Source organism: Semicossyphus pulcher, unplaced genomic scaffold (genome assembly GCF_022749685.1).
Source record: "Semicossyphus pulcher isolate SPU_LCO1_2020_fin unplaced genomic scaffold, fSemPul1.0.p SCAF_1, whole genome shotgun sequence".
Lineage (NCBI taxonomy): Eukaryota > Metazoa > Chordata > Actinopteri > Labriformes > Labridae > Semicossyphus > Semicossyphus pulcher.
Window position 1 is genome coordinate 18925013 of NW_027211603.1, and position 144179 is coordinate 19069191.

The window sequence follows — 144179 nt, forward strand, 5'->3', positions numbered from 1 at the left end:
TGAAGGTTAGACAGCAGAGAAGGCACATACTTGCTCCATATGCTCATTCGATATAAATAAAAATCAAAAAAGAGCTTGTCTTCACGGAGGCAGCACAATATGCGGAGGATGGTCCCTGGCCGAAGTTGTGGTAAGTGAAAAATGCTGTTTACAATTTTAACAGTACCTTCAGCAGAGGTCCTGTGTAGTGCAGGACAAAGCCTGGCTGTATTGTTTTCAGTTTTCCCAGTAGTTTTCTTCCTCCTCTTTTATACAGAAAACCACAGCCTAACATGATAACGTAATAATAAAAATCTAGGTGGCCCAACAGAAACTCTTGCATCTCTCTTGTATGTCTGATATTTTTTCCGATCTTCATATAATACAATAGTTTGAAGCATAGGGGAGGGATGATTGTAGGGGAGTGGGCTCTGGCTTTAATACAGACACAACACAATGGTCTCTGTCTTCTTTTACTGTGCTTTAGTACATTCAGGCACCATGTTCCTCTGATCTTTGATGCTTTTTTACGCCCATTATATCGCAAAAAGTCTTGTCAGAGGGTCATTTGGCTCTGATGCGATGCAGAATAACAGAAAACATACCCCCATCATGAGTGCAACCACATTGGCCAGACCAGAGAGACCTATATGATGATAGAAGAAGTTCAAAGTGATGTTTCCTCCCCTCCATCCCATCTGATACCACATCAGAGTGTGTATAGGAATGACCCCGCCTCATGCTGAACCCCACAGGTCGGACATGAGAGAAGAGGTGACTGCTTTAGAGCCTGATTCACTGTAGAACAAATGACAGGCATTGCTGAAGAAGGTAATTGGCTTGTCTCCATGTAAAGAGCATGTACATTATGATTGTTCACAGACTCTCAAATCTGACCAATGAGCAAAAATACTCCAGAGAGTTTTCTCTTCTTGGGCATGCAGCTCATCAGAGTAATGATGGTGAGAACATGTGAATGATAGTTTGACAGATAGCTTCTATCTAACATGCTGCAATGATGGATTAGGTTTTTTTTTAGTTTGCATGGGGTGGTGTATGTTTGAAAAGATTGAATATAAGTCAGGAATAGCTATGAGAAATACCGCTTACATACCACAAAAGTAGAGTATACATGAAGCTACAGCTAGCAGTCTGCTAGATTAGCCCAAACACTGGAAACAGGAGGATTCAGACAGACTGGCTTTGTCCAAAGGTAGCAAATCCTGCCTACCAGCACTAATAAGGCTAATTAATGTAGACATTATATCGTTTTTGTTTGATAAGCACAAAACAAGTGTAAAAATAACAACAGGTGGTTTTAAAGGGGCTATAGGCTATGCCAGGCCTTGGCCTGCAGTAGTGACTTCCTGGAGTTTTGTAGTTTTATCTTGCTGTGGACCTTGAAAAGTACACCACATGAAGCTAGTTAGTTAGTTAGTTAGAGGTGTTAGTAAAAATATTTTGTTACGATGGGAGAGTAAAAGGCTAAATGTTTTCCTCTATTTCGAATCTTCACGCTGCGCTAAGCTAACTAGCTGTAGGCTATTTACCAGACAGATATTGATCTTCTCAACTAACATTGGGCAAGAAAGTGTATCTGAAAATGTCTATTAAAAATGTCTAATATTTTATATATACTTTTGCAATTAATTGTGTTCATCTAACTGTGCACATTTGAATCCTCAGCCATGGCGGTCTTGAGGACTTTAACACCAACCCACCAATGGACCACCAGCGATGAAATTGGGATTGTTTGACAAGGTAAGTGGCCTGTCTGGCTTGTCTACCAGTAAAGGCCTCTACACTGTCAGACCTTCACTTTTTCATCAGATCTGAAAGTATCGGCCAAAAAAAGTGAGTCCGGAAATTCTCTGTTCCTTGAAATGTAAACCATAAAGATGACTGACAGTGTGAATATGTGAATGATAGTTTGACGCAAAAAACGAACATAGTGTAATGATGGATTGGGGTGATGGAGGTTGGATGAAGGCAGATTTTGACATGGTAAGATAAAAAAAGGACATTTTTTACAACACGTTATTTTTTCATTCATAGCAGCTCTGAAAAAGCCCTATAGGCTGACATATGTTAATGTGGAAAAAAAAGAACTATATATGCATGCACATGGATCTAGTTTGCACAAAATTATTTCAAGGATATTTTCAAACATGTTCTCCCCTTGGAAGACCAGGACAGAGGAGAGGAAATGTAGGTTATAAATAGGAATCAAAAGAACCCCGTCCTTTTTATTAGTTGGGGATGCCAGAGACACCGGCATCTTTGAAAGTGGGAGAGCTTTTGAGCATTTTACAAGACAGGTGAAAGAAACATGTGGGTTAAATCAATGTACCCGGCTCACTTGGGTCAGCTCTACCATAAAAGAAAAGAGATTACAAAGGAAACTAATGAAGACACTGATCAAAGTCTGTAATGGTAATATGTAGCAGGTGTTTCAGAGCCCTGCAATCCGCCCCTGCACCACCCTCCAACCACCACCGCTGCTCCATCCGTGAAACTCTCTCATGTATTTCACATGTGCTTTGATAGGAACAATGGACAGAACACACTTCAGCACTATTCAAAACATGTTATGGGAAATCTGGATGAACTCTTGGAGGTTACTCCGACTGTGGGTGATGCATTAAGGCGGCCCCCGTAGACGTTGTGAGTTTACGGTGTGCTTTCATGATCGGTAGTGAGTTGAAAAGGGCTGACATGGTTGAAGCCCACACCGGGAGAAAAGCACCTGGATTTGAGATGCATGCAAGAGTTAAAAGAGGGTTGGCGGGACTTGAACTGGCGTATGTTCAAAGCATGATTGCTATTTTTACACATAGCCTGAGATGAAAGAGAGACTGCTTTTGATTTAGAAAAAGGGGGGAAGCATATGGAATAACCATGTGGAAGACCAGGATATTTGAGGAAGATATTTGAAATTAATTCTATTTAAACTGTCTTACACAAAAAATAAAACATTAAAATTAAGTATTCTACAACTATCTCGACCACCACTACTACTAATAAAAAACAGTAGTGTGTAGTGGTTATTTTTGCTTTTAAATGTTTCATATTCTTATTTTTTAAACGTCACAGCCATTTTAAAGGCTGTAAAACTTAAATCGTTGATTTAAAACCATGTTGACCGGCATCTTCGCAATTTGTAGATCTGTACCTGCGGTGCAGTTGCGCAGTGCAACATTTAGAGCGTGCCAGAGCTTCTTCCGTCGCGTGCACTCGGTCAATCTGGGATTTGTAGTTCTCATTACTAGGCTGTACCCGTCTCATTCAGGAAGCTCTCAACAAAATGCCATTTTACACGAACAGTAATGATGATTAGGCTCTGAATGAGATAAAACGAGGAGCTGAACTTGCTCGATTTATTCTAATATGAGAATAGTTTGAGATACCGTGCACTCGTGTACTACAACAACCAACGTCGCCCCTAATGAAAGCGAGGCAGTGTAAACACAACTCCAGGAACATGAAAAGATCGGGTGACAGTGAGGGGGAGAAGAGAAGAAAGGTATTGATAGCGTTTTTCTCCGTTAGGTCTGGCATATTTCTAAGCCCTGTCGCTCGTTGAATATCTAATGCTCCTTATGTGATGCTGCTGGCTGCATTTTGAAGGCTAGGAAGCCGCGAATGTCAGCGCATACCTCACCTTGCCTGTTTCCTTTATTGTGTTTTCCATTTTTTCCCCAGTCTACCACAATGAAGAATTACAGTTACATTATAAAACGGTGTTTTACCACGTAAATACACTGCTGATAAGAAGCTCGAGCTTTCAAAATAACGTCTTGGCAACATCCACTATCAAGTCGAAACACAATACAATTTACAGTCTGTGGTATATTTGAGGAAAATAGTAAAAGCCAGTACTGTTTTCTTGGTAAGTTGTTAACATTTAATAAAAACAAACAAACAAAACAAACGTGGAAACGTCAAAGCTAAATGTGGGAAGTCATTTTAGTGTAAGAATGAACGATGTATCATTTATTCATTCTGAAGTAGCAGCAGCTTAGTGCAATGAACTAGTATAAACAATGGTAAAGTTAATGTGCAGCCCAGAAGTATATGTCAGATTTGGCAAGGTGCCAGACCAGCAGCCTATAGGCTACAGCTGCTTCAGGCTTAACTATAGATGCAGTGGATAATACATGGAGGTCTGACGAACAGTGAAAAAATGACATACTATTGGCTAATGTTATGATTAAGGTACTTTAATAAATACCTCCTGTACATGTGCCAACTGTAGAACCTGGTATGTTATAAAATTGTAAGAAGGGTTATTTACACATGATAAGAGTAGAGATGGGTGTTGTTGTAACCTGTGATGACCAACTGTTGCGTGTGCTGGTGTCTTAAACTGTTTCGTGCTGACCTGGGCCTAATCAGGCTTCCACATGCTGAATAACCGTAACTTTGTTTTCTGTGGAGATACTAAAGGAAAGGAAGGAAAGGGCTCTCCTGTGCCCGAGGCGTCCCGGGCTCTGTTTCGCCCATAGTCATAGTCACAGTGTCTGTCTGTCTGCCGCTCTGTCTGTTTCTCTTCTTATCTCCTGACTTGGACGCCGTCTGCTGTGGCACATGTGTTTGGATCATGTTAGACAGCAGTGAAACTATGTAGGACGTGGTTCCTCCTGTTTATGAAAGCAGCCATGGCGGCCAGATGAGCGGCTCAGAGAGAGAACTCATTCCAGCTGGCCCTCAGGCAGTCAGGCAGCACTGCACAGACCTAATGGCTTAGCTTCCTTTCTCTTTAGATAAATAAAAGGATGAGCAGGAGGAACTCTAATCGCAATATGACTCTCTGACTGTAAAGCAGCCAAAGGAAGGAGCTGCATGCATTTCAGCCAGTTTTTATAATATAGTGGCCACATAATGATACAGTTGTTATGATAACTAATAACTTGGATATGATGGTAGTCTTATCCAGTAAGCGAGTGTTTTTGCCATGCTGCACAAAGTGAGAGATGCGGCGTGATGGGTCCACTGTCATTCTGAGTTAGGGAATGCAAGCACCAACGATTAGTGCCAAATGAATACACAATCTCCTTAGAAAATCCCACCACAGCAGGTCTGCATACTGACTGCTGACATGTCATAGTCTATATATATATTTTAAGTTGAATAGAATATGACATTGGCCTTACTGCCCAGAGAGAAATACCACACTGCAGCCTTGATAATAGAAATAATCGTTTCACATTAGTTAGACCACAGGATGGTTCCATTAGATATTTTTTGACACACTAATTGTTTGTTCACTGTCTCATGTTCTCGAGTAGTTTCACGCCTTTCCCACAGCAACATTCGACTCGCCTTGTACCCTAATGATTTGGGAACATTTTATTGTGTTTTATCATCGTTTTTATCACAGTTTAATTTTCCACTCATGCCTTGGCAAGTGTAAAAACAGCACTTGCCCTGTCCCATAACCCGATGTTCTAATCCTGTCTTTGATGCAAGCTCGCCACTTGGACAGCGATGACAAGTATAAAGTGCTGTGTCGAAACAGGAAGTGTGTGTGTGAACAGCAGGCTAAGTAATGATCACACAGGGTCACCAGATGTTGTGAGGTCCCGGGCTCAGCCCGGCCCATTGCTTAGATCAGCCTCATTGGTTTGCTCTGGTTGTGGCACCTAGTGCAAGCTGTTTAGGGTATTTAATTTCTGAACACTCATTAAAATGGTTTGTGTTTCCCTTGGCAATTCTGTTAAATTAACAACTACCGAGGTAAAAGCTGATTATGTGGCCACACATCCAGACATGGTTAATCAATTCTCCCACACAAAATGTTAGCTGGTGAATTAGTGTAAGGGAAACGATTTATGGCGACTAATGCCGACGTCCTGTCATGTCAGGCCCGGTGTTTTAGCAAGAGGGGGGTGTCAGATTCTGCACATTCAGCAGCTTTGCACTCTGCCGGCCATCTTTTTCTCCCTTTTAACCCAAGCTACATGCTGCTTGCTCTATTAATGAGCCAATAATGGAGAAATAGTGTTGGGTGCTGACATAAAACATGGGTATGGATACCTAAGGCAGGGTAGCACATAAGCTCACACAGAGTTAGATTTACACCTAGGCCCTGTGTAGAATGGTAGAAAGGGAACACTCGGCATGGGGGCTCTTGCAGCTTCATCAGACCCCCGCCGGTAGAGCCGTGGAAAAGCCAGGGCTCCGAAAAATACGGCTGTGGCAGATAATGATACCATTACACTAATGGAGCTGGCAAATGAAGGAGAACCCAGATGCCCTGCTTTATTACCGGAGGGGGTCATTTCCTCGCTGCATTCCTAATGGCCTGAGCACACAGTATTGATCAGGCTATCATGCTGCTAATCCTCTACAGAATTACTTATCGCTGGCTAGGTGTCGATCCACCGCGTGCCCTGCTCTGGCCTTGCCGCTGGGCGGCCGCTGTGTGTCCAACAGGGACCCAACGGGCCGTTTATCCAGTCATGATTTAGGGCCAAGCGGGGATGGTGAGTAGGATGTCTTTAGCAGGGGGCTGGCCAGCTCATTGTGTAAAAAAGGAGGCAAATGAACCTTACAGCTTTCATTTAATTAAGGAGCAGGCAATGATGTGGGTCCTCCCTCTTTATGGCCCCATTGGCCACCGTAGAGCTGGGGAAGCTGTGAGATTGGGTGTTGTTCTCAGTAATTGTGCTGTGCTGTAAATAAGAACATGCAGCTCTTGTGCCATCAGCTGCAGCAGCAGCAGGTGCTAGATTTTACCGGGCCGTTGGCCAATTTTGATTACAAAGTGCTCTGCATATTTAACTCTACTTCTCTGCTTGGCCCAAAATGGAAGAATTTCACATGCTAATTTGTTTCTTCAGGCGAACTGTAGTGGACCTGCCAGTGTCAGCTCAGATTACTACAATTAATACAGTGGCTTTATGTGGAGACTGAAGAAAATATCTTCTAAATTATGCATTATTTGAACATGACTGAGAATGGTGTAGCCTGGGCCCATCATCATTACAAATGAATAGGTCAGGTAGCACAGAGCACTTTGCCCAGGGCTCGAGACCTGTCATATACACGGCCCCTTTACTGGGCCCCCGTGTGCATTAGTGTTCTCAGGCCATTGGAAGCGTGGCATCGTAGCATAAGCAGACCCCTCTTGTCACCTCTGGCCTTGGCTAATCAAAGAGTTTACCTTAAGGGGGGCATTTAGCCTCGTTCGTTAGGGCCACTCCAGTAGCCATAAAGAAGTATTTATATATTTCCATCTGGTACAACCTGTCGTGGCTAGGGAAACTAGTTATTGATCCAGATATTTAGTCATTTCTTTCTGCGTGCACCATCAATATTGTGCAAACATCCGTCCACGCGAGGCTTGACCTCAGCTTCGGCCTCTATTTTTCGTTCCCATTGGAGTTCAGTGATATACTATTCTGAAAAGTAAAATCAATGAATGAATATGAAGTTTTGGCGTGTAATATAGCGCAGGCCCAAGGCCCCGGGTCTTTCATTGATCTGCTATGTGAGGGTTGGAGGGGGCTGATTAGTCTGCTGCCGAGCTTTTCCTCTACATGTCTTTACCTTGTCTTGCCTATTTGATCTTTGGCTCATATATTTGGACTGAGTTGTTAACAGATCAGCCTGGTTAGTCAAACCTCTTTAGCTTAATCCAGTTAACATACTAAAACTTGTGCATTCCTGTTCCTGCACAATTTGGTACAAGAATGTGATGACTTGTGTTTTAGTAATGATGACCAGTGAGATACAAGATGCAATGCTGTGTATGTGTTTATGAAAGTGTATGTATTGAATCATCCTGAATCTTGTTGCGTTGCAGTTGAGTGTGATTGTTGGTAGGTCTTAGTTAAAAATGTCATTGATGGAAGGATGTGATTGATTGTCGTAAGTTTTGCTTCATTTCATCTGTTACTTAATTATTCAGCTCTGATTATCTGTCCAACAACTGGTGACATTTAAACATAAGCAAGCTGTGTCCTTACGATAACAACCTATTCAAAGTTTATTACCCATGAGATGGTTCTCTGATGACGACATCCTGTTATCAGCATTTTAAGTGTTGGGTATGTTTCTTCTGATCAATGTGAGAAATCCTGCACGTCGTTCCCTCACTTCCTACCACCTTCTTTTAAAAGTCTGTGCACGACATTGTTGCATGATGTCCACATTTGGTTTGCATCTGGAAGGATATCAACTTTTACAGCACGGCCTGCGTTGTCTCAGAGTACATGGCTAAGATGACCTGCCATGGACTCCCATATGTGCTCAGGAGGACCTGTGAACTTACTGAACATTTAAATGGAAAAACAGAGATAGCTTTATGCTAGGCACAGCAGTCTGGTGTGGCTTGAGGATTGAACCCCAGTGACTCATACAGAAGATTCAGCAGAGGTTTTTCCTAAGTACCAGCTGCCATCTACCCCCTTCTGACGGGTTAGTCAGTATGGCATGAGGCACAATGGAAAATTGGAGCTCTACCAAATGTCTTACTCTCAAGTCTTATCATTTTTATTTTAGTATGAACCGGTTGGTGTTGTTTCTGCTAGAAAAAAAACTAGATAAAAATTGATATCAATGCTTGCTCGTTAATATTAAGAAAAATTCTGCCAGTGAAAAACCAATTTATGCAACCATACGTGACACGTATATTCTTGTGTATGGTTTCCTCCTATGGAAGCAGTCACTAGGATTGTCCCTGACAGCTCCCATGTCTGACAGCCCCTACCGAGCACCTCATATTAGTGTTGAGGCATTAGCCACAGATGTCAGCGTATTCGCAAACAAGGCCGCGATGTGGATCCTGCAAACTGTCCGACCAGATCAGCCGTCACTTTCAATGAGATTACATCGAATGTGACCTGCCCAAGTAGGGGTTCATCTGTCATGCATGTGTCCCGTCACAAGAGAGACATAGAATAATCAGTTCAATCAATAGATGGTGGTGGCTCATTGGGCCGCTGCTGAATAAACATGGGAATGACCCCCTCACCTCATACACAGAGGCTAGAGCCTCCAGGGGGTTCATTAGCCACTCAAGGCTATGATCCGCGAGAGTCGTTATTTTCTGTTTCTGTTTGTTTGGCATTCTGGTGTGTGTGTGTGTGTGTGTGTGCGAGAGAGAGAGAGAATATGCAGTGGTTGTGTGAATGCACACTTCGATACATTTGCGTGTACGTTGCAGCTGCTGTTAGTGTTAATGCTAACAGAACATAAAGTAATAAAAACTTAAATAAGCGAGTAGAATTATGAAGTTACAGAGCTAATAATACATCAGACGAATTACGTCTTAGCCTCTTAAGGTTGTTTCAAGCTATCTCCAATAAAAATGATTCACTATGCAAAGCCACCTGCACAGGGCAGACAGCGTAGCCTGTAGGCTGTTTATTTGTGAATTTATTTTCCTTTGTAATGACTCACCTTTCCAATAAAGCAAAAGTGCGTACTGCCAGGGTGCTTCCCAACATCTGGTTCCAATGGAAAGCCCAAAACCCTTCATTCACAAAAGCTGCAGGAGACCAGGTAACGAGGCGCTGTAAATAGTAACCGTTAATTTGTACATCATAAGTTCTTTTCTCATAAAAAGCGGGCAATGAAAGTGCGTTAAAATACCTGGCATTTAGCTTATTGCTTTGTAGAGGCTCAAAATAGGAAGTGCCTCCTTTAGCCAGAGCCAGGTTTTTGCATTGCTATTAGCTTAGGCAGCTGGAGGTACACTCAGCCTCCGCTACCCTCCACCACCGGTAGTTTCTACGTGTAAGTGGAAGGAAATGTTTCTTTTTTACATGAAGGGTATGATATTGATAGCGTCAGGCTTAGGGTTACGTTTTCTGTGGTGTTCAATCAGCAAAGAAGTTAGCATGTCCAAGGTTTAAAATGCACAAGCGCTTGACCAGCCACCTTCCAGTCGAGGGTTGGTTCCCAGTTATCCTGGATTGGCCTTTCTGGAGCCCTTTGTATCGCTCGTTCCAGCATTTACTCTGCATCAAGTCTTTGAGAGGTGTCTGCTCACTTCAGGTAGTCTGTTCATGTCTCAGTGATTCTTCCTCTGAGCCCCCCGTGTGTTTTTTCTTCATCAGCCTAACTTTTCCTTGCATATGCGAAGCAGCCAACGACAGCTTGACTGGCATGCTGTCAGACAGGCGATGCCTTTCCAACGGTGGAGCATCAGCCCTTTCCTGAGCGCTTGTGTGTGTGTGTGTGTGTTGATCTATGTGTGTGCGCAGAGAAGTGGGGGTATTGTCAGGACGTGACCGGCACACTTTGCATGTTCTTCTCGAGACAGGTGCTCCTGGGCGAGCACTGGTGCATGACAGTTGCCTTTCATCGCTGTCTTCTCTACACTTAACCCCTGACCAGCCCTCCCTCCTTCCTCTTTCCTCCTCATCCTCTTCTCCGCTCTCATCCCACCCTCTTTCCTCCACGTCTGACCTCTTCTCACGGCACCTCCCTCGGCCGTCTTGAGTGATGGACTGCGAAGGCTGGTAGGCGGGTTGCGCTTTCTATGTGGTGGTGTGGTGCGGCAGGCTTGTCACAAGCCTAACACTGTCAGGCCACGGAAACCCAGCTGTCCAGACTGAACTGCACACACACACAGACACACACACACACACACACCACAACTTTTTGTTCAACAGTCCGTAATTCCATCCACCGGCGCTGTCAAGCACTTGATCAAACGTGCATAAAGAAAAGAGCCCCTTGGCTGATTCCCATCGTCTCTCTTCCTATCATAATGTAGGCAGATTTTCCCTCCTCTGCCTGTTTCTTCAACTCTGTTTATTCAGATGAGCTTGACTGGGGGGCAGCGGGTCACATCCACTTGCCTGGCTAAAACGGTCCTGAATTGAGGGTTGTCTCCAGTGAGATGGAGAGAGTAAAAAACACAAGGAGGGGTTAGGAAGGGCTGCCGAGCGGTCATGTCAGGGCTGTTTTCAGGCCTATTTGTGTGTGTGTGCATGTGCCATGGCAGGGGTAGGGGTTAGGGAGTTTGAGGGTTCACTTGTCAACCCCTGTGTCATGCTTGCCCTGGCCCTGTTATGTAGAGGGCATCCACTGTCATTTGTTGCGGGACTGTTTGAAGTGGAGTGAGCCACAGAAGCATAAAAAGCAGTCAGCACACTGTGAGCGCTCAGGTGCCTTCGAGTACCTAGTGTTGATTTAAAAGTACAAACTCGTACTCTGCAGGAACTAATCCCCTTTTTATTTTGACACCGCAAACTTCTAAAGTTCTTTCAGACATTTGTTTTAGGCTTGGCCTTTTAATCTCCATCATACCTGTGTTAATTCAAGAGGGAAACTGATTCAGATGTTTTTTTTATGAGGTACTTAGTTTTTATGTTGTTTTCCCTTTTGTTCTCTGAGCTTCATCATGTTAAGTGAAGTAGGTGGATTAAATTCATGCTTGAATCCAACTTTGGGGAACACATACACTAGGTAAGCTTTTGGTTTTCATCCAACCATCTTTCTGTACTACTAAGTTTTTGAAGTTTATCCCTGTGTGTGTATCTGTGTTTTGCCAGTGTAGGTGTATGTGTGTGTTTCATCTGACATACATCTCCCACATTGTCTCCACTTTGGAAAAACAGCGATGGTTAAGACTCCTTAAACTTGTTGTTAAAGTGTCAGTGAAGACACACCACGAGCTTAATCCAACAACAGCCCATCTGCCATACTGTACTCCCGCTATCTGCCTGCGAGTGGACCCCTTCCTCGCAGTCATTGTCACATATAGGGGGCATTGTCACGTATGAGATGGACTCATGTAAATGCGGTGACAGGCTACTGTCTCGGCTGACTGACAGCACAGAGGGATTGGGCTAATCTGAGTGACTGATTCGAGGAGCGCGGCGGCTCGCTTGTCCCCATAACTCCTGAGAAATAGACAGCTTCGGCGGAGTTATCTGTGTTTGTAAGTCCTTCTGCTGCGCTGGGATGACAATAGGGATTAGTGCCAAGGTTCTTTAAACTGTTTTTTTATTTTATTTTTGGGAGGGGGGGAAAGGGGGCCTCTTATCGGCGTCTCGGCAGGATGCTGCCGCAGCCAGTTTTCCTTGACTGTCAATTAAAGAGGGGATCATTAACTTCAAGGGTATAAATGTTCTAACACTGGTATTACGTTGGGAAGCTAAGTCGCTGACAGATGTTCCAACTTTAATTCTCCACTTGTTTTTTTGTCCTTTAATTAATTTATGTATCACTATTCGGGCTTTAAATATTTTTTCCTCCTGTCTGCTCTTTGTTAGCCTGTAATCTCAGTTACCATGGTAGTCGCAAAGACGATTGGGCCTTGTCACTCGGCTGTGTTTCTTATGAGGTTCAATCGGCTAATGTATTCAATATCACCGAAACTGAAAGGTAAACAGTATCTAATGGCGCGCGTGCTCCTGCACTGCCTCGATGCCGCCCGGAGGTGCTGGGCGGGACGAGAACAGCGTGTCTGCCTCTATTTTTCCAGGCTTTTTAGGAGGACCCAACTACTCAGAATGATGCTTGATAAAAACAAAACGAGTGCCGCTTGTATCTCTGTACACGTGTGGCTTTTTTGGGAGGTAAACAAAAGAAGTGCATTACTTTGGAAGCTGTGTTGGCGGTTGTGAAGCGTGAGTATGACAGCTGTGGTTGAGATTTCCTCAGACAGACATAGAGCGGCGATGGGATACAGTTAGTCGTATACCTTAGGTAGCCTCATAGAGAAAGAAAGAAAACAAGAGGAGGAGAGACGTTAAGGGGAGTGGGAGAGAGATAGGCGACAGAGACTGCTAATGGGCAAACTCTCTTCATCCAGCGCCACTGCCATCACCACCACCCTGTTCTCTCATGACAGCTCTTTTCCTTTGTTCTCCCCCTCGGCCCACTCTCTGCCGGGGATTCGTGACAAGTTTTCGCGGGCTGATCAAACGCTGTGGTGACACCTGATTAGGATATAGTGCGTGTTTACAGTCGTGCATGGCGAGGACCCCCCCCTCCTCAAACAACAAGGGAGACTTCACCTTGACTAATTAAATTTGCACCTGCAATGCCAGCTGTGACAGCCACTGGAGGGCTGCATTTATTTATGTCACTCCATACATACTTCCTGTGACGTTCATGGAGGCTGAGTTTGCAGTAGAGACTCTGCTTACCCACATTGTGGGGTTGAAATGACTGCGATATCATGGCTGTCAAAATGGGTTGTTACTTAAAAAATTACTTGCAAATTCTGCAAACAAATTTGCTGTTTGGATTCAATTTCTGTAAAATTGTATTCGAACATTGGTTCCATTTAAAACAACAACATTAAAAGGAGCTCTCTTTGGTACGTTAGCAGGTGGCATAAGGTGCTCTATCAAAATCATTTGCATGATCATAGCATTTAGATGGAAAACACAGAAACAATAAACAGTAAATATTAGTGATTCATCCGATATGCCGATATTTTCCAACCCTTTTTGCCGATTGACGAATTCGATACCGATATATTAGGCACGTGTTTCCCACCCTAATTGCAGAGAACATCAAGTTTCCCCTGTTGTGGAATTGATATCATGCCTACTCTTATTGTAGTGGCCAAAAACTGCCATACCGCAGACGTCTTGCACCCTTCTTCATGCTTGACGGAAGAGGCGTGGTGCAGGCAGTGTGTGCGCACACTCGCACCAAGTTTATGTCGTACCGTTACGTCAAGCTTTTTTAGGCAATCATCGAGCATTTAGCCATAATTAAAGTGTTTTTTTATCGGAGGAAAATATCAGCAAAAATGGCATATTTGCTGATGCCGACGTCATTTTCAAGCCATAATCTGCAGATACCGATAACATGCCAATAATATTCCTAGTAAATACAGTACAAACAAAGTGTTTGGTGGAGTTTTTCCTATACGGTTACCAGAGGTGGAGTATACTGCCTAAAATGCAGTATTCAATATGGGCGAGTATGTCAGTCAGTGCACCAAAAATCAGCTAAGTCTACTGAAGTCTAGTTATAGATATTGGTATCAGTATCAGTATTAGTATTGGTATCGGTATCTGGAAGGACAAATTGGTGTTGGTACACCTCTAGAGTTTGTCGTGGTAATGCCTCACTGTAAAGTCTTTGAGATCTAATTTTAAACAGGTTTTGAACCCTTGTTTAAAATAATGTAATTTGTCTTCCCAGCTCATTGTCTGTGTATGTAATCATGGTTTAATATGCGTACATGCGAGTGCTTGTACATGCGTTCATGTGTGTGTATCTATCTAAATCAGTGTTGAGAGTGCTAAAGGCCACAGCTGAAGTGAGCAGGACATCATTCACCCAGTAACAGGAGACAGGGCCTGGTAATTTGTGACCCCCCCCCTCCTGCTTTCTTACTCACTCCCTCTCTCTCTGTCTCTCTTCACACCACCCTACCCCTCCATCCTGCCTCCCCCAGCCTCAAATTGACCAAGGCTCTACTGCTGGTCATGCTGTATTACATGGGTTAGATGAAGTAATTATTTCTAGGCCACTGACTACAAGCAAGATTAATAGTTTTTGAAACGGCCATAATGGAGGGCTGACCCGCCGTGACATAAGCATTATTTCAAGCTCACCTCCACTCTCATCCCTCTCACCTCTGGGCACTGGCAGAGTGTGATTTATACCTGGGTTAATGAGGGGAGGGGACCTCAGGAGCCCAGGGCCGCCAGCATACCACTGCAGTGTTACAGGCCTGCTCTCCCAGCTCAACAGACAGTGGGCTCACTTGAGGAAAGCTGCGTTTTCTGTCTCGATTTAAGTTAAATCATCAAAATCTACATTTTTAAATGTTGTTGCTTAACTGGAAGTCAAAATATCTTAGAAACTTCAGTGCTTCAGGCTGTTCTTGAAGCAGGTCGGTGCTCGCTGAGATGTCCTTGAAAGAAAAGAACAATATTATGCTACTGATATTGAATCCCTCCGTCCTGGGTCGCTTCATCTGTCCACCCCCCGACCCGTGATGCTCTGGAGCCTAAAGGACCAGAGAGGCTGGAAAGTTGTCACTAGGTGGCACTTGGACATCATGTTATCAGATGCTCTCTCCCCCTTCACCCCATCCTCCTCCTCCCCTCCCTCTCTCTTCATCCTTCCTTCCTCACTTCCTCCCTCCCCTCTGTGCTAAGTACACCTCAGATGTCAGGGTGTTTTATTTTTATTGGATGAGGGCAGTGTGTAATGCATTCACCTCCGTTCCTGCCAGCTGTTAAATGCCCCAGAACATGGTCTGGCCAGGCTCCGCCCCGTTAACCCCTCTGATTGGCTGTAATAATTAGCAGAAGTGAACAGTAACTATGGCGCCTAGCGAGAGTTTGGGACAGCTTGTGACTCGCTGATACGTACGTGACAGAATGGTCCGCTTAAAGTGTTTTGGGTCCAGCCCAACCTGGCAACATCCCTCCTTACTTGAGTGAATGTGTGTGTGTTTTCAGCTTTAATATTAACCCTCAACTTAAACACATGCATGCAGTGTGGCACCAGCAATTACATTTTCAAATGGCTGGGTTTGTAAACCTTCAGGATGTTAATCTGTCACCATTCAAGCTACTGCGAAGAGTGAAAAGAGGATTAAGCTATTCAATTCCTGGTAGAATATTTCCCTTTGTTCGGAATGAGTGAAGGAAAAATAAATAAAGAAATGAGGTGGCTTCTCAAGCAAGACAAGTGTCGTCTGCTATACTTCAGGATTTGGCTAATGCCATTATAGCAAACTTATCTTCTTCAGGATTCCAGGAAGACAGGCCGGCGGTCGTGTAAACAGCCACAAATGATATCCGCTCCGTAATTCAATATTAATCTCAGGTCGCATCATAATGCCAGTTTATCTGGGTCAAAGACTACATGAGAGAGAATTAGACCTGTCCTAGATGTTCAGTACACATCCGTTTTGAGCCATATGTTTTTCTAGTGGCTTTGGTGATTGTCAGCAAATATATTTAGGCCACTGCTCGAGCTCTAGTTAATCACAACATATTCAAAGATCAGTCCTAACAAATGGTTGTCATACTTTGATGGATTGGCAACTTGGCGCTACCCTTGGACAAATTGAAGATGACAGGATTGTCTCTACATTTGATTTGTAGACTGGTCCTCAGATATTCTTTTCCTCCACTATGGCTCATTTTACGTGTTGTGCCTGAACGTGACATACAGCTGATGTGATGGTAATATATCCTTGATGCGTTTTGTCAAGCATCGTACTGTATAAAACCTTATGTTTAGCATAAGGTTATAATATTCCACATGATAATTGTCACAGCTGTCAACCAATCCGGCGCAGTCCCCCCTGTCTTAGCCCCTCGTTTACCCTTGACTCCCAGCCCCTCCGGTCGGATTGCACATCATCTTTATCCCAGATGAAGTACCAGACTCGGCGGTGTCAGAAGATGATCTAATATGGAGCCGAAAGGACACAGAGCTGGGAAATCATCGTCATTTGAAGAGGTTGCTTGTCACATGATGGGTTTGATCAACCCGCTCCGCAGTACACAGAGCCGGGTCTTTGCACTGTCTAACAGTGGTACCGGATTAGAGACACAAGCCACTTCTACTGTGATCAGTCACTCACACGAGGAGACACGCGGCAGGACTGAAATCCTCCTCGCGCACTTCATCCACATCATGTGCAGGCGTCTCCGTCGAGCCTACTGTATGGAAATGAGGAACACTGCTGTTGACAATGATAGCAGATGCCTGGTGTCCTTTTTTTGAGGCCATTTTTTACACTATACATTCAGTGTCCGTCTGACCTGCCTGAGTTTTTGTGATCTGTGACATGTTGAGACAATGGCAGTGTGGCTCTACATCCCTCAGACACTGTGTATGTCTAAGTGCTATTGAATTGTTTATTGTCACAAATCACAAACCTTTCACTGACTAGGTGCGACCACCATACACCCACTCATCCATCCATCCATCCAGCTGCTCCGCCCTGAGCGATGTGTTGGTCTACTGTGCTCTAAGGAGCGTAACGTCAGCCACCAGAGCCGGGGATTTTAAACGCTCCACCTGCTTATCGATCTCTTCTGCCCCGCTGAGCTAACCAAGCCGGACCAGCAGAGAAAAAGAGAGAGAGAGAGAGAGAAGGGGAAGGGCAATCTGTTGGCCTCAGTCCTTTGGTTCTCAGGTCTGTCCTTGACACTGCCTGTGGGACAGGCCTGGAGGACGCCTCTTGTCCTCCCTTTAAGCTCCGCATCTAGCCCCTACAGCGAGCCGGCCCTCCCCCTTGGGCCAAGCTGCACTTTGCACAGCCATATTGATTTTTTTTGGAGGGGCAGGAAAAGTGTGGCTGGGTGGTGAGAGCAAATGAGGGAGGGAGGGGGGAAATGGAGAAATCGAGGGAGCTCTCTAAAGCGCTGACTTCTCCTTGACTGCACCTCGAGACGCGACAACCCCGTTAGAACAACTCAGTGGCCCTGGTGCCCCGCTGAAAACTGCTAATCACGGTCTTTCAATCAACGCTCTCCTTCCTCTCGTCTCCTTCCTCGTTTTCTCACTCTTTCCCCCGACTTCCCCCTCACTGTACCGGGCCCTGCCTGAATACCAAGGGACTGCGTCTGCATTAAAACGAGCCAATCCACATGGAAAACAGCTGACCTCATGAAAGCATGTTGTAATTTGAAGGTGAAAACTAAAAAGCTTTTTCGATCGACATAATCTTAATGGAAACATTACGGCCCGGCAGCAAACCAACAATTAGGGCAAAATGGCAAACGGCCCCTGCATATCAGTGGTGATAAAGGCTCTTCGGACGTACGACGAGGCTGCTAGTTCGAATCCTGCGCTGGGTGTGAACTTCAAGATGCCCTTGAACAAGATGTTCCTCCAGCAGAGAACAGAGAGACTTTTTATAGATGCCAGAAATCGTTAGATGTTCTGGGAAGCTGCTGTGGGTGAAATTGTGTAAGTATGCGAGTGTGAAGCTGCTAGTATGTTTCTGATAAAGAGCATGCTCAATCAATCTCTCCCGGATAAATAAAAAGGTTATGTAAGCCATACATCGACAGATCTCTTAAACCTCCCTCCTCTCTTTTTCCCGTCCTTTCCTCTTTTCTTCTCCGCTCCAGATTTGACACCTGCTAAAGGTCACAGAAACATCTTTTTTCCCCCTTTGAGCTGTAGATAAGTGTGAAATAGATGTTGACACCACAGACACATTGAAAAGCACTTAAACAGAGTGGCCATGTGCCAACCTGCATGTCTGCGTCTGGCTGTGTGCATTTGTAAATACTTTTGAATGATTGATCTGGAAACCTGGGTCTCGCTGTAAGCCTGACAGGTGCAGGGAGAGAGACGGAGAGACGGAGAGAGGGAGAGGTCAAAAAACAGATGATGTCCGCTACTTTCTCTTTTCATCTCTCACACGCATGCACACTCACCCTCCACCTGACACAATTAACCGTACTCTGGTATGGAAATGTGGCTGTAATAGAGAAAGTGTACACAAAGAGGGAATTGGACAGCACCTTTGCATGTTAAATTAGAATGGCACATCAGTGTGTGTTCATGTTTGTTATCCTGCACGTTTGACATTTTTCAAATGTGACTGAGTGCCAATAAGGGCGGTAACACTCTACGTGTGTGTATGTGTGCGAGTCTAATTAATGACTGGCAGTTGTCCCCTGCAGCTCTGGTAATGTGCTTAGATCAGTGTTATAAACAGGGCGTGAAAGGTCTCCCCAGCGCCGGCCCTTTAAATGACTGGCCCCTTGTTCAGGTAGATGGATGGAAATGTTCCTATATTAATGATCACGTCCCCCGCCGACCTGTCGCGAGGTGAAATGAACAATGTGGGCCTCAGCCTCCAACAACAATTAACGGGCCGGGGCCGGCCTGTCTGCCATTTGTCATCACTTACCCCACCTGCGGACCCCCGCCGAACACATGCTAAACGTGTCTGTCGATATATACAGAATGTTCACCTCACTGAATAATATGCAGTGGTTAATGGCTCAGTATACGGCTGGGTATATTTTTGTCTTACTTTATTTGTGAAGTGAAACACAACAAAAGAAGTGTCTAAAATTGTATGATAAACAAGTTGAGGATTATGTTCTTAATAATTGACATAAACATCTGATCCATATTGTTGAACGAGCTCGGATGGATGACCTGGCATTACACATGATTTGCAAATGTAGGCTAGACCTACATTTTGAACTGAATCTGTAATAACATGTCAGGATAATAAAGATTATCTAGAAAAAAATTACAGGCAGGTCGCTTAAAGCCACTTTTTTTTGTTTGTGGACACATCCTTCTGATTAACCTCTGACTCCTACAGTCCAATTCATATTCATGGTCTGCTCCCGAGCAGGATCGCGGTGTCACGGGGTTACACATTACCGACGCCCCCGCACATTCCAGTTAGCCATTGACCTGTCAGCTCGGTTAGAGTCACAAACTTTTAGCTGGTATTCTTACATGAAGCGGCTGTAAACAAAACGTCACAAAGAAGTGAGAGACGGTTAATCTTTGCCCTGAATGTTTTCTTAGTGTGGCATGCATGAAATGAAGAAGCTGTGTAAATAGTCGCAAAGGCCATTTCCAACATTGCGACCAGAGCTAGAGCTGTTGTTGTTCAGTTTGTGGTAAGGATAGACTTATTTTTAGTTGCATATTTCTAAAGATAAAAGGCGCTGAATTGACAAAACTCTGCAGCAAAAGTTGAACTTCACTGCTTGTGCGCTTGGGTATGCGAGTGCTTGGTGTATTTGTGTGTGGTGGCACGTAGGTGCTGGGTTATCTCACCATAGTTCAAGTGAGTGTCATACCCTGAAGATGAGGTAGACTTCAAACTATAGTCACCTTCATGGAGAAACTCGACTACTGTTTTGATTCATATCTTAAACTGCTCTCCATATGAATGTATTTCCTCAGTTATAAGTTCAAAGCTGAATTCAACTATTTCTCTCTGTCTGTGTATCACACATGCATACACAAATGTTCTGGTGTTGTTGGACACTCCCTGCCCTTCTCTACGCCCTGTGTTGCTTCACACAAGCTCCCTACATTCTCCGATCCGGTGCCAAATGGACCCGGGGCGGATGCACCTTTGATGTGCGCTGGTAGTCTGGTTGTTTGAGTCGGGCGTTTTACAGCTGACTTGTCAAAACTGTTGATTCACCATCACTTTTGAAGAGGACCAGTTCTGAAAGTGGGTGTCACACAAGTACCAATGGCCTGCTGTTTAAACATGGAGCTCTATTACACAGCTATCTCTCATCACGTCATCCTCGGGGAGCACAAGGCCTATTTGAGATCCAAGCTTTTCCGTCTGTCTGAAGTCTGAGGCACCTGGAATTGAGGAGAAAGGGCTGCCCTGCTTTGGGGAAGGCCACAAAGAAATATGGACGAAGTCTTGCCTCTCATTTTACTTAGAAGTCCATCTTACAAAATATAACTAACCAGAAAGTGCCTGGAAAACATGGGGAGACACTTGTTCTTATCAAACAATCTTCACTGCAGTTTTTACCTCCAGTTTTTGATGCATCAACAAAGTCTGCTCAAGTCTAGTGGGACTCCTGTGTCCTCCTTCCAATGGACCCTCTGGGGCAAACACAAGTTAGACAGGAAGTGTTTTTATCCCCGCAGCGGCAGAGTTATCTGGCTATTTTGAGCCATTGATGCTAAGCGCTGGACATTAATCTACTCTGCAAAGAACGCTTTGAAGAAAGTGTCCGCTGAAGTGTCACAGATGGGGAATAAATGAAATTAATAAATATACGGTACACAGTTTGGTATCTCTTATAGGCCGAGATCAAAGCAAACCAATTGAGTTCTATTCTACCTAATGTGTTTTTCTGTGATAAACAGTCCGGCTGAGGGAATAATCCCATCAAGGAAGAGAGAGATTAAAAAAAGCATCAGATATATCACTCAGCGCAGACGGTTGGCACGGCTACCGTGAAGCATCCGTGTTATTATGGGATTGGTAATCTCGTTTCTTGGGTCTGAGTGGAAACGCAGACCTTTTTTGCGCCTCGTGGTTCTTCTCTCTAGAATCAGGTGCAGACACAGAGACAGGAAGACAGACACAGCGGCCCTCTGATACCGTGAGGCTCCATCTGCTTCAGAGGGCTCTGCTAACTTCTTGTCTTCCTTTTTTTCTGTGGAATTTCTGAGCAGCTTGATGTATTTGACATGTGTGTGACAGCCCTGCTTGTGTGCGATTGGGGTTGAGGCATCACGCTCGCTACCCCGGCTGCGCGTTTTCTTAGGATGGGCATTAATGTGTGTGTGTCTACTGGAGCCATACACACACACACAAACAGCATGAAGACACACTTTTGTGCTTGTTTACGCAGGAGTGGTTTGTGCGCTTTGACTAAAGCAGACTGTAATGATGTTTCTTATGAGCACACATGCGCACATGTACAGTAGATGGATGCCAGGATATGGAGACTCACAGTACACACACACAGACACATTCACATATACAACTGTAGCCCAGAGCCTCACCTTGATATCTTGAGCTTCTGTCATGAGTCAGAGTTTGACACCATCGAATGTGTGTCAGGTTGTCAATTTCCTCCAGCAGCCTTTGAATGCAGTCTGGCCATGAATAGTGCATGTTGTTTTGTTTTTTAGATTCCAACTGTCTGCAAGTCTGTTTTTGTTTGTTCCAGAATAACTTGGAAGGCCTGTACACTCATGTGCATCCTTTAAGAAAACTTTCAGCAGGTGTTGTGTTGTTTAGCCTAAGGTAAAGATGCAGCCCTGAAGGTAAATCCACCAAACTGCGTTAAATCTGATGCCCTCCCGTTTCTTCTGCCTCCAATATTGGGATCTCTTCTGCCTTCTGTCTTTAATGGACACACTTTCACCGCTTGTCCTCTCTTTTAACCAGCCCCCCTTTCGAGTTAGGACACACATCTTTTTATACCTGCACTTAAATGTTACCAACAGGACGTTTTATTTCACTCTCAAAGTCAGGACATATCTTGGCAGCCGGGTCGTGTGTCCCCTGCGGTGTGCCACATGAGGCCTTTGGCATTATTAGGGCCGAAGAAATGTGAGACGCTTGTTGTAAATGTCTCAGAAATATACAGAGTTGGTTCTCCTTAAACTTCTTGGTGGTTTATGCACCGGCCATTGATGCAAAACTTTTAAAGAAAATGGCATGTCAGTGACACAGTGACGCAGAGGCATGCTGTGTGTGTGCACCTGTGGGAATTGAATATAAGGTCCTCACCTCTAAGGCCCCGTGTCCACAGAGCGCCTTTTTCTGGCGGAAAATGGTGGCAGGGCGCAGGGAGGAAGCGCTTGTGCGATAAGAGAAAAAACGCATCACACAGGTTTTGTTTCTATGATAATCATTTTAATTTACTACACAGTTAACAACAAGCTTTCAACGTGTAGGGCGATAAAACCACAACACTACATTAGTGTCTGGCTGATCTGCTCCCACAAATGGGCTTTTCGGTCTCTATTGTGATACTGTTTGTCTGACATATGTACAGCTCTGAGTGGACCGAAACGGCCAAAACAAGTTGCTCCTCCATGTTTGGTGGTAACCAGGGTGACGAGTGGCGTCCCATCTGATTGGTTGCCTGAAAAAAAAGCGGCTGTGATGACACCAGAACCTTTTTTGACAATTTCAGAGATTTTCAACTTGAATGCTCTGAAAAATTACGCTGGGTGCAGCGGCCGCATACGCTCTGTCTTCATTGAGAACAATTGAAAAAAGATGCTGGCGCTCAGAAAAAGGCGCTATGTGGACACAGGGCCTAAGCGCACATATGTTTGTGCGCATACAGCGGGGCAAGAAGAGGCAGGGTGGGGAAATAGTTGTGAAATTTATTTGGGCATATAGTTTTTATGCCAGTTGCCACTGGATTTACAGGTCAGAATGGAATTCATCCCAATGAAAAGCACTTTGATCCCTCCACCAGGTTGATGTTTTTATTAGAGGAGCTCTGTATGGCACAGGGCATCTTTTATAAGGTTGTGAGGAACCCCCACGGCAGCCCTCACAAAATCATAGAAATGTGAGACGTCAATGAAAAGGACTGGTCACCAGGTGCCTGTGATATCACAGGTAGTTCTGAGGGCAGCATTTGTACGAATGTAAAATGTGATCCATAAACACCTCATGATTCAGTTTGTTATTCCCCACACTCCAGGATCTTTTGTTATTGTATTTCTCACACTAAAAAAGGTTCACAGATTTCTTTGATAACTCTGTTGATACACAACATTAATGTTGTGTTAGAAGGTTGATATTTTAATGTAGAATACACAATAGCTACTTGCTGATTCTTAGCTTATTTTACTGTTTTCTTTTCCACAGAGGCGGAGGCTCCTGCAGGAGTTAGGGGACCAGAAGATCCCCTTTCTTGGACCACCAGATCGGGGATATCAGCAACTGGTGAGCAAGTGTGCCGAATTGCTAAGTGCTACTCATGGTGGATTCATGTTGGGCCTCTCTTTAAATAACTTAACAAAGAGTCGGTCTAGACCTGCTCTTTCTGTTAAGTGTCTCGAGATAACCCTGGTTATGATTTGGCGCTATCCAAATAAAATTTGATTGATTGATTGATTGAAGTACCACTCTTCAATATAATACTAATAATAAGGCCTATAGCTCTAACTTAAAGGGCTGGCAGCTCTTTACCAACTAACCTGCAGCTAAAGGCCTGTACAGTGTAATACTCAAGAGAGACTGTAATGTTTTTTTATGTAGGATGTTTTTGCATGTTATGATCCTCCTGTTATGATATGAATGTCTTGTGTTTCAAAGTGGGACTCCAGTTACTCGGGCCTGGTTCTGAGGAGATCCTGCTCACTGCCTGTTGAGCTCCATGGCCGGGTGCAGGGAGCTCTGCTCACCCTGAGAAGGAAGGGCTGCCTCCTGAGGGATTTGGTTCGTGTGCGTGACCGAGATGTATTCACCGCTGTGTCACGGGCCCTGCTGGGTGAGCCGGGCCACACCTATCGCTACCTGGACACGCGGCTCTTTGCCATCCCCTGGCACAGCGAGGACACTGAGGCCAAAGGACAAAAGTGTTGTGACCCCGACTTGAGGGCTGCTTGCAAGGCATTGTGCGAGCTTAACACCTTCTTCTGCTCTGATGTGTCCCAGCTGAAGGAAGGAGACAGGCTGACACAATGTGCAAAGGGGGAGGCAGAGGCCAAACAAGGTGAAGAGTTGGACACAGAGTCTAAACACAGTGAAGACTCCAAGAACAGTGAAGGAGCGGACTCTGAGTCCCGACAAAGTGAGGAGGGGGACACGGAGTCCAAGCACAGTGAGGAGTGGGACATTGAGTCAAAGCACAGCGATGAAGGCTGTTCTAGCTCAAAACAAGAAGGAGAATGGGAGACTGAGTCCAAACACAGCAGTGAGGAGGGGGAGTCCTCCCAGGTCAAACCCAGTCTCATGTGTGTCACAACAGGGACAGAACACAGTGAAGGAAAGCTACCCGGCTGGGCTGCTAAGACCAGCAGCACCTCACAGACTAAGCATGTTGGACTCCATGAGAAACCAGTGGCCCAACTCAAGCACAGCTTGTCAGATTACCACATTGAGGACAAGGAGGAACAGGCGAGCGGGCAGGGCTGTTCCCAGCCGAGTCCTCCGCAGGTTTGCACCGGTCCCGTCAAGTTCAATGTCACCTTACTCAACTATATGGACCCGGCAGCTATGAGCCAGCTCAAAGAGGAGCCCTACTATGGCATGGGGAAAATGGCGGTAGGGTGGCACCACGATGAGAACCTCATCAGTCATTCACCAGTGGCTGTTTACAGCTACAGCTGTCATGATGACAAAGGTAAGAGTCAAACCGAAGTGAGCTCATAACTGAGATAATCGCATATTTAACACTTTAGAATCTTTTATTTAACACTTTAACGCATAACCTCAAAGTGTGTAATGCTCATCTTTAGCATGTTACTGTGAAATTAAGATTCCTTTTTTTCACTCCTAAATCCCATCAACTTATCTCACTTTCTTTATGGTGGATCAGATGCAGCTAACCTTGTGTATTATGGCCCTAAAGCAGCGCTGTAGCATCTGTAGACATGGCCTCTGGTGAGGCAACCATCAGATCCATCTATGAGATAGTGTCAGGGCATTATCAAATGTCATCGCCGGCTTGCTGCTGACAGCCTTATCGCAGACGTGCGTTGGGAGATCACAGACGTTTGGATCTGAGCTCTTAACATGCGCTCAATGGCGGCAGTCTAACAAACAGGCCTTATCACACACGCCGCATCTCATCTAAATCATTTCCCCGAGAAATGATCGATGTGCAATTATCTGATATGGAATAATGAGCCCCGCTTTGATAAGTGTTCCTCGACTGTACTGTATGGATAATGCCATGTCTCCTAATTAGAGTACGTGCACTCTTTCTAGAGCTGATGGTACTCGCTGATTGTGATAGTGGAGAATATCAGTGAGGGGAGTACTTTGCTTTCTAGAGCGTATACGACTTAAAGGTATAATCTGTAACTTTTTCTATTTAATAAGCTGACGAAAGCCATCTGCAGTATATAGTATTATTATGGACTGGGTGTCTGTGGCGACATTCACGAACAAAAATCATATATTTTATATATATTATCAGTATTTACCAAAATTAGTAGATATAAGAAAAACGTTCCAGAGTCTGGAAGGAGAGCAAAACATGATTTCCTCTTGTGGGGGGAGATAAAGCTGCAGCTGTAGCTCAGCAAACATACAGTACATGTACTGAACTGTTAGAGGTGGGAGCTCGTCACAGTCTCCACTTTGTCTTGAAAATGTAATTTCACAGTTTCATACATGAACCAACTGCTCTGACATCCCAACACACTTTCATATCTGGGCTTTCTTCATTGCGGTTTCTTAACCAGAAACACCTGCTCCAGAGGTCTGCTTCAACGATTTGTTCTGGGCCATTTCAACTTTGACCCTGTGAACACGGGCTTCAAACACTGTGGCATAACACCTTGCCGTGCTTAGCAGCTGTGTCTTTTCTAGTCCTGAACGACCCCACAGCTCCAGACTTTAGAGAGGAAAGTGTGACTGCGGCACCATAGAGCGATATTCAGGTGGCTGCCTCTGAACTCCCAGAACCCGGCTAATGAAATAGTTACCTTGAGGAATGTTGCACTTTCACAATAAGTTGAATTTTTTTTATTGTTCGGGAGAACAAAGAGGCATGTCCCTGAGAAGAAAGAAAAAGCATGTTAGGAACCTTAGATGTACAGATCTATTTTGCATGACACTTCCTTTGGAGGCTTTTTTCCCCCTTTGAGCAGCCTCACCTTGTTTTTGTTTTTTTCGCCTCGGCCCAAGAATTGTTAGGGGTGTTTTTCCCAGCTGCGCTGATCCAAAGGAATCTGCCACGACTGAGCGTTTTCCGGCACGGAGGATGATCCTCCACCATTCCTGAGGCCTTGGGGAGTGCTGTCATTAGCTGGCTCTCAGAGCACAATGGCTGGAAATTAAGTTACTATTTATCCGTGCTGAGCAAAGGAAAAGGCAGCTGTGGGGCAGAGAGGCCCAGAAAGACTTTAGTATTGATTTTGCTGAAGGGTGTTGGCCAGCCAGGCCAAATCTTGTTTTCTTAGTGTGCCATGTAAGAACGGAGGGAGAGAGAGGAGCAGTGGAGGCGGTTACAGTGAATGGGTTCAGAAACAGGAATATCATAGGATACCTACTGGCCAATAACACACTCTCACACACTCATTTAACAACATCAAGGGCTTTTATCCAACTATTTCCTCTTGCACAGCATAATGATGGCATAACGATCCTGTGCTAACAGCCAATATGATCACAGCAACACATATCATCTTTGCTCTGCTGTTAAGTGATTCTTACTTTCCGGAGACAAAGGCTTACATCTTACATCCTTTGTTTGGGTGGTATGGATTTAATCACAGTGCTCCTTGCGATTTAAAGTGGTAATCCTTTATTTCATTTAACGTTGGCTCTGCCAGTTCTCTGCTGATACATTGAAATGGTTTAAGTGTTTTAGCGCTACATTACCCAGGTAGTACTTGTTTTGTCGGAGGTGACAAAACATGTTATTTATGAGCATTTATTGTAAATTGATAAATTATTAAATACCTGCACTTTCTCACTAAGTTTAAATCATGATGGCTCAAACTTTCAAACCAAAAGCCTTAAATATGAATATAAATGCAAAATGCAAATGTTACACTGAGTTGCCCTGTGTTTGATTGACAGGTGAGAGCAGTGAAGGAGGCAGCAGAGAGAAGGCGTGCTGGAGGATTGGGCTCAAAGTAGCCTGGGACATCCACACACCTGGCCTGATGCTGCCACTGGAGTCTGGAGACTGCTATTACATGAGAGGTACTCTTTATAAACACGCACGCACATGTAAACACGTTACAACTCACACGCCACATCTCCCATCATGTTTGGTTTGGAGGAAGGAACACTTATTTTACCATGTGTTTTTTAGTGTTTCTTGTATCTCGTCCCAAATGACCAACACCGGCAGCCTCCCTCTCTCTCTCCTATGCTCTTTCCTCTTCTTGTATCCCTCTCTGCACGAGATGAGGTGTCTGTGTGTGTGTGTGTGTGAGAGCATGTGTGTGTGTCAGAGGCGTTACTTGGCCCGAACACAGAGCTTTAAGGTTCCATGAAATTGTGTGCATTAGAGAGGTTAGGAAAACCAAATGTTAGTATTTGAAGTCCTGTGACCCAGTGCTGACGATGTCTCTATGGAGAGGACAGACGGCGAGCCACAAGGGTATAAATCATAGCTTAATGCTTTTGGCTGCAGCAGACACCTCCACCCTCCTCTTCTGGCCCTGTGAGAACCTTCCACGCTGTCTCATCCTTTCTGTGAGGACATTTATCCACATCATATTCAAGAAGTTAGGCCTCCTTACTATTTAATTCTGCATAGATCAATAGTACTGGCTAAACTCAATTTATATCTAATATATTTAACTACAAACAAATATCTATTAAATACTGTACTCTATTTACCTTTAGAATCCATATTTAAGTACTTTAATCAACTTTTATTTAACCCATGTTTACATTCCTAAACACAGCCTTCTCTTCCCGTTCTTCATGCTGTTTTATCCCTCTGTTGGCCCGGGGCGGCTGTAGACACGCTCCTCCTCTGATATTCAGTACACTCTGTCCCAAACTGCTCCTTCACCTGCTAACCTTAAATCTGCACACAAGCCAAACTGTCCCCAATCCCTCCAACAACATATACACATATTCATTTATTGTGCAATCACATGAGCTGTCGGTGTTTTTATAAAGACAATGAACCTCTATCTGAGCACTCTAAACCATAAATGCACTGTTTGCATTTGCAACAAGTTTCAGCTGAGAGTAAAGGTGGGGCTGTAACTGAAGAGATCTGCAGGTCTTTTTGATGAGATACAACTACATAACATACAATCATTGTATGCAATATTTACCCCATGTTTCACTGGGCGGTGTATTGTTTTATATTGCTACATGTTTGCCTGTACACAATAGTTCAGCGTGTTCCCAAGTAGATCATAAAATGGGACATTTTGCAGGTAACTTATGGTATTAAAGCATGAGCTAAAGTCTGTTCATTATTTGGTGCTTCTAAAAGTCTACTACTTCAAATTCTGGATACATATACTGTATTATCCATTATCCGTCCATTAGCTATACCACTTATCATATTCAGGGTTGCGTGGGGTTGGAGCCGATCCCAGCCGTCATTGGGCGAGAGGCAGGGTACAGGACTGATCACATGTCTGACACATAGACACAGACAACCTTTAAGGGCAGCTGTGGCTTCAGTGGTGAGGTCAGTCATCCTTCAAGGTTGGTGGTTCGATCCCCAGCTCCCTCAGTCTACATGTCAAAGTGTCCTTGGGCAAGACTCTGAACCCCAAATTTCTCCCGGTGGCATAGCCATGTGAACGTGATGACAGCCTTTGCTAACAGTGTATGAATGTATGTGTGAATGGGTGAATGTGACATGTAGTGTAAAATCAGCTTTGAGTGGGCGCAAGACTAGAAAGGCGCAGTCCATTTAACCTTTCACACTCACATTTAGAGTCACCAATGAACCTAACAAGCATGTCTTTGGACTGTGGGAGGAAGCCTGAGTCCCCGGAGGGAACCCATGCACGCACAGGGAGAACATACAAACTCCACACAGAAAGGCCCACTTTGTCCAAACCGGGAGTCGAACTAGGAACCTTCTCGCTGTGAGGCGACAGCTCTAACCACTGCACCACCATGCAGCCCAAATACTGTATTATAAGCGAATTAATTTTGGAGTAATTAGCATTACTTCATCAGGCGAGAGATTGCATTTTTGTTAGCATCAGGAAAACATGTAGCAGGAGGTCATTAGTTGCCCAATGCAATGTTAATAGGTTACTACAAAATGATGTAAAAAAAATATGATGAAAAAATGATTATTCTTTTTTTTTAAAGGTAAACAAATACGTCCATTAACCATGTTACACATCTGTCTGACTGTTAGGTTAGTTAGCCACATTATGCTAAAGTGGTTATAGTGGTTTTTAAATAGGCTCCTAATAAGTGTTTGTCAATCTGAATCTTTTTCTTTTAGAGAAGAAATAGGAAGGTTTTAATGAATTCCTGAAGTTGACTCTTTGAAGCTGCGATGTTTTCATCTGAGCGCGGCGATGTCTGTACCTAATATTCAGCCTGACAGGGCTTGAAGCCGACCTCCTTTAGCTGGATAAGATTTACAATAGAACAGTCAGTTTCAGGCCAGCCATGATAATAGAGTGATGGGCTGTTGTGCAGACCATTCTAATGGGACTTGACTGTCGCGGATCAGTGGGGATTTATGCTCCACTTGGTGAGTACGCCCTTGAGAGGCCAACTGCTGCACAACGATAGCGGCTCACACAGTCCTTGGCTGTCTGTCGCTTTGTCGGTCTACCTGAATTAAATACTTGGCACAAAGCACGAACATATGCACGCACCTATAAAATTGCACAGCTCTCGCACACAAGAATACACACATGCAAAGAAGGCAGCCTTCTGCTTATTGGAGGAAAGAAATGCCCCTCCTGCTGTATCAAACACACACAAGTACACACAGATCGAGCAGCCACCACTACACCATGTGTTAAAATATACTGCACCAGTGTTTCAGTGACATACACCATATGATAGATAGTTTTGTGGTATTAAAAGAAAACTACAATGGTGTCTAACCACAGACACCGTAATGTCTTTTCAGCACCATTTGTCGCCGGCTGGCCCTTTTGAACTGCTAATGTCTGAGCTGCTGGAGGCAAATTGAATCACCATCATTTCCACCCAAATGGAATTTCAGTGGTTAAAAAAGAACAATGCAAGTCCTGACACCGGGCCTGTTCAATAATCAGATTTCCAGCTCCCAATGCACAGGGGGACTGGAGAAAAGAGTTGACCCAATATATTTAAAAGCCTGCTTCCTGGAAAAGGAGGACAAGTGGCAGCAGGCGCAGGGGTTGAAAGAAAGATAAATATTTATTACAGTTATCGAGTTTGCCTCGACTCCCTCCTGATCCCACTGACGCATCAGACGCGCCAAGAAAAGAGCAGATTGATGGAGATAATTTGTTATTGGATATAAACAGTTTTAAAGACGCAGAGTAATTCTGCCCAGAGACCTAATCCCTCACAATCTCATCAGGGTGAAGAAAACACCGGCAAGTTGTTTTGTTTGTCACCATCTTTTTTTTCCTCCCACCAAACAATAATATCTTGCTCCCAAAGCATTTGGCTGTTTGACTTTCAAATCACAGGCATTAGCCAGTGTACTCTTGCTCAAGGCGGGTGTAAATATGCACATGTGCTGTGAATGACAGCTCTGTCATGGCTAAATTAATTATTGGTATGAGGCAAATAATGGCAGAGCTGAGAAACATCTATACACACAAAGAAACACATGGAGGGATACACAGGAAACAGCAGTAAGGCCTCTTTGTAAAGCTTCCGAGATATTGGACAAATGTTTGTTGGTATGGCTCTTCCATCTTGACAGATTGAGAGCGATCTGGTTTTGTTTGGTAATTAAAATTATAGTACAATGCTGCTCATTCTATTTGATTGGGTGCTGGACCAGGCACAATCTGTCTGAGCCTACAAGATGATTTAGTTGTCATGTTTCTTTCCCACCCTGCTTTTCATCTGTTTTTCTTTTGTAATCAATTCTTCTCTTGTCCTGCTCTGTTTTATTCTTTATTATTATTAATGAAAACCACAAAACATAAAACCTTAACTCTTATTTTATTGTTACTTTATGCAACGCTTAATTTTTTCATGATGGATGAATATTTTCTTCTTTTCTACACTGTTCTCTTTTTTTGTCTGCATGTCCTGAAATTCTCTTCCCTGTGTTCATCAGATGACCTGAACAGTACTCACCAGCACTGTGTCCTGGCTGGAGAAACCGCACGCTTTAGCTCCACACACAGAGTGGCTGAGGTAAGAAGTCAACAGGCTTAAAAGAGAAAATTCTAATTTATCTTAAAAAGGCTTAAAATCACGCCCACAGCCCTCTTTGGTTTGAATAGGGGCTGCTGCTGGTACCTTGTTACCACTGCTTGCTTATGTATCCAAAAATAATGTAAATTTAAGATCTCCAAGTTGTATCTTTTAAAAAAAAGAAATTGTCTAGTGATGCACCTTGCGTGGCTGTTATATGTATATCACTGGCTCTGTTCCTTTCTTCCCAGTGTTCCAGTGGGACCCTGACCTACATCCAGTCGCAGTGCCAAGAGGCCCTCACCAACCTGCACACTGACCCAGAGACGGGCTCCCACAGCCTGCTGGCCCTGCAGCCCACAACGCTACAGCATTGTGAGGAGATTCACAACGAGGTGGGGACATGCTTACGTGTTCTGATTTCATGTGTGTGTATGTGTGTGTGTGTAACCATTAACATTAGTTTGTAGTCTGTGTAGCGTTAACGTTTAACTAGTAGAAACCTATTTTTGTCCTTATTACAATTTATGCAGCAGATCTGAACAGTGTTTGGAAATATTTGACGTTTGGTTGGACAAAATAATATGTGCCAATAAAGTTTAGACAGAAGCCAGTCTTTTAAAGTTTTAATGAATTTTTGTGATCATTAACCCGCCTGACACTATTCGAATCACTCGGATGCTGTAGTAATCCCCCATCTGGTCCAAGGAGGTTAAAAACGGCTGAGAACCATCTGAGAAATTGACGGGATATCATCAGCGCAGCAACACAGTAGATAATATAAAGTTGTCATTGAATATATATATAATTAGGGCATATGAATATCTTATTAAGGGATCTATATGTACGTCATATGCATACAGCACACTACCCATAATTGATACACTCTTCGGGGGATCTCCGGTACAATAAGCTGGTCAAAATTTTTGACACAGCGTCACACCATCCAATTTATAAGTCATGGATTACCCTGATCATGAATTGTAAAATAATCTGCTTGACAAGCAATGCATTAGTTATTGAAACTGTGCTATGCAGTGTGTCAAAACATAGCAGCAGCAGAACCTGAATCATTAATCCTGGTTTGATGTGCCCTTTTCCTCTGCATCCTGGGACCTACAGACCACACTGGCAGTCTTCTGATCGCAGGTTAAAACTGTTAACGGCAGAATGGGCGCTTGCCAGCTTTCCACCTTCTTTTTACCTGCTTGTTTAATGCCTCCAGTATAAAATCCAGGTTGTTCTCATTTGTCCTGGCCTGTGATGGATCGTATTGCAATAGCCTCTCCATATGTTATCTTAAGATGGAGTCATGCCCCGCTCCCCTTGATCACCCCTTTTCTCAAACAACTAGAGTGATGCTGGCTCGGGGTATTGAGGGATACGGCGGGGTCAGAAAAGAGGAACGTGAGGGGCAGTTTGCGGAGCCGCCTGCCCCCTGTGCTAGCTTGCCGCGGGGCCAACAGTTAATATAGCACTTCACCTCTCCCCCTTTGCACCCCTGGGCTCAAAGCGCACATCCTAGCCGACGCAAGCACCCAGGCCCCTCAGCGGGGCGGCATGACAGATGAGTCTGACGTAAGGTTGTTTAAAGGTTGTCGACAATATTAATTATTCAGCACTGCCAAACAATAGGCCTGTCTGGGTGAGGAGGAGCGCTGCGCTAGTTGAGCTAGCAACACCTGCTATTTTGCCGCATAGCGCCACAGGATTACCAAGCGCAGGCCCCCACCAGGAGAGCAAGGCAGGTTAATTTAGGAAAACAGGCGGCTATATTTGTAGAAGAGCAGGTGTGTGTGTCTACAGTATGTAAGTGTGAATGTTTAAGTTGAGGAGTGGGGGGGGGTGGGTGCCGCTCTCGGGGGCTCAAACCTACCCTACCTGGCACTCACAATGATCGATGTGGCCATTTGTTTGGAGTTGCCCACGAGAGCAGAACAACCACTTAAATGATGTATTGTTGGTGGGGATATTTATGATGGCAGCCCACTTTGGCGCTTGGCGGGTGCATATTGCGCGGGTCGTGTTTGACATGGACGACCGAGGAGCGAACAAGCCTGAGACGCGCAGGCAGTCTGACCTGAGCAGTGCCTTATGGGCCTTTACTTTAAAAGTGCTAAAAAGCAAGCTAGCACCAGCTGACGCGCCAGGGATATTGTGCAATGTGGTGCAATGGGAGGAGGGGGGGGAATGGAGGTTGACACTTGTCAGAAGACGTGGGCGGGTCTGACGATGATGAAGCAGAACGTGTGCCACCTGAGTATGAGTGTTTGGGGATGGGGCGGGATGTCGAGTTGAAGTAGGGGTTGATGGGAGACGGAGACAGAAATGAAGAAAAGTGAAGTTCCCACCTGTTTGTTAAGCAGAGTCCCTCTCTCTGTCTCCTTTTAATCTTACCTCCTGTCTTAGGTTGCGGGGGGGTAGTCTAACATAGCATCACCACGCGGCCCCTGTGTGCATGTTTGGCTTTGAAATGCTAATCCCAGATGCAAACGTCTTGTCTCATTTAAAGCCACTGTGTCACTTCCCAGGTGGGTGTGTGACAGAGTGCCCTGAGGGACCCCCTCTAATGATGCTAGTCCCCCCACAGTAAATATTGAAGGGAGGGACAAGGTTTTCCCACATGTTCTGGCAGAAAGTAAACTGTGTGGAAGCAGGTGTGTGTGACCTTCCAGTGTCCTGTTTTCAGGCCAAAGTGTATCCCCAGGCGCCCGGGTCTTTGCTCGGCTTTCAAACACCTTTCCTGAGGGGCTTATGGTGGCAATATCATTGTAATCTTATAAATCACTTCTCAAAACATTCTGGTGCAAGCGGACCTGTGCAGTGTGTAGCTTGTGCGTGTAAATCCTGTTCTGTTTCACAGATTAAAACCCTGTTTTTAATTCATGTGAGACATTTTCATTGTTCACTTTAAGAGTTGTGTTTTGTTTTTTATGTTTGAGTTTAAGTCATGAAAGAAGGAGCTCCCCTCCAGTTACAGCCAAGACAGGAAGACAACCTCTAGCTAAATGTGCGGCCTTGGAGGAAGAACTAAACACGACTATTCTATTAATATAATAGAAACCATGATAGATACAGCAATCTGTGCATGTCCAGTATGACCTAGCTTGTGTATGACCGCCCTGGCTTTAGTGTAGTGAGTGTAAATCGCGTGCCTGGTTGCTCACAGAGAGCTGTAGGGACCAGTTCTCCTCACTGATCAGTGCGGAGGCCGGGAAAGGTAAACAGAAGATGGCGGAATGGGATCGATCCCACTCTCATCAGCTCCCACCTCAGGGCCCTGGTCCGGAAATTGATTGGACCCGCTCGGGGAATACCGTGAAGGTGTGGAAAAAACACGCCTCATTAGATGGGGAAAAAAGGGGGCTACTTGGCAACTCCAGAGTTGCCATGGTCAGCGGCGGGGCGACTAATGTGGGGCTAATGTTTAGTTAGTGTGTCCATCACCTGGAGAGATGACAGCCACTGCCGCAGGGGAGCCACTAGCTCCCCTCTCGCTCCCCCATGCCGTCTCAGAGAAAAACTAGCCCTAACAACCACTCTCTCTTTCACACACACTTTCGATCTGTCTGCATGGATAGGTGGCATTTAGTTCCAGTTCCCCTCTTGGTAACTCTCAGCTGGGTGGCCAGACTCCAAATGCCACGTAGCCAGCGCTCCTCAGTAGCTTTCGATGGCCTGCTTTGTGGCGGCTACTGGCCCGCGCAGTGGGGAACAGGCGGCCATGTCGGCTCAAAGCGGAGACACAGGTTGGTTTCTTCTCACTAAAGGACAGACAGACAATCAGAGAGATGGAAGGAAGGACTGACAGAGAGAAAAGGACGTCCGATATCGGCGTTGGCAGCTTTGTTGTGTGTTTGAGCTGTAGTGATCGAAGGGGAGTGGATTTGGAGAGTGTTGAAGGGACCATAAAGGATGACATTTCTTTGAAGGGTGGGTTGTATGGAGTGACTGAGAGGCTGCTGAGCAGTGCCACTGGCTGTGTACTCTCCCTGACATGCCCCAGTCCTTGCATGTCATCCCTGCTGTGATCAGAGCCTTTTGGAGGCAAATGGCAGGATGATTCTGTGAACAGCTTCTACCCGAGGCAGACCTCATTCAAGTTGTTTGTGCAAATAGTTCTTGCCCTTTTACTTGCTTGGGGAACTAGACGGTAGGTGACTTGCTTCACAGAAGAATGACCACTTGAAAATCTCAGCAATCGCTGCAAAAATATTTTTGGCTCAATGTTCGTAATTTTCATTGCACAAAATGTAAAAAAACAAGTTATTGAACGTGATATTGATCAAATACGGTGATAATGCAAACATGTGTAGACTTGTAAGACAAGTCGTGGAAGCCATTTAACCATTCTATGCAGTTCTGATGGAGTGTACTGGCCCTTTAAGGCTGAAGCTAGACTCTGGTTTTATTAAAAGAGACAACCCTTTTCCCAAACATTAGGCTCATTTACATAATGAAATTGCATTAGCTTATATGTTTTGGAGCAAAAAATGTATGCCACCTGTTTTATCTTTGCTGCAATCCTGTGTGCCAATGCAGGATTTATCGTGTTCTTGCACTCCAGCAAAGAGTTCAAGGAAGATGTGAGGGTGAATATCTCACAAAGCACTTGAAAACAACACTAGAGAGTTGGGTTTATGTCCCATCTTTAAGTCACTGACCGATTGACTTTTTAATACTTAACCAAGACCTTCAAAATAAAGTGTTTCATGGTCCCAGAAATCCTTTTAGATAGCGCAAATAAGTTGTATATGAGTATTATTGTTGAGACACGGTTGGATGACAGTGGATAAAATAAAATGAACAAGGTCAGTGAAACAAAAAATTCCAGAAAAATTCTGTGGTGACTTTTTGTGAGTTCACACTCCACAAAGGGTCTGTTGTTTACATGGGCTAATGCTCTGTTAGAAGAACAATAAACAAAATAGTTTTCAGAAAAGGAACAATAGCGCTGTGAGTCCCATGTGACATGTGACTCCATTGCATTGAACCACGTTTTGTGTTGTACAGTTTTCTGCGTCAACATAAAATGGGTTCCTCATTGTTTTGGGTGGATGATGCTTTGTAGGACGATTTGGGGGAGGGCATCTCACAGCGTTCCGCATTAATGTTGGCGGCAATTGGGGCAATCTTTGACATACACATTGGCAATAGTATGCACAGACGTTAACAAAAGCCACTCACACACCTTTGTAGACATGTACACGCAAAGACACTGCTGGATATACGGGAACAAACACACAAACCTGCGCACAGAAAGACACACTTAGGAAAAGATAGGCTACACCTGGCTACATGAAGCATCGTTGCAAGGATTAAATCAACACTTCAAAAGAGCAGGAAACAAAAACACTCCCAGTGGAGGAGAGGGGAGCGGCTCAGCAGCCGAGACTGTCATCTCCAGACGGAGCGAGGGAGTAGGAGAGGAGGGGAAGGAGGGAGGAGAATGAGGAGAAGAGGAAGAGGGTGGAGTTTCTCAGGTGTGCTGTCTGGAAGGTGTGTGTGTGTAAACAGACAGGCCAAATGCAGGATGTGTGAATGTACTGTGTGTCTATTAGTCCGGGGGATGCTTTACGTAATGGTGTGATTGTCCTCATAGAGATGACCAGTATTTGTATTATTTAAAAGATTGTTTATGTAATACAAATAAATATGTAATTACTGTGTTCAGACACCACGTAGAAATTATTTTTTGTGCTTAAAAATGATTTTTATGACAAAAAAAATGCAACAATTCAAAGCGATAAATCTATCTCAAAGTCAATATGGAAGATTCTCGAATTCTCCCCAAAATTTTTTTACACAGAAATATGACATTATATTTAATTGACAAATATTTAATTAAAAAAGAGATATATGTACGTTGAAACAGAAAACAGCTTGTTAAAGTAAATGACATAATTAAAATGTAGTGTTATTTCTTTAGGTAAGGTGTACGGTGTGAAGTCATACTATATATTTCTTTATTCAATTTACTTCAATCATTTTTTAAAGTTAAAAGACCATTGTTAATAGATTGGAAAATGAGGATTCTCAATATAATAGTTTGCAGACTTTAAAAAGTTTTTTAAAAGTCTAAATCTTACATTATTATTTCATAAACAAAGTAATTTATAGAAATGTTTCCCCTCCACATTAAATTAAATATTCCTCAGTAATGTCTGACGTTGTCCCTGTCGAGTAATGGAATTTAATTTCTTTAGATTTGCTAAACCTATAGGACTCGCTTGCTTATCCTGGATGCATGTACGTGTTTGTGTCTGCAGGTGGAATTCGAGTGGCTGCGGCAGTACTGGTTTCAGGGCCAGCGATACGCCCGCTTCTGCAGCTGGTGGACCGGACCAATGGAGCAGCTGGAGAAGGACTGGAAGCTCATGGAGACGATGGTAAGGCCGCTCACACACCGCTGGTCACCAGCAGCTACACGCTCTGGTTTATCAGCCTGCGTGTCACTTACATTACTTTCATAATCCTTCAATGGTTAAATTTAGTGTATTTTTCTTTTAATATGCAGGTTTTTTCTTTAACAAAAAACGTTCTCATTACTGCCATTATGTTTTTAAGAAATTGATAAACACAAAAACATCGGTGTATATATTGTCTTTTTTGCTATAAAAACCTGTTTCATATGAGAATATAGAAAACTACATTTATTGAACATGATTTTAATGTTGGAAGGAAATTCAAAATCAACAATCATTATTTCACCCAGATAATATTCTTAAAAGTGTTTCATAATATGAATTCAAAAATATGTATACACATGTTGTCTGGCCATTTCCCCGCGGTATGAGCAGCTGCATGACTGGCAGAGTCACTGATATTTAATAAGAGACTCACCTTTCTGAATTATCAACATGCCTCCGCTTGTGTCTCTTATACAAACTACACAAGTGATCTGCTGTCCAATAACGCTCCTCACAAGGGAGGGTGTGTTTAAAATGACATGATGGATTGTCTAACTTCACACCAGGGTACATTATTAAGGATGTGTCATGTGTTTAATCGTTGCCTCACAGAAGTTTTATTGGAGAGGAACGTGGGCGCATAGCTATTAGTTAGAAACCACTGTAAAGGAGTCGCACTTAGTAATGTCAGACTCATAATTAAGTCACCTTAGTCACAGCTCTGTAGTGTACATATGTGCTGCAGACACACACACACACACACACACGGATTCATGCTCATGTTGGTCTCGCTTTCTCTCCCTCTCCACACGTCCCTCTTTCATAGCTAGATTTCAAAGAGTGTGTGTGCTCATGTATTAACGTGTGTGTGTGTGTGTGTGTGTGTATGTCTAACACTCAGACACCAGAAGCAGCAGGGGGCACTCTTGTATCACTGTAGCAGCAGCTGAAGGAGCGAAAGAGCTGTGCTCCTATTTTCCTCTCTGCTCCCGCTCGCTCTCTCTCTCCCTGTGTCTCTGTATGTCTCTCGCCCTCTCCTGCTGTCTCTGGGAGCTCTCTGTCTCTGTCAGTGTCGAGCGCTGAGCAGTAATCACATCTAATGCTCAGGCGGGGATAAAGACAGGGGCTGGAGGAGAACAGTACTGCTGCTGCCGCCGCTGCTCGCCTCTATTCATAGTCTCTCTCTCTCTCTCTCTCTCTCTCTCTCTTTCTCCTTCTCTCTCTCTGTGTTAGTGGAGCAGCCTGGCGGAGGTTGGGTGGCGGTGGTGGTGGTGGTGCTGGGGGGGTTAGTAGACAGGGGCTAAACTCATCTGGAGCTCGACCTCCGGGCCCAGATGAAGTGTGTGATTTGGACCTGTATTTAGAAAAGGGCATCAGTGAAATGTGAGGTCTTTCTCTCTCTCTGCTGCGGCATCTCCGTCTCTCACTAACGGGCAAGCAAACCATATCCACTGTGTGCGTGTTTGTGTGTGTTTGCGTGTGTGTCACACATGTGGATTACTGTCATGAAGCAGAAACTTAAAACGGAAAAAATAATTGTAGTTCTTGTCGTAAAAAAAAGTTGAATTCATTTAAAAATAAATATCAAACAACATATTTTCAAAAATACAAAAATATGAAGTATTTTCTTATTTTTTTACACCTCGAATAACTCAGATGTGTGTTTACAATTACAAAATTTTTCAGTTTAAATTCTTTGACTAAATTTCATTTAATCACATTGTGTCAAATCAAACAAAGGCGAGCATACCTTCTGCAGAAATTCAAACAGAGCCTTTGCAAAATAATACAGTGCTGAAAGCATAAATGTAATCACTCAGTATTGTGATGAAAGACAACATTATTGCTCTCGCAAGCAATATTTACATACATGCATCGACCTGTGATGAAAAGCACTTTATAGATGTGGCTTATAGATTTTCTTTTGCAGCTGTGGGTAGCTGTGGCTTTTCTGCAGTTAGATTAAAACGCATTTCTCTAAATTACTTTGAGTTATTTAAATTATGTCGCTTCCCCTTCGCATTTCTTTATTGCATATATTTTACATTTTAAAGCTCGCAATTGACAGTGTAGTGTAGAAACCCGAATGACCTACTGTGTGCAGACGCTGTTTGCCATTTATTTATTTAGATTTTTTTTTACTTCTTGCCTGCAGAGTATATTTTAATGCAGACTTATTTTAGTCAAATTTGATATCACCACGTGTTTTAAAATAACAAATATATGTCTCTTTAAATAGGCTTTATAAATTGACACTGTGTTGTTTTATACACTGTGCTGTAGCAATAAAACAGCCGATTGTTTTATCCTGCTAAAATAGCAATACAAACAGCCCGCCTTCCTCTCTTTATTGTCATATTTAGCACACGGTGTTGTGGGATGCGCCGGCCTGTGTATGCGTTTGTTAGTCCGTAAGAAGAATATTGCAATATGGGGGGACTTGCTCCTGTTTATGGATACTGTCTCTCCCTGGGGCTCCCTCTCTGCTCCTCAGCCTGTTGTCATGCAAATGCTCATCCTTCCATTTGAATGACATTCTGATAAAATACATAAATAAATAAATAAAGCAGCGACACAAAACAAGTCCACTTGCTTGCTCGCCTCTTTGTGGTACCTCATGAATTCATGTGGCTTCTTGATAGAAACAAAGAGACGTGGCGCCGAATAAACTTCAAGCGTAGTTGTGTTTATTTTAACGTACAGTAAAAGCATGGTGTGTGTAAGTGTGTGTGTGTGGGGTTTAGTGTATATTCAAGGTAAAGGTTATTTCTGGGAGGTGGAGAAAGGACATTAACTTAAAGGTTTTACATTCCCTTGTGATCCGGGGTGCTGAAGTCCGTTTAGACCTTCCTCGCTCGCAGCTTTTTGTTCCCTCAGGACTCTGCTATCATGGCTATCATACAATAGTGACATTTCCTTAAACTAGCAACAATGAATAGCGTCAGTGTGACTGACAATAGACAGAGAGTCTTGGCTTTATGCAGAATATTTTAAATACCGGTGTGGTATTTTTTATCTCTTTCTCTTCTCTCTGTGGGGGAGAAGCGACGAGCCCACGAGCACATCTCTCCTTTTTTCTCCTGTCCTGTGCATGTGTGTGTGTGTTTGTGTGAGCATGTGTGTGTGTGTGTGTGCCATTGATGTTAATGTATGCACTTGGCATGACTTTAATTGATTTAGCAGCTCTGCTTGCACAGTACAGCTTTTTCCCTAATTTGTCACTTTCCTGACTTCTGTGGCTGCTCATCTCACAACTTCAAAAGCCACCGTGGATGCAAAGAGATTTCAATGCTCTCCGTCTCCCTCTCTCTCTCTCTCTCTCTTTTTATGTTCTTTCTTTCTCTTGTTCTCTCCCTCGCTCTCTCTCTCTCTCTCGCCATATCTCTGTCTCACACTTTCTCCCTCGTTTGACAGCACGGCGAGCCTTGTAGATGGAAATCTTTTCAACACATATCAAGGAAATTAATCTACTTTCATAATAAATGGGATCCACTCAGCTGAATACATTTGTATACTTCAAGATGTACAAAACAGGAAGTGGTATCGGGGCCATGTCTTCCTCTACTCTATTCACCCCGCCTGTCACTCCCTGTTTTCCGACGGTTTGGTCACACGTATATACGCAGTACACACTCTGTTTTTTCTTATTGTGGGAGAAAATTAACCCCCTCTGATTTGTAACAGCGGCGTGCTTGCATGCGTGTATGAGCGGGGAAGCGCTCGGTGACCATTTCATCTTCTTCCCTCACTTTAATAACAGTCTTCGGAAACAATCTGGCCTGCTGAGGAGGGTTGAACTGCAATCATGCGCAGGATGGCCCGGTCGCCATCGATAGCTGATTAGGTTATTGACCTAGCATGTGGAGGGTGGGCGCTGAGGAGTGGAGGAATAGGGGGAGTGAACTGTAGGGAGAGTCTGTAGAGAGACAGAGAGAGGGGGGGAGGAGGTAAAGAAAAAGAGAGAGAGCTTGTGTGTATATTGGGGAGGAGGTGCTGAGGAGGGGGGGGGTCAATGTAAATGTTATTGCTGTGTGAGCTCATTTGATCAAAGTCCTGGAAAGGTTAAGCGAATCCAATCTGGTTTTGTATGGCAGAGTGGAGACACAGGCGCTGGGGAAGAAACCCCCAGGACGGAGAATGGATTATCATATTGGCGCTGGAGAAGCAGGGGCCTCCGACGGACAGTTTACCCTGCCCGTAATGCGTTTAGACAGCAATTGGCCTTAATAACCTTTATTGACTTCAGCGGGTCAGTGCCAAGAATCTAATTATCAAAGTGTATCAATTTCATTGGAGTTTAGAGTTGCACCGCTCACAATAATTATTTTAAGGTCGGGCCGGGGCAATTAATCCCCTCTCCACTTATTTGATGGCTTTGTAAAACATTATAAATGTTATGGTTTCTGTTGTGCGTTTCACCGTAAATAATTTCAGGGAGCACTTTTTTCTAATGTATTATTTGGAGAGCTTGCCGTGCTGGTCCGGCTGAGGGGGGGAAAAGGCAGGCGGTGTGTTTGGAGAGCTAGAGGCCACAGCTGAATCATGTTGCAGATGTTTACCAGCAGTCATTTTTCTTTCTCGCTCGCCGCTTTACTCGCACAGCCGGGCAGAGTTTTATTCCCACTTTATATGCACACATGGAACCCAGATTAATTATAAGTGTGAACTAAGCTGTAAACTGTTTAAAGACCATTTATATTGCTCATTATGAAGCCATTTATTATCTCTTACATTAAATCAAACTGCTTATGCACCATATTGTTTTGCATTTTAAGCTGTATACTGTGCAAACAGGTTTATACATTTATTATAGTCCTATTCTCTTTGGTTCTTACGCATATATACCATATGTGTGTGTGTGTAGGTGTGGATGCATGTGGGCTTGTTTTTATGTGTCTGTGTGTGCGTGCGTGTGCGCGGTGTGTCCACAGTGCGACTGAGGGAAGTAAATGTGCAGCTGCACGGTAGTTTATCCTTCATTGACAGTCAATATGTGCTGTTACCTGGATAGTAGCAGCTGTTTTTCCTTATCGCACAACATAGACTAGAGGCCTAATCCACACATTCATTATTGCACGGCCTTGTTTACCCGCGGCTCTATATTAGCTCGCTTGCTTTGCCCTATTTAGACGGAGCGGTATAAAAAAGAAATTACTCAAAGATTATTGTTATTATTCATTTAAAGAGGAAATATATGGCTGATAATACATTTTACATCACGCAGCAGCTTGTGTTTGGAAATATAAAATGAAAAGAAGCAGGAAGAGACGGAGAGAGAGAGAGAGAGAGGGAGAAGGAGAGGAGGGAGAAAATGTAGCGGTGCAAAGGTATTTGCAATTCTCTTTGAAGTCCCTATTCAACAGGGTAAGCTGAATTTTCGGCGGTGCCTGATAGTGTTCTGCGTAAATGCTTAAACCCCTTTAGAGAATTTTCATGGGCAGATACGCGGTGGCTTGAAGGGAGCGTTTATGTTACCTGGAGCCAATGCAGCCTGCAGCTTTGTACCTAAAGATGTACACTAGTGGTGAATGGAATCCCACAGAGGTTTGTCTATGACAGGATCTCAGTGCAACATCGCTGTAAGCTGAAGAGGGGAAAAAAAAAAAGCAACGAACAGATTTAACCCTGTCACTTCTCGGCTGGCGTCTCACATGTGCATTTATATACATGGACACGGGCATGGATGGACAGAAACAGTGGGATAAACAGACCAACCAAGCACCTTCGTGTCGAGTCCATTCAGGGAATTTTAAAAGAAACTTTGTGGTAAAGGCTCATGTGGTAGCTGGCCTGTATTTTCAGCCTCCTTTTATGGATTTATTTTGAAGCTTTATTGTAGAATTGTATTTTTTTAATGTTACATAGTAGGAAAAAAAAGTCTTTTCAAATGCACACATGGTATAAATGATTGTTGTGAAAGTTTTATTACATATTTCTGTCTGTTAGTGAACAAAACATGATTCCAGCTCATCTTTTCTTCTGTAGAATAATTCCTCGTGGAGCTCTTTCTTATTTAAAACCAATCAGGAATCGAACAAGTCCTCGTGTACTTGTTAAATTATATCTTAAAAACAGGATGTACCGGATTGTCCTGGAAGCTGAGGTGTTGAGAGTTTATCTTACGATAAACTCAGACCTGAGCGAACCTGTTTCAGGGCTGCGGATGACTGAACCTGGAACACGTTAGAGGAGCTTTATCATTGACTTTATTTCACAATGTTAACACTGCAACTGTCTTTATTTCACATCACTGCTATTGACGAAAGCATATGAGATCATCAAAAAAACCCTAATGTTTCAGCTGCAGTATAAAGTACACGTCGTCTTTCGAATGAGTGGGCGGGGACTTTTATTGACCGCGGTTTGGATAATTTATTTAGTTTGTCTGTGAATTGTGATGTTGACAGTGTTTTTAACTGTATCAGCAGGCTTTGAAGGCGGCTTGTCTCGTCTTCTTAGAAAACAAATGAGCACTTTACAGAGACTGATCTGCCTTATCCGCTTAGCAGCTTCCTCAATCCCCGCATTTATTTATTTGCTTACTTATTTACTCACTTCTTCATTTACTTACCTCTGTCTGGATTTGGGTTTGATCCCCCCCTCCTCACCCATAGCCACCCCCTCCTCTCCCTCGCCCCTCTCCCCATCCTTGGCCTCGATCAGCAAGATAAGCCTTCAGAGGAGGGGAGATAACATCCATTAAAGTGGTAAAGAGGAATTATGGGGCAGCTCAGATTAATCACTGCTCGGCTTAATCGCATTCAGTGCGGACGGCGGGGTTGGCTGCAGGCCCCAGCTTTTTCCTGTGTCATACCAACAGAGGGAGAGATGCAAGGAAGGAGAGTGTGTGTTTGTGTGTGTGTGCTGAAAAGTGCCTTGATGGGGGGAAAAAGTATAAAAAGATGAAAGAGAGATTTGAGAGCATCTCATAGCAAAGCCCGCCCCTCTTATATCTGACTAGAGACATCAACACTAACCAGCGCTTGATATATAATTATTGCAGTACTTTGATCCAGGTGTAATTGTTTACTCTCTCAGGCAGTCGTGTCAAAGTGGCAGAGTCAAAGACATAACCACAGACACAAGAAAACACATGGATTTGTCACTTAAAGCAAGAAAATAACTTTAAATACTGTTTAATTTATGTCGTTTTTTTCCAATACTTATTGACTACATTGCCTGAGCTTATCTGTCACCTGTTGTGTAGAAATACACACATTGACATGCATTGCTAAGCGCTAAAAGACAGAGAAAATATTCCTCTCAATATGTTCACATCACCTTTTTAAAATCAGTTTATTCTGCATCAGGTAAATGGACCGTACTTATATAGCGCTTTTCTAGTGTTCTGACCACTCAAAGCGCTTTTACACAACATGTCACATTCACCCATTCACACACTCATTCACACACGGATGGCAACGACCTATGTGCCAATCTCCAATCAGGATTTATGCATTCATACCCGATGGTTCTGCCGTCGGGAGCAATTTGGGGTTCAGTGTCTTGCCCAAGGAAACTTCGACATGTGACCTTAGCAGTCAGGGATCGAACCCCCAACCTTCCGATTGAGAGCCACAGCCGCCCCTTTACCTTCATGTCGACTTATATTAACTACTTAGCCTCAGACGGCTTCATATCGCCAACACATACAGAAAACAGAAAATAAAAACCAATTAGTGAACATGAAGACATCCCACCCCAACTATACATCTTCAAAGAGAATATTTAAACAACCCAACCCAGAACAAACTTTGTCCGGGTCAAAAACAGAACACACCTTCATCGTCAACAAATATTCTTAAAGATATAAGACACAGGTGAGATCTCAAACCTCCGGGTTAAATGACTGCATCTTTGTAACACAAAACAAAACAGGGCAAAAGCCTTAAAGTCTGATATCGCTCTATCATCAAATGACAATTTTCATCTTTTCATCTTCAGGATGCTTAAAAGCCTTCAGTGTGATGAAAATTTGATCCATAATCAGCTTTTTGTTCAATTCCCGCAGCTAACACAGCAACATACTTACCACTTAATACCTCAGTACCTCGCTAATTCTTCGAAATCACTGGAGCAGCCATCGTGTTGAGGTTCTTAAGTCTTTGTAAACAATGAGTGGAGAGAGAATAGGTTGATCCTGATGGGAAGGCAGTGTAAAATTGTCTGAATCGCTTGAAGAAGTGTGAAGAAAAGGAGTAAATATGGGAAAAGATTGTTCGTGATAATTGCATCATTTTTTATGAAGAGGTGGAAGAGGTTTAGGGAGATGGGAAACCGGGGGTGGGGGTGGTTTTATCAGAGGTGCAAGGAAAGAGTGAGATAGCAGAAGTTGGAATCAGACCATTTGATAGAAATACACCTGAAAGAAACTGATGCCGTAAACATGGGGATGTAAGTACAGTAAGGAGGAAGTACAGGTCCTGGGAGCTTTCTGGGAAGTTCCAAGCCTTGTGTTTTTATATGTGCACCTTTAACAACAAGGCATGTACAGTATAGAGGATAACCCAACAGAGATCAAACAAGAGATGTGTGTCTTCTGGTTTAACAGATTCTCTCGGATGTGGAGCCTGAAAGTAAAATCAAACATTTGACAACCAGGGTCTGTTTTTGTAGTTTTGACCATCAATCATAAGTTTTGTTGTTTACTCACCAATTTCACTGCTGTGATCCCAACACTGGTAACCATACCTTTTTTATTGGACTAATATTGGACAAAAAACATTGGCGTTCCAACAAATCCCCAAGTATTCCCCAACGTGTCTGTTATAATCCCCATTCACGGTAAACTGTGTGCTCACATAACTGTGGTAATTACAGCAGCTCAAATTTAAAGCGAGAATTTGCTAAGCAAAATCTAATTGACTTTTACAGCTGCTTGATAACTGTAATTTTCATTTCTGTTCTTCCCTGCGCTCGTTATAAACCTGTCTGATCACTCACATACATACCTGCCTTGTGTTCTCTATTGTAAAGCCTTTAACATAGCTAATTTTTGGGCTGCTCTGGTGGCGCGGTGTAAAAAGCGGAGAGCGACCACCCTTTCAGGTAGCTTCCACCTTGCTATCCTTCCAGTGCAGATAGAGCAACTGATGGGTGGTGTTAAATGGGTGAGATGTAGGACAATGTAATTAACGCTAGTCCTTTAGCGGGCCCCGCCTCGCTCCGCTGGGAGTGCCCAATATAGCGCTCATTAATTCCTATTTGTGTGTAATGAGAGGGTCATGTTGGATGTAATAAATGGCTCTTTTATTTGGGCGAACGCTGCAGGGCGGCATCCTCTCCTGGCTAACAGTCTCATAAACACCCTTTAGCCGCTCTCATCAGCCTCCCTGGGTGGCGAGCAATCACACGCACACACATAAGACATTAGTGGAGAAAGTGTACGGTGTAAAAAACAGGTGTACTTAGAAATACTTGAGTGACTCTAACATAATAGCCTTTTTTATTTGATTAATAACCATTGGGTATAGCCTGCAGATAGGCAGTAGTAGCACCATATGTTAAGAGTTTGGAAGTTCGAAGTAAACTCTTTTAATTTGAAGGATCGTGTCGGTGTGCGTGCATTGTTTTCATAATTTCCTTTCCATTGTCTTTAAATTACTGCTGATAATTTACCACATTAAATTCTTTAACATTTTTCCTTCCATTCCTTCAGCCGGGGTTTTTGTTCCTTTCATTACCGTCAATCGAGATCCATCTTCTTTGGTATAGTCATGCACTGGAAGATTGGTTGAAAAGTCCTAAGGGGCTTTCATCAAATGCTTACAACGATAAGAGCAAGAGTTGGCTACATACAATACAACGAGGGGCTACTTTCTAGAACAATAAGCCATAAATACACAAGACAAGTACACATAAATGTGGTGAAAAGATGTGTGAATCCTTGCAATAATAAGTTACAGGATGTAACAGAATCCAAATTGAATGAATATTCACTTTGTGTCTCTTTAATTAATTCCATTAGATGAATACATTTCACAGTGGAGCGTCTGTAACTTCTTTGTCAGACAGAAGCAGACAGCATCCTACAGAGTATGTGGGTCTATAATCCAGTTATACAGAATATAACTGCTTCATGGTGTGCTCCTTTGTCTATTACTGCATAGCTGCGTAGTGTGGAGTGATTTGTTTTATGCAACAAGGCGACCTGTCAAACCATAACTGAGCTATTCAGACACATTCCTGTACTTTGTCACGCAGCGTATATTGCTTTAAATGATGAAATGCTAAGACTTTAAGGAAGATGATACAATAGAGAATATAGTGATCACCCCAAAGTTGAAGTAGTTTAAATTAAGAAAGTAAATAAGATGCCGCAAGTGAAATCAGAAATAACATCCTGACCAACAGAGTTGATTTTCCATTGCATACGTTGATCCATTAAACCAAAGTTTGTATACATCTGATTACGCACAGGCCTTATAGCTTCCAATAAAGCAAAAAGTACTTTTAGTGTAAGGAACCTTCAAAATCGCAGATCTTAATCTGTCCTAATTTAGACATAGTCAATCTTTTTTACTGTACCTCTCCAGATAATTCACCTCTGATGTCAGACCAGACGTATACAAGAGTCCTTTTAGTTTCGCTACAGCAGCTCCAACGTTATTCAGCCAGATGCCCAAATTGAGGAATCACTGCAGGTCGGACTTCTTGTAGTCAATCAAAACTTTGTTAGCGGCACATTTCAGCCCCAGCCGACATATTCCCCCCTCTAAAACAGAATTCCTCTCTTTAAGCGCGTCGAGATGGATGGAAACCCATTTTATTGGTTTAGCAATTTTTGAAGACCTGAAGTATGGTGCAGTGTGTGTTACACTGTAACTCTGGGGCTTCAGAAAGAGCTGGCTTCGGCCCCAGTCAGCAAAAAGCTTTTTACTGGCAGGAGAGTAAGGTGCTGATCTCAATCTGCTATCTAGCAAGAATCTAGACTCAGCTTTCATAAAGTGAAAGAGAGTAAGAGGTTTAAACAGAGCAGAAGGTGCTTGAGTGTCACGCTCGTCGCAAACATCTCTGTCCAGCTCTGTCTTCATTGTCCCGAATTAGTCAAAGCGCCTCTCAAAGCTTTCTTCTGATTGATGGATGATGCATTCTTGCCAGGGTTTGTGTGTGTGCGTGTGCGTGTGTTTCCTCTGTCCCAGACTAAGAAATATGTGGGTTAGCCATTAAGGCCAACTGGATCAACACTCTTTATCAGGAGACGGAGACAAAAGCCTCACAAGAAACAGGCCGGTGAATTTTTATGTGATATTTGTGGGCCCATTGGTCTATGACCCAACAACAGATTTGCCTTTTCTTCTCGCTACCAGAAGGGAGCTCCACAAAAGCCCTGTGAGTTCTGCTTCATTTGACCCTGTGGAAAGCATATGTCCTTCCATCCCGCTTGCATTCGGCCCAGAAGATGGACTGCCGTTGGGGCCTTAGAAAGCATCCCTGCCCACTTGAGTTTGTTACAATGCCTTCAAACAAAATCACTTGTCAGGGGTCTTCCCTTTTTGGGAGGGTCTCTAACTCCCCCTCAGCCCATTGTCACTTCAAACATGTTACTCTGATGTTGCAGACACATTTTTCTAATGTTTTACACTCCATATAATCTGCTGTGTGGAGCAAAGCCCATTTTACTGGCTGACATAATTGATGGTGCCTGCGACCTTGCAAGGGTCAATCTGGCAGAAAGGCCTTGGTTTCTATCGCCACGGCGACTGCGGGAAACACGCACACAGACACACAGACAGGATTTTTAGATGTGTTTCAGAGAAATTTAAGATATCTTATTTTATAATGAAAACACATATCCTTTTAAAATGTCTGTAATATTGTAAAGATATATTTGGAGTTACTGCAAAGAAGTTTTGCAACAAACCTTTTAGAGAGCTCCCTTAAAGTCAATTCTCTACGAGCTTCAGTCGTCGGAACTGCTCAAAGTTGCACAGATAACTCAAAGACACACACACACACACACACACACACACACAAAAAAGGAAAAATACTTTCTTAAAAGAACAGTTTTATAGAACTCGCTTCCCTTATTGTCTTTACTGTGTCCTCTTTGATGATATCAAAGGTTGTGAAGCTTCAAAGTCTGGAAGACAACACTGACCAGCAATGTGGAAACCCTTCACTCTCCCCCTACACACACACACACACACACACATGCACGTTCACACACACACGCGTCAACCAATCTTACGTAATGGAAACTGAGAAAATTTAATTTCAGATATGCCTCAATTTTGAACCACCTGTAATCATGTGACAGAAGGCAGACTGCAAGAAAAAAAAACACACACACATGCACGAACACACATTTTTTATGACTTTGAGTGTGATGTCACAGAAAAGTAAATGTGGTCTGGCCTTATTTCTTCCTGGGCTAATATAATTTTTCCAGCGGTGGCGAGTCCCCCCAAGAGCAAAGTAACTTAGCGGTGGCATGCTGCAAACACACACGGATCCCTTGTCCAGACTGGAACTGACCCTGGCAGGATCACAGCTCCCCTGTTGTTTATATCAGTGAGCAGAAGCTATCCATTACAGCGAGCAAGGTGCCTGATGCCTTTTTCCACCAGCGGTCAAAGTGATATTGGTTTCTTGTATTAGAGGAAAGAGGGAGATGGAGGAAGCTAGGAGTGTGCCAAACTCCTACTCCCAAGGCCTATGAAATCAGATGTCAGAACAGCTGGGCTTAAACTGTGGCAAAAGTCAGTGAAGTGTTTGGAGATCTGGAGAAAAGACTTAAACCTTTAGGCTTGAGATACCGCGCTAATAAGAGCAAGAGGAGGTCAAGCTACGGAACAATGACAGTGAAAGGCGGAAGTGACAACAAAAAAGGATATATCATTCTTTTAACAAATTTGATGTTATTGCTTTGGTCGGACAGTTTGTTCTTCTGTTTTAGCTATGGTCAGCTTTGGTCAGCTCTGGCTGTAATTGAAACCAGCAGAGGTCTGAGTAATCTGTCTGGCGACCAGAGTAAAGCCCAACTGATCTGAATAAGTTTCTGTTTATTGCCAAAATATTTCTTTCGTTTCAAGACACGAGATATTGAATCTGAAATTTCTACATAGAAGACACATTTGCCGTGACAGAGATGATCAAAATTGAGGACTTTGACCTAAATAAACAATAACCAAACCGCGGAGTGAATTCATCCAGATACAATGTCAAAATCTGTCATGCAATTGTTCGCATGTTATCCGTCTCTTCTGCAGCTGAATGGCAGGTTTTCCAGGAAAAAATAGCACACTCATTGCTCAGTCAGTCTTGATGAAATTGGCATCTCCATGCAGTAGATGTAATTTAAATATAGAACAGATTCTGTGGAGGTATTAAGTGCTCCAATGCAATCGCTATGTGTTAAAGCCGTCACAAACAGGAGGATGGATTATTATTTAGAGCCGTGCTGGCCTCCGTACGGGCTCACAGAGAGACACGACGCATGCCAGTGGCAGGGAGAGAGATGTAGAAGTTGCCGGTCTGACAGGAGAGGTGGCACCGTGGCAGCAAATTAACACCGGCCCAAATCTGGAGAATGTTTCTTGTTACGTGTGAGTTTGCTTACCACCTACCTTTTCAGGAAACCACCCATCATTTGGATGGTCTATTCTGGTCTATAAGTCGCCCGTGACTGTTGGAATAGTTAGGGAGGTAAATTTTGAGTTTTTATTTCAGTGGCCTGCAGACATAAAAGGTTTCCCATATAAGAGAGTGCCAGTGAGCTTAAGAGTGCCATGGGTCTCCTGAAAGTCCTGGTCTAACGTCAGCTAAGGCATTTCATGGGGTGTTAACAGTTTGGTAGACACTCTGGTGGTCAGCTAGAGCTCTGTTTTATGGAGTGTAAACCTTCGGTTCTGCATGCATCTTTTTTTAACCTTCCTCCCTTTGGGCACTTCTTATGTGAACGCTATTCTGTGAAGTTTTAAGAGATATACACGATATTTCAGTGTGTGCAGCAACAAAAACAATCATCCCATTCTATTATTCTTTGTTGAATGAGTGACATGTTGGTATGTGATGGAATAGACAGATGCTTGTTGGTGTTAAGATACAGTCCTGGCTCGAGGTGTTAGTGAGCCGCCCCAGGCTGCCCTCCAGCCAGCCTTCGCGTGGAACGCTATCATCACTCCAGTTCTCCACCAACCAAAATATCACTTCAGCCTTGCTACGTGTTTATTTACCTTCTCTGCTTCTTCATGGCCGGAAATGTTTACCCCTATCTTAAGGAAAATAGACACGGTTTGGGATCTGGGGACCTGATGGAGGCACCCAGGTCCTCCTTGTCCTCTTGTTCACCTCGGGATGTGGCCTGGGTCAGGGGGACATCTGTGGTCAGCATCAGGCAGAGAGAGGTGGAGGCTGAGGATAGCTACTGTCATCAAGGGGTAAATAGAAGGAAAGAGCGGCCTGATTAGTGCTAACACAGGCCCAGAGATAAAGGCCTGTGGTCTTGCTGGACCAGTAAACAACCTGTGGGGTGCTGTGAATGGCCCGGGGATCAGCCTGTGGCTAAACCTGAAGGCCTCTCTCAGCACCTGGTATTCTAAACACAAGATCAGACGCACACACTGGCATGCAAACACATGTGCACACACTTTAATGGATAGGAGGTTCTATAAAACACTTAAGCATTATTATAGGCACACCTAAGCTCACAGAAAGTAGCCGAGCAAATATGCAAAGAGCGTACACACCCAAAAATGTACACAGTCTTCTAAAGGGGAAGTTGTCACCACCGTGTTAAATGTGTGGTGACATCTTCATTGGGTTAGCAGGCGTGAGATTAATTCTTTATGACTTCTGTCATTATCGTTGAGCTAGTACAAAAACCTTTGTGATTATTTTGGCAGAGTTGTGTGGATACCGTATTCATTTCCGCCTCCAGTACTGCTTAAAATGTGGTATCAGGTGTTGGCGAGTGACATTGGGCTGATCCAAACCAATTAGCCCCCAAAAACTGATTGTTTTCAGGTACAATATTGTGTGACAATAACGCACAACCACAGAAAGATAGCAGAGAGTGTAATGTTCGTCAAGGTTTTTCCACCAGTCTATTTTTTCAATCGCACTAGTATTGGAGGGTTACTCGGTATTGGCCAATACTCAAGTCTAAGGGTTGGAATCAGGAAGGAAAAATGGTAATCATTTCTAATTTATATTTAATAATAATATTTGGACTCGTTTACAGCCTTTAAATTACGTTGCTTTGACCGTCTGTCTTCTTTCAGAATAAGCTCATTGGACTGCGTTTGTCTTTGTATTCTTATTGCTCATTCTGAGCCCAATCCAGCTTTAGGAAGCTCATCAGAGCAGGTTTGACATCAACTGCAAGCCAATCGCGCTTCTAAACAGTGCTTTTGTGCTGCACGGCCGGCATGGCAATATGATGTCAACTGGCTTAGATGGTGATACAGTCTTAATGCACTTTCTCAGCCTGACAGTCACTCCAGGAGGATAGGGTTTGATCCAAAGTGAACGGTACAGTTTCCATAGGGAGCACAGCCAGCCCTGCTTCCTTCTGGTCAGCGTAATCTTTGGTGTCTCCTCTGAGTCAGGTGTAATCCGTCACACATCGCCACATGTTTTGACACCTGTCCTGTGTGGTATAGAGGAAGTAAGCATATTACCCTGTCTACAAATCACACTCCTCTCCTTTTGGAAATACACACGCAGACAATCAAACCAATCTTAACATGAAGCAAGACAGACAGGTGGATTGTCAGAAAGGGATTAAAAAAGAGGCAGAGGGGAAGAAATGAAGGTTCCCTTACATTGTTGGCTTTTTGAAAAGAGGGTTGGATGACTGGGGAGGCGAGTGACTGTTAATGGGAAGAAATGAACGCGCCTTACTGGTGGATGTGACAGGAAGAGACTGTTCTTAACAAGGCGTCAGAGTCAGTCAGAGTTACAGATCCATCACTTCTCAGAGGCTGGGGGGAGGAGGAGCGGGGGGGAGACATTTAAGGATATTCAGAGGGGGAGAGAGTCTGTGAAGGGTAGAGAAGAAGAGGGAGAAAGAGGGATTTGACTGTGGCTGACAGCACTGCATTTAATTTGGGCTGCCAGATCCTTTTTCATTTGACTCCCTCTCAACCAGCTTAGAGGCTGCGGAGGACTTGGAGGCGAAGGTTTGCCAGGATGTCTCAGATTAGCACTGATGTGCCACGTCACACTTTAAGCCGGCCTGTAATTCATGTTCAACAGGGGGATACTCACACATTACACTGTGCTGTGCAGGACGTGATTAATTGACTCACACTCTAATATTGGGTGTAATTTGCCCATCCTCTGATGTGAAACTGACTTTATACTAGACTTACTGTATGTTGCCGTCCCAAGGATGTTATAATGGAGTCTTGGCTCAGAGCTGAGTCATTTCTGAACTGAGGATAGAAGCTCAGTGACAATTCTATAGAGTTTCATATTAATGGATTGGATTCTATAGGGCCAGATGGTTTTGCTACGTGTGAAGCACACAATTTAATTTTGTGTAGATAGGAACGGGGATAAGTTTTTCCCGGGGTCAAGGTCGTTCTTTCCTTCAAACATCTTTTCATTTAGTTGAACTTCACGCTCATATTTTGTTCTTTTTCTTCTCTTTTCCAGACGATGCTCTTCCTGGCTACCGTGGAGCAGGAGGGCCAAGAAGGGGAGGGGAGGAGAGAGTTGGCAGAAACCCTGCTGGCTGCCTTGACAGACAGACACCAGCAAAGACAGACGTGGAGAGACAGGTAACACAATGTACCACAGACTTTGTTCCTTCTACTGGTCCTTTAAAAAAAAAAAAAAAAATCTGACAGATGTGTGAGACAGGTAAGTCACTCTATGAAGCATGAATGCGGTCTTACATTCAAAATGGGAACAACGCCATACAGAAAAGTTCCACCCCAAGATATTTCTTTTTACCTCGTAGTTAAAATAACTTGTTAGATGGCGCTTTTTTAAATGTTTGTATTATTATTTAGTGATCCTCCATTAAGAAAAACAGGTCACAATTAATAATTCTACACACACACATTGAATGGCTTACTATAACAAAACACAATGAGAAGTCAGTGCCAAACCTGACAGCACATTAAGCTAGCTAAAAGCTTCATGTAACAGCTGGGACTTTTAGGCTTAATGACTGTAATTACATCATCAAGAAAAAATAATAATGAATCATCACCTGAGTCCTACTTTTGTTCATTGTTCGTTGACAGTGATTATTTTCGAAGCGCTGATGTGAATTCCAAAGATATGCGGTGGTGTACTTGGTGTTTGTTTGTGGTCCTTGGGCCCTGGCAGCTATCACAGCTATCACAACGACACGTGTGTCTTGGATAAGCCCAGTCGCTTCCTTCCTTCCAGATAAGGGCAGAGAGCGCACGGATTAGAACACTGGCCATTCATTCAGATAAAGAAGCACACACACACACACACACACACACACGTACACGGCACAGTGTTATTTTAGCTGTTCATTCTCTCAGTCACTCTCCCACTCAGCTCTATGGACACACACAAACACTGGCATGCATGCATGCAACAGATCTGCATTCACATATGTTTCTCTGCTTATTGTTAACAGATTTGACCTTAGTGTCACACACAAAGGTCACACGCACACACAATTTGGACCAGACATGATCCACAGGCAGAATCAGTGCACTCAAAATTCCTGAAAGCAACATCTTTTCTTTTGAAAGATATGTTTACTTCCTGCCCTCTTATTTCCATACTGCCCCTCTGTTTTGAGTTGTCCCCCTTAGCTGACCCCGAGCTCTGCCCCCCTCCAGATGAGTCTTGTAAACAGCCTGTTTCCACACACCTTGCTTTGCTGTGTCAACGCCCACCACCTCACAACTATGATGTAGGGCCGCTCTGATAGTGCATTCCAGCTGCAGGTGCTGAAAACTAGGAAACATCCCACCACACCCACCCCCCCAACCTAACATCAGCACTGTGCCCCCACCACCCCGGTTCCCCCACCACCCACAATGCTGCAAAGTTACCACCTTCTATCCGTGTTTAACTCTAGACTTGGCTCAGCCGCGCCCCTAACATCCTGACAACCAGTATCACAGCCCGGACAGGAAATGCTCAGTACTTGTCGGCAGGGCAGACAGACGTTTACTCTATCAGCAGTGAAAGACTGATTAGATTAGTTTTGGAGGAGGGTAAGTGACCCACACAATATGTTTGAACTCCAGCTGCTCCTGATACCTCCTCTCCCCCTTTACACACATTAAATGTCTGTCCCTAACCCCCGCCGCCCCCACTTACAAAAAAAGCCAGGGGTCATCCTGTCAAGTGGCTGTCAACAGATCTCATTTACACAAAACTAAACACATAGCTATGTGCAATGTTAAGTGGGACGCACTGGTACTGATTAGAGATTCTTGGCTGAGGGTTGCACTTCTTTGTGGAGGAAGAAAGAGTTTATGCATACTACTAAGAGACAAAGTAATTGTTTTGAATTAAAGAAAAAGTAGCTTATATTACAGAGCCAGTTCACTTCAGTCAGATGTATTCAAAGCTCCATTTATTTTCATAAAAGCACTCACTAAAATAAGACTTTTGAAATTAATTTGCTGATTCATTTTGCCCCCCTTTTTTTATTGGGCGTCCTAATTAGGTTTTCACACAATATTCAACAGGCAGGCTTTTATCATAATGCTGCCTTTTGTTTCCATGGTTTCCATTCAGCACATAATTCTTGCAAAAGAATGGAAACAAAGGAAAAAAAAGCATGATTGATGACTCTTGCTAGAGGCACATAAACATAAACAACCAGCACTGATTGATTAAGTTTCTCGCTGACTTTTGTTTCTTAAACACCAGTTAAAACAGCTCTCTGTGCGCTGAAACGTGGACCTGCTAGCTGCATTTTCCCTGCCCTCCGGGGCGTTTTTAGCACTAGCAGGAAGCAAAGAAAGAGAAATTGGACCTGGTGACCATAGGTTCTTCACAAGTGACTTATAGGCACTCAGAGTGAGTGATGCCTGGGCTCGCCCCGCTAGCAGATGCAGACCATTCATTCACTGTGTGCCAATGAAGTTATGAGAGCTTTTTTATTCTTATGAGCTTTTCTGGTAACTGGGTTTTCCAGATGCACATGGAGAATTCTTTGATAGATGCTACCCTCCGTGTCCCTTTGGTAAATGCCCCGTGAGTGTGCCCTCGAAATAGATGGATTATTATGTGGGTGGGTGACTCTACCGAAGCAGGGCAGTTGTGTATGCCACACAGGAAGTGCAGATTGAAGAGCAAGGGGCAACCTCCAGGGAACAAGCCTATTAGGATAGGAAATGGCACATCTCAGAGGCACACGAAATGTGCAGATTCAAAGCAGTTGGTACTGGAATAATAGGGTTTTGCAGTTTTATAATATTATTTATTTCCACTTACTTACAGTACTTGCTTGGTGTCATCTATCTTGACTTTCTATGATTACAGTATTTCTATCTTGGATGAGGTGACCTCAAGCTGACCTTCCAGAGCCTAGAGGTCACTGCTTCGACCAACAGAAGAAAACAAAAAAAAAAAAGCTTTGTCACAGGCGGCGAGCAAACACTGAAGGGAACAGCTGCGAGTTTTGTACTGACCATGCAAACTGCTGTAGGCTTTGTAAGGTCATTATATGATAATGAAAATCATTACAGAATTACATGGGGGTTTAGGACATGAGAGCAGCGGGGAGGGGAGGGGAGGGCCACATTGGGTTTGATAAATGGACTGTGAAGGTGCCCATCTGGCCCTCTCTATGGCTTTTTCTTCCTGCTCTTTTATCCATTCTCGTCCTTTACTACCCCTCTTTCATTCCCCTTCTCTGTTCTCCAGAAAGCCAGCGCAAAAGCAAGCAGGCCCGAGTGAAAGATTAACAGAGTGCATGCCCAACTCACCTCTGTGGAGGAGAAAGAAGAGGGGAGACAGGCGGAGGTGTTTATGACCCAAAGCAGGGTTTGCGAATGACTCGGCAAACCCTGTGCTCCCATCTCTCAGTGTGGGCCGGTAGGAGAGAGTAGGCAGCCATTGACCTTTGGCATCGGAAACAGTTGGACAGCTCAGGATATGTGAATCGCTCGAGTTTGGAGGCACTTACTTGTCCAATGTTTTAAAGGCTTGGGTGCTAATACTAGCGTGGTTTGAAATAGTCATTTGGTTTGTACACAGACCTGCTTCTCCTTAGATTCGAGATGGGAAAGAAAGATGTCAAGCACAAACAAGATGTTACTTAGATGCACCAAACTTTTTACAGGATTTAGGGTTCATACACAGTCACAAGGACGGGCCAGCAAATTATGTGCCAGTGGTAGCCAAGGATTGGATTGCATAACATATCATCACTTTCTTTGTTTGTGAATTACTTGCAGATGTCCTTAAATGATCTAATACCATTCCAGCCCCCGATTAACAAGATGAGGAGTTGACCCACACCACACATGTGAGGGTGTCACTACAATAGCTCTGCACTCAGAATCTGTGGCGTGGTACATCTGTTGCCTGTGTTTATTACTTTTCTACAACTTGTTGAGAGTTAGTGAGGTCTTTATCCCAACACAAAGGCAACATCAGCTGACACGGCAAGCAGAGCTTTAGGACAGAGAAGGAGGTCCACGTGTCCGCAGCTGCACCCATCACTCAGCCATCCAGCCTGACCTATGACCCGCAGGGCCCTCTTCCAGCCTCCACCGCCTTTATGTTTCCTGCCATTGTCACCCTTACTTGTCCTCACCTGGACAGGGCAACGCTACACAAAGGGTCCAGTCTGTCATCGAAACCAAGGGTCACTGAGGGGCAGCAGGGGCCGGAGAGCCGAGGCTGTGCCCAGCGAGGGATGACCTCCCCCAGTGATGTTAGCTACCAGTTGCACCCCTGTGGAGATGCATAGTGACAGGGAAAAGAGAGGAGAGAGACCTTCGTTGGCTGGAACTTCATTCTAGGAGTGGTGACATTTCTTTTGTGTTGTCCCTGACAGACCCCGCCTCAAATCCTGCACTGGGGAGGGACAGAGAGTTAGGAGACAATGGTAGTCCCTTGCCACAGATGGGAGTTGAAAATATCGTCAGTGCCTTGTCTACAATAAAGATAAACGGACCCCAGCCTTGTCTAATGTGGCCAATGACCTCCCTAAAGCCTTAGAAATGGAGGCACCATATTGCAGGGATTACCATCATGACATAAACATACTCTCTCTCGTCTTACATGCAATGGTTTGCAAGGCACAGGTTCCCATAGACTTCTAGAAAGCCATCGTCTGTTCAGCTGTGCTTGTTCAATTGATTTGGTTGGTTTTCTGAAATTTAATTTGCAGTGAAATCTGGCTATTTTATGGTTGGGTTTGGGAAACAGTTTGTTGGATACATCCATTAGAAGGTGACGTCGATAGTTAGGTTTACTCAGCAGTGGTGTTGGTGTTGGGGGCTGGCATCATAATCCAAGGTTCAAGTTGGCAAAGGTCGGTCTGGGCACGTTGTCAACCAGGCCTGTGTGATGTATGTTTCAACACAAGGTGACAGGTTAATCAGATCTCCCAGACAGCAGCCCCATATTTGCCTCTACATCACCCCCACAACAGCAGTCGTGTTTTGCAAGCAGAACCGACACAGCTAGCTCATTCTGTTTTCCTTGGCATGAGTTGCAAGCCAGAAGTTTTGCTGGCTGCGCCCTTGTTTCTCTTTACCTCAGGGGTTTGCTCGCTGCAGTGGTGGGCAAACACCTGTGTGTGGTGGGTGGAACTCTCATCCCACAACCATTTTCTCTATCTGTGTTGTCTGTGTGTCTTTTCCTTTGTACCACCTACTTTTGCCGTCATAGGCAATCGCTGTGTTTACTTGGTTCAGGGCACTCGAGGAGAAAACAAATAAGTACATGTCATCTGTCTCTTTCATCGGCGACCAGCCTGTAATTAGCGCAAGCGCAGTGGTTAGCCTAAGACGCTGTCGTCTAATTTGTCTGTCTTTATCTAAAACATGTCTGTGTGGTCCCTTAGACCGGTTACATGCGTGCAGCGAGTTCGCCTGTGGCCTGGGTGTTTGTGAGGTGTGTATTTGTGTGTCTGATTGTAAATTATGAATTCCTCTTTCATGCACCCGCCCCTGTTTAGCAATCAGTCAGTTATGCATGACATGTCCTGACCTCAGCAGAACCTCACAGCTGCTGTTGCCGTAGCGATCGTCCTCCCATCTTAGTTAGCTCCCAGGCTGGAGAGTACTTCAGCATATGTCTTATTCTTGAAAGAATGTACTTTGAACCAAATGACGGATGATCCTATTTCTGTGCCTCCGACTCGCTGCAGAAAGCAAGTTCTACCCGTGTAAATATCCACTTCCCTCTATCTTTTCTGGTTCTCAAACCAGTCGGTAAATTAGCCGTTCAAGTGCATGTTTTCTCTCGTTTTGTGGCTGAGCGTGGGAATGCTCACAACTGGCAAGATTCCGCATCACACTCTCTCTTTTTAATTTCTCCGCTTATCCCCGCCTTGGTCACAACTGCGTTAAATTGCTTGCAGGTTTTAATGGAAACAGTCATTTCATAATTACGCATTTCACAGAGAGATCTGGCAATGCAATGTGGCACAGAAAGGGAAAAAGAGAGAGTTAAAAGTGTCATTAAAAGTCCCACAGACATTTAAACACACTTGTTGCAGAGACACTTGCCCGTAAAATGCTGCCTTTTTTTAATATGGAAACAAGATTTGCGTTTGGAAAAGACAATGTGGTGAGCAAGGGGAGGGGTGTGTTATGGGTTTGGGCCTGTTTTACTGGTAGTTCGGAAAACCAGGACATTCTTTCTGGTCAAACCCAACATCCCAGAGAGCTGATAGAGCATGATTGGGTGAGGATGTGTGGCAGGCATGTGAAACAAACAGCATGAACGTAGCATTATGGGTCTGTGGAGGGTGTGCTCACCAAGAACACTATCATTACAGTTTATTTCATCTAAATCATGTTTGTTCTTGGTTGGATTGTAATTTTCCTTAAATCATTTAGTTTAAAATAAACTAATTTTATTTTTAGCTACTCGTTTGGAGGTGAAACTTTTCTGTGCTGATTTTATTTGATATTTTGATCACCAACCGAACATGAGGAATATATGTCGTCGTTAAACATACAGCACGTTAAACATGCATGAACACCACATACTCCATCCTCCATACCTTTTTTCTCCCCCACATGCACCACCACCACTCCACCTGGATGCCCCCCGCACACATACACACACGCACCTTTCCGCTCTACACACATCTTTCTCCCCTCCTCTGTTAATTATAACCTACACCGCTGGAACACTTCATTTCATATCAAGCATATTGTCTCTTCAAGGCTGGCAGGCAGGTCATAAATTATCCTGAAGGTGAGGATGGAAGTTGGAGGAGATAGTTATGAAAATTTCATCTGTCTGCCGTAGCGGCCGCAGCTGCTCCTGTCACCAGCCGTGTGCTGGAGGAATTACACCGGGTCAGCGTTTGTGTGTATGCGTGTGGGTGAGTCCTTTAGTGTGCGCGTATGCGTACTTACATGAACACGTGTGAACGGTTAAAGCGTGCACGTATATAAGGCACTTTGTGTATCTCCACATTTGCCCCTGCGTGCATGTGTGTGTCATTGCACCTATGTGTACGGTGGGTTGGCCAGGTAAGACCTGCCTGTCAGCGTGTGGAACATCTCTGGCGTCCCTGTCACCCGAGGGCCCCCAGCTCTGCCCCGAAGCAGGGAGACTGGGAGGGGGGGACAAGCTCACAGGGCGGTCCCCAAGCTGTCTCTGTTCATTACCGCTACAGAGACGGGACGTGGCCGGCAGGTGGCCAGACCTTTAGTCCTTACCTACTGTGATCATCTGCTGCTTCACTCTGCGTGTGTGTGTGTCTGTGTGGGTGGGTGGGTGTGTTCTGCTACTGTGTGTGAGAAAGGAGTCAGAGGAAACCCGTAAGTTATGTATCCTAGCAGGGAAGTGCATATTTTATATTTGACCTATAAATGTGCGTTTGTGTCAATCTGACAGATTATTGCATTGAAGCAATGTGCCTGTGCATGCACATCACTTTATCATTATGCTCACATATTTACAAATGTACATATTGTTTTTTTTGCATTTGGAGAAACTGCAGTGCTGCTGTGGCACTTTCTTGACAGAGTGCAGAACAGCTCTTCCTACAGACACTGCGAGTGGCAATTAGTAGGAAAAGAAAAACACAGTAAAACTCCCCCCTCGTCCCCCTCCCGTGTCAATCTGCAGTTTCCTGCAAAAATTCTATTAGGGCCAAAGTCCATAGCTGTTAATTACAATTCTAACTAGCTTGCCTCCTGACGAATGGATGGCTTCAGCAGCGATGTAGGATAAAAGGGATATCAGCGATTTCACTTCCCTGTACAAAGGCAGCCTCTGAAATGGGTCATCAATCCCATAGTGATAAATGTCTGTTGGAGTAATGACTCTCTTATCGGCGCCGGATTACTGCAGATATTTGTAATTAGTGTAGCCACACAAGTCCCCGACAGATGTTTTTGAGGCGGCACAATATTGAAGCCTTGTTTAAGTGCTAAATGGGAACTTTCAGCAAAGAATAGGGATAGTTAGAGCCATTGTATTGCTGCAGACATAGGTAAATCCTGAGAACGGTGGCTGCTGTTTTGTCAGTGGGAATGTGTGTGTGTACCACGCACACGTAGACCTACACCTCCGCTACACACAAACATACACACGCACACTTGAGCTCATGACCTAATAGCTAAATACACAGCCTGGGGTCCATCCTTCAGATATTGAGCTCAGCCGTCACATGACTGTGAGAGCCAGGGGGCTCCTCTTCTCCTCCTCCTCTTCCTCCTCCTCCTCCTCCTCCTATCCCAGCCCCAGAGGTAGCCACTGCTACGCCAGGGGGAGTGAACGATTCACTTTTAACTTCCATTTCTCCTGTTTTGGGTCGAGATTCACTAGCCGCCCTGAAGTTTTTCCCTTCTTCCTCCTCTTCGAGCTCTCATGAAATCACAATGTGATGTATTCAGCCTGAGGTGTAGCTCTATTCACAATGCAGTTTGACACTACGAAGCCCTGCTCCCCTCTGCTTTCACAGTGCATCTGTACAGACGGACTGCTGACAAGTCTGTGCCACCGATACAATTGTCCTGCCGCAATTTGACAGCTACTTTAACTAAAGGTGTTCAGTAGAGACTTAAAAAGGGAGACTTGTGTTTGATTCAGTCCTGTCTCTCTTTATAAATATGCACATATAGCTGGCACAGTTAACCTTATGTGTATAGATTTTAAATAGGTTGATAACTGTGCTCTATAGCCAAAATATACACTCATCAACCTACTGTCCGACACCCCCACAAACCTATACACACATACACAGCCTGCCCGGCGCTGACAGACGTATAAGCAGATGCAGCCAGAACTGGTAATGGCAGGTGATTATAAGTGGCACACGTGCCAAACTAATTAAACCCCTGGGTTGACAGCAGCATTTGGTAGCACTGGCATTCTGGCATGCTGGCATTAGAATAATTGTAGCAGCAGCACATTTCACCTGCGAGACTGCAGCTAACAACGTCATTTATTTTACAGCAGGCTGCGCCGGATGTTGCTACAGACGCTCAGGTTAGCTTGCTTTGGGTTTGACATGTATGGCAACCTTTGGCACAGATGGAACAAACAGCTTTTCTCTTCTGTTTAGGCCACAGTTTGATGGACAATGTTTAGCTCGGGGATATACTGTTTCAAAATTGTATGCAGTTATACAGGGGAGAAACAGGTCGTTAAGGTGTTTTGGTTGGTTTGACTTGAATTCAAACTTTAAATCAAAAGCTGGATGAGTTGGATGTAGACATTATGTGAAAATAAAGCTTGGAAGATTCTTTAAAAAAAAACTAGTTAAGAATCCCCCAAAAAATCTTCCTAAATCCAATAAATCTAGTCTAAAATATTGACTTTTATGAAGTGATTTGTAAAGGACACTGAGTCATCCAGCCCGACATCTTCAGACAGTTTGACCCAGCTCTGCATGTCCTCCAATCAGGACACACTGCAGCAGGCAGGTAGGCAGGAAGGAGACAAGGACAGGAGGACAAGCCTCACAGTTTGTTCAGTGCTCAGGTCATCACTCCTCCAGCTGGAGGGCTGGAGCTGTGAGTCTACCTCACAGAGGTCAGAGCAATGCCAAGAGGCCACAAACTGCACCAGGAGGCCCACCTGCAGACGTGCATCACCACACGTACACCTCACACACACACACATACACACACCTGGATGGTTGAGTAAGAACTCCGACATACCTTTCAGCTCTGTGGAAACTAGTCTGCCTGTAACCAACTTGACTGATTCATGTAATTGCCTTGTGCTATGCAGCAGGTGTGGCTTGGCCAGGTGCACACTGCGCGGCTTCACAAGGTGTGTGCACTTAAGGCGAGAGGTAAATCTGATACAGTATCTGTTAGTGTCGGAGTGAGTGCAAGGTATGTAAGGTCATCGCATGTTTTGTCAGATTTATGGGCTGTGGTGTCACATATCATACGCTGACATGTGATTTCCATTCATGACCTTAAACAGCCATTCTTTATTGCCATGCAGTAAATTACATTGGTGACAAATCGGAGGTTTTCAGCTCCCACACGTTTCCCCTATAGGCTGCACTGTCTTGTCCACTCGCACATAATTGCTTCCTTGTTTAACTGCAAATATATCAGTTGCCTTAACTTCACGTACACATTTCAGGTTTTATTGCACATGCACAGACTGTGTTCACTCTGGATAACTACTGTGTTAAGCTGGTTGTAGAAGTGAAAAATCAGCTCTTTGAAGGCACAAGTAAGTGGCCGATGGCAGCTGATAGCTGGGGCTTAGTGGATCCTCATTATGTGCTGTAGCAAGCTGATTAAAACATTTGATTTGTTCCCAGTGTGTGTGTGAGCGTATAGCCGAGTGCCTGTGTGTGTATGTCCTGTGCGTGTGCAAGTGTACGTGTGCGTGCGCACGTGTGAAAGAGAAGGCCTTTGGGCTGCTGCGGTGTGTTATCTGTTTTTTCAACCTTGTCATACTAATTACAGTCCATATTTACTTACATTCTCTTTTTGTTTTCTGCCCTCGATAGGCATCTGCGAGCGCCGCTGCCTGGGCTGTTCTCATTAACAAACTGATGATGTGTGATAGGTCTATCTAGTGATGATACAGGGAGCTTTTCCAAAAAAAGAGGTCATGATACAAATGTTGTCAGCTTTCTGCAACCACAAAGACTTATGTTCTTGTTATCAGTGACGCTGTGATTGCAGTTTTTTTTTTTGCCAGTGAGTGAGTGGGAAATACTCAATGTTCAAATCAGAACCAAATGAAAAAAGGCATTAACATTCATTTTTTATCAGAAGCTTATTACATTTCATTATTGCCTCGTGATAAGGTAAGTCACTGGTCCCAGACTTGAGGTATAGGGATGTGAGATGATTAACAAGAAGGAAGAAGAAAAAAGGCTTTTCGAGTTGCTGTTGACTTTTGTTTTCCTTTCAATAACTGAAAAACTAAAATCACTGAAATGAGCCAATCTGAGAATTTCATTATTGCTCTTTGCTTATGCCATTTAAATAAAGTTTCCATTGCTATATTTCTATGGGCACCAATCACTAAATTAGAGCTTTGACGCAGGTTTTTCAGACCCGCTAATAAATGTGATCTCTCTCACCTCACTGTCTTGCCAGTGTTGCTGCATCCTGTACGAAACAATGAACAAATTGGCCGTTGTATGTTGTTCTTCTGTATTTACACGACAGCGGCCGGAACTTCAGTGTGGCGTCATAGCATCGTGCCAGAAAAGGGGCGGCGTGTCGACCCGGGTTTTGTGTTCCCATCATTGGCGATCGGAGCCGAGGTGATACTACCCGGGTCTACTGCAGGGTAATTTGACCCGGGTCTGAATGCCGATTGTAACCTTTCCCACTAAGCAAAAAAAAGCCAGGCGTTAGCGGGGTTTTTGACTAGTGGGAAAGGGGCTTAAGTTACAGTATTTATGTTGACGTTTAAACACCTCAAGCAGCTAGCTGCTACACAGACTGCACTGCCACGATAATAAATATCCATAAGTCCTTTGAAATATTCAGCTTGAAAGACTCAGAACACATTTCTACTCTTATTTCTTGTTACTTGTGGGTCACTAACAGTGACCTTTGTCAAGTTACCGATCGTGTTAACTGCTCTAGTTGCTCAGCAGAAAGAAGACTGATGGACGTGACCACACCCTGACACTGTCGCTAGCTTTTTGTAAACGCTGTTTCTGATTAACCAAACTCTCTTTCGTTAACTAAACTGGTTACAGCACAATCAACATCATCATTATGCGAGTCCATGTGTGTTAAAGAGACATAGACCAATGCACAAAAGCATTAGTAAATGGTTAAACGGAACAGGAAGCTGTGTGAGGATACATGGTGGGGTGTGCGGGGTAAATCACCGACAGCTGAGTTTTATATGGGGGAGGTGGGTGGCAGGGTGATCGGGGGTGTGAATGGTTTTATACGAGTGCGAGTGACTGATTCCCAGACACAGAGCTCAGTGCATCCTGAATGGGTAAATGGCATTTATTCAGCCGGTTAGTCTGGGAAAACATATGGTGCCATTTGGAGGCCCAGACTGGTGCACGCTGTTCTCCTGTAATTAGACTGGCCCAGCAGAGCAGCTACATAACTGCTCCATGATAACAGCCCTACTGTAGCCTACAGTGCTGCTGCCACCCAGCCCTGGCTTCTGCACAGGACCAGCACACCACATTACACATCCTGTTAACACACTGTTCGACACCAGTGAACACCAGTGACACCACAGCCTTGGCAGCTGCACATGTGCACTGAGGGCCAGATTAACTGTACGTATGTGAGGGCACAAGCAAAATATGCAGCGCACCTTTCGTCCTATCTGAACTTGCAATATGCTTGAAATTTGAGTATGATTGGCCAATGCAGAATGCACATGCAATCAGCGACTGGGGCTGGCTTCTAGAAGTGAATGTGCAGCTCAGTATCGGGATGTCAGAACATAAATCAAATATATTGACGTCTGTTACGAGACTAAAAGTGTAATAATTGTCTTCCTTTCTAGAAAAGTTGAAGCATGAGTCATTCATTTAAAAAGAAGACAAATTTACATTAAAACGAGGAAATATTGCTTGTAAAAAACTTGAATAAATGTCAGATAAAAGTATTTTCACAGCACATTTGCTGCCCAGTGAATGTCAAGCTCAAGTTTAATGACCACAAAGCTTCAACTTCCGTCCACTCTTTGCTTGGTTAGACATCACACTATTTTAAAAGTTATAAAACATTTGGTTATTGGGGTTCTATGATATTAGTTCTTTATCTTGCCTCTAATTGGATACATGCAGATAACCCACAAGTCCAGTAGATGCACAATACAGCCCCGTTATTGGACGTTTACCCATCATGTTGTGTTTACCCCTTAAAGGAAAGATTCACTGAAATGCATCTTTTCAGAATCACATTTCATTGTCCTCCACTTTGAATGCTTTATGTGAAAAGGTAGAACACCTTTTCTTCCCTATTGTCTTTGCTCTCCTCTTCTTTTGTGATCACTCCCCACCCTCCCTTCATCAGGATCAGGGGAGCAGATTGTGGGTCAAAAGCGTGGGTTGTGTTGGCAGAGCTGTTGGGGCGTCAGCTGGGCTGTTGTCCCGTCAGGGGAGAACAGCCTGGCAGCCCGGCGGGAAGGCCCTGTTAAAGACACACTGCTGGGAATCGAACTGAGCCAGTGCGTGGTCCAAACCACACATACACACACACACGCACACACACATCAACACAAACACTGGGAGGGATTGGTGAGGGAAGTGGTGGGGGTGTCCAAACCTGGGATAAAGACATTTCCTCCCTCATTTATAAAATCTGACACCAGCAGTCTGCCTTCTCCTCCTTCCTCATCACACATCCCTTCACAAAGATCTCAGACACACACACACACACACACATGCTTGTGCTCATATATTGAAAATCCAAACTGCACTCTAGCGACTTAAGCTAAAGTTGCTACTCTACCAGTCAATGCTGAGTCAGAAGAAATCTAAAATCTCTGGTTCCGCAGGACTCTCAAATACTGTCGATAAGTTATTTTCTGTCTCACAATCAAAAACCTTCTTCTGTTAGTTTGACCCCTAACTTTTACAAATATAATATAAATCATCACTTATGGGCCTCTATACATGTGTGTTGGTGGTGTGCAGACCCTTGTGAGACCCTTCCCTCTGCATCTATTCTGTTGTTTTGCTTTGCACGGAACGAGCCAATCACAGCGTATAGGTGAGTGTGGGAGTGGTTCAAATTAGCAACTGGGCCCCATTTAGACTGGCGAACATGGCGAAAGAGTGATGCAGAGTAGGCCTTCTTTCTGTTGGACAGGTAGGTCCCTCAAACCAGGTAGGACAAGCTAACCGGCAGTTAGGATGCTAGCACAAAGGTAACCACTGATTAGCATGCTAGCACAAAGGTAACCGTGATGCTGTCGGTGTTAGCTCAGCAGGGTGGGCGTGTTCTCACACGAGAGAGGAGAGTGAGATTCTGGTGACAAAGAGCCCAGGAGGAGGGGCCCAGTTTGAATGTGTTGTTGACAAAATGCAATAAAAAGCCTACTTATTATACCTTTAAACATAGTTTGAATATTTCAGTTGCGTTAGAAGATATTCTACACATTTAGGAGCTAATATGTGCAGCTAACACGCACACAAACAGTAACATACTATAGTACACACTGTCTGTGTCCACGAGGGCCTGATGGCATGGCATGCTATTCTCTTGTTGTCTGTTTAGCAAGTACAGCATGTGAGAGCACTGCCAGATTTGCATATGCCGCCATGTATATTTCAGCAGCATTTAAGACACACATCACCGGCAGTGAATTATGCATGTGGCTGGTACAGTGGAGGTGCTTGTTTTATGCACTTGTGAAGGGAAATTGAACTGTGTTTTCTTCTGCTCATGACGCTCAAGGCCCTAGGCCCATTAAAAGCGCACAGAGAAGACAGCCTCTAAATGGACCGGTGGTGTACAACATATTCCCCTCTAACAAAGGGGGCCTGGCATAGGGGAAGGCGTCCGACAGGTTCTGACAGCTAGGTAATAGGATTCCCACCTCTCCAAAGGGACTGACTGAGGTGCTGTTGTAGCATCCTTGTAGACCACTCTGTCTTTTAATATGTGAACGTGCACGTGTGTTTGTTAAATGTGGTGCTGTGGCAGAGATGACTGACTGAATAATTCAAAACTGGCATGTCTCACAAAATGATGCAAACCCGTGCATGGATTGTCAGTGGGAGGAATAGAGTGTTGCAGTAAAGACAGCCTAAAAGGCTCTTATGCATTATAAACAAGCCTTTTGAAACTGTTTTCTCATATGCAAATGGAACACACACAGCTGCACAAGCTTAATATGAAGCTCTCCCATTCACTGCAAATCCAAATGAGCCATAGGGCTGTTTATGTTTGTATTGTGTACGCGACTGCGAGAAAACAGGTTGGAGGTGTTGGTCCAAGATACAATAAAAGACACAATTGTGCTGCTATCAATGTTTACTTCAAAGACTGAGCAGTTAGAGCTGTGGCTTTACCTACGCGCTGACGTTCATAAGCCTCCTCTGGACTGAGGGAATAGACTGCGGAGGATGAGCATCATTAGATATGTCATTTAAGACACCTCTGCTCTCCCACTGCTCTATATTTATCCACTTGCAGGTCTCTAACAGGCCCTTAGGTCAACACATTGTGTCCCTACCTGTCAGCTCGGCAGTGGACGGGACATATGTGGTGGATAGAGACAATATGAAGCCACCTGCTAGTCACCCTGCTCTCTCCTCGCAGCTCTACTCCTCTCCTCTTCTCTTAGCCTCACCTTGCCACTGGATGCATTTATGACAATGCATATATTCCCGTTAAAACAGCCTTGTTTAGCTTGGCTTAGTACCAGTGAATCTGCTATTTATAGAGTTCGTTTTAGCCACCTCTGCGTGGTAAATGATGATAAGCCTAGCCTGTAATAAACAATCTCGTAAACAGCTCTGCAGCTCAGCCCTTAATGGCCTTAGGGGCTTGTAAGAGCTTTATAACACATTTATTACCCCCTTTTACGGCCAAAGAGCTGCGAGCCATAACATGAGCTAACACTGATTTAATTCCCTGACATATATTGGATTTAAGTCATCTTTTTGGTTATTTTCCAACTTGATTGACACCAAAGGAAACTATCTCCAACTCTTGCCCCAATTATTTTATCACTTGGTATTCAGAGTCTGGTAAGGGAAGAGGAGAAACCATTACTTTGTTAGCCAAAAGCACACATCCACTCAGAACAGACGAAAGGGCCAGCATGGGGAATAGAGATATTTGATGTTGAATCTCCCCCTATTTACAGTAGGATGCCTGAATAAACGTGTTCAGAAGCTGGAAAGCAGCATTATGACCCATAACCCCGAGGTATTTGAAATGGAACAGCAGGACTTACTTTGAAAAAGAATAGGAGATGTGCTCTGGGCTCACTGTTTATACCTTGATGTGATTTGGACTGAAATATAAAAAAAGCCTGTTTATCTGTTCTTTGCCTTTCGTCCATGGCTGAAAATTGCAGGGTTTAGGAAAGAGAGGCTGTTTAGATACACTGCACTGCTGGCAGCGGTTGGAAAAAAGGAAGTCTTGTTTTTGTGTTTTACTGTCAGAAGCGGGTAGAAAATTATTCAACACTTATTTTTGTAAAAGTTTTCATTATTATCGCTATTAAACAGCTTTTCCTGTACGCGCTGGTCAGTGTTCAAACCAGATCTTAGTCGTTTTTCTCGCACGATTGCCATTGAAATCCACATAACTATGGCGTTATACATCTGAAGGATCTAATAGATAAGACTGAACCTTTTTACAAGCAACAGATTTTCCATTACACAAGAGCCAGTTCTGCAACATTTTTTCCATTATGGATTATTAAACCAACCCTGGTGCCTCGGTATCCACTTTTTGTTTCAATGCTTCTTTGTCCAAATATCAATTTCAACCCTCCCTCAATTATTCCTTTGTCTGAAAAGAGGCAAGGTATCAATGTTTTATGTTTTGGAAAAATCTGATGACTGCTATTTGCCGGACCTCCTCCTCAACAGAGATTGCGGAGCTGGCGTGGGGAGAGAAACACGAAATTGCAGAGTAAATCAATACTGGGCCAGTAATGTAAGGGGGGATCCCCTTTCAAAGAGCAGCGCTGAATTTGTACGCCTTCTGTTTTTGATCTTTTACTGTACTCATTTCATTCCAGGCCCAGTTGTTATCATAGTTGCTGTTGTTTGTATGTTATTTTAGCTTCGTTCCCAAGTAGCTATTTTGCAATTTGGACAAAAATACAATTAAAGGCCCATCTGGTTCCTATGGTCCTAACGTCAGACAGATGGGGAATGACTATTGAAGCCATACCAGGATCCTGGCAGGTTAGAGGCTCCGGTAATGAACATGCTAAATATGCGATCAGGCTGATTTCATCATAACAGGCCTGCATGGGCTAGAATGGGTAAATATTCTTTTCATGAAGTTACGCTGTCGCACTTAAGCCTTGGCAATAGTCCGAGATAAACGCAGGACTTGGGGAACTTACCACTAGTAGTGTAAGTTTCAGTCGCATTTTATGCCCTTCTAACTCAAGCCATGCTTCCATCTCTTCAGTCTGCCACATTTTAACTTTTATTGTTGACAAACGGAACATTTTCTGGTGTTTCAAAGCAACGATTTGTCAAAATGTGATGATACAAACGAAGGAACAGGAATATATTTCCGTAATGTTTTCCATGTTTTTAACAAAACACTTCAAAGTACTATGACAGCAAATGTTTTCTGCATGCGAAGCCTCCGTCCTCATCAGGCCTCTAACCACTTAAAGGACAATGTTAGTCAGTACATTGTGGGGCACGCAGTGCTGATTCTTCTTGAGCCATACTGGGCCACTGTATAGACCACAGCACCACTACAACTTTTGAGAAGTCATGGGATTTGTCACATGCTTTCACTTTCTCCTCACAATAACTTCAAACCACTGGCCGTATGCTAGCCCAATTATACATGTCAAAGAAAACCTCACAAAACATATCACACTAATGCCTTATATATAGTGCATGTGTATCAACAGCCTGGCCTCCATCATGTATACTATTATAGAATAGTCTTCTTACTTCCTTGTTCCTGCCTGGGCTGCTACAATACAGCAGCAGTCAGAAAGAACAAAGTGTCTGTCTAACTCCTGTTTTTCATACAATGGTTACTGGAATAGCTACTTAAGCAGCGTGAGGGCAAACAGGCTAATCTAATACCTAATAATATCCCTTATGGCTGCCTTCCAAAATTGTTTAGGTTAATTGTACCAAACACACTACCCCATGCTTTTCTATGCTTCGTTTTGTCCTCTGTCCTCCCAAGCCGACAAGCACAAACATTTCTTACACAGTAGAAACACGTCTAAGATCTCTGACCAAAACACTTCTATTATAGGAAAATTGAGCTGCTTTGAACTTTTGTGTTTTTGATAACTACTTGGTATGCTTCCTGGAGGATAACCTGTTGGCTTTGCTTCCCAAGCTTTAATCCCTTTGATTAAATGCCAGGGCAAGATAGCTTGGCACTCAATAGGCCCTTTACCTTCCTAATATCACCACTGTCCTTAGACTCCTCTGCACATAGTTGTTTTCAAAGTTTGGGCCAATAACCTCCTTCCTGTCTGTGCCCGTTCCGTTGTCCCTCATCCTGTTTTAGGTCAAGGTGTCCTCTGTTCTTCTGCTCTGTTTATGCATTATGATTCATAGCAGCGAGGGTGTACGTGGTACAGTACTGCGCCTTCTTCCCCTCCTTCCCTCCCTGTCAGTGACCAAGTGGAGCTGGCGGCTGGGCTACGGCCTCCACTTGAGCACGGTTGCTGGGGTAATCATGCTAGGAGTCGCGGGTTGCCAGATGCAGGATGATACTTGGGCCATGGGTTCATACTGTTGGATCAAGGGAGTGTCCCTTGATCCCGATTGTACATTGATGGTGTTATTTGGCACATGAATATTTGTATTCACAGTCATAAACCCATCTCATTCAACCCCCTCTACGTGCGTTTCTACATCACTGTACTGTATCTGAATACTTGGCTCATCTGTTTGTGTTTCATACATATTTGAAACGTATCATGGCCCGAGTCCAAAACCCAAACAAATGATATGCGAAACCTTTTTTCTGCTCTTCTAGAGGACATTTTCAGAAACCTTGAAGCTTGAAAAGTAAATGAGCTTGTTTGGTAGCAGAAAAACCTCAAACTTCAAATAACTGACTCATATTTACTGCGTCTAACTCCTGATGCCTGCTGTGATTGGCTCAGTGTTTCCATAGAAGAGCTTTTGTTATGTATTTCTCAGCGGCTGCCCAAAGACAGCCACTGGATTTACATGCAGATAGAAAACAACACTCTCTGTAAGATTGGCTGATCCTTTCCAGCACTCTGTACCCTCTCTGACCTGACCGCAGAGATAGGAGGACACTCTGACATACTTCTGAGGCATCTCTTGGTGTTTCTCATGGGTCAGTTCTGCCAAGTGTTATTCCCAGTGAACCTCCTCCTCACACACACGCACACACATAACCAAATCCAGTCCATAGCAAAATCCACAACTTTGCAGTTTTCTTTCCATGCATCAAAATTGGATCATAAACATTGTTAAACTTACTTCTTAGTTCATCCATCATAAAAATGATAGATGCCCTTTTAACGCTGTAGATAAAAGTCACAGAGAGAAGAGTCTCATAGTATTAAGAAGAAAGAGTGTAAAGAGCACAGAGCCTATTACAAAACTCAAATGTGTCAATGAATAAATATGAAGGAGTAACATTAGTAACTATAGAATGAGCAGATTTTCTAAGTGTACAGTCAGGTTTACTGTGAGTAAGCTTAGAAATGTCAATAAACTCTGAAACTATACTGTGCACATAGTACAGGTAAAGTACAAGCAGTGTTTTATCTGAGCCGAGGTCCATATTAAAGTTGGTAATGACTCAATCTTGGAACCCATCGGCTATCGTCTGACACAATGTAGCCTCTGGGGACAATGGTGAACATGTCGGGCATGTTCGCTTTAGCCAGAGCTTAACGATAAATACTTCCAGCCAAGACTTCCTTGTCCCTGCGCTGCATTGTTGACAGTCCAGTTAGCAACTTGAGAAACGAGTGTGTTCAGAGTGTTCAAAAGCGAAGCGAATTTTGCCCCCAAGATATGTCAGCAAAAGAAATGGCATCATTTCATGGTTCATTAAATCCCCCAGAGGAGCTCCCGTTCATTTGTTTCTGGTGACTCTCAGTTTCACTGTAAGTAGACAGAGGCTTCACTCTGGCAAACTACTGCGGTACAAACACGGAAAATGTAACCGTTTTTCTTGTGATTGACTTTAATTAACTGGTCTTACCTTTGTGGAAACATCATGCTTGTAAAAATAAAGCGTTGTCAGGTTTGTCCTCAAGTCCTCAACAACTTTAAAAATGCTCGTTTGTTGAACGGAGGTCGGATCGATCATTTCTGATGCATTCAAGGAGGTTGGGAAATTTAAACGCTGAACGCACTTTGTGACACAACATCAAGGGAATTCATCTAAGGTTGAATTTTTTATCTAGAACAGATTGTTAACTGAAATTTCTGCAGATGTCTGTTTATAGAGATTAATAAGAAGCTAAATTGTTGTCAGATGACCACTGATGGGAGCTGGGATGTCATTACAGCAGATAACATATCGCCTGTTCTTGGTCTCCACACGGACAGTTTTTCCTGCATACACCGCAGCCTGCTGATATGCGATTGGTCAAGACTACTTGGACTAGTGTGTACAAATGGAAACCAGAACACTTCCCGTACTACATTTCTATGTATAATCTATAAATACACATTAGCAATGACTAACCCAGTGACATGGTAGCCACCTGAGCCAGGTCAGTTACAGATGTTTTTGGTTGCCTGGTTAGATATGACAGTTATCAGGCTTGGACCTTCTATGACCTAGGCTGGAAAGAAAGTAGTAAAAGTCTCAAACAGAAACTCCTGCAGGCCTCTCTTTCAAGTAGCCTTACTGCAGACTTTGATCCACACACGCTTTGCTAGCTCCTCAGAAGTTGCTTCTTTGACACCATTCCTGTGCCCTCGCATTTCTGTCCAACACCAATGTCCTATGGCATCTGTATGATGTAGAAGGTTAAGTCATCCACCATGGCAGCTTGGGTGCATGCATGTGTGTATGAGTGTTCGCTTGCATACACGCCTATGTACATAAATATGTGCAATACTGTAGATAGGCTCCATTACTTATGCAGCAGGGTATTCCTTAACTCCTACCTTTTTATTTATTTATTTCATGAACAGTATATATATTTTGTTAGGGGTTATTGGGGCATGAATAAGCGTGTGTCACGGCCTTTTCACAATCCCTTATGAGCAAATCCCACCCCCCATCCCTGGCTTGCCCCCAGCAGGCCCGGCTCAGAGTTCTTCTGATAGCCATGAAGGGATTTGGGCTGGATGGGCAGACCCTGACTGGGCTGATTGCTTTGAATGGCACCGGCTAAAGCTGCCTTTGAAAGCAGGGGCGTTGATGAGCGCCTTCTCAGAAGAGCCCGTGTAGTCACTGCCTCTGGGAGGGACCCTCACTAATACCCCAGCATAAGATATACAGGAAGAGGCAGGGATCACCAGTTACCCCAAGCTATACACTCACACACACACACACACTCACAGACACACATACTTTGGCAACAACAGAAAAATACTTCCAGTAAACTTTTTGACTTTAACTTATGTTGCCTTCTAGTTGCTCAAGCTAGACGGTGCAAGAACTATCCTCCAATTATCTGCAAATTGAAGTAATTCATATTAGTGAAGTCTTAAGTTTGATGAACAGTAAGCTGCACTTCTCCCTCTTTGAAAAAGCGCTGTGAGCAGCTTGCAAAGACAGAGAGAGGATTTCCGGAGGAGTACGTGGGCTTGCTTGTTTTGTTCGCTGTTTCACCTTGTCCTCTTGCTCTCATAAAACACCTTGAACATGAGAGAAGACAAATTACGGCTTCAGACGCAGGTGTCCTAGCGCGTTTTTATCTCTCAGCAGGCCCCCAGGGTACATTACCTGTGTTCCACAGGACTGGCTGTGACATGGGAGCTGTCACTGGTGGGGCCCCCGAGGCCCAGGCTGCTACACTAAACAGGGTGGCCTTCTGTCTTTGATGGCCTGTCCCCTGCAGCACGGAGCTCTGAACTTAGGACGGGTCCGCACCCAGCACTCCTGACCCCGAACCTAGTTACCCCTTGACTTCCCTATCACCTTAGTCATGGGAACAGGCATGTCCACCATAAACATCCCTGGTGATTAACATGCAAACACACTGGCTATACAGCTTCATGCTCATTGCGGTGATTAGTACAAGTTGAGGCAAGAAGGCGACAGCGCTTTAGTCTACAAATCTTCAATGTGTTCATGCATATGGAAAATTCCTTGGTAACGCTTGTTGATGTCAGAATGAGAGAGTTAGGGATACATGTTTGTCTTTCACGGCAGTCGAATGGCTTCAGGCGAAACACGCTCATTTTGTGTGAAAGAAAGAGAGACAGAAGGGGAAAAAGAAGTAGCAGTAAATTACTGATAAGTGACAGAGAGAGCAGCTTATCATGTGACAGCATCAGTGAGGAATGAAGGCCTGGTGTGTGTGAGTTAACCCTTTGACACATCTCATGGTGAGGGTGAAGGTGAGTGAAACACAGCCTCACGGATGAACAACCGTGGAAAGGAAGGAGGCGTGGAGGGAAATGGGAAAGATGGCAGGAGGGGTTGGGTGGTGCTTACAGAAAGCCTGGCTTTTTTTTTTTTTTTTTCATTTGCAGTTTATGATTTTTCATGGTCATGTCTCCCCTGCCTCCCTTTTTTTTTTAAATAATCGCCTGTCGGTTTTTGCATGTCTGGCCGCCTTTCATTTTCGAGGTTTGTTTTTAAAAAGGTTGCTATTATAGCCAAATGGTTTCTGTGCTTCTCTAAACACGGCAAGGCATTAGCCCGGGCTCCGGTTTCAGGGCCTGGCTCCTAATGAGAGACCCAATCACACAGAGGGAAAAGACGGATCAGTCCTGCTACACCAGACCCAACCTGTGGTTTACCTCTTGAAACATAACCGCACTCCTTCGTTCTCTATTTTTCCCCCTTTCTTTTTCTCTCCCTCTGTTGTTCCCTCCACCTCCTGTCATGACTTTTCTCTCGCACAACCGAACTTGATCAAAGTTGATTGTGCAGCTGCACTGTTCCGCGCAGATCTGTGAATAAATAGATTAACACCAGGGCTAAAATCCAGCCTGACAGCTCGTGTGGATTGCATGCACGGTGCTGGAATACTTTTCATCTCGCATTAGCGGACAGAATTTTCTCCCTAACCGCAGACAGAAACTTTGAATCAGAGCGGTAAGAAGCTGACATGCAAACATATGTTCATGTACATTTGTACGGTCAACTGCTAGCAAAACTTTGATTTAAACCCGAGATAATAGAAGTCCCTGAGGTGTCCTAAATCATTAAGGTGTTTTGGAGATGAGACTGACTGCTGGAGTCAGCAGGGTGAGTGACAATACAGAAATTAGCTGTACAGAAGTAAGCTAACAAAAAGTGCTCTGTGTGTAACTTTTCAGTCTTCAGGTCTGCAGAGTTTGTGCTACACTCCTGACTCAGACAGATTTAAAAACTTACCAGGGACTCCTGTATCTCTCATATTTTCCTCCACACTCTCTACTTGGTGTATGTTATGAAAGTCAACCCAATACACATCATGACTAATACATCTTAGCAAAAATAGTTTTGATTGTGGGTGCATGTTCTGGAAATGTATGCTAGCTACTATTTCGTCCCAACTTGTGCCAACCCAACGTATCTCCACAACTCTTCCACCGGTGCACACAGAACTTTCCTCTATTTTTTATGTCGAGGTTTTCTGTTTCTCGCTCTACTGAGTCATAAGACCCTGTCGGTAAGGCCCCGCACAGCTCCTGTAGAGCTGTGGAGGAAGAAAGGATGGAGGAAGAAGACAAGAGAGCAGTATGCACAGAGAGGCCGTGTGTCCCTCCCAGACACTCTTCACTCTCCTTGCAGTGGGGACTATGATTTATGGAGGAGTCTCCATGTTGTAAGAACCTGAGCAGGATCACTCGCTTGTGCAGGAGGAGAAGGCGAGAGAGCAGTCTCCTCTGTCCCTGGTGCTTCTCTTACACACCTATCTTAGCTCTTCTTATTTCAATTTCTGTTTATAGTTTTGACGGATTATAAAAATGCAATGCCGGATGGATACCTCCTCTTTTTTCCCCCCTTCTGTTCTTTTTTTTTTTTTTTTTTTCAAAGTGAGTGATTGTTAAACAGTTTATGTATTCTCTTTCTGCCTGTGTGTTTATTGGAGGTAGTGAATTAGGTTTGAAACCATCACCGGAGGTTGTGTTTGAAACTTGAAAGGAAGCCCCCATAGCACAGGCCCCCTCCCTCTCTCTCATCTCCCCCTCCCTCTCACCCTTTTTCTTTTTCTTTCTCTCTCACTCATACACACTCAACCTCACTCTCTCAGCGTTGGCACAGTTGTCACACTGTGGCGCAGCTATCTGCACATTATTAGTTATTACTTTATCGGCTCCCAAAGCTGTCAGAAGACACCCTCCTGGAATATACAGCAGGCATAAGCCATCAGTCCTCATTACGCTAGACTTGTGTGCAATTTCACCCAGCTGCCGCTCACACACCCATGACAACATGCTAATGTGTATGTGTTTTGGGGTGTGTGTTTGTGTGCACACGCAGATGACAGGGCTGCACACACATGATATGAGCGCACCTTTGAGGGAACGCTCTCACATGTATGACTGGGGCAGGGCTAATGTGCAACATGATAAAAGCATCCACCACGGCCTTTATGTAGGCATTTGAAGAGAGAGCTAAGGCTTGTGTTTTGCATGCTGCAGCTCCAAACCACCAGGAGGCAGGGAGAACATTGAAATCTGCCGCTCAGGACAGCTCAGGTCCTGTTCGACACACAGGTGTGCGGTAAAACCCCTGGAGGAACTCGGGACAGAACAGGGCCCAGCAAGTCAGGCAGGCTGAGTTACTGCGAATCCCAGAGATGGAGATTAACACAAACGTCACATCACCTGAAATAGAACCGCCTTTGTGTGTGTGTGAAAGAGGGGGTGGAGGAGTTGTAAAAGTAAAAGAAAGCATCATATCAACATAATGAATTATGTTTTGATTCAGCCCTTTCATATGTAGCCCGAGGTGGCTGTCATGAACAGATGTACAAGTCAGGTTCTCATCATTACTGCTAGTGCCGGAGTATAAAGATTGTGCAAATCAGACCTCCTGCACCGACATGCCGTTGGATGCTTAATAACCAATCCTCTTGCAAGTGACTAACCTCTCCACCGTTTGATCTCGCAAAGTGGCCACATTAGCGCTGACTAATTCCCTTGTGCTGTGGGTTTGGAAACGGCACACGTTCTTCAGGCCTGCTGTCACCTGATTGTAAGAGTTGAGTAAAGTCTTAGAACTGTCCCCGTTGTCCTCACATGTTGTTTTCTTAAGAGGCAGGTACATGGCTTTATCAGTCTTTCAATCACTGGCCTGGCATTCAGGTTGGGTGGCTTGTAGGCTTGTGTCTTTATTCTTGTGGATGTTTGAACTTCAACATGGTTTCATACAAGGATTTTTTTCTTCTTTTTTTGTGATCACAAAACTGGACTTAGCCCTGAGGTCTAAGAAAGTAAAGCTGACGCAATAGTAACTTAAAACAGACAACTGCACTGGTAACAAAAAGAGTTCATGGTCTCAATCGCTCATCATTTCAAGTCTTCAATGCAGCGTTGTGTTAGAATAGTGCAGCAGGGTATGCGCTAGAGCCAAGCTGCCTTGTGATTGACAAGCGGCTACTATCTTGAGCTGTCAATCAAAAAGAAAAGGAGGCCAAAATGCCAAATTTGAGGCTTTTAAAACAAAAGTCCACAAACCATTCGGTGACAATATGGCGGCGGAGACTCATTTGATAGTTATTTTTATATTTAGTGAATTATTATATATCCCGTTCATAGTCAATCATCTTTATTTGCTCCATTTCTAGAGAAAACACGTCATTAAGTGCACTTTTTCATGAGGTTTTCTGTGCAGCTTTTAAAATGATTTCATAGAGGACACACTCTTAAGAAGGTCACGAGTAGTAACACTGCAGCATGCAAGCCTTTGAAGCCGTCGTGTCTGCAGTTTAGTCCCTGCAAGAGAGACATGTCCCGATTTGTTGACTCCTGCATTATCAAGAGAATACAGAAGTATGGATGGCCAGCAGCAACAGGAAGGATTTGCTAAGTAGCTCTTGGATAGCTGAGCCTCCATACCACATAATGCTAAACACAATTATGCAAACTTTTTTTTTTCAATGCGAACAACGTGAAATAATGGCTTTAATATATGCCCTTACCTCCAGCAAGTGTTTTATATGCAAATTAGGAGTGATTCCAGGGACGGAGAGGCGGAGTGTCTCTTCCATCCATCTTTTGTTGCCAGGCGGATTAAGGGAGATCTGTTATGGTTTGTTAACATGAGAGCTTTTGATTCGGATTGAAACGAAACCATGTGTAGAATTAGATTAAAGACAATGTGCGGTGAGTGACGGCTAAAGCATGCGCTGGACTTTTACCCGCCCGAACGCCGGCACTCACCACTGTGGTCCCATTGTTTGGCCCGGCTTCTGTTGTGAAGTGGGTTTTTGTCCTGTTTTTGTTCTGTAATGGGCTATAATAACTTATATAAATCACAGTGACTGAGCTGGAGCTCCACTGTTCGGGCTTGGCATTGATGGAAGGCCTGGTTCCTCAGAGGACTGGTGAGCAGAAAGTCTTGTGTATGCTGAGGGAAAGTTTGAAAGTCAGCGGGCTGCAGGTTTGACAGTGTTGTTTTGTTGTGAACGGAATCAGCCTGAGGTTTTCTTCTTGGGAGGAAGGTCAAATAAAGAGAGAGGAACGCTTTGATAGTGATCTGCAAACTGTGTGTTAGACCAAGACAGGTGAAGATATGAAGAATATAAAAGGGAGCTGAACTTGTGTGAGTTTCTTTCCTGTCTTGCCTGAAGGGCTTTATTTTGATATCAAAAAAGAAAATGAGAAAAATAATGCTAGATTACAAAATCAGGCTGTTCTCATTAAAAAAAAGGGTGCGCAGACGTCGACAAAGCGAGAGGACATTAATAACGTCTTCTAAGAAACTGCGCTCAAGTGGAAGGAGCGTGTTTTTCTCATGTTAACTGATCTAACGTGAAGGTGTGTGTTTGTGATAGTGCGCGGGGATGATAAATTAAGGAATCAGGAATTAGTGAGAGCACTCAGTGTGTTCATTACCAGTCGGTGATGTTTTGTCAATAGCAGGACTCACATCGTCTTGTAAGCTTTGGGCTGTGCGTTTAGTTGCACTGCTGGGAATTGTCCGTAACCCTGTTTTACATTGAAAATAGCCCAGAGGAAAAGGGGTAAGAGGAGGAAGAGGAGGGGGTGCAAGGAGTAACCACTGATTAATTATGCACATCCCTGATTGTGACATGCTATCTGCTGCTATTAATGGGCAAGGATAATCACTCTGGATTGTAATTTCAGCCCAGGACTTCAAAAGTGCGCTGGTTCCAACATCAATCTTCATACGAAACCCCGGCACTGTGGAGAAGAACTTCATTTGCGACTGTCGTTGAGTCCAACTCATTTTCGAGAAGAGAAGTGAACTGTTAAGGAAGAGCGGGGGCAGAGAGGGTGGAAGGGTTGCTTTAAATGGTGACAGGCAAGTTAGAACAGGAAGCCATGATATTACTGTACGCTGCTTGAGGTTATGAAAAATAATTAGAGATCTGTGGGAGAAAAAAAAAAAGTGTTTTGAGGTGGCATGTGAAAGTTTTCACAGCTTTCATTGTTTGAACTTTTAATTCAGCTCTAAATGAGCGTCATTATTCTCCCTCACGTGGTATTATTGTGGGGGGAAAATATACGAGAGATTGGGAAAAACTATCGCATTAAAATGTTTAATATGAGTTAATGAGAAAATAACACCAGCCGACTGATTTTGGGGCGCTATCAAAACTGCCACAGAGCCATTTCAGGTGCAGCGTTCGCTATGAAGAGTGTGTCTGTAAATGTAAATGCCTGTTTCATGTCATGTGCGTAATAACTCTGCCTATTAGAGGGAAAATATAAAGAAGATAAATGGACCTTTATTCCCCTTTTTATCCAATTTCAGCACATTTTTTTCATTATAAACTCAAACCTTATAAAAAAATAACAAAGTGAAATTGAGCCCAGCCTTTTTTTTTTTTTTTCCTTTTCCAAAAGCTTCACTGGCAGTTTGTCTAAAAGCCGAAATGAAACGAAGAATGTAATTAGAGGGAAGGAAAACTTTTCAGGGGAATTTCAGAATGCCGAGCAATCAGAGCCTTAAAAGCAGCTTTTGGTCCCCCCATCAGAGAGTCTCCTACCCAGCCACAGACAGTACACAGAGTGTAAAGGACCCCCTTTCCGCAGAGACACACAGCCTCTTTCTGCTTTTATTCTACCTTCTATGGGTGCGCTTTGCTGCTGTCACACCTCCCTTGCATTAACCTCGCTGTGTGGCTTCCAGATCCAAGAGGAAACCACAATATAAAGGCTTTCCCCCTGCTGCAAAGACAGGAAGGGAGCTTGGTGGTGAGTGGTTTTGGATGGTGGTGGGTGATGGTACAGAAGTAAGAGATAGAAAAAGAAGACGAGGGAAGACCAGGTGTGAGAAATGGAGAGACTGGGCGAGAGAAATGCGTGGAAAATAGCATGAAAAAGTCTGTCCTTTGGTTCTTTCAGGCCCATTGGCAAGGCTAAACAAACAGCAAATGCTTCGGAGAGACACATTAACTGTAACTGCCCTTGATCTGGCAGTGTTTAGAGTGCTGTCGGCATGGCTAATAAACACTTCATTTAGTTTTAATGGTGCCGGCGCCTCTCCGCAGCCTTCAAAAGTACCCTTTATTTGGGTCATTTACGGCTCTTCCTCGAGGAGCACCCGAGGGACGGCAGATCCAGTCCACAGCTCTGTCTGCCGGAGCACTCCAGGCCTGGGGAAAATTAATAGGGCTATCTGGGAAAAATAAATAAGTGATGGGCTTTACCCCTGACAAACAGCCCTGAGAGCTTATTAAGGCAAAGTGAGGGGAGACGGGGCAGCAGAAAAAAAGATTTTAATATGAATTTTGCACCTTTTAATGTCGGGCCAGGCTCGCTCTTTTCTCAGTTTCATCCTTTCACTCTTTTATTCCATTTCCTCGTGCACTCTCTTCTATCTACTTCTTGCTTCGCCTCTGTGTTCCTCCTCTACAGTAATTGTAAACACAGCAATTATGGATTGTGTGAGACTTAATTATAGCTTGTGCAGAGCCCTGGGGGAGCTCTGGCGGAATGCTGCGGCTGATAAAAACGCCAGCTCATCAGCACCTCTCCAATGGTGGCGAGCCCCAGCGAGAGTGGACCAAAGGGAGCCGTTCCCCCAGGGCCCTCCCAGCCCAAGGACCAATTAGTATTAGGCGGGAATTAATCTTAACGGGACACAGGCACTCAAACAGGTCCTCCCAAGGTGAGGAGGAATTAATGCGGTTGCCTTATTGGTTATTGCTGCTGTTGTCTATACAGTCGTTCCAGACTCAGCGCTCGGGCTTAGGCGTCTCGATAGACCCGATCGGCCTGTGGCTGACATGTGTTCTTCTGCACGCGTCGTATCGAGACAAGACTTGGATGAAGCTCTTTGATTGGACAAGAATCAGAGGAGAAAATCTGCTTTTTTTCTGTTCATATTTTGCATATTGCGAGTTTCTCCTTTTCTGGAACGGCTTTACGACGTCATCTGGAGGGGGGGGGATATTTGAGACGACACCCTATAAATTCATGTAACTGCGTCTTGTATTAAGACATTCAAAGCCCAGCCCTCCCATCAGGAGGGGGCTCACATAGTGATCCGTGCCCAGTTTGAGTATTGATTTCTGGGGAGCATGGCTCCATTAAGGTCCTGCCCGGGGGTGTGGAGGGGTCAGCAGGGGAAGTTGTGGGCTGCCGTGACCCCAGCTGCAGTTTACAATCGATTAACTCTGACCGGGAAGGGAGAAAGTCCTGGGGAGGTAAGCACAGGGCCCCACACGCGATTAGGCTACATTAGCCCTCTGGTCAGAGCTGTTCCAGAGGTTGCAGTAAGTTAATTAGCACTTTCTTATGATATCAGTGATGACAGGGGTGAAGCTGCTAGCATTGATTCGGCTTTACTCCATTTCAGCCTTGGAGACCAACCACCAAAGCACCGGATACTCCCAACCTACTTTCTACTAATCGAGCACAACATGCACGTCACTACCTGGAAACGATTAGTAAACACTGACCTGTTATGACTGCTAATACGCAAGCTAACATCAGTGTAGATCCTGACACTCAAAGATGTATGCAATGCTATTTGACATCCATAAGAGTAACGGGTTATCCCCTATTTTATTCTTCTCTTCTACAAAACAGATGATAGTAAACAACAAGGGTTTATTGGATAGATTTCGCTTACAGCACCTTAGCTTGGAGTAGAGGGTTCCACTTCTCCTAAAGAGAAATTACAAAGAGCCTGCACTAATTTCTTCTTTCTCCAATTAAAGTGTAAAGGTGTTAGAAGCTTATCATCTTTGTTTCCCTCGCTTTACAACATCTCCCCGTCTCGTCATGTCTCTCCAGTAATCCCTTTGTTGTTCGCCTGCCATTTTCTTTATTTTGCCTCCTGCTCTGTTCTTGTCATTCTCCTTTACTTCTCCATCTTTCTGTCTCTTTTGTGCTTCATCTGCCTCTCTCCTCTGCTCTCCTCACAGTACTCCCTTGGTTAAATGAAAGGTTTGCCAATAGATTGCTCACGCTCTTTGTTCTTCCTCCTTTTACAGTATGCTGCTCTCAATATTGTTTGTTTTACCAGCAGCTAAACTGCATCACACCTTCTCTTTCTCTGTGTCTGTATCGCTCCATCTCTGCCTGTCTGTTTTTGCTCGGGGCCCAGCCTGGCAAGCGAACAGCGACAGATGAAGCACCTTGTCTGTCAGCTGTGTTGGAGGGAATTAATCACAATTCAGTAAGTGCTCTGATGAGGATTCAGAGATGCTTGTTAGAGATAGAGCCGTCAGGTGTGTCTGATTCGTCAGGCGCTGACAGCAGCCTTGGGCGGGACACTGAGCCAGGTATTAAGGCCTGTTTGGGGCCCCGTCCTGCCCTCAGGTGCTGGTGGTCATGAGTGCACAGGACCCACCAGCCAAACAAATGTGGGAGAAGATTAAGTGTGGCGGGTAGTGTTGTTAATTTACTTGATTTTATTGCCATGTCCATCACAAAGTGTCAGATCGTGTGCTAATGCAGCGTCCAAGCAGGCACGCTATTTATTTGTGCAGCACATTATTAACAGCAGAGTTGTGGGATAAATAAATAAGAGGATTGGCATGGTACACATGCGCGGCCTGGTGACTGCCTTTGAAAGTTGAACATTTGGCGCCGGTTTAGCTTAGGGGTTAAGTTGGCGGCTCATGTGCAGAGGCTATAGTCCTCTGTGGCAGCCCAGGGTTCGACTCACACCCTTGGGCCTTTGCCGCGTGTCTCTTCCACTGTTTCTGGAACTATCCACCATCCTCTCAATACATAAAGGCAAAAAAGGTAAACAAAATAATCTTTAAAAAAACAAACAGAAAGTTGAACATTTGTCATAATGAGAGAGTATTTTATTTTGAAAGTCAAATATCCTCTCCATCCATTAATCCTGTCTGCAGTACTTCCTGTATCGCACAAAAGACACGATACAAATGGTGCATTTAAGTACATACAGTATACTCCATTTATACAATTTGAAAGGATGGATGCGATTACACACGTTTGGTAGCCATACATGTTCACCTATGTAGAGCACTGTTTATGCTGTCATCGCACAGTGTCACCATGTGACAGACAGGCCCTAAACGGTTGAGCTCCTCTGCATATTAGCGTCTACATGTGGCCATGTCTTCACATGCCAAGGGAGTGCCTCTGCTCCTTTGGAAACCCAGAATGTATGTTATGGCTTTGTGACAAATCTCTGACATGACACACTAATCAGATAAGAGCCCAACCCCGAGGCCAGAGAGAGCCGCTGAGACAAAGGAACAGGTTGAAAAATAATAAATATTTCTAAAATGTTACAAATTATAAGTGCTCTGCCATTGAGGGAGTCTACGCGATGTGCTCTTTGTGTCTGCGCCCAGTTGCACATTCCTCAGGGTAATTTACAACATGGCTTCGAGCGGCTTGTTTAATTTCGGAGCCCAAATGAAAGTGTTTGCGGCTTATTGGCATATTTTTCTTGTTAAGCAATGTTTAAGGTAGAGATAGACACGGCGGTAATTGCAGGTTTGACTGAGTGTAGGAGTTGAGTTAGCAGACATCAACACTCCCCCTGCCTTGGGAAGCAAATGAGAATAAAAAAGATAATGCTGCAGATAAAGCACGAGAGAGGTATGTCATCCACTTAACCGTTTCACTGTCGGGGGGACTCGCGTGGATCCTGCTGAAGACGCAAAAGTGGATTCAAAGTGCGACGGGAAACATTTGAGCGGAATATAAACAAGAAAGAGGGAAAAAAAATAAGTAACTGGGACAGAAATTAAGAATGAGGACACATCAGCCTGTAATAGCGGTAGAATAACAAACACAAGCCTAAATTAGCCTCTCACAATAAACTGACAGGGGTATAAAAACAAGCCTGCGTGCATGATGTGAGATTATAATGAGGCATTGATTGTTTGTCCTCAATTTCCATTTCAGTTCCCTCTCAAATTGAAGGCAGACACTTGTAAACAGCGATACCTATGTCTTTTCTGTTCTCATTAGCTTTTCTCTTTATTTCCCCCACATGTTATTGAGCTGGAGGATCTAGATGAGAGCGCCTGTGTCACTTCCTGTTTGCGGGAGCGCTTCCTGTTTTCCCGTCCCATGTCCTGGTCGCCTTGTTCCCCTGGCTGGTGTTTATCGCCTGGTTTGCAACCGTCTGAAAGTTGCAGCGGGGTCCTCTGGGATGTTTGTTTGTGCTGTCTTTTTATTACGCCATTTTTTTAACTGCCATTGTGGCAAGACAGGAATGTGCCATTGCTTGTTGTTGGCTGCTGGAGTGAGAAAGCCCAATTACCATGGGTCCCAGTGCCTGGTTGTAGTTGTACAGTAGGCTGGGCTGTGTGTGTGTGTCGGGGTTGTTCTGGTGAGCAGCTGTCCCAGGCCCCACTGGCAGCGATGGCAGGGGATGGTTACGGTTGCAGCAGTGACAGCGAAGAGGAGGAGGAGGAGGAGGAAGAAGTCGACAGGCTTATAAGGGACTCCTCATGTGTTGTGTGCTGCCACCTTAGTTGCGCTCAGCAGCCCGCTCTCCCTGTCTGTCTCCACCGCCGTTTTTAACTGCCGTCTGATGTTGTAAATTCTCGTACGTGACGCTGTGACTGAAGTCATGTGCGTTGCCCCGGGTTTACACAGTATGTGTGGCCAATTAGAGCTGGGGTTATGAGGCTGATGAATGGATTATAGTCTATTATTCCTCCTTCCCTAATGTTGACCATTAACTGCTGTGTCATTAGTTACTTTACCAACTGTGGTGGCAGCACAGGAAGGCAAACAGTCTGTCACACACATGTCTCTGTGGGTACATGGCAAGGGACGCAGGAATGTGCCTGCAAAACTGTGACAGTATTCTGGGGAAGTTTAAAACCAGAAACCACATTATATGGCTGCCATCTAATTAAAAGAAAATAGCAAAAACATCTATTTAGTTAAGAACTGGCTGCTTACTTTTTAAAATAAACTGTGTTGATTGATTCATAAAGCAGGCAGTAATGAAATTTGCCCAGGATTGTACAAACTTTCCATTAAAAAAAGGAAAATAAACCCATGAATTGTGCGAATGTATGTGTGTGTTGTTCCCCTGTTGGCACTGTTGTGTGTGACACAGCATTGACTTGCTGTCTGTCTGCCTCATATCCAGCGTGGCAGCGTAGTGAGCGGTGTCTAATGGAGCCTCTGATGAATAATGAGTCCATACACTGGTAATGTTCTGTGCCGAGTAACGGCTGCATTGGTTTCTGTCCTGTTAACTCTGCTGGTGTAAGATTGATTGTGGTGCGCTCCGCAGTCATACAAAGACACTTCATTGCTTGGCAATGAAAATAAAGCTTCTCCCACTGAAATGAAGAGCAATGGCAGTAGGCCAACACAGGCAGACCAGCGCCGGGGCCTGGAAACAACCACAGCGGCGCGTCACCAGGATGAGTGAGTGACACACCATGAAATAGGCACTGCTCCAATAAGACTTATTTGTTTACACGTTTCTTTCTGCTAATTGAGGTATGGCGGAGTTTATTTTTGCCTCAGTCGGGATGAACCCTAGTCGCCCCGATTAGGCCTCTCACTGTACTTAGAGATCCTCCACCAAGACTCTCCTTCAAATTACACTTGACACTGTGAAGAAACATCTAATAGAAGTGTGTAATGGGCTCTGATGACAAACTACACGGTTGGAAGACCATGTAATCTCCTCGCAATTAATTAAAGTGCGTCCTGCGTGTGTGTGTGTGTGTGTGTGTGTGTGTGTGTGTGTGTGTGTGTGTGTGTGTGTTATCTGTTTTTTTCCTCTCACACCCTTTCTCTCACACCCACCCTAACCAGATGCCACCAAATAACTGAAATAACATTGCCTGTCAACAGTAAAAAATGAAGACCCATACCCTAACAAAGAAAGGTACTTAGAGCTGGCAGAGGGAGGCAGATGCAGGGTTATTTATGCTCCACTGCTTCTCAGTGTCCCGGTAAGGGTCCTCCACAGCTCAACATCTGTACCTCCACCCGCCTAATTACCCACAACACCCCTGCCCAACCGCTTCCTAGTCTGTCACCACCTCAAAGCTCGGCGGAGAGGTGCTGCAAAAAGAGCAGGTGAGGAGAGTGTTACCCCTTGCCAGTCTTCATCAGACAGTTTCGCCGCACTGCACTGGATTTTATTCCACTTATCATTTATATCATTTTTACCCTTTATATTATTTCCTGTCCATCATAAAAGACATTTCAAATTACAGGAGAAGCACATCTGCTCTCTCCTGCTGCCTTGTCCCTCCTCCACTGTGTTCTCATTCTTAACTTTTGTTATTTATCTGTTTATTCATTTCCCAGCGCAGTATCGATTTGGAGACAGAGAACAATTAGGCCCATTTTGGGCCATAATTCCCCCGTCTTCACTTATTTTTATACGTAAATGAGAAATTGGCCACGCTTTATGTAAGTTTGAATGGGAGCTATCAGTTTGGAGTTGCTTGTGCCATTGATTTGATTAAAGGCATTACGCATTGTCTAATGAGTTTTACACATGGCTGAGTGGTGAATAATCACCCAGTGATTTCTGACCCAGAACTCTTCTTCACACCCCCGCCTCCGCTCATTTTTCTCACTTTCTCCCTTTCACACTCTCTTGGAGCTGAGGACCAGACACTCGCTAGTTCACAGAAGAGGTAACGGAAATCAATTGAGACTGTGATTTGAAGAGGTTTTTTTTTTCCTCTTTTTTCCCCCTTCTCTCAAGTCAAATTGATTCCTGTGCTTGTTTTGCTTTAATAATCATTTGAGGTAAGTGTTCAGTAAATGTGCAGAGAATGAATATGAATATTAGATGTCAAGCCTCTTTGCATGAGATCTGTTTGGAAAACTATAAATTTTACCCGCCCGCAAATTGTCTGGCAATTAAAGCGTATTGTGTATAATAAGCAGTGTCTCTATTGGGTGTTTAGCTTTATCGAGCCTGTCTGGAGATGGAACTCATACCTGCTGCTCTGTGAATTGCAGCACATAAAAGATGGACTGAATATGTTCCCCGGGAATATTGCCCTCTCCAAAAGACCAATCCGTCTTGCTTAGGGAGGCAATCTTAGGTGCGGTAGATAAACTAATATTTGTGTATAACCTCAGTCAGACAATACAAATGATCGGATGATTTTTCATCTCCTTATGCATACAGGGAAATATGAAAAATTGAGGTTTAGGAATATTTGCAGGGTCTGCGAGGCGGCTGGCTGGGCCGCTGAGTGCCCTGGGCCACGCTCCTCACCAACGACTGCCGAGTGAAGAGTGATGAGAATATTATGCCCGTCTGTTTCCCGTCACTCCCCATCCTCCCCTCCCACCTTCTTCATTCTCTCCTCTCGCCACACTAATTCATACGGCCACAAGATGGAGGGAGAGCGAGCGAGCGAGGTAAATGAGAGAGAGAGAGCGGTACACAGGCCGCCTTTCTGACTTGCCGTCTTTGACTTTTGCCGTTTGCCCCACTGATGATTGCCAATCACACTGACATAATTCTCCCAGCTCTTCTTGCTCCTCTTTATTGTCCCGCCAGTCCTCAACCAACACCCCTGCCACCACCACCAAGTCACAACCTATTCCCTTTATCCTCTGACCCTCAGTATCGGCTGGTGTTCCTGGACCAAACTGTTTATCAGAGCTAAAAACTAGTGGCAGATGGGGGCACAGTGTCATCCCAAGTGTTGAAGTTCTGTCGTAACTCTCGTAAGCAGAGGCTCAGTGAAGACATTTTAGAAGCTACAATGCTAATTCTCCATCTGTGCTATTCTAGGAGGGCATCAATGAGCCTAAACCCAGAAATAAACTTTGCCTTATGCAACATGTTTAGTCGATTCTCTGCCTATAAAAGTTACACCAGTCCTTTGACAAACAGCTTCCCTTTACACGTCTGTTATTGTAATGAGCAGCCTTTGAGATCACGGTGCACTGTGTTTTCTACCAGCACCAGTCAGGAAAAGGGCATGTTTTCCTATAAGACAGAGCGCATTTGGCTCCCTTCAAATATAAAAGCCCCGTGTCCCTTCCCATCCTTCTTCCCTGCTTCAGAAAAAAAACAAAAAACTGCTGAATCCCACAGAATCCAGCCGTCAAGTGCAATTCCCCTCACCAACACCCCCTGACATGAAGATGGTGACATTTACCCCCACACTCCGCTCTCCTCCTCCTCAGGTTTGGGAGTTTTTATTTTTAGTTTATTGCGTCGCCTCACGCCAAAGCCTCCATGTTTTCCCTTGAAAACCTTTCTGTTTGCTCTCTATATTTCTGCATTATCTCCTTTTGCCCTCTGCTTTTCAATATGACTATTTTTCTCCCCCTTTTTATTTCATTTTCTCCTCCCCTCCCTGTCTCTGCATCGCCCGCTGTATCCCTCTCCCAGTCTCTCTCTCTCCCTCATTCTTTTAGCTTTACTACGATGAGGAACTTCTCCCCTCCCCTGTTCATGATAAATCAGAGGGTCTGAGCGGCGGCACTCGGTCAGAGGCATCAGTCGCGAGGCTGATGAGATAAGCGGTGCTCATCTCTCGGCCCTGTATGGAGATTTATTGGGCTGGGATAAGCAACAAGCTAGCCATCACTCTCAGCCAAATAGACTCCCCGCCTGCATGTGTTTATTCTTATTGCACTGCCACGACCACTGCCGCTGTCAGGGGTGGAGTAGCCCCCGGAGGCCTGCTCCGTGGTAGAGGAAGCCTAGCCCTGCTCTCTGGATCATTACCTTCTATTAGATCAAGAAAACAAGCCTCCACATTGGGGCTCGGAGTGACACTGATGGCCCAATTTCTCTCTATCTCTGAGGACCACATAGGCATATATAAAATAAGGTTATTGTTTATATTGGTTCCTCATACCCGAGTGTCAACGGTGTAGTCTTCCTTTTGCAAATTTGCAAGTCCTTCTTTTGGTGCATTGCACAAGATGGTAAGATCTTAAATATTCCTGGCTTTATCTTAGACAAACATGTATTTCATTGGAGCTTCAGATGTCAGGGGCATTCAGGAACAACTAAGGATTGAAATGATGTATATATTGCATGCTCATAAACAGGCGGCACATTTGTTTTCATTACAGAAACATGTCAACATTTTAAGAAGAGAATGCAATCTGAAGTTGCATTTTGCATAGTGCTTGCATGCTGCAAAATTCTGGCTTTAGATCACCTTATAATGCCAACAAACTCGGTGATTGCCTTGTTGCCTTGTGATCGACCACAGTAACCTCTTGTTAGCACAAGCTACACAGTCTCATTCTAACTCGTCTTCTCCAGCTGCTGATGACAGCATTAATTTCAGGCGACCAGCAGGCTAACACATTAACTGTTGCCCGACTGGTGTCAGAGAGCTGCAGGCCAGGACGTGCGCATCCAGCACCCACATGTGCCTCCACTCCCTCCATAGTACCACAAAAACACACACTGCAGTCACCCAACAAGTTCTCCACAAATTGCTTTTACCCTCCTCACCTTTTGAGTGTACACCCTCGCACACATGCACACACAAACTTGGGCCCAGGCAGGGTAGTGGGGGTTAGCTTTCCAGCACTCAGGTTATATTTAATCATGGCTGGCGGATGAGGAGGCTTTTCTCTTTATGAAAGGTATTAGAGCAGCACTGTGTTTTCACTCAGCTTTACACTCTGCCCCCATGCTTTTCTTCCCCTGACCTCTGTTACCATGTGCCATGGAGGAATTTGATAAAGTGACACCGGGTCCCTCTATCTCGTCCTCTCTCTCCATCTCCCATCTCTGTCTCGGATTCTAATAGTGCGCCTGGCAGGTCTGGACTGTCTCTCATCTCATCAGTGGGGTCACACCTTTGGGCTGCCCTCTCTCGCTCCCCCAGCACTTGCCCTGTCATTTATTTTGCTGCTGAAACGGCCAGCGAACTGGCAGGTCTGATTCAATCTCCTACATCCTTAGGCTGATGTACCGGCCAGAGCCACCGCCTCCTGCACTAACACTCGCAGGGCCCCCCTGTCTTGCAACTTCCTGCTCTCGGCTCATCCTTTTGCTCTTTCCTCACTGAACCCAAACCTTCGGGGAGGATTTTCTTGCGCCATACATTGTTAAAACACACTTTCGTTAGCCCAGGAATCGCACTCTGACAGAATACGCTACCATTCAACTTTCCCTCTGCATCCTTATGTGACTCACCCCGACCGCAGTTGATCTGTACTACTTCTACTTAGGGGCTCCATTCTCTTTGATCTAACTAAAGTTACAGAGGGAAGTGAGAAGCATTGGGAAAGCTCCAGCAGGGGGGTTTACATGCCCTTTCAACACTTTGAGAAGCAGGGGATGCTCTCCATTCTGCTTCATGTTGCACCCAGGGACTCTCCCGACTTCACTAGCATGCATCAGCAGACACTTGGTCATTAGGTAGATTGACAGTGATTGTCTGGCCTGCAGAACCGAGGCAGCCTCTGCTCTGCTCAGATGCCTGCTTTGAAATGCACACATATAGATTTTGTGTGGGTGAACAGAATTAACAGAAAACGTTACAAGCAAGGGTAATCGATAATGGTGTGAAAGATGCGGCGGACAGTGTGGAAATCACATTTTGGACAGGTTGCTACTCCATAATTGATTGGTTCTAGCTTTAAGCTGCCACATTTTTAACGTAAGGGCTGAGGGTCAGTGTCCCACTGCTGCTCACGCCTTTTGCACCAAAGAAGGTGGAAGAAACATGTGTACTGTCCATGATGCTTTAGCCGAAGGATAGAGGGAAAGCCTTACAGATCTGGATCAAGTGTTTCCTCCTCCTTTGCTAAAACTATGTGTTTTATTTTGAAAGAGCAACGAGAATCATTCGATTTTTAGTTATGTGTGTGAGTTGGGATTGTTGAACAACGTTTTCCGTTAGATGCAACACTGACAATAGTTGTTGTTCCTTGTAGGAGGTCAGTGATTCTCCCCTGGAAAAAGCCACTGTCAGTCAAAGCTGGTGTTCTCTGTAATCGATAGAAGCAATAATAGTTTAAATTGGCGCCATAGCTGTGGAGAAAGTTGTAAAAACAGCTTGTGGTTTCGCCCATTCTACATTCCTACAACACCCAGCGTGCATTGCGCCCCTCCCTCTGAAAGGAATGGCCCAGCGAGAGACACAGGAGTGAAATACAATCGTTTCGCTGCAGGCAATGGCTCAGAGCGGACCAGAATCTGAGATATGACGGGAATATACCCGTTGGATTGTCTTAAAAAACTTAAGTGGGACTTAAGTCTACATTTCAAACCTGACGATTTTGAACGACACATGACATCGGAGGGGGCTCATCTTAGATTGAGGAAGTGTAGTTTAGCGAGCTCCCTGGCCTCCACCAGATGAGGCGTTTTACGTAGTCTGGTGGAGGTTGTCCAGGGCCTGTTGGAGAAGCAGAAAGCGTCCTCAAAAAGCACAGAGCAAAATAGCGTTTTTTTCCTTCCATAATGGCATTAGCTCCCCATAATAGCATGATAGGACTGAGGTTGGAAATCTGTGAACTGGCCCTTTAAAACCTCTTTTGACACCTAAAATTGAACTTGATCTGACTCCTGTCCTCATATCGCTGAATTAGCCTCTTTTCCTTTCATTTGTGTCTCTCAATGTGTGCACATTCAGGGAGGACAGGAATCTTGAGGAGGTTGGGGACTGTTCTCTATTATTCATCAGTGGTAATGAGTGAAAGGAGCTGGCAGCATCTGTGGACTTATTGATCCTATCCTTTGGTTTCGTGCCTCACCTCCGGTGGGGGAGGAGAGAAGGAGGTGGGCTCAACCCAGACGCACACCTCTTCTCCGGAGCCTGGGGAGTGTTGCCCAGCCCCCTGTTTCTCTGCCCTTGCTGGCTGGCCACCTGGCACTGAGACATTAGTGTCTCATTATGTTGGATTGGAGTGCCCCTTCTTGCCTTGGTTTGGAGATTGACTGGAGTGTCGGAGCATCTGCACAAGATTTGTCCTCTATTGCTGTTGTGAAACTGAATTAAGGTGATCTTCATGTATAGTATGACATAGTGCTCCCTGTGTGGGTTGGCTCCAACAACCCTGCCCTGTTGGCCGTCATTTTATTTGCATGTGTTCCCTGAGAATTGTGGGAATTTAAGAAACTGTCAGACAAATAAAATGTTGCTGTGTAAATTTTTTATGAAGGATGTGTAAAGACCATTTGGCAATAACACTCAGCTGGCCTGTTGACCATACACTATATCCTCTCTCTCGCCCTGTATGCCTATGTATATCCCCCACCACACCCAGTTTACTGCCTCTGTGCACAAACGCAAGCGGTCCAAATTAGACCGGCCCCCTTTTAATACCACAGAGAGGGGAAAAGCAGCCATTATGAATTATCCTTAATTACAGCCATTTCCTAAACTAATAAAGCTGCTAAATCTTTACTGCAAAGGTTAGTTTACCCAGCATGCATAAAAACCACAGCATCATGTGTGTGCGACTACGCCTCCGTCTGTGTGTGTGTGCGCGTGCACATATAGGTGTGCAATCTCATGCATCCAAGCGTACATGCTGGTGATTGGTGTGTGTAAAGAGTATGTGTGTGTGTGTGTGGGCACAGGAGAACTGGCTGGCTGGCTGGCGGCACCCATAGTCCCATTAATTTCACATGGGCTCCCTATCACCAGCCACAGATGCCTATAGACACGTAAATGAGTCTCCAGCGAGCGGTGGGCCGCCTCAGCCAGCCAGCTCGGGCCTAATGGGCTGGAAAGCCAGCGTATGTGACGGCAGGAGATGAGGGCCTTATTTACACTGGCAGACATTAGTGGATGGACGCTGATTCACTGATTAACACGTCAGCCGCTCTCATCCCCCCGACCCCCCTCCTCATGCCTCCACCAGCTCCCTTCCTCTCTTCCCTCAAACCTCTACGCTCATCGCTGCACACATGAATGTGAACATAAGAAAATCAATATTCAAACCTGTCCTCTTCCTATTGTTTCCTTCACTTTCTCCTCTTTCTTCCCCTCCAAACTTCCCAAACCATTCAGAAAGCCATTCCAATAGACACGTACGCATCAAAAGACACACATACACACAATCCTCAGTGCTGGAAATGCATGGTGGCAGGTTGCTGAGAGGGGGGAAGCCATCTGTGAATGATAGCTCCTGTGGAAAGATAATGTTTCTCATGCAGCGCCGAGTGAGGCGCTGATGGAGGAAGATGACTTTTTGAATGGTTAAGTGGGTAAACGTTAGATCGCAGGCCGCAGCGCTCTCGTTTGCCTCACCCGCCATCAATCGCTCCCTCTCTCCCCTGCTCTGCCTTTCTCTCCCTTCCCGTCTACCGGATTGTTTATTGAAAAGGCACGAGGAGGCCGCCGATAAGAGAGGCAAGGCTAATGCCGTGATTTGTGTCAGTCACGCTGTACAATTTGTTACAATCGCTACACTTATCACAATATAATATGTTTATTCTGGTCAATTAAGTGGCGCAGGAAGGCTCCTGCATTTGAAGTGTCACATGCAAGATGGGACAGGGTGAGGCCGATCAAAGGAAATGGAACTAATCTAATTGTACAGCATCTCACGCTGCTGCCACCTCCACCACCAGCCAGTCAGCTTATAAACAGAGGCAGTTTGGGAGAAGAGAAGGGACGTCATGTACGCATATACAGGTGCGGAGAGGCCAGGTACTGTTTTATTGGACAGGCACATGTAAATGCATGAAAACCAAACGGACCATTGTTTCAAGAGAATCCAATATGTCATCCCGTATTTGATATTCCTAAAAACTGTATCCTCTCACATGACATGCTCATGTTGGCACATTCAGATCTTCATTCTGGCACGTGCACCGGCATGTAATCAGCCTCCCAAAGATACACCTGTATTCACAAACACATTAAGGCCTGCAACGACCTGAGCAAATGTAGACACTCAAACATTGGTAAACACACATGCATATATACACAAACACACACACAATTTGCGCACATAATAGGACAGTTATTACAGCAATACAAACAAGAGATGTATGCAAATGATCACACTGTTGCGTAGATCATTGGAGGTGTGCAAATATAATCTCACACAAACCCTCATAAAAGCCTTTGATCAGGCGTGTTATTAGGACTGTTCACATTGACAGTACTTTTGTAAACACACAGACACGCAGAGCAAATGGATACATCAGCACACATTTATCCAGGCAGCTGGGAGCTGCACACATGGTCACACACACACACACACCTGGACACGCCGTGGTCCAGCATAGATCCCAAAAGAGTCAAAGTATACATAAAAGCAGGCCAGGCAGTGTAGGCAGGCTGTGTAGCGGACCAGTGCTTTCATCGATCTGAGAGGGTTCATTAGGTAAGTGCTGACATCACAGATTGATGTCTCTTTAAACCAGTGCCTGCCGAGGAGCTGACAAGGAAAATCAGCACTATTGACTTCCTTAGTGGTATATGTGTGTTTGTGCGTGTGCCGGTGTGTGTGTGTGTTTGTACCTTTGCAGCATATCAGTGTGTGAACATACATGCTGCCAATAAAATAAACGAGTGTAGCAGCATTTGGCACACAGGTGTGTCTCTTTGTGTGTGTGTGTACATGCACGCTCCCCCAGACGCCACACTAAATACCCTCGTCTTTGATGGGCTCCTTGGGTGTAGGTGTTCAGTAATGTTGCTAGTTATACACTCAGCCATGCGGCTAAGGAGCCTGTCAGCCTGTTTCTGCCTTCACGCCACCATCCATCCATCTACAGTACCAGAGCGGGGGAAGAGATGAAGTGGAAAATGGAGATGAAGAGTGAAGGAGAGAACACAGAGTAGAGGAGTCGGAGTTGGGCTGGATAGCATCTCTCTCCATCTATATTTCATCAGCACATTTAGGAACTCTTTTATTCCTTATTATGTTGTGCAAGTTTCTGACTTCCTGACAGATCCTTGGCATGGGGACGCTTTGTTTCATATGAGGCCTATAAGCTGATAAGAAGACTTGTAATTTAAATTCATGTTGTAGAAAGTGAGACTGAAAGTCGTCTCTGTAAACGACCCTGGTCCCCTCACCCTGTACTTGTCGATTGATTCGAGATGTCGTTTGTATCTGATGTGTTTCTCTAATTAAGATCAGGGGGGAATCATTGGCATTGAGCGGCTCCACACGCCCATCGATTGGACGGGCTGGAAAGAGTCGGTGTGTGAGGATAGTGTAGACAGGAGCGACAGAAATCCATCCGATGGGCCGAGCCACAGCCGCAGCAACCCGGGAACAAGGAAGACGGCCCATAGCTTCCACTTCATTGTCATTTTTAGGGGTTGTTTTTATCATAAAATCGTTTTGGCGACATTCTGAAAAACTGAAGAGGAAGTTACATTCAGTTTTGCCAGTACAGCGCCCCCGACTTTCAAATTAAAGCATCACTTCTGGCACCAGGCTCATAAAATCATTAATTTCCTGTTTTCATGTTGCAGCTGTAATAAGCGATTTTTGTAGCTGCTGATCTGCATCTGTTGCAATCCATAACAAAGTAGTCAATACTTTGTAATAAATTTAACAGAGCGCATTGACAAGTGGAGGTCAACGGCACCTCCTCAACAGTCTTAAGCTCTGATTGTAATACAATAAACATTACCTCCTCTAAACACCATGGCACCACATCTTGCTGCTTTAAATGAGCAATTGATCTGCTCCTTTGGAACATGAACAGGGTGTCTTCATGTCCAGTTGCAATGTCTTTACCCGATCTATAGTCGGGGAGAGACAAAGGCAAATTGGCTTTAATGCATCAATACTCAAGATGCTGTATTTTCACAAATAAGAGAAAAACAGTTGAGAAAGTTTGCCGGTACTTTCTTTTAGCCTGAGCTGAGCATAATGCAAAGTAAGTGTTTGGATTGTGGAATGTGCAGAACTGAAGGCGTGAAACCCTTCCAGGCCACCTCCACCGGAGGCACATCCCCATTGGCTGCCTCCAGGAGATTAAAGAGAATAATTGCCAGCTGATTGGCTGTTTAATTTTTCATGGACCTTTGATGCACAGGGTGTTTGTATTACCTTTATCAGCAGGCATAATAATGGGATAGAGTATGACACACTTAAGTAAAACAGGCTTTTTTCCTTACGGAGTAGAGGAGCTGCTCCCCGCTGCCTCCGCAGAGAGAGAGACCGGCTGCAGTGAGGTGTCAGCATCTTTACGGAGCTGTTCAGAATGATGCATTGAAATGTTTTCTGTGCATATAGTAAATTACAATTAAAGATGAGATCAATATATCGATAGGTGACACAAACAGATTTGCAGATTGCATGGCTGCTGTATTGTAATGCATTGGGACTCTGTATGGAAAAGGTAGCTTCCTGTTTGAAAATAACTCCTTTATCCCCTCATACTACATTTAATTTCTAATGTTGGAAATCCTCTGGCCTCAACAGCGCGTGTCTTACCACCTCTCTGAAAGCAGTATGAGAGTACATGAGAGCTAGCTATCAGGGACAGCTGCAGTTGACAGTCCCATGTTCATACCTCTGCCTGGTGACACTAATCTCTTCCTGTAGGTGACCTACCTCCTCATGCCCAATCTGTCTGCGTGAAGGTGTGTGTGTGTGTGTGTGTTGTGTGATGGTTGCAGTGCATGTCTCCTCTGCGGTTCCGCTTCGGAGGTCCGGGAACGGTGAGCTTCTCATGGTTGTCACTTTGAGGTTGGAGAGCAATCATTTCCTTGGACAACAGTCCCATCCTCATCCCTGCTTCCCGCCCGCTCGGATTAGTTCCTCTCGCCGAGAAGATTTGCATCCAAAATATTTTCTCCTTATTTATTTTTTCTCTATTTTCGCTGTTTTCCTTTCTTTACATCATCTGCTATCAGTGTTTCTTCTCCTCTGCCCTTCTCTCTTTCCTCCTCCCCGTTTTCCCCCGGACGCTGTAGAGCAATTTATTACAATTGTCAGAAAGAGTAACAATTCTATTGTGGGGTGATTACGACAGGGTGTTTTACCCACAGATCACCAGAGCAATTAAAATCTGTAAATAAGGCTACCCATGATGCCTCAGTCCAAACAATGGGGTCCCGTAGGAAGTGTTTGTTTGAAGGAGAACTGTGGAAGAGAGAGTTTCTTCTCTCTTTGACTCCATCTCTCTCTCTCTCATTAATTAGGAGACGCTTCTTCAACCCGACGCGGCTGTGTCGATGGGCAGCTTTGCACAATCGCAGTGACACATATTTCAGACACAAGATGAAGTTGTTTACTTTTGTGAAAGGCCTCGCATTACGCCACTGCACTTTGTTTTGCAGCATGGCAAAGATAATGCAGCCGTACTGTAATTGTGCTACTTACAGCTGTACAGAATAGAAAAGAGAGAGGCCTGCGCCAGCTGCTGCGACCGCACGGTGAAACTTAGAAATATGAATGACACACGTACAGAAAGAGTATGACACTTGGAGGTTGGATAAGGCATAGGAGTAGATTTATGGGCGATGAGGTAAGAGATAGTGAAATTGTGGTGGGAACATCTGCAAAGTGGATTTTGTTGGATGTCTCGCACCTATTAATATTGGAAAAATATTCCTGGGTGCAGAGATTGTGCTTTTTTAAGGATCAAGGTCCCTCTCACTCCTGGCCAGTCTGTAGCTACGGGACAGCTGCCAGATGAATAAGACAAGGCTGTCTGATAATATCATATTTCTTCAACAGCTCAATTAGGGCTTAAGCTAACCACGAGCTCACCGAGCTACTTTAACCCTGGTTCAGCTTTGTTACAAGGGTTTGCATTAACCACCTGGTTCACAGCAGTTCAGCAAAGTGATGCAAGCATCCCAAACACCTCAACTACTTTTTAGTGTTTCTCTTTCTTTGTACAGACAAAAGGGCTCTTTGTAGTTTCGTGGGAAGACATGTGGAACATGTCATGTATTCGGTGTCAGGATGTGCGCGTACCGCTTCCGCAACCACCCCCATCTCGCTTCATAAATTACTCAAGAGTGGAGTTCGGGCAGGTTGGAGCAAAGGAACCAGACAGAAAGAAGGAGGGACCGTGGGAGTGTTGCAGAGCGACACAGCACCATGATGATGCCAGGCTCCGAGGGCCTGACCAGAGGCTGTGTGCCTTACCAAGATCCTGTTTACAGTCAGCCAAAGAAGCTGCCAGCCACCCATTTCCATAACGCTGCCTGCGGTCCTCTGCGGAAACTAATTCCTCTCTGCCGGAGATGCGCCATGATGCTGCCTGCTCTGCACCTCTCTCACTTTGCATTCTGTGTCTTGTGTTTCTCTCTTTTGTTTCCATCTGTTTCCCTCACATCTCATCTTTTCATCACTCCTTATTTGCTGCGTCTCTTTTTTCCAGCATCTCCCATTGTACTTCTCTTTTCTTGGCTTTGTGCTAGCCCTAACCATTAAATTGTGTCCTTTCAGGATAATTCATATCAGTGATTCATCCAGGACTGTGTTGTCACTCACGGTGTGAAAGCTGAATAGATTGTTGGGAAGATATAAGATGCTTATAAGGCGCGCTCAGTAAATAGGTCAGTGTGAAAGTTACATACATGTCTTCATTCAAATGTGTGAAGTTTCCATGCATTTTTTTCTCAGTGCTGATATGCAAAAGTTTTATGTGGTTGTTGTTTTAAGGGTTATTTTACATCCGTTTCACAGTTTGTATGGCGTCTTCTTCCATCCATGTGCATGTAAGTGTGCCATGTCCACTCAGCTGTGTATTTGTGCTTGTCTGTCTCCTCTCAACACATCTCTGCGGGAGTCTGCCATCTTCAGCTCTTTCCCCCCCTGTTCCTTTCTGTCATATGTTTGTGCAGATTTTTTTTTTCTGCTTCAGCCACTTGTGTAGTTGCCATGTTCCTGTGCCTGTACATCAGTGAGCATCTGCTCTTTGAACAAGGTCCCCATGGCCTCAAATGTCAGAGCAAGCAGCTGCCAGACAAGTGCATTGTGCAGCAGGCTTGTTTTTCGCCTCCTCCCATCCCTCCACTTCTTGTTCTGTGATGTTAACTGTGATTGAAAGTAAGTAGGCAGCAGCAAGAGGGGGGAAGAGATGTGGGAGAAGGGTCTGTGCTTTTTAGAGGATTGGATTCCTGCAGTTTGGATGAGCACTGCTTTTACGTGTGCTCAGGGCCGGTCAGTTCTCCAGGGCTTAAGGGTCAGGTGGGGGGAGGTGATCTGTCCTGCTTCCTCTTACGTGCAAGACCAATGGGAAGCCATTTGAAGCTTGTCCATATTGTTGTCCATGTACTGGGGAGCATCAAGGGACGGACAGCATGTGCACATTTATCAATACGCGTCTCAGAGTGTGTGTGTGTACATTCACTTCTACATGCTCTTATATACCTTTTAGTCTGCATCTGCAGTGTAAAGTATTAGACAATGTGGATCCCCTGTTGCACTTCATAGTATATATGGTGCCTCAAGATGTCACAGGACGCCTGTATATGATGGCGTGTTGCACTCGTGTGTGTGAGTAGTCGCAGGATGGGAGCACTGAGGCAGAAGAGATGGAGATGGAGGGTGAGGAGACAGGCAGGTACCCCCCAGGAGGGGCCCGGGGGCAGCAGGCCAGGGGTAGCCCCTCCAGCTCCCCCCCAGCACACCCTGCTCTGCTCTCAGACACTTCTATTGATTTGTCCAGCAGATATGGCCACAGGTTAGCTGCTCCGCTAAGTACTGCTCTCTCACCTCCCCTCGCCTGCAAACAAAGGCTGGACAAAGCCTCCATTTGATGTCAGGTGATGTTTCCTCAATGTTACTTTTACTATCCATGCTACTCGCCCTGCCTATAGCCTTCCCTCCCTGGCACAAAGCATGTGTGAACCATCAGGGGGCACTGTTAGACTCACTCTCGCCCTATAAACGACCCAACCCAAACCTGGCACAGTCCTCCATTGTCTTCTCCTGAGGCTATAGGAAGCCACGAGTTCAAAGCCGTGGCAGTGTCTACAAGCTGTGAGAAAAGGAACTTTAGGTGTCAATCAATCCTCCACTTTCATCACAGGATCCCAGAAAGTAGGAATTCTTTGTTAAGTCAAGCCCAAAGTAATTTAATCCAAACAGGAGCTTGAATTTGTGCCTGTACTTTGCTATGTGTGATCAACATGTGTAGCGAAGTGTAAAGTTTGAACCTGACAGATGTAGATAGAAGCCAAGGCAACTCTTGATCAACTTAAGACAGTTCATCTCATTGCCAAGCTCTTATATGATCGCAAATAAGTAGGCAGTGCCTCTGCGCTCGCTGACAGATGGATGAGTCGAGCCTTCAAAAGGCCTCATTGGTGACACATTAACATGAGCCGAGCTTCCTGGAGGACTCTGGATCCTGAGCTGTCACAGGTGGCAGATGAGACAAAGCTACTATGCTGCTCTGCTTGTTTCGTAACATAACCCAATTCATGTTGAGGAGAAAATTGGCACCTGCTCGACATCTATTAAAAAGCAGTTTCTGAGATTTGAAGGAGGGTTGTTGTTACATGTCTTGTATTATTAATTAAAACAACCTCCTGTGAGTCATCTTCGGCTTTTCATGTGTCCGATGTCAGAACAGGTGTGAGGTAGAAACAATGAGCAGTGAAAGAGGGAACATCACAAGGGTGTGGGTGTAATACGACTTCCCACGCTTCAGTCACAAGCTTGTATGTCCTTACAAGACACTGCAACATACTTTACCATTGTTAATTAGGAAGCTGCAGTGTAGGACAGCATAATAGCAGCTCGTCATATTGTTTGTTTTACCTTCTGCATAGTTGCCTGTCATTTATGATGGCACAAAGCCAGACTTGTTAGTGTGTGTTAAACGTGTCCTTTCTCAGATGAGAAAATGAGGCTATTACCAGCTAGGTAGGTAATAAGAAACAAATTGCCCTGCAGGCTGAGGGCTAGCTGCAGAATCTGACTCAATGGGAAGGCATCTTAAAAGACGTATTCAAATATCTCAGGGTTCTCAGGAAAAATGCTCCACCTCTTCTATTTGCATTACAAAAACATTACAAAGACGTAAGTGGTCAAATTAAACCAATTGGATTGTAACTGTAAACTGCATCTTAACTTTCCCGCATGTGTAAAACTGAATAACAGCTTTATTATAAACACCTACAATTAAAAGGATAAACACATGTTGTGAAATGAAACGCTCTTTTTAATGACCTTATTATATTTTTGTCAACTTCCTCGACGCAGTTTGATTGATTGAGAAAGCTTCAGGACACAGAGTTGTTGCCAGCTGCGTAATTAAATTTGTGAGATTCTTTTCAACTTGCACTCAAAGCACTCCGGGTTCATCTCAACCTTCCGCCACTCTTCATGCTCCCAGGTGCTCATAGCTATAGCTGCTTTGCTAGCTACCAACACCACTTACCTGCAACATGAACAGGGAGGACAGGGACTAATTGCAGGGACAAATGTTGCCGACTGAAGCGTTTGCAGTTGTCTGGGCCTGGTCCAGGCCCTGTTTATCTCAACCTCTGTTGGCAGTCATACACACACAACACACGCTATGCTCTGATTTAACCAGAGGCAAAGCCCCCACCACCCCCCTCTCCCGCTCATCAAAGATTCATAAAGGCAAGGTTCTCAATGATTTTCTGTCTCTTCCCGTATTCACAGCTTGTTGTCCTCACCCTCCCTGTCTCCTGCCAGTCAGACAGCGGAAGTCAGGCGGAATTACGGCTGAAGTGGCCGCTGGCTCCCAGAGTGTGTGTGTGTTAGTGTTTGTGGGGTGTGTGCTTGCACTATTAGCAGCGTTGGCGCAGGGAGACACAGGGATAGTACACGGGCAATAGGGCAAGGGGACGAATGGACAGTGACATGTTGGTGTTGTACTAAAAATGTTAGGAGCCCCCATGCAGGGAAGGAGCGACCCCGCCCTCTTCTCTCTCTTCCCCGGCGTGCACTCCTTCCGCCGTTCTTTGTCTTCCGCCCCAACCCCTGAGCCCCGTGTGTCGTGGCAGCTTCCACACTGGATCTAAAACTAGCTCATTCAGAGCCCCAGTCGCCGAGCCCAGGGCGCACCATCTGTAGCCCTCCAAGTCCTTCCGTGTGTGCGTGTGCGACGATGTAAGTGTGTGTTTACCTCCTTATTTATGTGTGTGTCCGTTTGCGTGCAAGCTTACAAGCATGGCCGTGTGTGTGTATGTGTGTGTCTGCGAACCCAAACCGCCGTGCCTCAGCCTGTTAGTCTTGCTACTTACCAGGCTTAGCCAGATGAGGGCCACTCAGCCCGGATCTAATTCCCTCCGACTCTGGCAGCACTTCACTCCTGGCTCTTTTTTCCTCTCGAGTGTGCATCTGTGACCTTGGCTGACATCAGAGGGGGTTAAACTGTGGACTTGGAGATGTGGCCACAGCGATTGAGTTGTAAGCTAGTTTTTGGATGGGAGCTTTCACACAGCCATCTGGGCTTCTATGGAGCTCAGAAAGAGGTTATCCCTCTCTTACTCCCCACAGCTGACCCTGGATCAGCAGATAGGGCAGAGACTTTAGCTCGAAGCATCCTCGCTAGGTTAGGTAGTGCAGAGCGGGGAGAGAATTAAGAGAGTAAACTAATGACCAGAATTCAAATGTAATCCCTCTGTTTTTACAGTGCCGAGCGCTGCATGTGGCTTTTGTCTTTTGGTTGTTCTTTGTGGCAAACAAGCTTTAGCCTGTGTCACCTTTTTTTTCCACTCGTATGAGCATCAATATGAACAATGTCGGTGCCACCAAAGACAACGTTTCGGGTTTGGCAAAACACAGTTCTTGCTAATGCAGGTATTACAGTTGTTGCATCAATATTGCGACTACAAACAAAACACTATTAAGTACCTGTTAGACCACAAACAGTTTTTTTTTCATCACTCAGAACAACTTTCGAAGAGTGATTTACACACACAGCTAAAAAAACACGCAGCAACTCATCTACTCAGGCAGGTACATATGTACTCATACGCACTCACACCCACACACACCATTATACGGCGTTCCCTGGCTTGCTCTGTGCACTCTTTGTATCCTGTTTGGTGCAGTGCCTCAGGGCCTAGCCTGGCTGCTCTTCCAAACAAATTGCTGGCTGTTCACAGCGTTTTAAATGCCGAGGCCCTATAATTACACTATTTACTTAATAGGGTGAAACAAAACTCGTGTTCACGCAGCAGGAGCACCAGGTGATGCAGAAGTTAAAACACCTGGCGGAAAGCGCTCCTCTGGCATGGTCGGGCAGCGTACACATGTGTGCGCATGGATGCATACACATTCACATTAAACGGTAGGCCTCGCACAGGCCGGGATGAGAAACTCCACTGAGTTTGAGACTTCTTCTTTTGTTTATTTACTGCAGGGGGAAAAAAACAAATGCATGTGGGAAAGTGCGGCGGATAAGTTACTGTATACCCAGCCTGACATTTCAGACTGACTTCATCCTGTTCTGTAAATAGAATGACTGATGGAAGTTGTTGACTTATGGCAGATACCCATGTGGGAATGTTCTGCTGTGTGCCACTCCTTTTCTTGTCCATTTTAAAGGTTAACTAAATAACAGGAAGCTTTCTGAATTACACAAATAGTCCCAAATCCTGCCAAAAGAAAATCATCACCATCAAATTAGATTTTACTGTTGGATATTGCTTGTTTAAAGGTGCAGAAGTTTCCCTTATAGTGGCACTAGAGGAAAGGTCAAGGGGTCACTCAAAGTTTAATTGTCGGTTAGATTGTTGGTTTTTCCACTCCAGTTCAAGCCTGGGTATCTATCTCAAGCATTGAAGTATAAAGTATCATTTTTTGCTAGTTTTCACAAGAGTTTCTGTGTTGATGGCAATTTTATAGCTTGTGCTTGAACTGGTCCTATAATGGGTTTTAAAGGGCCAGTTCACTGATTTTAAACCTCAGTACCATCATGCTATTATGGGGAGCTAATGCCATTACGGTAGGGAAAAAAAACAAATTCACTCTGTGCCTTTGGAGGACGCTATCCGCTTCTCCAATGGACCCTGGAAAACCTCCACCAGACTACGTAAAACGCCTCATCTGGCTGTGGCCAGGGAGCTCGCTAAACTACAGTTCCTTCCATCTAGGACGCCCGCCTCTGATGTCATGTCTCGTTCAAAATCGTCAGGTTTGAAATGTAGACTTCAGACCCCAAGATTTTTTAGACGCTCCAGTGGTATATTCGGTTGTATTTCACTCCTGTGTCTCTGGCTGGGCCGTTCCTTTCAGAGAGAGGGGCGCAATGCACGCTGGGTGTTGTAGGAATGTAGAATGAGCGAAACCATGAGCTGTTTGTACAACTTTCTCCACAGCTATGGCGCCATTTTCAAATATTGCTTCTATCGAGTACAGAGAACACCACCTTTGACTGACAGTGGCTTTTTCCAGGGGCGAATTGCTACTTTAATGTTTATGACAGTTTCAGTAGGGTGTGTTTACTATCGGCATGGTGCTGACCCTATTATATGATAACATCGACAAACGACGACAACGAGTCAACAAAAGTTTAAAGGGAACAGTAAAGCGTGTTGTGCTGTTGTTTTTACTCCAGGCAGTTTGATATACATGTTTGTGAAACCTAATATGTGTTGTGCAACAGTTTAAAGCCTCTATCTCACAGTTTAACTTTACACAAAGGCTTTGGAACTTAACACCACGTCCCCCGAAGCTATAAGGATGACTTGTAACCAGGCAATTGAAGTTACAATAGACTATAATTAGCTGGGCCAGCTTGGCCCCGCCATTGTCACCTGAAGACAGGTGGGACTTGTGCCCACGTTGCATCGACCTTATCATGTGACCGGGGTCAGGTGTCGTCCAATGGCTCGGCTGTATGGCTGTTGAAGCAAGGCCTCATCCATCAACAGCTTTATTGCACTGTTCAGATGATGCCCACAAGGCACTGACGCTTAGACAGGAGGGAGGGAGGGGGCTCGGGGGTGTGGCGAGGGGAAGGGATGAGGGTTAAAAATGATCGTTTTACAAGAACACTCTGAGAACAAGTTTTCACAGCGACTGTGTGCCATTGCCCTGGAAAACTAAGAGTTAGTGCTCCCAACGCAACAGTAACCCTCTTCCTGATTCCCTAACAGCAGATTTACAGCCTTCGAACGCCGAGCTGTGAAAAAGTGCAATCACTCGCAGGCTCGTAACCTCTTTACTCTCGCCATCGAGTCCTCTTATTGCTCCATTTTCTCTCCTGGGCTTTATAAATAAACAGCGTCATCAGGAAAAACTTAAGTGTCTCTTTAGAACCAACTCTAATTAGTTTTGCCTTGTATATATCAAAATCTTTCACTATGGTATTTGGCCACGTGTGGCTCATTTGGGACGATGATGGAGTGGGTTTGGGTTAGTAGTGTTGAGCTAGGCATCCTTCCCCGCTGAGTGTTTGACCTGGTGTCCTTCCGGTGTTACCGGCCGGGCCCCGTGTAAACGTTTGTTTTCTCTTTTTTCACTTTCCCTTCAAGCCAGCTGCTTATGTTGAGCTAGCCTGTAGCCTGGCACAGGTGGCTAGTAGGCCAAAAGTTCCAGCCACCCTCATTCCAGACTGCCTGGAGCGCGCACACAAACTCTCTCTCTCTTTTACTCTTTTTTACACACATACACACACAGAGGGGAGATCCAGAGCCTGAGGGGGTGATCTGTCTCTCCACCCCTTGTCGGAAGAGTAAACGGCCAGGAGGGCCCTATCTGTTTGTCCTTTTCCTGCCTCTATTTTTATTAGAACCTGATTGCATTTGAACAATAGTTGTCTGCTCGTAAATTTTGCGCCTGTGTTGACACTAGGCCACATTCCATCCCATAGCCCCGAGGAGGAGAAGGAGCAGGCCGGGGTGTTCGGTAATTTGTTACACTGTTAAGCACCTAATGGACGTCCACCTGGTTTTTGAGAGCAGTAGCTGTACTTCAGGGTCTTGCCTCCTTTGCACTTCCAGACTGCAATAGTGTTTTATTGCCTCCAATTATGAAGGCTATTTAGAGGCTACCTAGCTTTGTGTGTGTTTTTCTGCTACATCTGGTTCACCCTGCTCTAGATGGGGCAGCCAGCCAGGCCACATCAAACACTCAGGGCGTGAAGCAGGCAGGGTCTGTGCAGGTACGGCGAACCTCCTCTGTTTGTGCCGTAGGCTCCTGTTAACTCTGTGAACATTACATGGACTCCATGCAACTTCGAGTTTAGCTTTGAGATGCAGATAATGAAGCTTATTTGTTTCATGTGGTTTAATGAGCACGAGGAAGGGGCTACCCCACCCAAAGGTACACAATCATTGTCCCAGCCGCAGCGCAGCCACGGCGGCACGTGGGGGAGAGTGTTGAAAGCACCCACCTCGTCTCCCTCGCCCCCTCTTTGCTAATGCATTTTTGTGTGGTTTCCACAGCCATTAATTAAAGGGAAAAGAGTGCATCAGATGTTAGTTTTATTAGCCTAGGCTCCTTAGAGGGAATCAAAATGAAAGGAACATATGTCATGCATTTGATGACGCCCCCCCCTCCTCCTTCTCTCTCTGTTTCTCCCTCCACAATTGCCCACCTCACATACTCACAAAGTGTACAGTCAGCAGCTGTCTGCAGACACAATAGCGTTTGATTGATCCTGAGGAAACGGTTAAGACGCAGCCCTGCCCACGCTTTCTGGCTGGCTGGCTCACATTCTGCACCACTTTACATTTAGCGCTGAATGTGGCAGCGATTGGGATAATGGCAGTTGGGGAAGGTGGGTGGGGATCTGAGGCTCTGTTCAGGCTCTAATGAGGACAGCCCTGAGAGTTCACAGGACCTTTTGAGTCTTGGGTGGTGCAGTTTGAGATCCAAAGCTTGACTCTTTACAGGTCGGGCCTTGTTCTTGATGTCTCCCTGTCGTACTTCATGATATTACTAATATCTTGCACAACAAAGTAGAAAGATAAGTATGAAGATAAAAGCTATCTGTGTGTGTCTCTCTCATCCATTATATAACCGCATGACATACAAAGACAGATGTGCTCTATCACTCATTTCTTACACAACATTGCATAGATACAGAGCGTACATGGATAATATACTCCTTTCTTTCTTCTCTCTCCCTGGGACGTGATTGCATGCCTTACCTTCAGGGGCAGGCTGATTTATGAGACACATGCCTGTTTTTTCATGACTTGTTTGATTGCATTCTCAGCTATCGGGCAGTCGGGTTGCCAAGACCATAAAAATTCACACCTGCACAGGGTTGCTAGACAGTCATATGAAGCACAGGCAGAGCATGAGGAAGCAGGTGATCGGAGGTATTTTGCTTCCCTTGATCAGCATAGGCGTATAGTACAGATCATAAATGACATTTATGATTGATTGATGTTAGGCGTCATTTCATCTTCTCACAGTCTTATTTTTGATCAGGTGTAGCTAATGCACAGGGCACGGCACATATTTTCTGAGAGATCTTTCAGGTGATCCTCAAAGGCCTACTAGTTAATTATTTATTAACTATTAATTGTTCACTATTTTTAATAGCCAAGAACAATGTAGCCACATAAATACACAGCTACAAGTATGTTATTAGTCAGACACAATGACTGTATATATAGATGGACAGCATATCTCCATTTGCTCTCATTGTACGAAATTGAAGCCAAAACACCCCCCCATGACAGGCGCTGCCATCTTGCGATGGTGACGTCATTTGGAGCCAGAGTTGCACAGTAGAGATTGGCGGTTGGAGCCACTGTAGCCACTTCCGCTAACCAAAACACACTTAAATTACCGGCGAAAAAACAAGGATCTCGCAGAACAGCTTCTTGTGTTGGTCTGAAGCAGACGTTCACAGATATGCAAAAAACAATGACTGTTGTGATTGTTTTAGGCCATGTCTACAAGTACACAGGTATTTCTCAAAACTGAGTTTTTCCCTCCTTGGTTTAAAAAACCCATCCAAATGAAAACGCAAAAACACAACAGAAACGCTGTCATGAGAATGCCACACCAACAGGCGGCAATATAACCCGGTCATTCAAAGAAGGAGAAGAAGAAAACTGCAGCCAGTCAAGGGTCTGAAAAAGTCTCTCATCACTGTTTTTGTCACATCGGTCATACTGCAAGGCATGTCAGCTCACTTGTGATGGTTCACAAAGGAAATAACGACGCACAGTCTGATGTCGCGAGCCAAAAACGCAGTTTACCCAGTCTACACGTCTCCGTGGAAACAGAGTTTCTAAAAGTCTTCACCCTGGCCGGAGTTTTACAAAAGCCAAAACTCAGAGAAAAATACATTTTGAAAAATACCCGTGTACATGTAGACATGGCCTTAGTTACGCCTCCTCTCACCATCCCTCCTCTACTCTGCTAATCCGTAACAGACCGGCTGCAGGATCTGTATTTGTCAACAGAGCTGTCAATCACCATTTTTACAGCATCAAATAACTAATTAAAAATAAACTTGGATCAGCATGATAAGAACTAACTATAATGACAGAAACAATGTTTGAGAAACATTTATTTGGCGTGTATTTTGATTTTGTAGTTTGACTCATGTCCCATCTGTTGACATGGAGGAGGCGGGATTTATGACATTTACTGCAGCCAGTCAGCAGGGGGCGCTCCAAGTGTTTTGGCTTCACTTTTAGGGAGCTGTCATGTCGTCCATCTTTTTATACAGTCTATGGTCAGACACAAGTTCCTTATTGTAGTTAATTAATATTGTTTTATTGCTGAAAACCATTAAAATATGCACTGGTTTTGAAGTAAATTTGTTGGTATATTTAGAATATGTTTCACTTTTTTACTGCATTTGATGTAAGTGTATTAAATCCCAACATTATTACTATTGTTTAAGATGCTATGCGACTTTGCTTGGCTCTACAACAAAGCAACTGAACATCAAGCTTAGAGACAATATCTGAGCGTCTGTACATCCCTTCCAAAAAGCTTTCCATCAGCATGGCAGGACCCCACCTTCTTCCTAAGACAATGTCCTGGGTCAGCCCGAGATGTCTAGTCCCATGTGGTTACAAATGACCTCCTGTAGCAATAATGCAATAAGTGTTGTCTCCTATCTATGTTCTCTGGGTTCTTTTTCACTTCGCCTGACACAATCGTGCATTTATCAGTGTAATTGCGAGAGTTGGAAGCACTGATGTTGTCTATTAGGCGGATTTCCATCCTGTTAAGAGCAGAGGGCCTTTTAATGTATGGCCCTGCTTGAGTGTGCTGCTACACAATTACACACGGGCCGGAGATTGAGTGGGCTGATGATGCTGATGATTGGGACGGTGGTGATGGCAGTGATGATATTGGACCACCCTGCACTCTTCTAACAAGCCTTTCAGGGAGAGACGAAGAGTGAAACAACAAAGTGAAACCGAGGTTAATCATTTTATTTACTCGTATTTCTCTCCCTCTCCTCGGCCTACCTCTCCCTTTCCTTTCTTTAACCAAGTGATGGAGCCCGGACCGCTCTGCGCGGGAGGGGGTGGGGATCGATGGGGAGCGCATTACAGTAAAACGTATTGATTAGGAGACCTGCGAGCAGTGTGTTGGAGATGGTGGAATGATGCAATGCTTAAAGGAATTTATCCTTTGACTTTTACATTAACCTTTTATTGACTGCTTTGCCTGTCCATAATTAACACTCACTTTAGCTAAAGTGGTTAGTTTGAGCGCAAAGGGGGCTCCGGCCCTTATTGCAGCGAGGGCCGTGGATCTCCCGCCCCAGCCGCAGTTCAAGTGCACTGTGCTGCATGGAGGGAAAGGCCTCTGTGGAATAGAGGCGATAGAATCCTAGATACCTTTCACATTAGCATACCATTTGAGCAGGGGCCTGCCAGGCTATAAGGTTTCAGGGCAAATTGAAATGAGTGATTGTGTTGCCAATCTCTCTTGACCGAGCGCCAGATGGGATAGTTAGGCCCATATCTGTCTGGGGTTAATCCATTGGAACAGCCTGGACTCACAAACACATTCGACACACCTCTCCCCCCCCACACACACACCTCTTTGTCTTTGACCTTAACTTTAAGGTGGGCTGTTCTGCCATGGGAAAGTCTTTTGGTGAGCCTTGTTTGTACGCCACTGTGGCTTACACTGAATTTCTAGCAAGAGCCCGGGAGAGCTTAAGGCACCTCGCTTGATATTGACTTTTTGTTTGGTTCCATTTTAGCAGTCAGGCAGCGGTGCTCTGTGAACAGTGGTAGATTGTGTAAAAGTGTGTGCTGAATTACCTACACTATATTATCTTTGATAGTCTTCCAGTCTTGATATCTTTTATATCTCTGGTAAACCAGGAGTCCTCTATTTGCAAGCTAATGTTGCAAGATCCCTTGTCAGATAAATGCAGCAGCTCTGTTGACGGTGTCGGGTCGGGTTTTCACGGTATGTAGCCTTTCACTGTGAGTCAGGGCAACAGAGTGTTTTCTCTCATAGCTATACTGCATGAATACTTAATCAGACCAAATCAAAGGCCTGGGTTCCCTTAGCCTATGGTGTCCTTAAGCTGATGTCAGCAGAACCACACAGTGTGTATATGTGTGAGTGTGTGCTGTCTGGGTCAGTTTGCAGTCTCTCCCTCTCTCTCTCTTGCACACTCTTTAGATATGTATGCCAGCCATGTCCTCCTCCTCCTCCTCTGAAGTGGCGCTTCCTTTAATTCGCACCCTAAATAAATGATGAGAACATTTAAACACACGGCTCGTCGCAAAGCCCCAAGGTCGCCTAATCGTATTATTTATGAAGTGATGTGCTACATAATGGTACTTAGTGCATGTTAACAGATGCTATTATCAGGCCCTGATCCAGAGCACTGAAGATATATTGGAACAGTGGATGTTAATGCTGCTCCTCACCACCGTAATGCAGCAGCTCTTTAAAGGGCTAACCGCACCAAAATGCAGCACTTAGGCCGAGAGCCAGGCGAACATTAAGTGGCTCCGGTGAAAATATATAACCACAAATTGTGGCAGCCCCCGGCTGTCCCCTGACAACTTAAACATCCCCTCATCTCATCCATAACCGACCCCCATATCCTTCCCTTCAGCCTCTGTGTCCCCTCCATCCCCTCCTGTAGTCCCTGGCCACAAGGTGGTGGTCGTCATGTATGAGAGGTTTGTTTGAGGTTTTTCGGGTGCGTATGGGGTAGAGAGATATGATAGGGCAGACCCTGGCATGATGACTGAGTGGGGACTATGACCGGCTTTGTGGCTCTAGAAGGAAATTCTTAGGACAACACACACACCATACAAATGCCATCCTCCACCCCTCCCTCCCGTACCTCCAGGTCAGGGGTCACTCTCATCTGTCAAGAGGCAGAGGGAGGGCAGATTTACAATGACAGCGGAGAGCAACACCAAGTCACCGCAGTAAATATTTACACTGGTCTGACAAAAGATGTGGCTGAGGTCTGTGGGGGTTCCAAACACAGAAGAAATTACAGCTAACCTCAGATTATTAATCATAGAAATCGCACGGTGACATGAAAGGGCCGGATTCGTCACTGCTCTGTCATGATTGCAACAACAGAGAGTGATGTTCTTGTAAAAGCATCCTGCTGCATGTGTGTGTGTGTGTGCGCGTGTGTGCGTGTGTGTGTCAGATGAAGAGGCATTAATCGTGACTCATGCTATAGTGTAGTTTTTTCATCAGCCTGATACCGGTACTGCCATTTATTGCTCTAACAAACACTTTCCTGACACATCACTTTCTCCAACTCTCTTAGCTGTACTCAGCTCAATGAACTTTACAGCATGGAGTTTTTTAAACACAGGAACAAGACACATAAAGATCAACGATATATAAATCGTTAACAATATGTTAAAAGAGTTTTATCTGAAGCTTTTGTACAAGGAAATGTAAGTCTTTTTCAGTGTCCTCAGTACGCGCGGATCATTCAGACACACTTCGTCTCTCGTATCCTGGAGGTTGTAAGTGGGCCCAGGATTATTAGGAGTCATAAAAAAGGAGAGGAAACACACAAGCCGGCTGCCTCCTGGTCAAACACACAACACCCACTGTGTATTTAGGGACGAGTTAGCACACACAGAAACACACATCAATGACTAAACAACTTGACATTTCTGGGGCTGACCCCCAAAAAGTCAATACAGGAAGACCAGATAGAAATATCTCAGTCAGCTACCATTCCTCTACGACAAACCAGCCTAGTTAATAAAACAAAAAGGAATATTGCAGATTTTTTAACACCCTCCACATTGCAATTATAGAGGGGTTAAAGAAACACAGCTGTTTTAAATGATTAGAATATAGTTTATAAAATTAGCTAATTTGTTTCTAGCGTGTCTCTAAGGCTGTACTGGTAGAAAGTTTTCTTCATGACCTGACACACGTGTCCTAACGCTGATGAGCGTCCACCAGTTGTTTCTGATTGGAGGGAGGAGTTAATGGTTGCGCTTGTTTCCTGTGTCCTGTCGCCTCAGGTGCCACTCAAGTCTGGCCCAGACGTTACCCCCTGAGGAGGCCCCAGTGGACCGGCCCTTCTGGGGTGTGGATGACCCCGGCATGCCGCTGCCCTTTGATCTGGCTGACATCATCAACAGAGTGGAGTCACTGCTCTGGAGGTGGGGCCCAAGATGTTGAAGAGTCGTACATATCTGCTACTGCATGCATGTATTCATTACTTCATTTTATAGTTGGATGAAGATATATTAACACATAAATACAAGGACAAATGTGTGGAGAGTCAAATTAAGAGTTGTGCATGTTGTAAACGTATGTCACGCCACATATGCCAAAAAGCTGGCCCAAGGTATTGGCAAATTAAATGGGCACTAAGGGCTAATGTTGAACCCTTTAAAATATAAAGGACTATGAATGGCTAATCTGTCTTAACCTTATTGATCCATCTAAACCCTAGGAGCCTAGTGTCCAATCATCAGGTTCATACACATTTCTTTATAATTTCCTTTTTTTCCCAACAGGATGTAAAGGACGGACCAAGAAAGAGAGGTTGAAAGACAAAAAATTCCCCACCAGCTTTTTTGAATGCCCCCCACATCAGCAGAGAGGACAGACCACTGAACACTCCTCCGTTGTGATCCTACCAAGATTGATTTCTCTTTGATTGGGGGCATCTACATCCCCCCCCGACTCCACCCTCTACAACCCCCAGATGACCCACCCACCCACCCACCCTGCGCATCCCAGCCGCTACACCTTGGAGTTGGCTGGAGGGAAACCAGACCACCACAGTAGAAACAGTATAGTGCTTCAGTAACATGCTAACAACGCAGCGCTTAGCGACAAGCTACTAGTGTCACAACGGTCTAACTAAACATAAGTGGAACCGGCATTTCAGTGTTAGCATACATGTGTAACTATTTATTATTTCTGTGTATTCTGTTAATTAACCTCATGTAACCCAGATATGCTTTTATCAGTGGATTGGCTCATTCTCAGTAGTCTCAGTACAGTACATACATATATGCTTTCTCTTGTCACACAGTGTTATAATACAGTATAGAATGGTTAAAAAAAGTCAAATGGCATTGCATTCACTTGTGTATAGTAATCCCCTTTATTGTGTTCAATGGTGGAACGAGCCCGAAGAGACCAAAGAAAGATTATGATCAGAAAGTTCTGAATGTCACCCAATGGAGAACATGAAGAATGTGCTGTTTCGAGTTTATGCTGCGTGGTGTGCTTGTGCCATATGTGTGACAGCGTGTATGTGTGTACATTTAGTCATGTGAATAAACATGTGATTGGCCTGTGTTAGTGTACGTGAACGTTCACTCTCCCACTTGTCTCCATGAAGGCGCGTGTGTATGAATGTGATAGTGTGTGTGTGAGCCTGTAGGCAGCCTGCCAGTTGTTTGTTCTTGAAGATACGCATATGGAGAAACAGAGACAAGCAGCGGGGCCCCCTCTGCCTCTGCTCTGATGAAAGGCAGCACTGATAGAATGACCCGGAACACAACCGCCGTTTCTCATAATTACAGCTGTTCAATCGCTTTTAATTACTCTTAAAGTGTGTAGAGCACCACATTCCCCTGTAATGCTGCAGGCCATCCGAGAGAGAGAGCGGGAGAAAGATCCGGAGCTTCTGACAAAATCCACTTTCAAAAAAGCTAAAAAGGGTGGAAAAGGGGGCCGACGTCAAAGCAGTGTAGCAGCCCTCCTCGTTTGATTCCTTTCTCTATCTAGTTCATGATGAAGTAGAGACGCTGTTTACTATTAAAAATGCAGAATGCACTCCTTTTTTTACTTCTGAAGTTTTTTCCAAGATGTTAATGGTTGCCAAACGCTGTTCTTCTTGCTTCTTCTCTTGCTGCGCCTCTGTTGTTTGTTGTTGTCAGAGAGATTTGTTTGTAGATCGGCAGTAGCGTTGACTTGTTTGAATCACTCTGTGCTCCCTGCGCCACAGCTTGTCTGTCTGAAGCAATAGGAATGGCAGTAAATAAAAAAACAGTGTTTTATCCAATGACCTGCGTCGCTCTGTTCTTTGTTTGATTTTGTCCATTTTTATAAAATTCCTGGTGAAAAACACGTGACAGGTACAAACATTTCTTTATACATGTAGGCGTGTTTCAGTTTAAATGTTGGTTTTATGTCTCCTAATATTTACATCTGAACGAGCAAACCAATGCCAGCATGTGTCTCTTTACTCTACTACTGTGCTCTGAAGTTGCCTCTCCTTAGTACTTACTGTCCTCCTCAAGATAAATAGGACAGCAATGAACAAAGATGCCTAATTTAGTAGTGTAGCTAACTGGCAGGACAGCACCAAAGTATAAAAGTGCTTTCATTCACAGTCGGTCTACAAATAATATTATTAAATGAAGTTGCTGTCAGTGCCAGGTGGGTCAGGTTTACTGTGTAAGGATGAATTTCAGTGCCTGTGTCAGTCACAGGAATTGATCCAGAACTTTAAGATGAATAAAGTGTGATGTCTTGAGAGGTCGGGAGCTTTTCTATTTGAGCTTTTGAGGTGTGGGTACTGGGAATGAAGACAGTGAAGCATTGTTTTCGAACATAAAGACTTATTTAGTCTTGTCGAACAGGTAAACTTAATTCTTGCAGACAAAATCAAAACAGGGATTGTAGTCTGCTATCTTATTGTTAAGCTGACAAAAGCCCTGTTCCTTCTGTCCACCTCAGTCATTCCCTTCCTTCTCTCTACACAGTTTGCCTTTCACTTCTCGTTCCCTCACTAAGGTAATCAGCTAATATGGCTCAGCTGGTCAGCAACGACTGTCCTGGCTGACCTGCTGACCATGGGCTTTGTAGTCTTTTAACGGATGCCATGATGGGTTGTAGTCCTTGTTGCAGCCACCGGGAGGGAATGTATCTCCCCTCTATGACACTGCCTCTCATGACATCACAAAACATATTAATATACAGATTCTTTGTAATTTTCATATATGGTTAAGAACATTTGTTTTTCCATGAAGTAAAAACAAAAGTAAATACATGTCTGATGATTTATCGGACCATGAGTAGAGCTTTTGTAGATTTGCTTTCTTTCAACAACCTGTCCAATCTAGACAAGCGGAAGAACAGGTTTCTCATGACTATGACCTCAAACTGCTTTTATGCAACGACTTCATCCTGTTAAAATCTACTCCGAAGGCAGCCATCTTTAATCCTTCAAGAAAAAAAATACACAGGATGATTCCTAAAGATTACAGTGATCCTTCAACTTTTCACCTAGCACCACTAACAGGTCAAAGGTCAACATCTACAAGACAGCATTTTGTGGGAAACTCATGGTTACCAGACGATATATCCTCTTTACAACACAAGTTTTGAGTGAGATTTGAGTGAAATGTCAACAACCACAGGATGGAGTTTCATGACATGTGGTTCACACATTCCCGTCCCTAATGGGATGATTGTAGTAACTTGATGATCCCTTAAATTCTCGCGCCATCATAAGGTCATAAGTGTCTGTTTAGAACATCAGCTTTATGCTCACCAAGCAACATTTTTCACAGGCCTTTTTTTCTTGAGGCCAGCTGCTTCTTGTTTTCTCTAAACTTAAAAGGAACCGTCTGGATTAGCAGAGCAAACAGCTTCAATGACAGAGTGATTGATGGATTGATTGATTGAATGATGTCACTCCCAGTGATGAAGTGATGGCTGATGTTCTGTCTGTTTCTCCAAAACCTCAACTCCACACCCCCTGCCATCAGTGGTCCGCCGTCCCAGAGGTCGCCCATGTTAACTACTTCCTGTAGTGGCTGAGTGACTGAGTGATGGATGAGAGTGGAGCGCTCTCCCCTCAGGGGCCGACTGGAAAAGGGCCCCACTTGAAAAGACAATTACATAGCGCTGGTGAGAGCCACAGGTATGCATTGTTCTGACCGGGGTCAGCCGCCAGCCAACAATAGGTGCAGGGAGAGATAAAATAACCAGGTGTGGTTGGGAAAGGTATCGGTTTGGGGTCATATCCCAGTCAAATGTTTTGGTGTGTGGCTGTGGTTGATTGTAGTGCAGCTTAATGAAATCAGGAAATGGATCTGAATGAGGATTTTCAAATGTTTTTTATCCTATTTGTAGTAACAGTGATGAAACTGATTGGTTTATTTTGTTATTTAGGTGAAAAATGACTCGAACCATGTCATCTAATGATCATTTTGTCTCTTATTTCGAAATAACAAAACCTGACCAACATATCATTCAGCAATAGTTTGTTGAATTACATTATTTTTGGACCAGGTTTGGTGCATTCTTCTGTGTATGTACAATGATCGCACGGTATTTGTGTTCTGTTTCTACAAGAATACATGTGTTAAGTTCTCTGTAAACCTGTTTGTACAAATGAAAAGATGTGTGTAATGTATATGTGTGTGTGTGTGTGTGTGTGTGTGTGCGTCGCAGGTTCCAGAGAGCAGGCTGGTGTTGGAGGCCCCGGGGCCAGAGAGGCAGTAGTAATTGTAGAAGCAGGCTGAAGAGCTGAAGATAGCATCGCCGCTCTGGGGCGGCTGTCAGCAGTGGGATGGGCTGCACTCATTTGTCACCAGTGCAGACAAACACCACTCAGTACCGACAAAACACCGATTTGATTGACTAGTTGTGAAGCAACACCAGCACTAATGTTTTGCAACTGATAATTGCACTAAAGGTCGTAAAGAAGGCAGACTGCAGAAGTTCCATGTCAGTGTCGACATAAGTCAGTGACTGCTCTGACACAGAGGGAAAGATAGCATGTTTCAACCTTTCAAACTTACATCCAACACAAGTATACTAACTTTATCAGACTGCTGTATTTAGTCAAGATGGAAGCATTAATCAGAGTTAGATTTAGTCTTTTTTTTGAGAAATGCAATATGACTCTTTTCCTTCCCTCTCCTCTTGAAACTCAGGGTCATGACTGCCGACTATTGAAGTTGATTTTAAAAATCCGAAGCATCTCTTCGTGCTCACAAACTACCCTCTCTGTTAGCAGGCTGATCAACACTGACATGCTCACTGCCCATCAGTTCACTCAGCATTAGCCCCAGAGTGAAAGTGAAGTGATCGTGAGGTCTTGATGCTGATGTTGATGCTGTCAGGAGGCTGGCAGCTGAGCAGCTCTGATGAGTACAGGCTATGGCATGATGAGTGCGTGTGTATTTATGTGTGTCTGTAGGAGTCTTGGGGGAGAAAGGCCTTGCAGATCAAACAGTTGTCTGATCAAATGTAGAGCATGTTTGTGGGTCGTCGCTGTGGCCGTGGCTCTGGTGACCAACAGCCCCGATATCATCTGTCCTGCAGGACCTCGCTCTCTTTATCTCTCCCTCTCTCATTTCCAATCTGAAGCGTCTGACCCATTTCTCTCGTTCTCTCCCTCATCCTCGCATCAGGCTTTTTGTACACCTCCGGTCGAATTTTCAACTCCGTATTTGGAGAATAAATCAGCTCCCTTCAAACGTCATGATGCAGCATTTTCAAATAAGTGTTAATTAAATACTTTCTGCATAGATATAGACCGCAGCATCTCTTCTCACCCCCTTCCTCCTTTCCCCTCCCATCACAAACACTGAGCTTCTCCATAGTGGCCATGAAGCATCTCCGCTCATACCTGTCTCACTCTTTTACCGTTGCAGGCCCTGTTAGCGCCCTGCCATTCATATCAGTGGGATTAAATGGATCGTTTTCCAGCATTAGCAGCTTCTCCGCCAAGTGGTCTTGATGTCAGGCCAAGCATAATTGAGTCATCTGCATCTCATCTAAAATGGATGAAAGGACTTTTTGATATCGCCAGCCTCTCCCCTCCACTCACTCCCCTCCATAACCCAGCAGGAGGGAGAAAAGGCTGAGGCTTCATATTTAAGAGAAGAAGAAGTCGAACAGCTCTGATGGGCCATCGCTACTTGTGGAATGACAACACAAGACAACAGTCAGCAAAGGAAACAAGATCAGAAATTCATTTAGGCATAAATAAATGGCTTATAAATATTTATATATAAAAAGTAAATGTAATATTTTTTAAATATTTTTTGTTATGAAAGGATGCTCCAGTTTGCTGCTTGATGTGTAATTTGATTGGTGGGTTCATATTGTTACAAGTCTCATTTAATGTGTGGGACAACATACATGTAAGCTTTACAAGTGTTAAGTTAATTCTCATATTTGAGTAAAGTTATAAAAAAAAATGTATACAGTGAACTATTTACCTATTTGAATTTATAAAGTTATTATTTACATATTTACATGTAAACATATTTTCCCCACCACCGTTAGAACTGACCGTAAAATGATGAATCTACCTCTGTGGTTCTCCTTACATTTACCTTGAGTCATCCTGGCCTCTGATTGGTTAATTCAATGACATGTGATGAGTAAAAAGGAAGTGTTTTTTGTGAAGCTGATGAAGTGTGGAGAACAATAAAGTGCTGCATGAGAAAGATATCCATCTCCATCATGCTGTTTTTCCTGAAGAGTTCCCCACACTAACATACTCTTATGTTTCAACAGTTTCTAGTCGAGGAGTTCCAACACGTTTTGAACTAAATCAGTTAGATACAATAAGTTTGAGTGAATCAGCTTCTTATGGACCGTGTTACTTGTGTTATCAATAAGAAGCTACAGAGAGTGGATGATATTGTTGCTACAACCACAGGAGCTACTTCTAGCAATGAGGTTGCTAGCTGCCAACACACATGATGGACACATGGAGTTGCTAAAAATGGAGGATAATTAAAACGATAAGGATGTCGGTGAAGAAGAGGACTGTCTGAACAATCTCCACTATTATGGTAAGTTAGCATTATGAGCTAAAGTAAGCTGCTTCTGTTTTGTGCCGTGTGCCTCGGCCTAACGTTAGCTACAGCTGGCAGGCAGCTGCTAGCTAGCAGGAGCTGTGTGTTGCTGTTTCCACATTAATGTAAGATGAATCTGCTTTATTATTTGGTTGTTTTACAGCTGAGGTATTGAGGAAATCCGTAGATGCTTTTTGTGATGATTTCGATATGAGTTGTTTGTGGTTGTTGCTGTATACTTTTTGTTTGAAATTGATTAGTTTATAATGTACAGAATTATGTGCTTGTGTTGCTCATTTAGTGGCATGCATTTTGATTCTAGACAAGTGGGCCTAAATCAGATTAATTTGTCATCAATCATTAGCCTCGGCTTTAAATTAAACAGCCCCCCCAAAGCACCCCGGCCTGCTAATGGCCTTCACTGTTGACATAAGGCATTTTGAGCTGTTTGCACAAACAACCAGTGATGTTGTTTTTCTGGAGAGGAGAGTTAATTTTATGATAGCACAAGAGGGGAACTGGAATAAGAAAGCATCACTTATACCGCACAAGAGATGCATCCCACTGTAGGCCATCGATTGGACAGCCAGGTCAACGTGTTTCAGTGTTGCCAGACTGAAAATACAGCAATATTGTACTACAGCTTTAAATTATCGTATTACCAATCATTCCTTCCGTTATTACCCTTCAAAACAAAAGCACCATATCTATACTCGGTGAAGAAAAAGCCTCGGAGTGTCCGACTGTGTGCACGTTCACTCGACAACTTGGTGCAGGGAGAGCCAGCGGGTCTGTGATGGCTTAAAAAGTTTATGAGGCTCAACGTTTTAGCTTGCGCCACACGCTTGGCGCTGTTTTTGAAACAGCCATACACGTCCAGGCATAAGTCCTCGCACATTCGGGGAACCTGCTTGCAAGCCACGCGCGCGTCGTACAGAGGGCAAAAATATCGTACAAATACGATAGTTATCGTACATCTGGCAACACTGACTTGTTTTCCTTCGATACTGGAATGTAGCCTTCTGTTGTAATGCTTTTTTTTTTGTGGTCAAAATCTCTAATAATAATAATAATAATAGATAGGATGATAGATCAAGATGAAGCAAAGAAAAGTGCTTTAGACTGAGACATAAAGTGATATAACAAAGGACTTCACAAAACACTTCAAATCTTAAACAGTTGCACAGGATTAGCAGGAACATGTAACTGCATCCCTCTGCACCTCAGTCATGTTTAATATACCTCCAGGAGACAGGCAGGATCAAATGGTGATTATGAGGTGATTGTTTGGATGATTTGATAGGCAGGGTAGAAGTGGTAAAGCATGGATATGAGAGGGTGGGGGGGATAAAAAAAGGTAGTAAGGAGAGCAGGAGGGTGTGATGCATTCATCAGGAGAGACGCTCACCTTATCTGCTCCAACCTTGAGGATGAATTGCTGGCCAGCTTTTCCAAACACATACACAAACACACACGCACACATCCCCAAAGCCAACACTGCTGCCCCTTGATTGACAGCTCTTCAAATGAGTGTCTGAGTAGCACTGGGCTCTGGCCCTCCAAGTAAGTGGGCCGTCAAATTACATCCAGGGGACCGGCTGGCCCCCTCTCCCCTGGCAGAGGAGATCTATTTATTTGTCTGTTTATTTGCTTGGTTTAAATATTTGGTGGGGGGAAAATATTGAATTTTTGTCCCCCGGTCAAAGTCCCCTCATATTTAGTTAATAAAGAGCAGAGGAGGTTGTTTGCGCAGGAAAGTGCAGGATACGGGACTTTATTTAAGGGAGTCCTCAGAGAGAGCGGGTGACCTTCTTCTCATGGAGGAGAGCGCTGTGTACACTGTGCTGAGACTCACTCTCTCTCTGTTTACTTCCCTCTTTTCCCTTCTGCTGTCACTGTCTGCCCATTCCATCCTTTTGTACAGCATCTTTCTCTTCTCCTCTCCTGTTTTTCCCTCACTTGACTTTTTCCTCTCTTCTGCCTGTCCTTCTGCGCAGCCTTGCTCTATTTGACTGGAGTCTCTCTCCGGATTCCCCGGGCTGCATCCAGGTTAAACTCTTAATTGCCTCGGCAGTGGGTGGTGTAAGGCGCTGGCTCACTGCAGCTCAGCTAGTCCCTGTGCAGGGGGCTGTGGGGTTACTTGAGGGGGGGAGTTGTTCTGTGTTGGATTGTGGCTGGTGCGTGCTTGCAGACAGTGCTTAGAGATGATAAAGACTTATTAATATAGATGATGGAGATGACCTCTGACAGCAGCTCTACAGCGAGACTGCAGCGTGTCAGAGGCGAGACATGATCTATCTATCTATCTATCTATCTATGCCTCCCTCTCTTGCATCCTCTCACTCTTCTCCTTAAAACACTGATACATTTACTGCATCCATCGATCCAAGCCCCGCCCCCTACAATCAATACCCACTAGCAGAATGAATATAGTCCGTACAAGCTGTTAGCGTAAATGTGGACGTCTACAGCGCCTGTTTACTGTCCTGACGCCCCCATATCTGGATAAACTGCTACATTGTGTGAGTGTGTGCGCATCAGTCAGACTGAAGGCTATAAGAGCCTCCCACCTCGTCGCAAACAACCGCAACACATGCCGGTTTCGATCCAAGATCCGACCCAGGATCTGGCAAAGCCCCGTTACCTTTTAATGCTTTTCTGTCACTAAAATAAAACCTCAAACACGGCCGCTCTGCTGATCAATGGGATCGATGGCGTATCACGGTGCATCCGCTTATAAATATGTTGACAGCTGGCAGGCCCTGTAAGTCAGCGGTAATGTAATGAAAACAAACAGAATACAAGGCTGTATATCGTTCTGTATGTGGGCTTTGCAGACTGAGAAAAAAACAGCTCCAACACACTCCTGGCTCATTTCATAAAGCCATATTAGCGAGTTAATGCCCCCCGTCTCAACGCTCCACCCCTGCCATTGATTCCTGTTTAAAAGGCTATGGGTAGTCGATACTACCTCCTCATCGCCATCTGTCTCTATTTACTAATAAATAAAGTGGAGAGCATTGACTGCTTTGGCCAGGCCTGCAAAAGCATGCATGCTAATGAGCACTGGGCCTCTGTGGCCAATGGAGGAGGCGGGAGAAGGGTGGGGATACTCTACTTCTCCACTAACTCCGTCTCGATGGCTCTCACCAGGCGCAGCACTCCAATCATGGTAATTGCCCGCCGGTCCAGTTGTTGTTTAACATCGCTCATCAGACGAAATGCGGTTTCACTTCGGCTGCATGGATTTTTTCTCCTAGGCTTTTCTTGTTCCTTCATTCTGTTATTTTTTTCCCTCCCTCTCCTGGTTGTGTGTAGGTCAGCTCTTAAGGTCGTGTCTAGTCGTTTGTCAGATGTGGCCCATGAGCGCCGCCGCACTAAACTCTGTCACGCTGATCAATTATGGATCATACAGATGGGCTCGTTCGGAACGGCGCGCATGACGCATTTGTTCTAAAAGGCGCTCGATCTTTTCTATCCACCTTCCTTTAACCATTTCTCTTAGTTTTGCAATATCTACATACGGAGAAATTAATGTTTGTATTAATATAGATATGTGGAGGGGGAGGGAATCAATATTTGGAAGGGGGACATTGCTCATGTGAAAGGCGAGAGAAGCTTGAAACATTGACTCATATACGGCTGAGCAGTAATTATAACAATCATAATAATTGTTGTTTGGAGAACATTTAGAAGAAGAAAAACAAGTCTGAACACATTCATACACACACACACACACACACACACACGCACAAGGCCGTACAGTCCATTTGGCCTGACACTGGTTTCCTGAGTGAAGGGCTTGTGCTGATGTGCGGACGCTCTCATAGCTCAGCATAACACAGTACTGCTGTGTCAACTGTGACCCCGGTGACCCCGCAGGAGCCGGAGAATGGGCTGCAGGGTCACTCTGCGACTCAGGTGAAATGAGGGGTCAAAGATCAGCTGTCCAGTGTGTCAGGCTTGCTGATCAGGAAGTGTAGCCTCTCGCTTCGGGGAGTACACAGGGAGTGTCATGTTTTGGACACATACTCGCAGTCTGACATAAATCTTCCATGCTTACACGCAGTGGAGCGCCCTGCTAAGTCAGAGCGCTGCAGGAAGGTGGTGAGGAGATGCCAGTAACAACTGCTCTAAGTAACTGTGTAAGACTTTAAGGGTTTATATATCGGTGTTGTGGATCAGAGGCTGTCATTTTAATTACTGCAGAAATTGATGATTTAATTTTAAAACCAAATTTCCCACATCTACTACCAGTCTGATTAATTTGCTAAATGTAATATTTTTAATTACTTTTTCTGTCTGATTTGATTCATTTTTTGTTTCTATCGGCAAAAACTTGGGTTGCAGCTTTCCAACTTAAGGTATTCCTAAGCTCTCTCTCTCATCCGTGGCGGTCTCTTACAGAGTGAAACAGTGCAAAGGTTCATGTTTGTTTGTCCCAACCCTTGCTCTCTATCTGCGGCTCGCTCCCATTGCAGACACATCCAAACGGACCCCCTACCTCTGCCGCGCTGAGGCAGTCCTTCCTTCCATCCTTAACCCAGAGTCTTGGGTTAGAGAGCTCACTGTTGTTCTGAGCCACCCCAGCATCCTGGTAATGCTATGAAGGGAAAACAGCAGCGGGGCAGTGGAGTTTCCTTCCCCTGTCTCTTCTGAAGCTGGCTCTGCTGGCTGTCCGGATCAAACTGGCCCACAGTGTGGTGCAGAGCGCTCTCTGCAAACAAGAGGAGGCCCATGCATTAAAGACTCACGGCAGGGGCACCTGTCTTAGAAATTTTACTCCTCAACAGCCCTGGAGAGGCTAATATTACAAGGAGAGTTTGTGTGGTGCACATATAATTCAGGCTCTTTTAATTTCTTTTCCCAAAGAGTATTTTAATGTTTTTCTTACATGTATGTGTTAAATTAACGACTTTTTATCACTTACCTTCATTCCAACTGAACAGTTAGCAAAAAGTGCAGCCTAGAAAGTGAAACTTCAGAAGAAAATGCATTAAAAAAAAGCTTTAAAAAGATGTTCCAGCCCTTGAAAGATGGGTTTATTAATAGAAGATCTTTGGCATGAGTATAAAGCAACATACAACAACGATTAGGCCCACCACTTTATATTGTAACGAATCTGATGAAGGCCTGCTGTGAAGCTTAATAAGCAGTGTGCTAGAAATGAATGTTTTGCAGCAGATGCTGCAGGGTTTCGTATTTTATTCATCATGTTTTATTTGTGAAAGGTCATAAAAAACAAATGTCACTGTTGCAGTTAAATTTGAATCACGGCTGTCTGCACTTTGATATCTAAGCACCAAAGAACGACTAAAGTTTGAAAGTCTCAGGTCTGCCTCTTTCATCTTTCTTCATCCTCGCTTCTGACAAAAAAGAAGACAGGCACTCTTCACTCTCCTATTCCTCTCCCCTTGCCCCCCCCCCACCCCCCCTCCCTCCTCGGCTCTCCTTGCCTTCTTCCTCCACTCACTCCGTCCAGGGAGTCATTATTGCTTTGGTAAATATTTCATAGGCCTCAATACCTTTGCACACAGCCACCTGCCAGCAGCCGCCTCTTCTCGTGCACACAGACCATGGATAGACAGATCAAAATGAAAGAGAGCAAAGTGAAGGTGTAGAGGGAGGAGGAGGAGGTGGAGGAATGAGAATATTTACATTTTCGGTGAGGCAGGGCTTTCTGCTCTGTATCGAGGCTTTTTAAACACACTGAGTCCTTTAAGAGATGGAAAGATTCCCTGGATGTTGTCAAATCTGTGCCCAACAACGTTTTGTTTTCTAAGGCCTGAAGCATTTTTTTTACACATAAAAGGTGCTGGTTTAGTTTGAGATGGTTGTGGTGGGAAAGGAGGGAGAGAGAGAGAGAGAGAGAGCGAGAGACGAAAGAATGAGCCGGCGCCGGCTCAAGACAAGACAGGGAGAGAGAATACTAAGCTTCTCCTTCTTCTGACCTTGAAGAGGCCTGTAAGCAGCACCCACTCTCCCCCCTCCCTCCTTTCCTCCGTCTCTTACTTTCCCAGCCCCACCTGTTTACTTTGACTGGGTTAGAGAGGACTCTTGCATCACCTGCAGTGTCCTCTCTTTCTCTTTTCTCTTGTTTGTGTCGTTCCCCTCACTTCTTACCCTTAAAAAAGACTCAAAAGGAGAAGCGATCCAGAGATGAAATATTCAGCGTGGATATAAGCGCTTTAAGCTTTTTCAGAGTGGGTAGCTTGTTGCCACAGAGCTTTGACTTCATAAATAAATGGTCAACAGCGGCCTCTTCCACCGCCCTGCCTCCAGTATATATATGTGGCTGAGTTGTTCGTGTGCCCGGGGCTAAGTCCTGCCACTAAGTTCCAGGTCTTAAATATGGATAAGCCGCGAAACGCCTCTGGACACACTCCTATGTAGCCTGTATAGTGTTGAATAAAGCTCGGCTGTACACACGGCAAGACACCTCAAATAGAAAATGTCAAATCTTAATGCCTTTTTGAGGAATGCAAGGTTGCGAGTTGGACTTTGGGTGTGCAATGAGGAATATTTGATATTAAATATCCAAAGGCGGCAGGCTGAAATGCACTGTTTGGACATTTTCATGGAATGAATGGTTGTTGATGGATACGCTGACTCATCACAGAGTCAAACACGTGTTTTTACACAGCCCTCAGCCTAACCACTAGTTAACCGTGTCACCTTATACTCTGCTTTCCTTTGCATTCCAACAATGACCATTTACCGCTTCCCTCGTCGACTTAACCCCCCGCACCTTTTCCCCCAAAGCCGCTCTTGTTTCTGTTCGGGGAAAAAGCTCGACGCTCGGTTTCCTTTGAGCTTTCCTATGTAAACGCTTGTTCTCACATTTGCCACGCAGTGTCGGACATTTCTAACAGGAAATGAAATAAGTCCGTAACAAATGTTTTGGCTTCTGTTGAACTCTTTAACGAACGGCGGTTGCCAGAAGTAGGAGAGTGTTTGCGTTCCCAGAAACCCCCTGGGGACGGTGACTCCCCGAGCTTCCGGGCGGAGGGCGAGCAGTTTTTTCTCTCTGATTGAAAGAAGAAAAAGAAATGTCATATAGAGTTGCATAGGTATTAGGATAAGAAGGATTGAAGCAGAGATTTTCTTTTGTAGATATATATAAGTCCATTTGTATTTCATTTGTGTGAACAGAGATACGGTCTTGGTCTAGCCAGGCCATTTAGCCCTGTGCACTAATCTGCAGGTGAAAAAGGGGGCTGTGAGTGTGATAAAGGCGCCCTTGAAGACAGGTCTGACCACCTCTGGTGCAGCAAGTTGAGCTCAGGTCACGAACAATTTGTGCCTCGTGGATTTTCTGTGTGTCTAAGTGTGTGTGTGTCACAGTGAGAATATGCAGTATGCTAACACCCATGAGCCTTGTAGCAATAAATCAGCAATAGGAAGTGGTGTGACACAGGCTACAGGGCCCTGCTGATATGGACTGGAGCTATAATGGGCCGTGTTTCAGGGGGAGGGAGACATCAGCTGCACTGATCTTTACTACCCTGCAGGGCTCTGGAGATTACTACTGTACAAGAAGAAACACTATTCAGGTCACTCAGATGGTAAAAACTTTCCGTCTGCATGCCTCTACCACACGCAGCATGCTGCACTGATACTGTAGCCCTGTATGAATGATGCACTGTATTCACGCAGACAATAGCGTTTGTTATTCTCTCTGTTTGTTGCAGATAGGGCCTGGGTCTTGTTAGCTGTCAGGCCGAGCATCCACAAAGCTTTTCTCTCACTTATTGATGGGGATCCACTAAATTACAGGCTCAAACAAGAGAGGCGGCTGCAGAAAACAACCCTTGTAAAGTTTCCTACAAGCCCCTCGTATTTCAGCAGCGTGTGTGTGTGTGTGTGTGTGTACATAAAGAAAAAAGGAGAGTACGAATGTCAAGAAGATCCCAAATGCATTTTTCTTTATTTCGGCTTTCTCTTTTCTTTCGGCTGTCTCTCTTTGGTCAGACCATGTCTGGTCTTGCTATTATCCTGGGGCGTTATCAGTGTGTAGCTGCCTCTTCAGATCAGGCCTGCGATAAGGGCTAAATAAATGGAATGCTTGGCTAGTGGACATAGGTCAGGCCTTGTTTCGCCCCTGTTTTTTTCATGTGTTGTTGTGTTTGTCTGCAGGGGAAGTGGAGGGGGCAGCGAGAACCGGCTCTGCAGTCTAATGAACTTATTGATTTCAATTTCAGGGCTGTTCTCTCCTCGCCTGACGCTTCTGAAGCTTTCATCCATTGTTGGACATAAATTAGTAACTGTGTGTCTTGTTCGGGGACTTTTTCCTTTTTTTGTGCTCATCTCTCTCGCTCACTCGGCCTGTCTCTCTGAGACAGGTTGCTATCTTGGAAATGCTGTTTTTAAATGTGTTAAAAGCTTCTGTGGTTAGATGGATGCCGTCTCCGTGTGGGTGTTTTCTGTGTGGCTTAGCATACACCTGTCCCTGACAGAGATGGAGCTATCGAAATGACTAGCTACTTGTGTGTGTGGGTGTGTGCCATTTGGGGTCATCGAAGATGCTGAGTGACCTCTTCCCAAGGGGGTCAGAGAGCAGCTGACAACTGTTTGTGTACGTCTGCGTGTGCATGTATGTGTGTGTGTGTGTGTCCATGAGTACATGTGCATCCACTACTTATCCGTATCATGTGTCACATGCACAACATGTTTTCCCTAGAAATTTGTGCACACATCCACAGACAGAGGCCCATGCCAGCAGAAGTGAGCGCAGCACATTCCCAAAAGAAGCGCAGCTCGTGGAAAATGAGAGGCCACCGACGCTGGGACAGGAAGCCTCCTCGGCCCGGCCCTAACGAGCACTGTGGGAGCCTCCACTCCGGACCCGGTACATCTGATACCCCCGATGATGTCCAAAGGCTAAACAGTTAAAAGGTCCGGTTGCTATATGTAGATGGGCAACACCCCCCTGTTCTGAATCTGATACTCTGGGAATCACAATAACAAGGCTGTGAGCTCTGGTCAGTTTTCCAGAGCTACCCGTCTACCTCAGCCTCCCACCCACACAAAGATCGAGCGAGAGCATGAAAGAGAATTGATGCTGAGTAGCACAGGTTTTAATAGGGCTGTCAGAGTCATATTGTTTATGTCGTGTTCCAGATTAATCCATTCTTCCTTTATGAGCCTCTGCAGCCACCGTAAATTGCAAGCACCAAGCCAGTCCACTGTTGAGTTACGCCTCGGGGATCAGTGCCACACATGGGCGGAAAATAAATCATTTCCCCCGGATTTAACGCCGGGCAATACCTGGGCCCTTTGTAAATAAAGCCATAGATGTTTTTACACCCCCCTGTTTTCTCTCTCCTGCCTCCAGGGCTCTTATTGAATCTCAAAAGGAGAGGGAGGGAGAGACAGAGAGAGAAACATGAGAGAATAAGAGAGAGCAGAGTTGAAGGGGGACCGAGGGAGAAAGAGAGAGGCGAGTGAAACAGAGGGAAAAAGTCAGGAAAGAGATTCCAAGCGGGGAAGGATGAAGAGACACAAGCCAAGATAGCTTCGCAAAACAGACAAGTAGAGAGAGAGAGAGGATGTAGATGTTGGCTGGGTGATGTATGCGTTGGGTACTGATTCCTTGGGTACTCGGGGTGTTCAGGTTGAGATCTGTCAGACTGTCTAAACACAAGGCCCGCTGTAGTGCACTGCTGTGGAGCTGTGGGCACTGAGCAGACATCCAGCGCTACCAGCACGCCTGGCCCAGCGCTGGCTATGGCTGCAGCCCATGCCACCTGTACCCCGCTTCCAAAATCGTAACCTCTAGCCTGGGGGAGCAGAGCCAGAGCCTGGAGAGTCCAGAAAAGGGAAAAGAGAAAAGGAGGACGGAGAGAAAGGCCTGAACAACTTGTTCATCCGGGCTGCCAGCCGGAGACAGCCAAAGGGAATGAGGAATGTGCATGCGGCTCTGTCAGGACTTCATGAGTTATACATGACGTGCTATGTGAAAATGCTTCCTGTGTACTCTGTGTATCATGCTCTTTTCTTTTTCCCCCTCTTTTTTTTTCTTTAACCCCCTTCCTCCCTCCCTCTTCCTCTCTACCGGTGCTTTCAAGAGCTCAAAGTTTGCTTTTCTTTTCGGTGACAAAGTATTCGCTGGTTGTTAAATGTTAATCAGTGGCAGGCAGCGGGGTGACACGAGAGGCTCCGGCATCTGGTGGGACTCTGCAGCGGATACCGGGCTGCAGAGGATGTACACGGACCACAATGAGACCTCTGCTAACAAGAATACACGCTGCATCTTATCTCTAATAAGACACTGTTTCTGCTCCCTTTGTAGAGTCCAAAACCAACTGATAGCATGAATACAGCTGCTGAACAGAGCCTATACTAATTCATACTTAACACAAGCATTTAACCTATCCATTATTCATTCTTCCAACAATGCCAGGGGGCAAAAATCAGTGCTCCCCTCGCCCATATATCTGCCCGGCTACAGAGAGGGTGATGCATTATTCAGGGCGTGCCAGGCTGGACTGTTTTCCCTGTTCTCAACTGCTGGGAGCAACAATCATCTCTCCAGGACACTGCTCTCTGTAAGCTCTCTGTCCTCTTCCTCGTCGTCTCCGTCGCTCTGAACCTCTGATACATCATGGTCATTTTAATCCTTGCTGTTCCTCTAAATGCCTTGTGGAATCAAACAGTACATTTATCATCTAATATTGTTTCGTTTTATGAAAATGTTCCTTCATGTTGACCTTGGCCGCTTCATAGTTCCATCTCCTGCCTCTCCACACACATCCTACCCTTGTCATCTCTTTCAGCTCGAACCACTGTCCTATAATTTATCCTCTCTGCTGTTCTCTCTTGTTGATGTGAGCTGTCACTGGGATGGAGGAACACTTCCAAATATATATATATATTTTTTTGGTATCGTTGGTCTGTTGTCTCTACACTCTCAGTTCTGTTTCTCCCCAGGCTCCCACTCGGAGAGGACATTAAAATTTGAGCAGAGAGGGGAGATGGAGAGCCAGGGCCAGCCTGGGGGTTCCTGGTGTACTGCTGCAACACTTTTGTCCCAGAAAACCGAGCACGGGATGATAAGTTATGAAGACTCTGGGCTGCTTGTTTGTTGAGGCTGGACTGTTTCTCCAGGCCTGGGACACTATGAGTTAGAGCAGGTATTGCTGTAGCATTCAGCTCCAACTTCTTAGTGCAGTGCAGTGACATACAATTGACAAAGGGAGGCAAGTGGAAGAGGAAGAGAATGTCCACTTGTAAATGTAAAGCACATGCAAACTCTTTTCTTCATTGTTGCACATTATTTGCTTTGCTTCTACTTCAAAGTCACTGTTTTGAATTCCAAAATGAGTGCGTCTGTTTTACTCAGACGCAGAACTGGAAATAAAGCAGAGACGAGGTTGTTCTCATTTCTTATTTGAAATCAGCTCCATAATTTGAGCTTTGTAAAACTTAAGTTGCTGCAGGTGTTCGGCAGTAGGAATGATAGCCTTAGGGCTTGGAGCTACCGTGAGGCCCCGCCGAGATTTCCCATCATCCCTGCAGTCTGGCAGCAGCTTTTCAAACAGCGCCCCTTCTGAAGTTGCCCTTGGTTCTACATGTGTAGCAGTAATTATGAATGAGGGGGACTAAGATCTGTACAAAACCATCAAACATTTTACAGCTTGCTGCTATTGTAATAAAGATCAATAGACACGGTATCAGTCACGGTTTTGAAGGAGAGGTGCTGCTGTACATTTTCCCTCGCATACTTCCCCTCTTTTATTTCTCTCTTTCTGTCTCCCTCGCTCATGTCCCCTCTCATTTCTCTTTTCTTTCTCTCTCTCTCTGCTCTCTCTCCCCATGCAGAGCTAGTGTAGCACATCCGTTTTAATTGCTATTTGTAGGGCTCTGTGATGTGAGCTGCTAAAAGACAGCCGTCCTGTGAAAGAGCAGAGATGGAGACAAAGAGAGGCAGTGAAACACACTCGCTTCAGCACTAACTAGTTCTAAAGCAAGACCAAGGCTGAACTTCACATGTGATATGTGGTATACTTTAAATTATATGTGTATGTGCCAGCACATGCATACATATACAGTATATAGTATATACACCGATCAGCCATAACATTATGACCACCTGCCTAATATTGTGTAGGTCCCCCTTTTGCCACCCAAACAGCCCTGACCCGTCGAGGCATGGTATCCACTAGACCTCTGAAGGTGTGCTGAGGTATCTGGGCATTAGCAGCAGATCCTTTAAGTCCTGTGAGTTGCGAGGTGGGGTCTGCATGGATCGGACTTGTTTGTCCAGCACATCCCACAGATGCTCAATTGGATTGACATCTGGGGAATTTGGAGGCCAAGTCAACACCTTGAACTCGTCGTCATGTTCCTCAAACCATTCCTGAACTATTTTTGCAGTGTGGCAGGGAGCATTGTCCTGCTGAAAGAGGCCACTGCCATTAGGGAATATCATTTCCTTAAGGGATATACTTGGTCTGCAACAATGTTTAGGTAGGTGGTACGTGTCAGTAACATCCACATGAATGGCAGGACCCAAGGTTTCCCAGCAGAACATTGCCCAAAGCATCACACTGCCTCCGCAGGCTCGCCTTCTAACCATAGTGCACCCTGGTGCCATGTCTTCCCCAGGTAAGCGACGCACACGCATCCGGCCTTCCACATGATGGAAAAGAAAATGGGATAAATCAGACCAGGCCTCCTTCTTCCATTGGTCCGTGGTCCAATTCTGATGCTCACATGCCCATGGTAAGCGCTTTGGGCAGTGGACAGTGATCAGCATCGGCACCGATCTGCGGCTGTGCAGTCCCATACACAACAAACTGTGATGTACTGTGTGTTCTGACACCTTTCGTTCAGAACCAGCAGGAACTTTTTCAGCAATTTGAGCTACGGTATCTCTTTTGTAGATCGGAGCACACAGGCCAGCCTTTGCTCGCTATGCAAATCAATGAGCCTTGGTCCTGCGGCTGGTTCACCAGTTTTCCTTCCTTGGACCACTTTTGGTAGGTAGTGACCAGTGCAGACCAGGAACACCCCACAAGGACTGCAGTTTTGGAGATGCTCTGACCCAGTCGTCTAGCCATCACAATTTGGCCCTTGTCAAAGTCGCTCACATCCTTACGCTTGCCCATTTTTTCGTCTCCCAACACATCAACTTCGAGGACAAAGGGTTCACTTGTTGCCTTACATATCCCACCCACTGCCATTGTAACAAGATAATCAATGTTATTCACTTCACCTATCAGTGGTCATCATTTTTTTCTTATATAAGCCCCTTTTGAACTCTAAGTCCCGACAACCACATGGACTTGAACTCTATGACACTTTCTTAGCACTTTCTGAAAGCCTGTGAGTTGGTGCCCCTACAAATGCATCCTCTGCCAGTGGGCTGAGGTCGTTTGACCAGAGATAGAAGACATGGAGAAGCAGCAGATCAAAGAGTATTCTGTCTGACAGGAGGAGATAAAGAGACTGTCAGCCTCGCCACAGAACAAAGCAGCCTCTCACCTCTCTGGCCCACATCAGCTCCCTGACAGCTGGTGATGCAGTGCTAAATCAAAAGGTGGGTAAACTAAGATGAACATCCAAAGACAATTGCAATTCCAACGTCCACCATTATAAAAAATGTATAGTTTTACAAAGGTTGTTGGTCCAATGTTGTGTATACATTTTGGAAAAATGATTCCACCCATCATATTTGTATGTAGATACTGGCAAACATGAGGTGACTTTGAATATCTGAATCAGCACCAATAAAACCAAACAGAACTCCTGCAATCTCTGCATCTAGCTCTCTCTCTGTGTGCGTGCATATCCGACTACTTGATGCAACAAGTCCATGCAAGTTTTTTGGGCATGCTCCAAAGGTATCGAGTTTAGAAGACAGGTGTTGATATTACGTATAAGTGCCAACAACTTTTAAATCACATAACTTGCAAATGGGTGTTGGAGAGACACTTAGTTGGCATCTTTTCCTGGGGGGAAAATAAAGTACTGATATAGCTGCTGTTCAAGTTATTTTAAGTAACCCGGGATACACGCAGTGAAGTATTATGTTCTGTACAGTATATCTGTCTTGTGTCCACTTGAGCTGCAACATTTATGCGCAGATAACCCTACAAACTGCTGACAGCGTGTTTCGCTGATTATCTGTATTTAAAGGTTGATTGTTCATGTGGCACTTTTTTTTTTAATTCTGAAGAGATGAAAACCTGGATGAAACTTGCTTGTGCTAAATTTCTGCTGTGTGAGGGGAGGTCCTGCAGGTTTTACATGGGTGGGTATTGGGTGGGAACAGGAGCCAAGCCATTAATAGTGTAACAATGTGGCTGTTGTGTAGCGTAGCTTCCCCTCCTTTGACTACAGGAACTACTTTTATGTCTGAAAAAGGTTCCATTGTTATTTTGGGTACAGGCCTGCACGATATGAGAAAACTGCGATGTGCGAATATTGTTCAATACCGCGATAAAGATATGATGTGCAATAAGTAAAACAATGTCAAAGACAGCATGTGACTTTTAGTTGTTCCTTATGACTTACACAATACCTGTGTTTGCATCATGTCCCTCCTGAATCTAATCTGAAGGTAGCTGATAGCTAGCTTGGTTCCAATAGGTAAGATTTTTGCATGCTTAGTGGCTTGTTAATAAGTTTTCTTATTCTTTGTGGTGAATTCAGACTTTTGTGATGTGTTTATTGCAAACGCTCATGTTGCCGTAATGGTGAATTTGCAATTTATTGTGCAGCCCTTGTCGGCTATCATATAATAATTTATTCAAATGATTAAATCTCTGACGTATTTGAAAATTGTTGTTTCATCAGACCAATGATCTTTGTTTGCTTAATGCACAAACATATATTTGGTCAGAGCTCTTCTCATCTGTACTTAATCCAAAGAAAGACGCGTTTACCAACCAGTCAACCTCCTGATGGCAGGTCACGACTGGGAAGCACTCTCCCATCAGTCAGCCTGTTTTCCTCTAACACCAGCTGAAGGGTCACTGCGAAAGCTGCACGACTGAGGAGAATGATCCAATACGACTTTATTCCCTTACTGAAAACTGATGATCTATTCTTTGCCGAAATAAAAGCATAATGTGACACATTGATCTCCGCAGCACATTACAGAACCTGCTCATGCGTCACGACTTTGTAAGTGTGATTCTTCTCAGCTGTGATCTGCTGTCACACAGAAGAAGTCTGACTGATGACACTTTATCAGTGATGCTTCTCTCAGAGTGGAGTTACATCCGCCGCCTTGTCAGGAAGTGATTAATGGATTCAAAAGGACATGATGGCCGGGATATCAAACTGTGTACTGTACAGAGAATATAGATTTTCCTCTGAGCCTGAGTGTGTCTGCTTGTGTTGATAAAGACTAAAACATAATCTGCCTCTTATTATATGGACATTTCACTTCCTTGAAGAGAGCTATGGATGATTGCTTCGCCGTTTTTTTCACTCATTCAAATAATCTGGTCTACAATTGTCCTTGATGTCGTGCAGCTTAGAGCCACCAATGCATTGAACAAAGGGAACAAAAAGACACACATAGTTTTCTAGACAGCGAAGTCTAAACTCCATTGAGCAAATACTTTTTATTTAGCATTGGAAATATGCTGGCTTCTACTGTGGCAATCGATGAGGTTTGGCATTTAACTGTAAACTTTAAAAGGCACCCATAATCTGGCTCCATTGTTTTTTAATGGCCACATCAACTACTTTGGAGGATAATCATTTTATCTGATAATGAGGATTTCAAACACTCTTATCAGCTGTGCACTTGCAGTTGTTTTTTTAATCCTTCCATTCTGTCTGGTTGTTTTTAATTGATTCTGCAGCACTGAGGCTTTCTTCCAGAGATAATGCACTTGTGAGAACAGGTCATGATCCCTAAATGAGGGAATTTCACTCCAGTGTATTTGCCACGCCGTATCTACCGTCCTTCAGAAGCGTTTCCAAACTGCTGGAAAGTACAGATTGACTTTGTTTTCCTACATTTCTGCTTCTCTCTCTCTCTTGCCGTAGCATTCGGAGGAGCCTTTCTCCACAGCAAATGGCCTCAGCTAAGAGCCGGTGGTGCTGATGCTGTTTGGCAACGCTTCCACGTATGTCCTACCTCATGGCTTGAGCCAAATCTCTGTGTATTAGGATCAAAAACAGTGTCTACCGCTTTCCCTATGTCTTTACATAATTTTGTAATGTGAGCTCAGCCAGGCATGGAAAGTAGTCCACTCTGATTATCCAATAATATATTGCAACAGAAGACACGCAACATTTAAATAAATAAAAGCAGGAAGTGTTCCAGTATCTGTGCTGTGTTGGACTGCGATAACAGCTCATCCAGTAAGACCTCCACTCACCTCTCCCATCGCCTCACAGATCCAGCGCTGCTTCTCTCTCAGGCCCTCGGAGGAAAGCTGTTTATTCCACACACCGCCTAAGTAGAGGTCTTGGGGTTGGAGCGGCTGTGTAGTGCATGGTGAAGACAAACACAGGCCTATTTAGTCTGCTGGGGGAAACCATGGTAAACAGAGCAAAATGGAAGCAGCTGGGGATTCTAGTTTTCTTGTTTTTTCTTTTATTGTTTAAATGCTCCTGTTTGTACACCATCACTCAGGGTTGGAAAATATAATGGGTTTTCTTTGATGAACAACTAACAGCAAACAAAGCTCTTTTTATTCTGGTGGCGGAAAATATCACAATCAAAGCACTTTTCTTCTTTCTTTTTCCAAATTGCTATCCATGCATACTATTGTGTGTTTACCACAGTGTATGACAGCAGAATGGCCGTCTGACTTTGACTTTAACCACATGAGTAAACTCTGTTGGACTCTCCTTTGCTAGAATGCCTTTTATAAATGGTTACAGTAAGTGTGCACACGTTAGCAAGAATGATGACTCCAACATTTTAAGAGACAATAAACAGCATTTCTTTTCTTCAGGGTTAGGACATTAATGTGATGTTGGCACCTCCTACACCCTGAATATCATATAGGTCAGAAAGGTGGTTTACTCTTTGTAATATGGTGCCATGCATCAAACTGAAGGAAATGGGCTTTATGTATTATTCTCGAGTATTTGGAGTATGTGCACGCATTCCTGTGTGATTATACGAGGGTATGTCCTCTGGTTTGGCATGAGGGGGACCCCGGTTCTCCACTGCCTCTGTGAATCCCACTTGGTATGGTGACATGACCGCTGTCCCATCCTTCCCACAGACACCTGTCTACAGGTCAAAGGTCATCCTGTTAGGGGTAATCCCCGCAGTAACCTGACCAGGCCCGGGGATAGTGCCAACCTAACGTGCGATGGTGGACCAAGCTGCCTCCCTAATACTCTTACTAATCAGATTTTAATTGAATTCCGGCGAACATGTAAAACCTGGTTCAGTTTTGTTATTCCATTTTCCTAACAGATGTCCCGTGATCCCTGTAAAGTGATCTGCTGCGGTGACATCCGCTGTTTGGAAACACATACATGAATTGGCTGAGATAGATGAGAGAAAGTAGAACCATGTGCTTGTCCTCAGGATGGATGTCATGAGGAGTGAGGATGGTGGGCGTGGAGGTTGGGGTTAAGAGGGTGGGTCTTTAGGATTTACAGAATCTCACTGCACCTTGTAAAGAGACAAGAAAAACACAAATGTACATTTGTGAATGCTATCAGAGTTTTCGTTTCATAACAGAGGTCCTCTCCAGTTGGTACTAAGCTTCATCGCAGGGCACATCATTAGTGTTCATTCTGGTCTTCAAGCAAATCCACGTGCAATCTCTGCTGTGCCACGTGTGTGTTTGAGACCACTGATGTTTATATTCTCTATACGCTTTCGTATGTTTGGGAGTTGGCATTGCACTTCAGCACTCAGTTACAACAGTTTGTCACAAAAAGCAGAAAGCAATCATCAAAACGTAGCTGCACTATTGGCGCACAGACACTAATGTTTCAGATTACAAGAGGCACGCGTCGAGTCTGCACACCCCTTAATGAAATAAATGTGCAGGCTTGAGGGTGAGCATGTGAGCATGCAAAACCTGGCTCTTAAACCATGCTCTTGGTGGATCGGATCCACCAGAGAACCATTGTGTAATAGCAATATTCACAGAACATAAATAAGATGATCTGATGGTGAGAGACCATATGTTTTCTTCTACAGATAAACTTCCCTTTGCTCCTCCTGTCCATTTTGCTTTACAGTCAGTTTGTGCACCGCTCTTTGGCTGCAGTGTTTGTGGTAGTCGGTCGTTGCATTTGAAAGTCAGCAGTGGAACTGATGCTGAGTTCTTGAGGGAATAAGAGTAGTGGTTGAAGGTCCTGCTGGATGAGCTGTTATCAGAGCCCAGCACAGCCCTGACACAGGAGGGATTTTTCCAGACATAATGTCATTGGATAATCAAAGTGGTCCACTTTCCATGTTTGGCTGTGATCATAGTGCTGAATTATGTAAAGACACAGGGAAAGAAGTAGACACTGTTTTTGATCCTAGTACACACAGATTTGGCTCCAGCCTTGACATAGGACACATGTTTTCTCATCCCCTCTCCTCTCTGCACCTTTCTGCTGAAGTCACCCTCAGCAGCTGCAGTGGATACTGGGAATTGGCTGTAACCACAGGCATACAGCCCCAGTTCAGCTCGACCTGATAAGTGACTCCTTCACACCATGTCACACTGTCACTAGCTGAGGAAATTCTGAAGGCCCCGTTTTGGAAGCATAAAGTGAACAGTTTCAGGGATCAAGGTGATCTGTCTACCAGCTCTTACCCACCTCGCACCAACCACCAATGAGGGGCCTCCACCCACATGCCTCCTACTCTCTGATTAACCGGCACAAGCAGCAGAAAGTTTTGTGTCTGCAGCCCGAGCGCCTGTTACTGCGAGCTAAATCAAAGGCCCGCTCTGTTATTAGAGCCAGTGTGCTTTTGAGGAAAACAAAATCCGCCTGCGAGCTTAAAAAGGAGTTGTCTCATTTGATCATTTATTACACATTTTAAGCGGTTTGGAAATAACTGAGGCCAGCGTGGTCTACATCCCTAATTGGTGCTCTTTTTCTCCCATTAGTACATCCAGACTTGTGATCCCACTAAAACAGGCACGAGAAGAAGAAAAAAAAACTCTCTTCCCCAAACAAAGCGTTTGTCATCAGTTTGCAGTTGCTGTGTTCGCAGGCATGGTTTAGATTTGCTTCTATGCACAGCTGTCACTGAGCCTGTTTGACGTCCTGGACCCCAAACACACAAACCAGAAGAGATTAGTGTGCCATGTCAACCCACTGCTTCCGCAGATGGCACCGATGCTTTTAGCCTACTCCCTGTAGACAGCCACTCATTGATCTTTCATACTAAACTCCCCGCAGCAGGACTCGTGATACTGTTTTATTTATCATTCTGGCATTTACTATTACAGCCAATAAAGTTTGACATGTGTGGGTTTTAACTGTAGGGGGCACTGTGGTTTGTGTGCAACACGCTGGGGGTGAGGGGGGGTAGATTGATATACTGGCAGTCAGAACTGTCACCCGCAGTAATACCTCCCCTGTCTTTCTTTCAGCCTGCCACTAGCCCCAATTCCCCAGGTCCAAATCCAACCCATAATTCACTAGTGTTGTCTCTCACCTTGAAATACACCTAGTAAACGTGTAAAACATTCCTCTGGGATTTGCTCCCATTTTAATAACAGAGAATTTCAGGCCGTGTGGGGGGAAAAAGGAGATATCGGTTACTAGTTTTTAAGGATCCTGGCATGGACTGCAGGAGCCCCTAAGCTCCAGTCCAGATACTCCATCCAAAACCAACACAGGGGACAAGCAGGCAATTTTCAAAATGCGGTTTTCAGTTTCTGCACATATTTTCCAAAGGGTGCCACAGTCGGGCTGACCATGATGAAATTTGGTTCTGGCTCCGGGCCAGGACATTACCTGTGTGAGTGTCAGGTGATAGCCTCCCTAATTACCCTGGAAGGCAAACAGAGAATCTTTTTGGTGGAGATTTCACAGAGCCCTCTGCACCCGTAAATGTGTTGCTCCTGTGGTTAAATGTGATCTTTCAGCTAATGAAGGACACGCTTCGTTTCCTTAACTGAATCACCCTCTAGTTTCGGCCTCTAGGGGGAGCTTAACACGCTTTTCCCCTGTTTTTACTGCAGTGGGCACTGGCAAGAGTTTAGGTGAACCTTTGTGAGTAAGTATTGATTTACGACCCGGGCCTGAAGTGTGCATCTCTCCAGGGGTATCCAGCCTGCCTGGACACAAGCTCGTGTGTGAACAGTGGCTCTCAGACATCACTGACACTCTGTCCAACCACCGGACCAAGAACCACTGATTGGAGTCTGCGGTTTGTGGTGTGTGTGTGTCTCTTACACACACGCCACAGCCAACCGAAGCCCTCAATCACTGGGTCTCGGTCCAGTCCATGCCCCCGTGTTCCAGAGTTGAGTGACGCGCGGCCTGCAGAGCTCTCATTAGAATCTATGTTTCACAAGCAGAGCCGGGATAGTAAATCGTTCAGGCCTCAATGTTGTTCTAGCTGCGTCTAACAAGCCGCTCTCTGTCTGCTTTATTGGAGTTTAAAAGTGGATTTCATGTAGTTTTTGGCAACTTTGAAAAAATATGACAAACAATGGAAAGTATCGGTGCGAGAAACCAAACCGCAACACGATGAGAACTTGTTCGATCTTTCAAAGGAGCCCTTCAGGTTTTCAAGCCCTCTGCTACTTAGAGACTCACAGAAACATCATTAGACAACAAAAACATCCCATTTCTGCTTTCAATAACATCAGACGGAGGAAGTGTGCGATGGGAGTATTGTTTGGTTTAGGGAGGGTGCTATGTGATCCCTCATCACATGGCCGAGGCTCCTGCTGTGGTACTGAGTTAAAGGATTTTCTCCCTACGGCCCCGCTCTTAAATCAGATCACATTTTTTCTTTATGCTACATCTAAGGGCCCCCATCCCATGTCTAACTACCTAGTCTTTTGTTTGCTCATGTTTTCCTTTTCCTCTGTGGATCGGCTGGCTCTGACCGTGTAATAGAGCGCATATTGGCCAAGCGAGGCGGCCTGCTGTGACCAGATCAGATGTGTGCTCCTGATTATGAAACTCCCTTTTAGTCACTGACAGACATGGTAATAAATGTGTCCATAAATTGAATTTGGGGCTTTTGAAAAGGAGCAGGAATATCTAAGGAGCATTGCAGCTGATTGTCTCCAGCCGACATGGCAGCGCTTCAGTGGGATTCTGGGGGGAAAACTGATCCTGCTGTGGTGCGGTCGGAGGGCTCGGAGTAGGGGAAGAAGGGGAGGGGGTCTGCGGGATGGACGCCCAGCCAAGCAAAATAAAGACTGCTTTATTGCTATTCAGAAAATCATTTGATTAAGTTTGCACAAATGAGAAGATGGAGAGCAGTCTGCAGACGAGTATATGTATGTTTATGTGGTTGCGTGTTTGAATGTAATTGTGTTTGCTTGTGCGATTAAGTGTGTATGTGTGCAAAGCTTTCAAGTCCCATTACTCTTTCCGAGAGGTAAACTGCACAGGGGCGACTTTCTGAGTCATTCCACTCACTTTAAAGGGATGTACAGTGCATTTACAGTTCCTTAAACACTCACTCTCACAATAACACGACTGAAGTTTGGTGGAGTGGTGTTGACAGCTGAACTGGGACGTCGGGCCAAAACTTTTCTAGTTCATTCCACTTTGGATTAGACCTTGGATGCTCTTTGATGAATGGCAAAGTATACGACTTTCTTTTACATCTACCCCTATTTGTCATGGCAATATAATCGGACAGTAATACTTTTAGATGTATTGGCTGCAGCTTGTCTTGTCTTACATACATTAAGTGGTCCCTATAGTTGATTTGACAACGATACGATAACAATGCATTTCTTTGTTAGCATGCTACGCTGTTAAGACAGGAATTATAAGGAGTCCAACAAGGATTAAGCGGTGTTAAACACAGCGGAAATAAATGTAAGTAAATTGCACTGTTAAACAAAATAAATAAAATGTACTAAAATATGTTTGTATGTTTGAAGCAAGGTCGCATCTTTGGCATACGGACTCTTCACCCTCCTGCACATGGTCCTGCTGAATCCAAGCCGTGCTAAACTAAGATCCGAGTTCTCACTCTTACCTCAAATCCAGAAACACAACATTGATGCTGGCCAAGACAGGAAACAGTGTGTAAGTGCCCGCTGAAGTGCACTTATATTTAGCCTGGTCAGTCATGAGGGAGGGACACAACTTCTCAGAGTAGTGCGACACACGTAACTCAGCCACCAAGAGTCACACATCCCCATGTGTTTGCCAGGCCTGTCCTTTGGGCTTGATTTTTTCGCTGAGACGTGAAGTGACGGGGTCTGGAAGGTTCCCCTGGGGCAGAGGGCGGATTTAGTCATAGCCTGAGCACAGGCAGAGCCCCGCTTTAGACCTGGCAATAACATGATGTTGTG

General features: G+C 44.6%; 1 protein-coding gene across 1 annotated transcript; it reads left to right on the plus strand.

Moving 5' to 3' along the window:
* Positions 1 to 3424: 3424 nt before the first annotated feature.
* Positions 3425 to 116761, plus strand: fto (FTO alpha-ketoglutarate dependent dioxygenase). The gene is made up of 10 exons (XM_069662174.1): positions 3425 to 3502; positions 23231 to 23308; positions 23681 to 24710; positions 27119 to 27244; positions 31275 to 31354; positions 31606 to 31749; positions 37624 to 37743; positions 54367 to 54491; positions 114988 to 115128; positions 115489 to 116761. The coding sequence occupies exons 1-10, from the start codon at positions 3425 to 3427 to the stop codon at positions 115493 to 115495; spliced, it is 1929 nt and encodes a 642-aa protein (XP_069518275.1). The 3' UTR covers positions 115496 to 116761.
* The last annotated feature ends 27418 nt before the right edge of the window (positions 116762 to 144179 follow it).

Coding starts and splice junctions, on each gene's coding strand:
- fto (XM_069662174.1), top strand. CDS start 3,425: ATGAAAGCGAGGCAGTGTAAACACAACTCCAGGAACATGAAAAGATCG. Junction 31,750..37,623: donor GTGAGGAGATTCACAACGAG/GTGGGGACATGC, acceptor TTGTGTCTGCAG/GTGGAATTCGAGTGGCTGCG. Junction 37,744..54,366: donor GGAAGCTCATGGAGACGATG/GTAAGGCCGCTC, acceptor TCTCTTTTCCAG/ACGATGCTCTTCCTGGCTAC.